The sequence below is a fragment of a genome, unplaced genomic scaffold, assembly GCF_019419815.1.
Source record: "Pyrus x bretschneideri cultivar Hongxiangsu unplaced genomic scaffold, Pyrus_bretschneideri_v1 Contig13, whole genome shotgun sequence".
In the NCBI taxonomy this organism is placed as follows: Eukaryota; Viridiplantae; Streptophyta; class Magnoliopsida; order Rosales; family Rosaceae; genus Pyrus; species Pyrus x bretschneideri.
Window position 1 is genome coordinate 4391946 of NW_025999424.1, and position 133320 is coordinate 4525265.

General features: G+C 37.7%; 15 protein-coding genes and 1 pseudogene across 20 annotated transcripts; 6 read left to right on the forward strand and 10 right to left on the reverse strand.

Annotated features, from left to right (window-relative positions):
* Positions 1-13290: 13290 nt before the first annotated feature.
* LOC103962767 (amino acid transporter AVT6B-like) lies at positions 13291-16298 on the reverse strand. The gene is made up of 5 exons (XM_009375539.3): positions 15814-16298; positions 15532-15684; positions 15246-15449; positions 14541-15006; positions 13291-14134 (listed from the first exon to the last, which is right to left on the reverse strand). The coding sequence occupies exons 1-5, from the start codon at positions 16214-16216 to the stop codon at positions 14026-14028; spliced, it is 1335 nt and encodes a 444-aa protein (XP_009373814.2). The 5' UTR covers positions 16217-16298; the 3' UTR covers positions 13291-14025.
* A 315-nt stretch (positions 16299-16613) lies between these two features.
* Positions 16614-21012, reverse strand: LOC103962717 (WPP domain-interacting tail-anchored protein 1). Of its 2 annotated transcripts, none has more exons than XM_009375470.3 (5): positions 20842-21012; positions 18977-19575; positions 17617-18755; positions 17225-17401; positions 16614-17111 (listed from the first exon to the last, which is right to left on the reverse strand). In XM_009375470.3, exons 1-5 carry the CDS (start codon positions 20985-20987, stop codon positions 16911-16913), a joined length of 2262 nt encoding a protein of 753 aa, XP_009373745.2. In that variant the 5' UTR covers positions 20988-21012; the 3' UTR covers positions 16614-16910. The 2 variants fall into 2 exon arrangements, with proteins under 2 accessions (XP_009373745.2, XP_048435006.1); XM_048579049.1 differs by having other exon boundaries at positions 20742-20852.
* A 6952-nt stretch (positions 21013-27964) lies between these two features.
* On the forward strand, positions 27965-31673 carry LOC103962716 (annotated as a pseudogene).
* An 8973-nt stretch (positions 31674-40646) lies between these two features.
* On the reverse strand, positions 40647-52815 carry LOC103962715 (protein furry). 2 transcript variants are annotated; one of them, XM_009375469.3, is made up of 17 exons: positions 52647-52815; positions 51967-52085; positions 51752-51797; positions 51539-51611; positions 51391-51448; positions 50607-50702; positions 50017-50134; positions 49680-49946; positions 48941-49042; positions 48402-48759; positions 48208-48321; positions 47123-47751; positions 46798-46994; positions 46442-46664; positions 45959-46078; positions 44636-45409; positions 40647-44037 (listed from the first exon to the last, which is right to left on the reverse strand). In XM_009375469.3, the coding sequence occupies exons 1-17, from the start codon at positions 52740-52742 to the stop codon at positions 40969-40971; spliced, it is 6459 nt and encodes a 2152-aa protein (XP_009373744.2). In that variant the 5' UTR covers positions 52743-52815; the 3' UTR covers positions 40647-40968. The 2 variants fall into 2 exon arrangements, with proteins under 2 accessions (XP_009373744.2, XP_048435007.1); XM_048579050.1 differs by lacking the exons at positions 51967-52085; positions 52647-52815 and having other exon boundaries at positions 51539-51616.
* Positions 52816-54303: 1488 nt separating this feature from the next.
* Positions 54304-57158, reverse strand: LOC103962766 (pentatricopeptide repeat-containing protein At3g02330, mitochondrial). Its single transcript, XM_009375538.3, has one exon. It carries the CDS (start codon positions 57100-57102, stop codon positions 54424-54426), a length of 2679 nt encoding a protein of 892 aa, XP_009373813.1. The 5' UTR covers positions 57103-57158; the 3' UTR covers positions 54304-54423.
* A 4887-nt stretch (positions 57159-62045) lies between these two features.
* Positions 62046-63439, forward strand: LOC103962714 (E3 ubiquitin-protein ligase Praja-2). The gene has a single exon (XM_009375468.3). The coding sequence runs from the start codon at positions 62101-62103 to the stop codon at positions 63259-63261; it is 1161 nt and encodes a 386-aa protein (XP_009373743.2). The 5' UTR covers positions 62046-62100; the 3' UTR covers positions 63262-63439.
* Positions 63440-63662: 223 nt separating this feature from the next.
* Positions 63663-65867, reverse strand: LOC103962765 (protein MICRORCHIDIA 4-like). Its single transcript, XM_009375537.2, has one exon. The coding sequence runs from the start codon at positions 65865-65867 to the stop codon at positions 63663-63665; it is 2205 nt and encodes a 734-aa protein (XP_009373812.2).
* A 9575-nt stretch (positions 65868-75442) lies between these two features.
* On the forward strand, positions 75443-76585 carry LOC103962713 (basic leucine zipper 43-like). The gene has a single exon (XM_009375467.2). The coding sequence runs from the start codon at positions 75815-75817 to the stop codon at positions 76421-76423; it is 609 nt and encodes a 202-aa protein (XP_009373742.1). The 5' UTR covers positions 75443-75814; the 3' UTR covers positions 76424-76585.
* Positions 76586-77899: 1314 nt separating this feature from the next.
* LOC103962711 (pentatricopeptide repeat-containing protein At3g49170, chloroplastic-like) lies at positions 77900-80598 on the reverse strand. The gene has a single exon (XM_009375464.3). The coding sequence runs from the start codon at positions 80537-80539 to the stop codon at positions 78002-78004; it is 2538 nt and encodes an 845-aa protein (XP_009373739.1). The 5' UTR covers positions 80540-80598; the 3' UTR covers positions 77900-78001.
* A 727-nt stretch (positions 80599-81325) lies between these two features.
* LOC103962712 (probable galacturonosyltransferase 9) lies at positions 81326-84039 on the forward strand. Its single transcript, XM_009375466.3, has 3 exons — positions 81326-81664; positions 81971-83209; positions 83440-84039. The coding sequence occupies exons 1-3, from the start codon at positions 81491-81493 to the stop codon at positions 83713-83715; spliced, it is 1689 nt and encodes a 562-aa protein (XP_009373741.2). The 5' UTR covers positions 81326-81490; the 3' UTR covers positions 83716-84039.
* Positions 84040-85693: 1654 nt separating this feature from the next.
* Positions 85694-88611, forward strand: LOC103962710 (6-phosphogluconate dehydrogenase, decarboxylating 2). Its single transcript, XM_009375463.3, has 2 exons — positions 85694-85892; positions 86860-88611. The coding sequence occupies exon 2, from the start codon at positions 86868-86870 to the stop codon at positions 88332-88334; it is 1467 nt and encodes a 488-aa protein (XP_009373738.1). The 5' UTR covers positions 85694-85892; positions 86860-86867; the 3' UTR covers positions 88335-88611.
* A 1652-nt stretch (positions 88612-90263) lies between these two features.
* LOC103962763 (protein SOB FIVE-LIKE 3-like) lies at positions 90264-90970 on the reverse strand. Its single transcript, XM_009375536.2, has one exon. It carries the CDS (start codon positions 90814-90816, stop codon positions 90442-90444), a length of 375 nt encoding a protein of 124 aa, XP_009373811.2. The 5' UTR covers positions 90817-90970; the 3' UTR covers positions 90264-90441.
* Positions 90971-106496: 15526 nt separating this feature from the next.
* On the reverse strand, positions 106497-107453 carry LOC103962709 (protein GLUTAMINE DUMPER 1-like). The gene has a single exon (XM_009375462.3). It carries the CDS (start codon positions 106883-106885, stop codon positions 106547-106549), a length of 339 nt encoding a protein of 112 aa, XP_009373737.1. The 5' UTR covers positions 106886-107453; the 3' UTR covers positions 106497-106546.
* Positions 107454-113110: 5657 nt separating this feature from the next.
* Positions 113111-115462, reverse strand: LOC103962706 (zinc finger protein CONSTANS-LIKE 2). The gene is given in 3 exon segments (XM_009375460.3): positions 113111-113295; positions 113297-113605; positions 114554-115462. Coding segments are annotated over 3 exon segments (1194 nt in total). The 5' UTR covers positions 115388-115462; the 3' UTR covers positions 113111-113244.
* Positions 115463-120597: 5135 nt separating this feature from the next.
* LOC103962705 (F-box/FBD/LRR-repeat protein At1g13570) lies at positions 120598-123393 on the forward strand. 4 transcript variants are annotated; one of them, XM_048579052.1, is made up of 5 exons: positions 120598-120771; positions 121509-122250; positions 122389-122530; positions 122645-122803; positions 122922-123393. In XM_048579052.1, the coding sequence occupies exons 2-5, from the start codon at positions 121610-121612 to the stop codon at positions 123192-123194; spliced, it is 1215 nt and encodes a 404-aa protein (XP_048435009.1). In that variant the 5' UTR covers positions 120598-120771; positions 121509-121609; the 3' UTR covers positions 123195-123393. The 4 variants fall into 4 exon arrangements, with proteins under 4 accessions (XP_048435009.1, XP_048435008.1, XP_009373734.2 ...); XM_048579051.1 differs by having other exon boundaries at positions 121509-121522; positions 121595-122530; XM_009375459.3 differs by having other exon boundaries at positions 121595-122530.
* A 113-nt stretch (positions 123394-123506) lies between these two features.
* On the reverse strand, positions 123507-127028 carry LOC103962704 (protein NSP-INTERACTING KINASE 1). Its single transcript, XM_009375457.3, has 11 exons — positions 126605-127028; positions 126358-126490; positions 126160-126231; positions 125910-126053; positions 125750-125821; positions 125572-125631; positions 125385-125482; positions 125106-125252; positions 124677-125018; positions 124213-124592; positions 123507-124004 (listed from the first exon to the last, which is right to left on the reverse strand). The coding sequence occupies exons 1-11, from the start codon at positions 126744-126746 to the stop codon at positions 123684-123686; spliced, it is 1911 nt and encodes a 636-aa protein (XP_009373732.2). The 5' UTR covers positions 126747-127028; the 3' UTR covers positions 123507-123683.
* Between the last annotated feature and the right edge of the window lie 6292 nt (positions 127029-133320).

Consider the following 133320-nt stretch of genomic DNA (forward strand, 5'->3'; position numbering starts at 1 on the left):
GGGTTTAGACCAGACTAGTTTCCACCCCTGATTTTGTTGATACCGTTTAAATTCTTTGATTAATGCAAAACTATCCATCACTATCATGCTTGAGATGATCGAAGGGTTGACAACGTCCCACATCAATGTGATCTCATTCTTGTCATTTGTAGTGTAGATTTTAAGACCACCTTGCACTATGGTTGTGCCATTCCACCACCCCCTATTCACATTCCAGTTTCCCCTATTCACAATTCGCAAATGTTAACTAGAATTTTTATTAGTTTTCCAAAAAAAAAAAAAAAAAAAAAAAAAAAAACTAGAATTTTCATTATCCTGCTTCTTAGTCCGACAATGCACCAAACGCTTCACTAAGCTAGTCCAACTTAGTCCTTGCAGCTAGTTCAGTCCGAGACAGTCTGATACAACAAACGCACCCTTAATCCTCTTAATTAAGCTCCATCATACTTTCAAGTCACTTTTTTTTTCTTTTGTAATTTGTTTGGAAACAAGTGACTTAATTTCTCTAAATCGGTATAAGCCCAATGAGCCCACTTGAATTCAAAACCATTCCAACGCCCATTTAAAACGTATAAGCACCCAAATTTTAATTAATAAATATTAATTAATTTCAATCTCAACATAATTATCATATTACTTATTCCATCATCGTATAAACTTTATAATCCTTGATTCTAAATTAGGCTACGTGATTCGTAAGGTTCTAATTAACAAGGTAGTGAAACAAAGGCCTCACATATTATAAGTGACAGCTTGACACATGTCATAGCTCCTAAGTCAATAGAGAACTAAAGGAGAGAATATGTTGCAACTACTACAATGCAATGCAATCAGTCTCAATTTTTAGTCATTTGTTTAGGCTATTCCACGTCACTTTGCCTAAACCACATTCCATTGATTCATTCAGTTATATGCTTTGGCCAAAGACCTATGAATCATCCTAAAATAGCATTCTCCTTGCAATGTAAAGGTTAGACATTCCTTATTGTACGGTCACCTGCCTCTATGAATAGATCAATCACCCAGACCATGCACTCGATAACCCCAAGGGGTGTAACACATATCTCATTTCATTGAGCTATATATCCACAAAACAACCGTTATTTAGAGACTCTCCATCTTACTCTTCAATAATGTGTTTTGTCAACCTTTTCTCAAAAATGAAAAATTGAAAAAAGTTCATACTATTGTAGGCCTATTTAACTAAGCTATCTAAGGGATTAAAGAGAGAGGGGGCCAGCGGTAGCAAGAAGGAGAAGAGAGAGATTTAATTGTGAGGTGTGTGTTGTATCACCCTCATTGTGCCTTTATTTATAGTAGTAAGATAGGTAAAAACTAATAGGAATATAAAAGATATTCCTAGATCTACTAGGCTTTACACAATCACATTCCTATCCTAAATATGATTGCAACACTCCCCCTTGAGTGTGTAAATACTCAAATAACCATCACATTAGATCTTCAGCTGATAAGGTAGAATAGTTGATGAAGTCATCGGCACAATGGGTGAACGCGAGTCTCAAATATAAAGAAAGTATGCATTGGTAGAAAAACTAACAAAAGCTCGCTATGGTAAAACCCAAGGCATGGGAAAAACCCATAGACTAAGCAGAAAAGTGAGAAGTATGCATAATGTCTAAAACAAACATCAAACATGATGAAAGTAGTGAACTCAACAGAGTATGATCATCCCAGGATGGGTGTCTCATCAAAACCTAGGTAGGTAGCAAAAACCCAATGAGAAAAATGCTCATAATCGTAGGAAAAAAGTACATTAAGATCAAGTGAATATGCTTCAAGATACTGCCCTTGAGTTAGACATAACTTCCAAATAAGAGAACTACAAGCAATTCAACTCAGATAATTTATGCATACCGATTCCTTGGATGAGCTTCTGAAAAGTAAACTTGGGCAATGACTTAGTGAAGAGATCGGCCAGGTTGTCCTGGGAACGGATTTGCTTGACTTCAATGTTCTAACGCTGTTATTGTTGGTGAGAGTAAAGAACTTCGGCACTATGTGCTTGGTGTTGTCTCCCTTGATGTATCCCTTCTTTAACTGCTCGATACATATTGCATTGTCTTCAAAGATCGTCGTAGGAAGGTCAATAACAGAAGTAAGACCACTAGTGCTTCTAATATGTTCCATAACTGCTCTCAGCCAAAAGCACTCACGCGATGCTTCATGCAGGGCGAGAATTTCAGCATGGTTCGAAGAAGTCACAACTAGCGTTAGCTTGGTAGACCTTGAAGATATAGCGGTGTCTTCAACGGTAAAGATATAGCATGTTTAAGAACGTGCCTTATGTGGGTCAAACAGATATCCAACATTTGCATAACCAATAAGGTGAGAATCAATTTGAGAACTATAGAGGGTGGCAACACTCGAAGATTTGCGAGTATAGAGCAAGCCCAAATCCATCGTACCCTTGAGGTAGCATAAAATGTCTTTAACACCATTCAGTGCCTACGTGTGGGTGCATTGTTATATCTAGCCAAAAGATTAACAGCGAAGGAGATGTCGAGTCTAGTGCATTGAGCCAAGTAAAATAAAGCCCCAATTGCACTTAGATATGGTACTTCGGGTTCCAAAATCTCTTCCTCATCGTCATTTGGACGAAAGGGATCTCGTTTAGCATCTAGAGTCAGAACGACAATAGGTGTACTCGAAGGCTTCGCTTCATCCTCATTAAAACGTCGCAACACCTTTTAGGTGAGTTCGATTGATGTACTAGGATTCCATTTGAACAATGCTCGATCTCCAGGCCAAGACAGTATCAAGTTTTTCAAAGATGTTTCATCTCAAATTCTGATTTCAAGTGTGCAGCAATTTCCTCAAACTCTGTGGGAGTTCTAATAAGGTTCATGTCGTCGACATAAACTGCAATGATTGCAAATCTGGAATGTGACTTTTTTTATGAACACGCATGGGCATAATTCGTTATTCACATAACTCTGACTTGTCAAATATTCACTCAGACGGTTATACCACATCCACCCGGATTGTTTCAATCTGTAGAGTGATCTCCTTAACCTAATTGAGAGAGTGTTCCACGCTCTAGAACTATTTGAACCAGTCAATGAAACTCTTTCTGGAACTTTCATGTATATTTCCGTATCTAAATCCCTAGGAGAGGGGCTAACCACTCCTAGTGGGTTCGGCCACTAGGGGTAAACGCCCTAAAAACATGTCTAATTTATTGGTCCGTAGGAGTTGACGCTTCCTGAAAATCTGATATCTTCATGGATATAGTAGCATCTTCCGGATGATCCACATGTGCAAAGTTAGACTCACGATAGGAATGATACTTGGCAATAACCTCAGGATTAGCTTGGCATACGCGTGACTAATGATCATCTGATCCATAGTGGTAGCACATGCCCATTTTAGTGGAAATTGGTTGAGTAACAGCTTTTCCCTTGTTTTTGAGGTTCGGGGCCTTAAGGGTAAGGGGTGGATGTTGCTGGGTCACATTTCCTCCCTTGGGTAGGCCTTGATTCTATGGACCATGGGCTTGTGGTGGAGCTTGCCGCCCATTGCCACAGCCACGACGATTCTTTCGTCATTTGTGGCTGCTAGAATTGGTTGCATTGTCTTTAGGCACAGCGTTCGAGCCAGTCGGTCGAGCTTAATGATTCTTCATTAAAAGCTGGTTTTGTTTTTCAACAAAAAGTAGTATGGAGATTAAATCCGAAAATTTGGTGAATTTATGTGTCCTATATTGTTGCTGTAGGATAATATTGGTGGCATGGAAGGTCGAATAGGTACTCTCCAGGAGATCTAATTCGATTAGTTCCATTTTATCGAACTTTAGCAGTGATCGGATTCTACAAACTTCAGAGTTGTATTCATTCACGGACTTAAAGTCTTATGAGCAAGATACTGCCAGTCATGTCTTGCTTCAGGCAAGTATATGTCTTTCTAGTGATCGAAACGGTCGGCCAGAGCAAGCCAGAGGGTGCGTGGGTCCTCCTTAACAAAGTACTAAGTCTGCAGAGCATCATGGATGTGTCTTCAAATGAAGATCATTTCAGTAGCTTTCTGAGCTTCATCGACGGGTTTGCTGTCGGTAGGTGCCTCGATGGTGGCTCTAATACCCTTTGCAGTAAGATGAAGCTTCATTTCTTGAACCTACTTCAGGTAGTTTCTTCTAGAGACTTCCAGAGAAGTGAAATCGAGCTTGTTCAAGTTCGACATGTCCCTAAAACGGAGGGTACAACAAAAACGTGATTAGTCATATAGTAATCCATAGACATATATCGTAGAACATTCGGGTTTTATAGACATGTATTGGTTTACTTTATGCATGAAAACTACAGGTTTCATGTGGTAAGTTTTGAATGAAAACTTCAGATTTCAAAGGTACTAAATATGAAACTACAGGTTCAATTAAGTTTTATGAACTATTAGTTCATAAAAGAGAGGTTCCTGCAAGAAACACAGAATGCAATATGCTGATTTAAGTGTAGTGGATTTGAGTTTTTTCGGGAACTCAAATGTAAGAGCTTCATTACTACGAAAGTATGTCAACGGTTCAAAGTATAAAAATAAATTATTGAATCGTTAATGTCCAAAAAGTGATCTTCAGGTCAATAATTTTGGATTCATTATCAGATTAAGGGATTGTAGGTCACTTTTAATTAATTCAATAGATCGAGACCAAACATGGTCGATCGTGGAAGCAAAATAATCATTGGGTCAAAAAAGCATAGCCTAAAATGGGTTTGGCTGCAAAAGCAACCCATATGTGGCTATAGGCCACGAGTCGAAACAGGTGAGCCTAGCAGCAACAGCTGCTGGCTTTTGGGCCGAATAAGGGGCACGGGTTAGGCCTAGCGGAACGCTGGCCTTGGGTTGGCTTGGGAAGCCCAGCCGCGGTTGGGTCTGGGTTAGGGCAAACCAAACCCATTAGCAAAGGTTGTGGGCGAATGGGTTGGGGCTTCATGGCACAACCTAGAGGGCTAGGGACTCGCAGGACATCGGGCCAAAAAACTGCAAGCTTTTGGTTAGGCTAAGGGACTTCAGGCCCCTTAGTTTAATCAGGCCAAAAGCCTTATGTTGTTTGGGTCAGTGCAGCAAGCCAAAAAACTATTGTCGTGTGGTCCATACAACTAGGCTTCAGGCCAGTAATGGTCCGATGGTGCCACTGTGGGGGGTGCGGCAGTGGTGCCACATAGTGCCCAACGCAAAAATTTTCCCTTTTTTTTTTTTTTTTCCTGACAAAATTAGGGTTTAAAAAAAAACCCTAGAATTGCTTTTAATTTATTTATATGCTTTGACTCATAATTCCACATATCAATTTAATTGCGTAATACATGAAACATATATATATATATATATATATATATCGTAAGGAAAATATAAACATAGAGGAGTTCATGCATCATGGGGAATGTTTTCATGCTTCGTGGATGTTTCAAATATCTTCCTTTATTTTAAGTGTACCTGATTAGCAGAAAACAATTAAACGCCTTTGAATTTTGTGGAAGATAGCCTCCTACGATCTGTTAATTCCTCAGTTTCTGACAAGAGCGTGCTGATAACATCTTGTAGGCTTATTTAACTGAGCTATCTAAGGGATTAGAGAGAGAAGTGGCTGACGATAACAAGAGGGAGAAGAGAGAGATTTAATTGTGAGGTGTGTTGTATAACCCCCATTGTGCCTTTATTTATAGTAGTAGGATATGTAAAATCCTTATATTTTTAGAATTACAACTCTTAATAGGTAATCAACTCCTAATAGGAATATAAGAGATATTCCTAGATCTGCTAGGATTTACACAATCACATTCCTATTCTAAATATGATTGTAACACATACGATGAAAGTAACAAAGTTACTAAGGTTTGTAAAGTTTGTCGGAGCAAGATTATGAATCAATAAATATTAGTTTTCGAACTGCAATGTGGGTAACAAATTTGTATTACAAGAGTCACATTAAAGAAACTGTTGGAAGATAAATTTTTCAATGCAGCGGAAATATAATCCGATACACCAAGTGTTATAATAAAAATAATTATTATTTTTTTTTTTTCAAATACTCTACCACTTATTTTATGAAATTTGGTATACTGAAACCCAGAAGAATCTCTGTGGTCGGAGATGCTTATCTTTTAAGAATATCAAACGGGTCCACACCGACAACAGCAGCCTCTGATTGTATTGCTCCTGACAGACTCCTGATTCTTATAACCCACATGCTTTAGGTTATCCGGAAGGAATGGAATGAGTTGATGACTGACAACTGATGCTGCCTTCGCCAACAGAAAGAAAAAAGAGAGAAGAAAAAACCGGAATTTCCATTTGGCAATTGGCAAATGGGTCACCGTGTAGTAGCTCTGTTGCTGTTAGCAACCATGGCGACGACCGTGTTGACCACAAGCCAAAGCATGGACAACGCCACCCCCATCGATAGCAGCAGCCCATCCTCCACCTCGTGCGACGACGGCGGCCTCAACGACCCATCGTGCCTTACTGCCGGCGCCGACACGCTGGATGACGTGGACGTGGAGTTCATGATGGACTCAGAAATCAGCCGAAGCATGTTGGCCGGCGGTAACTCAGGTTTTACCGGAATTGCCTTAAAAAGACGCGAACCGGCGTCGTGTGCTAAGCAAGGCCCAATTTGCCACCCCCCGCCTAACGTACCTCGCAGGAACCGACCTCAGGTGACGGCGTGTACTAGTGCGTATAATCGCGTGTGCTACCGCAACAATTAGTGGATTGACTCCCAAGTACGACGTCGTCTCCTCGATCTCATCTGCTTGCTTGTGTTTTGTTTTTCTGCTGCAAATCCAGTAAGTTTCTCCGCACGTATGTAATGGAAAATCGACTTTGTTATTAGCAACTTAATTGTATGAAATTATATACCAAATCATGTATCATTTCCAGATTCAATTGCTTACTTATTAATTACTACTCCAGAAGAACATATTAATATATCAATTAATTAATTAATTAGTTGTCAATTTTAGGATCCTAATTTCTATGTTATTTTGGAAAAATTTAGAAAAATAATCCAAATTTGGACCCCATATAGAATAAGGGTGTGCTATCCACACACATTTTTTTACTTCATACACACTCTTAATTTGCGGCCGTCGAATCGATTGAATTAAAAAAATCAAAAAACATAAATTAATAAAATGTGTGAGAGAAATAAAAAATGGTGTGTGAATAACATAAGTTGTAACCAAAATTTGATATCAGAGTACTAATATACCCTTAAACACACTTTTACAATCTTGTATCAAATTAAAAACTTTTAAAATATGCCAAAATGGACGATTAAATCCGCTTTCTACTACAATTGCAGAGATAGAAAACATACCGTAATCATGCAATGCATAGGAGAAATGGCAGCCTAAATCATCTTCTTTTTCATGCAAGCTAGATGCCCCAAACTGGTAAAAAAAAAAAAATAATTGCTAAATATAAACGAGGTCTCAGCCATGAGTGTTCACAGCTTCCCGGACCAAGTTATTCGGGACTGGATTCGGCAACTTCCCTGACCATTTTGAACAACAATAAAAACCTAACAGCAATTTCACAATAAAATAATGAACGATAAATCAAACCAAGAAAATCCCTGTGTCCACGGGTCATGCTTTTCTTTGGGAAAAAACAGAACCCAGTAGGGATTGGGATAATTTTGATTTGGGTTCTTGTGTTAAAGAAGATATCCTAGATTGATTAGGTCAACCATTGTAAATTGCTCATTAGTGATTTCTTTCTTTATTTAGTTCTAGTTAGCCTTGATTATAGGCAACGAACTAGGATTGTGATACACACCTTGTATATAAGAATGTAATCCGGGGTTTGAGAATAATAAGAAAGTCAATTACAATACATTTAGTTTCTTTAGATGGTACCAGAGTGAACGAACTGGGAAACACATCAAAGAAAGAATACAAACCCTAGCAACTATAGCCATGGGCGACAAACCAGAAAAGTCAACCTCCTCAGGCATGACTTTGTATCAAAAGTGGGAAAACCCTAATCATCCACTCTATCTTCATCACTCAGATCAACCTGGTGCAGTGCTTGTGCCGCAACCACTTGTGGAAGACAACTATGGTACATGGGTCCAATCCATGACCATGGCTTTGATGGTCAAAAACAAGTTAGGGCTCGTCGATGGGACGATCGAGAAACCAAGCGATGACCAGATTGAAGAATTACAGCAATGGAACCGATGCAACAACCTGGTGAAAACATGGTTGCTTGGTTCCATGTCCAAAGAAATCTCGGGAAGTGTCATACACTGCAAAGATGCACGACATATGTGGCTTGATCTGCAAGAAAGATTTTCTCATGTGAATATTGTTCAACTTTTTCATATAGAGAATGAAATTCATGACTGTGTGCAAAACAGTATGACAGTAAGCTCTTATTTTACTAAACTTAAGAGCCTTTGGGATGAACGTGATGCCTTGGTTTCGATCCCTGCATGTCACTGTGAGACCAAGAGAGAGATAACATCGTATGTTGAAACTCAGAAAACGATGAAGTTTCTCATGGGTTTAAATGATTCGTATGCCACAGTTCGTAGCAACACCTTGTTGTTAGAACCACTGCCTACTGTCAACAAAGCCTATGCACTTGTCCTTCGACATGAGAAACAAACTGAAGTCTCGAATGGGAAGCATATTGTTCAACCAGAAGCGGCTGTGTTTGCTGTAAAAGGTGTGGGCCGCGACACTGAATTAAACGATGGAGGGCCGCGCTGTGAAAAATGCAACAAGACAAATCATCTTACAAAGAATTGTCGTGCTCACCTTAAATGCACTTTCTGTGGCTGGAAAGGTCACACATTTGACTACTGTCGCAAGAGAAAAGCAGCTGCAGAAATTGAATCAAACCGTCCCTTCTCTTCCAAAGGGAATCAGGTTACATCTCATGACAAAAAGGAGGTGATGTCTAGCTTCCCCTTCTCTCAGGAAGATTGCAAGCAGATTCTCAACATGTTGAACAAAAACAAGTCAGCAAATTCTCACCATTCCTTTGCCAACCAAGTCGGTAATTCCTCACATATAGAAGAACTTTCAGGTAAAGCCTTCTCCTTTACATATAATGGCAAACAAAATGTATGGATCCTAGACAGTGGTGCCACAGACCACATTGTTTGTAGTCATGATCTTCTCACCCATTCCAGGGAAGTTTCAAATCATACAGTTGAATTACCAAATGGTTCTCTTGCCCAGGTTACCCACATTGGACAAATAATCTTCTCACCTCACTTTATGCTTGATAATGTCTTATGCGTACCTCTTTTTAAGCTCAACCTAATATCCATCAGCAAGTTAGCATATGACTCACTTTATGTCACTATATTTCTCAACCATTCTTGTATCATACAGGACCTACGCTCGGGGAAGATGATTGGGATGGGCAGTGAACGGAAGGGGCTATACTACCTTGATCCACCTAAGAAAGGAACATGCAATCACGTTCAAGTTACCTCTCCAAACTGTTGGCATCAACGTCTCGGACATCCCTTTCCTACAGCTTCTTCGTTATTTCCTTTTCTCACTCATAGATCTTGTGCTTCAAATAAATGTTTGATTTGTCCATTAGCCAAACAAACCAGATTACCTTTTTCATTAAGTTCCATTTCTAGTCAATCTTGTTTTGAGTTAATACATATTGATATTTGGGGTGGTTACCAAGTTGCGTCTCTTTCAGGAGCTAAATACTTTCTTACTATCGTAGATGACCATAGTAGAAGCACATGGGTTTATTTGATGAAGCATAAGTCAGATACATGCACTTTCTTAGTCCAATTCATTCATATGGTCGAAACTCAATTCAATGCTAAAATCAAGATTGTGCGCAGTGATAATGGTCCTGAATTTAAACTTGCAAGTTTTTACGCCTCCAAAGGCATTCTCCATCAATCTAGCTGTGTTAACACACCTCAGCAAAACGGTGTTGCTGAACGCAAACACCGGCACTTACTCAACATGGCTAGAGCATTGCTTTTCCAAGCTTCACTTCCTAAACACTTTTGGGGCGATGCCATTCTTGCTGCGACATACCTTATCAATCGAACACCAACCCCTCTTCTCCAAGGGAAAACACCATATGAAACATTGTTCCATAAACCACCAAACTACTCTCACTTGCGTGTCTTTGGTTGTCTATGCTTCGCCTCCACTCATGCCCAACGACCTTCCAAATTTGATCCTCGTGCGAGCCGTTGTATCTTTCTTGGTTACCCTTATGGTCAAAAGGGTTATCGACTCTTTGATCTCACTCTTAAGAAGGTCCTTGTTTCACGGGATGTTGTGTTCTTTGAGGATCAATTCCCTTATCAGGCTCATGAACTTTCCGCTGTGTCACCACCATCCTCTTCACATCCCATATCTACTTTTCCATTGACCATTGATTCCTCTCCTCAACTTCCCTCTTCAGCGTCTTTCTCAGAAGCATTACCTACCAGCCCTAACCTACAGGACCCTACTCCACCATCCCCTACTACACCCACCAGCCCTCCTTCTCCGTCTTCACCCTCTCCCACACCTCCTGCTCCTTCTGCCTCTCCTCCTCTCCGACGCGGCACGCGACCAATTAAACCATCCACGTTTTTGCAGGACTTTCACGTTGAGGTAGCCCTTCCTTCACGTACAGCCCCCACATCCTCCACGAGCATGGTCACATCCCCAGGTACTTCTCATTCTCTTTCTCATTCTTTGTCCTATGATCGTTTGTCATCTCACCATAAAGCCTTCACCACTACTCTTACCCTCCTTAAAGAACCTACTAGTTTTCAGCAGGCTGTTCAGGATCCCATGTGGCGTGCAGCCATGCAGCATGAAATTGCTGCCCTTCAAGCCAACCACACTTGGACTCTCATGCCCTTGCCACTACATAAACGTCCCATTGGCTGCAAATGGGTCTATAAAGTCAAGCTTCAACCTGATGGCAGTCTCGAACGATACAAGGCACGTCTTGTGGCGAAAGGATACAGTCAAATCGAGGGTGTTGATTATAGGGAAACTTTTGCACCGGTTGCCAAACTGACCACGGTTCGTGTTCTTCTCAGCATTGCTTCGATACAAGGGTGGCATTTGCACCAACTTGACGTGAATAATGCGTTCCTGCATGGTGATTTGTATGAAGATGTTTATATGTCCTTGCCGCCTGGATTTGGACGAAAGGGGGAGACTCGTGTTTGCAAACTAAATAAATCCATTTACGGCTTAAAGCAAGCCTCGAGGCAATGGTTCATCAAGCTCTCCACTGCTCTCAAGGCTGCTGGATTTCATCAATCACGGTCTGATTACTCGTTGTTCGTCCGAAGCCGTCAAGGCAGTTTCATAGCCTTATTGGTTTACGTTGATGACGTAATCCTTGCAGGGAACAATTTGCACGAGATAGAAGACACCAAGCAATTCCTTTCCTCACGGTTCAAACTAAAGGATTTGGGACAGCTTAAATACTTCTTGGGGATAGAAGTTGCAAGATCAAAGAAGGGAATCACTCTATGTCAACGCAAATATGCGTTGGAAATATTGGAAGACACGGGGTTCCTTGGTGCAAAACCCTCACGGGTTCCTTTGGAACAACATTTATCTCTCACACAAGCAGATGGGAAATTATTGAGTGATCCGTCTTCATATAGGCGACTCGTGGGCAGATTAATCTATTTGACCATCACAAGACCTGATCTAACTTATGCAGTTCATGTATTAAGTCAGTTCATGGATAAGCCACGGCAGCCACATCTTGAAGCAGCACATAAAGTTCTAAGGTACATCAAGCAAGCTCCTGGACAAGGAATATTTCTTCCTTCCACAGGGTCATTACAACTACAAGCATTTTGTGACGCTGATTGGGCTCGATGTAAGGACACCAGAAGATCGATAACTGGTTATTGCATCTTACTTGGTCAAGCGCCAATTTCTTGGAAGACGAAGAAGCAAAGCACTGTGTCTCGTTCCAGTGCAGAAGCAGAATATCGCTCTATGGCAACTACGTGTTGTGAAGTCACATGGTTAAAGAACATCTTGACAGATTTGAGAATAGAACATGCACAACCTGTTACGTTATTCTGTGACAACCAAGCAGCTTTGCATATCTCCTCAAACCCGGTGTTTCATGAACGAACAAAGCACATTGAGATAGACTGTCATGTAGTGCGTGAAAGGATTCAAGAAGGGATGATAAAAACAGCTTATGTACGAACTACGAACCAACCAGCTGATATGTTTACCAAGGCACTGGGTTCAGTCCAGTTTGAAGTCTTACTTACCAAGTTGGGTGTCATCAATATACACTCCAACTTGAGGGGGAGTGTTAAAGAAGATATCCTAGATTGATTAGGTCAACCATTGTAAATTGCTCATTAGTGATTTCTTTCTTTATTTAGTTCTAGTTAGCCTTGATTATAGGCAACGAACTAGGATTGTGATACACACCTTGTATATAAGAATGTAATCCGGGGTTTGAGAATAATAAGAAAGTCAATTACAATACATTTAGTTTCTTTAGAGATATATTTTCAAACTCTCTTCTTTTCTCTCAGTTTTTATTTTACGGGTATATTAGTATTTTCATATCAACTTTTAGCTATAATTGTTATAAACTTAAAGGAGTGGCTATAATTCTATATAAAATCTAAATTTTATTTTTCCAAATTTCTCATTATTTTGATACTTTTCCTTTTTCACATGCTTAATTTTGTAGCCATGCAATTTCAGTGGTAAGCTTATCGGGGAAATTTAGAAAATAAATTTTATATATATGGTATTTGAATACCAATGATTAATTAATTTATAAGGTATTTCAAGAAGTGTCAATCTGCATTACGACCTTGTCGATGCTTAGGTCGTTCGAGGTGCTCGACAAGGATTGACCCTTGAAATGGCGGTCCAGGGTAGATCAAAGGTTGACAAGGACGTGAACATGAGAGTTAGGGGAATTTGGTTAGTGTAGACTGGAAGTGCTTCGAGGAGCTCTTGAACTTTTTTCAAGTATCGTATCATCCTCAAGTGCTTTGGATGTACTCGATGGATGTCTGATTGGTGATCAGCGAGGAATCGGAATTTATGGCCATCTTTTTGTACTAATATTTCTTTTGCTAGCCTTGAGCTTGCAAGCAGTGCTTCATACTCTACCTCGTTGTTTGAGGCATTGAAATCCAAGCGAAAGTGACTGTTGAAGCATAGATCCGTCGGGGTGACCAATACAAGTCTTTTGCATGTCCCTTAGAAGATCTATCTACATGCAAGCGCCACACATCACGCGGGCAGTCTGCTCGGTTGAGATTGTCATTTTGGGGTCCTTCGATTGGGTGTGCATTGGCCACATGTTGGTCGGCCAGTGTTAGATGATCATTTATTCCAGAAAGAGTGAACTCCGTTATGAAATCTTCCAGGGCTAAGCCTTAATGGCGGTTCGTGGCTGGTATGTTGGTTTTGGGTTAAAAAAATTGAAATTTCACAATGATTTTGATCCAAAACAATTGATCTTTAAACTAATACATACGTGCAAACCGAACTTCCAAACCAATGGATCTTTAAACTCGCTCTTTGGACTAAAAGGAAATGGAAGAATGATAAAAAAAACTACCTCTTATAGCACTAATTTGATTTTGAAAAATCAAAGTTGATCAACCTTTGTGCAGGACCTTTCCTCCGTGATCCTGTCGCGATCTCCCTCGCACCAAAGTGATGGTGCCTCTAGTTTCTATAGTTCGACAAATTCGACTTTAGCGAGAGTCGAATTTAAGACCTCTCACTTACAAGTGAAAAGAAATATCACTAGACCGTAGTACTAAAGAGCAAGAATGATGGATGTTGAACATGTATATATGCATAAGGTTGTTTCTAAAGCAACCCTCACTCACCTCTCTCTCTCTCTCCTATATCCGGCCATAAGGCCTTTCAATCCCTTAATTGGGCTCCATCTAACTAGAAGTCACTTAAATGCCTTAATCCGTGATAAACATTGAATCTTCCACAAAGCAGAAATTAAACTTAATGTCTGTTGCATTATGCAAAGAAACCAAGTTCCTAAACCGTGTTATGACACCAAAGAGCTGAGATTGCTGTAAGTGGCCATCAGGTTTGCAAATACTGCAAGAAGGATCATGGAGACTGACACAATCTTGTCCCTTGTACAATGAGGATCCCTGAAACACACCAAAATCATCAGAGAAAATAATATTGAAAATATCAACGTCTTACAATGTTTGTATCATATACACAAAAGAAACTGGTTACAAACTTTTAATTGAAAATAGAACCAGAGAGACACTAAGTTAATAATAAAGGAGCGCTAAATTGCGGTTTATCTATGAAGGAAGTGAATTCTACACTCCCATTTCACCTTTTCCGTTATTGGATGCATAAATTAACATTTAAGGAACATAACTGGCGGGAGAAATGCATAAGGTGAAACATGAGTGCAGAATTCACCTCCCTATCTACGGCTTATGGTGGGTTTAGTGTTTCCTCTAGTTCCGTTTTCAATTAAAAGTTTGTAACGCGTTCTAACTGAAGTGAGTTAACTCTAGTTCAAGAAAGAAAAAGACTCACTTGAGAGTGATGGAAGCAGGGAAAACAAATGCAAGTAATCCTCCCATGGTTGCACCGGTGAACTCAAAAGCTATCCAAATATTTGGTACGAATATTGCACCCACAAGGGCAACGAAGACAAGCCCTAAACTTTCCAACACAAATCTCTTCTTGTCTAAAGCCAGAGGCCTTGCCGAGGGGAAAAGAAGGCCATCCAAGTTGAGCCGGAGCGGTAAGAAAATGGTTGGGAATACTAGTATGACGTGCCCTGCGTAGCTGATTCGAATAATGTCGTTGAACAGCCAACTGTAGGGGATGCCAATGTCGGTGTCAAAGTTGGAGAGCAGATCAGAATATGTTGATTCGCCAAAGAGAAGGAACCCGAAAATGCCTGTCATTACATATACAACTGCACATAGGGCAAGTGAACCTCGAACAACTGCTCGCATTAGGGAAGGATCTTCAAGCTCGTTCTGAATTGTGTGTACTGCAAGTAATCAAATTTCGTATTTCAGAAAGGCAAACCATTTCGCCATGCAGAGATTCTCTTTGTGTTTTGAGAAAATCTCATCACTTATCAATTTTACCCAACTACAATGGATGCAAAAGACCTAAACATTCACTTCTTTTTCCCTTGAAAGCGCGCAATTGCACACGAAAACAAGTTGTTGAATGTAAAGAAGCAGAGAATGCAATTGAATATAAAGAGATGATCATCTTGAATACCATTGTAGTGACAGATGTATGCGAAAACAACAACAGGGACTGCGGTGAAGAGATTAAAGAATGATGCAGAATCAGTCACATTTGGAAACCATTTTGGCGTCTCGATGCTTCCATCCATTAGTTTGTAAGCTGTGACTCCAATGACAACAAGAAGAAACACAAGTGCCAATCCAACCGATATGATAGAGATGTATCTTGCTGAATCTGCAGACAAAAGTACAAAGAGTTATATCCCTACCCTACTAAGTTTAAGCTGAATCTGCAGCCAATAGGAACTATTACCAACCGATACGCTCGAAGAACATCAATGGTAAAAAGATGACAACAGTTACTGTGACAAGAACAAAGGCGCGGCTAGTCCACCAGTGAGCTCCAAACCACCCTTCCAAAATGCCGGTGTGGTGAGCCTCCTTTGAGTTTGATCCGGAAAGCACATCCTCTAGTTTTTAAAAGGAAACAAACACTATCAGAGCCGTCAAAGAAGAGAGAAGAGTTATTAGCACTCCAAAATAGTCAGCATGCACTGCCGGCTTTTTAATTTTATAGAAGCACAGGATAATACTCATACCAATTATGATCATGTACACAATAAGAGAGCCAGTGTTGTAGATAACAATGCAGATCTGGAGCACAACCTTCCCTATTCTTCCAAAGGCATCACCCATGACATTTCCATAGGAACATGCAGACCCTGCCTTGCTGAATCTCAACAGCATCTCAATCGACGCCTGGATAACAAACGCAACTGTAACGATCAACACAATCCCGGGAACGAGCCCCAAGAGTTTCAGGGTTGCGGGCAGGCTCATGATTCCCGAGCCGACGATTGTGCATGACAGGTTGAACACCGAGCCATGAAAGGATGCTCCAGAAACCTTCTCGTGATCTTGTGTGCTTGATAACAAAGGAACTCGCTCATCGGCGTTTTCTATGTTGTGCCTTGACATGTTTTCTTGATCTCCATCAGTCATTTTCTAACGCTTCTGAGGCTAAGAGCTTCAGGAAATCAGAATAAAAATAGAAAGACTGCAAGTTATTTGCATGTTTGTTATGTATCACCGCTATTTCAGTTAAATGTATTTATATCATATAATTTTTCTTCTTCTTTGTTACAGTCTGAAGAATCGGCCTTCGACATATTATAACCCTAACGCATTACGCCACTTTGATATATTATAATCCTAACGCATTACGCCGCCCTTCCCTTGCCACTTGAACTAACCCTAACGGCTCGACGATAAAAACTCATACGTGAATATCATAAACAAAGACGTAATCTTAGTTAGATTTGCATCTATTGATCCTTTATTTATTTGTTTGTTTTAACAGCTAAGTAAAAAATTATAAGCATTCAAAATTCATAAAGAATGGTAAAAAGTAAAAACTATCATCGAAGTTGCTTACTGTATTTACATTCATTTATACAAGTAATTACCACCTAATTACCCAACAAGTTACAGAAAATGCTCAGGTCAATAGGGGTAACCTCCATCAATCTCTGGAAATCTCAATGATTTTGAGAATATATCTAACGGAGATTTTACAACTCAACAGTGGATATCAAAAAGTATCTTGCTATGTCTGGATAGACGAAGGGCAGTCAGCATATAACTTCGGTTCAGAACATAAGCCTTCTTTTCCCTTTTTCTTTCTTCTGCAGCAACATCAAAATGGGCAGTCTTGTTGGAGAAAAAAATAAGCTCCGGCAGAAACCAGTAGAATGAACGTTGCCATGAGTAAATGCTTAAAGCTTAGAACTCCGGCATCTATTCTCCTCACGGTCTCGAACTCTGCTGTGGAATCAGTATGTTCCACTTCAGTCTCACAACTCCCACCAAGAGATGAATTATTCCGAGTCCTATCCAGCTGAAAAGTACAAATACGAAACCCATTTTACAAATGTAAATCTCAGTAGAAAACGCTGATTATTAACAAAGCAAGGTAAACATAAGTCAAACAGGGTTCATCATAGTACCGACCTTAGAATTGCTAGCGGACAACTCATCTTCTTCTTTAGTTTCTCTCCTAACTGTAGCCATTTCATGCTTAGAGTCTTCACGATTTTCCCTATCATCATTTCCCACGGCCACAGAACGAGAATTGTTTGTTTGCAACTTCAGTTTTAAAGTTTTATTCTCCATAGCTAATGAAGAAATCTGCACATTCAATCACCAGCATCTAAGGAGAATATTTAGAGTTGGAAAAACACATTATTCACATTTTCACCTAAATACTGAATGTTATATAACCAAAAGGAAAAAGAAATCAGGTGCCATGTCATTTGAAAGATACAAGAAAAAGGAGACATTTCCCACTTCACAGTCAAAAGCCAACCTTGCACTTGAAAAAGTAATCAAATATAGGTGAATACCTGCTTATGAAGGCGCTCTCTCTCAAAAGCAAGTTGCATCAATAAGTTTGTAAGAACTTTGGACTGAATACCAATATCAGTCGCAGTAGCTATTTTTACTTCCTCGGCTTGATGTAAAGATGCCTCCAAGAATTCCAATCGACCCCTCAGAAAGCTTATTTCCTCATTTAAATCTGCATTGGATTCTGATAAAATTATACACTTGTCCTCCGTACTGTCGGCCCGATTTTCAGCTTTTAAAACCTTCTGCTTTAGATCTTCAATCACATTTTCCATGTCAGTGACTGTAGAATTCAACATGTTCTGTTTCTCCTGGCTAGCTTCAGCAGACGCCACTGCATGCTGTAACCGGGTATCTGCTTCCCTTAACTTTCTCTCAAGTGAATCCGCCGTCTCCAAGGCACTGCCAGCGCTTTTAAGAAGTCCGAGCTCTTCATTAAGTTCCATATTAGTCTCTGTTAACAATTTGCTTTTGGCTTCTGCATTCTCGGCTCTGGCTTCAGCTTTATATATGTTCTCTTTAAGATCAGCAATAACATTTTCCAATTCACTGATTTCAACACTATGCTGCTCTTCAAGTGCGCCCACTTTTTCCCTCAAGGTAAAGGCCTCGGAATCAGCGATAATTAACTTATCTTCAGCTTCCTTCAAGCTGTCTTTTAAGCCGGCTGTCTGTTCTAGAAGGAAGCTATTTAGTTTTGCGTTGCTGCTTTCAAGCTTCCGCAAAGTATTTTCTTTGGCTTCAGCCTGACCATCGAGTTTCGATCTTAGCTCAGCTTCTCGCTGAGCCGAACCATTTAAATTAAACTGGAGAACCTGGAGTCTACCCAATAGCTCTTTTGAAATACCCATCAGGACCTCAGATGCATTATCTGCCTGTAACCACCTATCCAAAGCATCTGCCGCTTCCTCCTCCATGCAATATGCTTCTTGCTCCGAAGCGTGCACCCTCAATTTCAGATCTCCTTCAATCTGTTTTGATTCGGTCAATTTCTTTTCAAGATCCATCTCTCTTGCCAAAGACTTCTCTAGCATCCTCAGTATATGTCTTTGCTGTTCTACGGATTGCATTTTTATCTTTACATTTGTACTAGAAACTTTGTCATCCTTTAAATCAACCACTCCTTCGTTATTGTTCCCTGTCAATATGCAAAGCAAAAGAATGCGAAAGAAAATAAACAGTTATACTCTAGAATATTTCACAACTTAAAAGGACTTGTGCACTTACAAAAGTGGTTACAGACCTGCCTGGTGTATGCAATAAATTTCAGGCAACTCCATCACTCATAAACAAAATAAGAATGAGAAAAACATGGTCATGACAAGAAAATCAAGAACAGAATTAAGGCGTGTGGCTTACAGTTTTGTTCTCCGTCAAAACATGGAAATGCCCTCTGGAGATTCAAGGATTCCATCCTAATTTCATAAACCTGATCTTGCAACTGCTTCAACGATTGTTCAGAGTCGTGCAGCTTTTCTTCTATTACCGCGACGGTTTCTCCCAAGTATGTGTATGAAGATAGTATCCCTTGGGCACTGGTGATCTCTGTTTGAAGTACAGCCATGAGTTTATCCAATTCACTCAACTCTGAATCTAAAATCCCAGATGACAGAGTGAGTTCCAGAGCCTTCTCAAGATAATAAGCTGATGTCTGCTCTTTGGCGGAAGCAAAGGCTTCAAATTCGCTCTCCTTGGTTGCCACGTGCATCATAAGAACATTTAGATTAACCAACTTCTCAGATGCACATGCTAGATCTAGTTCCACTCGGGTCAAAACCTCGCCAAGATGTCTTAATTCTCCAATAACCACACCATCAGATGAGACACTTCCGAGATTGCTAACTTTATTCGACTCCACTTCCAGGTCATCAATATTAACATCATTGACAGATACGCTTGCTTCATGACCGGCACCATAATCCATTTTAAGACCGCACTTGTTAAAGTGCTTCTGAAACCTGGATATCAAACAAAGAAAGAAAAAGACAGCTCCAGACGTAAATATGTAGAAATATCACCCAGAGGGAAGTTCAAATAAAAGATTCTTAACTTTGCAAATAAATCTATAATGGCAAACACAAGTTCATTCCTAGAATAGAATTAAATTAAACTATTGTCCTCTAGGAGCCACTTTTCTCCAGTAACAAGACAACCAACACAATGGAACGTAGAGTATCCAGTCCACGAACATGATCCTCTCGGTAGCAAAAATAGTTAATAACATATGAACCTAATAGGAAAGAAAGTCTTGCGAGGAAAAAAATATTTTGAGGAGCTGCGGTTTAAAAAGTCTGAAACTTCAATTAACTTTACATGGTGGATTGAATAAGGTAAACCTTCATACTTGGCATTGTTACTACCACATTGTATAAGGAAGCTGTATCTTTATAGCGTCCATATTCAACTCCGATGTTTGATATTGATTCTCATTTACTATGTGCCCACCAACATGGAAGTCTGAATTTCAACTACAAAAGCATATAGTGTACAACATAGGGTCGGCTTTCGTAAATTAAACTCTTTTCACCTTTTTATTCATTTCATTTGATTAGTTGAGCATATTTAGCTCATCATACGACAGAGTAGACAGAAGATCATGCATTTATTCTCACTGAATTTTTTTACCAATAAATAAACACGTGAAAGTGAACAACTGATCCGAAATCTTCCCCCGATCAGAAAAGGAATTGTTCTTGAGTTATAATGGCATCTTCAAAACCCCAAATCAAGAATTTAAATACCCATTTGGAAACAATCTACAACAATGTTACACGGACAAATTTCAGTGATCATGTTCAATCCTAACCACACATCAAATTTCAATCACTGTATTAGTAGGAAAAAATAAAATAAAAACTCATAAACTTCTTTGATTTATACTCTATAAAAAAATAAAAAAATAAACCTCTTTACAGTTGCAGCTCTTGAGATTCTTGAAGGCAAACATCAAAACATACAAATATATGAGCAAACAGATCCTCTAGTTTCCAACACACATTCAGAATCACATATTCTAAAAACCCATCTCATATATTCCACAATATATATCAAATCTAGGCAATGGCAGGAAAAAGAAAAGCACATTATTATCAAATCAGTTCCTCAGCAAAGTTAGAAAAATAACCTTAAAACCCACAATAAGAACAATAGAAAAGCAGAAGAAGAAAAAGAAGAAGAAGAAGAAGGTGATGATTTTTGGTATAGGATCAAAAGCAAGTTCGCACCTTTGGAAAAACTTTTCTGAGATTCTGTTGGAGGTAGCTCGCGGAGGCACAAGACAAACAGAAAACAATGAGAGAAAGAGAGAAAACAAAAACTGTTTCTTTGGGAAAACAGGTGGTGTGATGATGGACCAGGGATCTTCGTCCATGTCTCCCACGTGACCAATAGCTTAACACCAAATACACTGATAAATGACGGATTATGAAATTTCCTTAAAACTAAAATACTGAAGGTCTTGGGTTCGAAATCTGATGTTGGTGTGAAAGTCAAACCTATGGCCAAATGGAGGCTGAAATGCCTCTGTGAGTCTTTCTGACCCTCGAAAGGGGTGAATAACCATGATTAATCACCAGTTGTCCTTTCTTTTTTTTTTTTTTTTTTCAAAAAAGGCTTAAATGTCAAAATGGTGTGTTTTACTCTATCCTCTAGTTTAGTCCCTGTGTTTTCGATTTGACCAAATTGGTCCCTGTGTTTACATATGTTAGCTAATTCAAGACATTTCGTTAAAGGTCCAGTAAAATTGACATGTGTCAAGCACGTGTGAGGACAAAAACTGTAATTTTATGTACACCCACTAAACAGACACGATACCTATCTTTAGAAATTGATGTTTCGTTCGATTTACTTGAGTACTATGTTGATTTAGGACATGTCAATTTTAACTGATTGTCTTAAATTGGCTAACGGATGTAAACACAGAAGCCAAATTGAAAACACAAGAACTAAACTGGTTCATAGGGTAAAACACAGAGATCATTTTGACATTTAAGCTAAAAAAAAAAAAAAAGTGTTTAACTTTTTTTTAACTTTAATTTAAAAATAAAAACGTATCTAAATTATTATTTAACACATTTTCTTTATCAAGAATGTTAAAAGACAATTTAATTTATATAACAAAATAAAATCATTAGAAATAAAGTAATTTTACACAAACTAAATTTTACTATTTTATTGTTCCCTCACCAACATGTCTTTATATCATATATATATATATATATATATATATATATATATATATTTTGAATAAATTGTATTATCTACACTAAAAAAGTGGAGAAATCATCTAAGCCTCGCACTAAACTTGAATATAATAATATAGTTTAAATTCATTGTAGACTTCTCACTTAAGATTTATGATCTTCTCTCTTTTATATTTCGTTGCAACTTCTCTTTCACATATATTTTAAAACAAAATGAAAAAGAAAAACCTTCACAAACAAAATATATGAGCTTAGGCTAGTTAATTATAATTTCATGTCAGACTCCAAGTCATGTAATATTCATTAAGAAAACCACAACAAGAGATAATAACATGTTGTGGTTTTTTTTTTTTTTTTTTTTTTTTTTACTTTTAGTTTATTTATTTATTTGATGCTATTAAACGTTGACAGCGTTAGTCTTGGAGTCAAGCTAAAGGGTACGTGTAAAAAAAAACATAAAAAAAATGAGAAATTTTTTATTGTGATCTAAAGACGAATGGTACATGTTTTTATACATGTGATGAGAAATTGTCTTTTTCAAGTAATTAACCTTTTAATACATTTATCCTACCATTTATATAATGACACATAATGTATCATTCCGTGTTCTGATTACACATAAAACATCTCTCAAAAGGGAGGGGGCAAGCAGCTGTGGCGTGATGATGGGTTTTGCCAGATACGTGTTGCGTGCTTGTAATTTTGGGCTCAATTGTGGGGGGAGGTGCGTACATGTTATAAAATGGGCTTCAATTGGGAGGAGGTACGTTTGGACATGTTATAAAATAGGCTTCAACTTATGATCTGAGCCCACAAAAGCCCAAAAATTCTCAACAAATGTAATCAGCATCTGCCCAAAACCTTTTTCACTTTTATTTTTCTGTCAATTTCGGCAACCAAAGCTTATATATTATTAAAATAATCAAAGTGTGCAGAAAAGCATATGACTGTTGTGTGCTGTCTAAATTACTATCAAGCAAACTACAAATATAGCCTATTATATAATATTAAAATAAGTAAAGTTTGCAGAAAGATGTCTAAAGACTCAGACTCTTTAGACAAAGTGTCTTTCATATCTCACTATCTCTCATCTCTTCCTTCACCAAAGTTTCAGAGTCTTTTTGTCTCTCCTCTTGAATTTGAAGACCCACCTATCCTCTCACAATCAGACTCCAACCAACTCTCTCTACTTCGCCCACCACCACAGCTCACTGCTTCATCCCTACCTCTGATTCTCTCCAGCGATTCTCTATGTGTGTGGGGTTTCAAGTTAAGGTTAGGGTTTTGAATTGGGGGCTTGGGTCAGGAAGAAGACAAAGGTCTGACTATCTCTGCACTCTGTCTCTCTCTCTCTCGACCTTCAATTTTCATCGATTCACCATTGTCTCTGATTTTAAATTGGGGTTTTAAAAATTTAATGCAAGTTCAGATGATTTCAGGCTCGATTTCGGGAAGTCTCGAAATACCGAAATTTTGGTTTGGGATCGATCGTCAAATTTCCATCCCGAAAATAGTCGGTTTGGGACTTGATATGCCGTTTTCGATTCGATATCCTATACAGAACCAGCCCTATAACTAAGATCAAATATAATCAAATCTAACAGTAAATAAAAATCTAACGGCCCAAATTTGAATCTAACGGTTAAAATAATTAAAAAATTATTTAACTCAAAATTCACCCAAAAACTCTATAAATACCTATGTATTTGTTCAAACATCCACACAAAACTCATTTTTCTTCTACAATTCTTCCAATTTTTCTTTCTATCATCTTCCAAAACCATTTCTATTAATCATGGTTTATTAATGATCCGATTTAGTGCTTTTTTTCATAGTGCTTCGTGAGTTTCATGTGTCGATTTAGTAAATTTTTAATATTTAATGGAATTTAAATATTTTTAGGTTAAAATGTTAATAAAACTAATTTAGGATAGTATGCATAATCTTTTTAAGTTAATTTAAAAAAAAATTAGCTTAAATTCATTCTTTAATGATGTGGAGCTAAAATTTTAGATCACAAAGATTGGAGCAGAAAAATTATTTATGAGTTAAAACTTAAATTTTCTGAGTTAAAAATGTAAAGTTTTATTCAAAAGATTAGAGATAGAATAAGTCTTAATAAATTAAGAATATAAAAGTAAGGAGCAAAAATTAAATAAATTAAAAGTAAGTGAGTGAAAATTTGTGCACCGCTCATTCACAAAGTGGAGGGTGATATTAACCTCAATCGTTGAGTCGCCGCGTCCCACTGAACGGACCTCTTTGATAATGACAGAGTCCATAGCTGATTACGTATTCGTCTGGCACTGAGGTGTTTTTATAAAAAATGGATATAAAAAAAAGTTAAGTTCAAAAAGATATTTGGTAAACACTTAAAAACAACTTATTTTCACATTTTTGAGTGAAAAAAATGAAAACGTGAAATAGCAAAAATGAGTTTATTTTCAAACCACAACAGAAACAGTTTTTTTTTTTTTAAAGTACATCAATATCAAGCCAGCTTGTACATTTGGTGAATTATTAGCCTCAAGGGGTCCACTCTCTTAAATAATGGAATTTCTCGCACGGAGCGGTCACATAAAACACTTCCACCCCTAATGGACGATAATTGCCCAAGCAAATAGTGAATAGACAATTATTGTCTTAGCGAATGATAATTGTCCGAGTACATTTTCATTTAATAAATAAAAAATTGTTCAAAAAACAATTAACATAAAGATATTATTATGTTCAATTTGGGATAAGATTTTTAACTCATCTGGTCATGTCAAATGTCATTAGTCAAAATTACAATTTTTGTGAAACAGTATGGTTAAGTATTTATAGGAAATTTTAAAATTTTTTTTTGTATTTTTAAAATTTTAATATTATTTTCTAACCAAATCAATTTTTAACATTTTTTTTTATTTTTTTTAACTAATCTCGTCACACCACTTGTTATTAATCGAAATTAATTCTAAAATTTTAAAAGCTTTTTTCTATATTTTTAAAACTCAAAAAAAAATTTAACCGAATTATAGACCGTTAAATTACTTCAATTCAGTGTAACAGATTGTGCTATGTGGGCACGCTGGTCAGTTATCTTTTAAAAAACAATTTAACCCAAAAAAGGCCAAACTAATAAGAAACGTTGAAAATTCAATGGCTCAGATTTTGTCATGTGTTTGACAACCTACAGCGCGGGCCCCATGACGCAAAAAAAAAAAACAAAATTGCACATGGTTGACGTTAGATCAAACTCGAGCACTGGGTCAGACACAAATTATCTGACTACTTCGTTCGGCAGGCGTGGGCTGAAGTTTTGCCCGACTTTTTTGAATAGTCGTAGCTCTTTTTTTTTATCTAAAAATTGCCCAATTGTTCGGCAAAAATGTGTGGAGTGGAAATGCTCTAGAGAGTCATCTGGAAATAAATTAGACCAGTGTAAAATCGAATAAGACTAAACCACAAAGAGTACAATTGTTTTATGATATTAATCGAACATGATACGTAATCAGGCACATTGGTATAAATTATCTCTAAAATACAACTCATAAGGCAATTTTTAGTATACAGAAAAACATGTGATCAAGATTGGTGTTAAGAGGCCACTCAACATTATTAAATTGGCAATTAGTTTGTAATCTTGTCCCAAACGAATAGATCTATGATCTAGCTTTGTCCACGATCGGATTTAGCTTTTAAATTTCTCACTAATCACATATTAGCTGATGTAAGAACTAAGAAGAAGAGTTTGGAGGATTTGCTCAAGATTCATTGTACTTGATGCACCAGCAATTTTTACACTTGCTGCAACCACAGCCTCGTGTTTATATTATAGAGAGAGGATCCCGAGGATACTTCAATCACATCCGTTCATCGTGCATATAACAGTTAGTTTTTGTCAGATACTGTTTATATTCAATTTTAAATAAAAAAAAATTACAATGATTTCTGACCGCACAATGTACGATAAACAGATGTGATTTGAGGATCCTCGAAATTCTCAAAAAAATGATCCGGCAAGGATCTTCACAAAGAGGATCCGGCAAGGATCCTCTCTCTATATTATACATCTTAATCACCTTATTGGTCTCTTTGTTAATTAATCTTGGTTTGTTACCACCGTCGTTATTGCTTACTATGAAGATCATGTTAGGTCAAAATTGACTCAAGGTGGGTAATTTGTAACTTCTAGTAAGACTGTTTAATTGAAACAACTTTCACACTATATACGACTATTGTAATATTAGACAAAACTAAAATATAAGATTCATCATAATTTTATGAAAATCTTACGGATACCATGGTTCGACCATCCATATACAAATTTTTTCTAGGGAACTTTAACGAAAAGTTTTTTTACTGTTTACTTTAACGAAAAATCATATTTTTACACTAAAAAATTAATTTTGGTATTATTCACTTTACCCTTTATTTTGTTCTTATCGTAAAACTCAAAATTTTCAAATAATTTTATTTAGTTTTCATTTTTTTCTATGCTATGAGAATTCCCAAAAATGATGTGACGTTCTTGTGGGGGAACACAACATGGATAGATGCCAAATTTTCCAGCCATGGATGATGGAAGGAAACACATTTGAGAATTCTCTCTTCTACGTTACCAGTTTTGTTCTAAAATGAAATGATATTTCAATAGGATTGCTAGGATTATTTGTGCGTGCATGCCCCAGCTCTAATTATAGTTAACTATGAATGGTCAGAATAAGTTAAGCGGGCGCTTCTGCTATTAATTTTGGCATTTACTCTAAAATAAATTTTTTAATAACATTAATGAATAACGAGATATTGCTCAGTGTAAAATGATGTTACAAATTTACTTAAATTATGGGCACATATATAGAATTTATAAGTTAAAGAGTTAAACATCTATGCATCATGGACTATAACACATGAATGGTACATCATGTGTCACTATACAATTGGTGTGATATATATGTTAAAAAGTTAATAATTTAAAAAATAAAACTTTTCACCACTTATATAAAAACACTTGATGTATTGCTTATATTCCAGTCACAATGAAAAATTTCTCCCTTTGAGCAAACATTCCTCTCTCACAGAAGTGTAGAACGCCGTGGATTAAACTAATGCCGCGTTTTAATCAATTCGACACTTACAACTTTGATGACATCACCTCTAATCTTTTTATAATTTGTGGCACACATTTGCTGCAATATTTACCAACAAACATCAACAGTTAGATAATGTTATTTACACATCATTTTTTATTTCAAAAATTCTTACTAACTTTATTTATTGATATTTTTCAATTCATTTCATCTTATGACCTAAAAATAAGGTGTGTGTAAAATAATAAAAATAGGTATATGGATAAACATTATTAGAATAATAACTTATTAGTAGTATACTATCTCATAATAAAGTTAACAAATTTGATTTGTATAATAATATCCTAAATTCGTTAGATTTGTTACCGTGATTTTTTTTTTGTATGTCATTCAATATCCTAGTAGATAAAGTGTTGAGTTTTTAACTATTGTAATAGTTTTGAATTCCTCCTTTCTCCTCTAATAATAGTAAAGAAAAATTAAAACAATATAAGCTTATTTTGTCTTAAAAGGGAAAAAAAGGTTTACTTTTTTTTTTATAGAAAGATTCAAAGTCATGCAACAACCAAAAATCCCTAAAATCTTATCTAAACATTCCAACAATATTTTATTTGGAATTGGATCCCATCCGGATCTACTTTGCGGGGTTTCTAACCATTCATCGTTTATTGTGTTGTCAGAAATTATTTGATTGTTTTTATTTAAAATTAAACACAAATAGTATTTATCTGACGAAAACTAACCACACGATATACGATTAGGATGTGAGAATCTCTATAATTTCCAAATGGATCCGGAAAGAATCATTTTCCATTTCATTTGTGCAATCTTAAATTTTAGCGAAATGGACTAAAACGACATATTTCTCTTTTGCGTGAAAGTTTAGCGGACACCTTTGTGTTTACTCTATAAAAGTTCGTAAATTTCACTCCAAAATTCCCCAAATTTACAATTTTGTGGATTAGGGTTTTCATCATCATCTCACCAATCCACAATAATTCCGCAAAAAAATTAAAAAAAAAAAAAAAATCCCCAAAAACACTATTAAATTGCAGTCTTTGTCTCCACCTCCATTATTGGCATTCAATATCAGAAACTTTATAATTTGCGTGTGCCCTTCTTTTTCCTTCATTCTCTTTTCAACTGGGCTATAAAAAATCAAAGCTTGACCTGAAGAATTCAGTCACGTGTCTTCTTGATTACTGGTTCTGCTCCATTATTGACTTTGAATTCTGGGTTCTCGTTGGTTTTTGAGTTAGCTTATCTTTGAAGGGGGAGCTGGGTTTTCTCAAATTTGCCATTTGGGAAATTGGATTTGGTTTTTCTCCCCTTGTCCATAAAAAAAATCCTGCTAAAGATTGTCAAAATCCACCTATGATATATTGAAGATTAATTGGATTTTCAATTAAATTCCGATACTTTAAGGTAAATTTGGATACTTTTACTCCTGAGATTTGATTTTCCTTTGAAATTGGTAGCATTTGAAAAAGATTAGCCTTTTTGCTCTCAGAAAGATTTGCATATTGGTCAAGTGCTGTTTTGGTCATTTCCGTCTGAAATTCTGATTCTTTAGCTTGTGTTTTCTGAAAAAAAAAAAAAAAAGGTAGTAATTTGAGCATTTGAAGCTGCAAATTTGGCAACTGAGCAAAAGTTTTATTGAAGAAGATACTGGCTGGGTGTTTGAGCTGCTTTCTAGATTTGCCATAAGCTTCAAACCGTTTGTTTTGGAAGATTGTTTTTGAGATATTCAAAAATATGACAATTGGAAGTCTTGCTCCAAAGAAGGAGAAGAAGTCAAGAAAGCACAAAGGAGTGATTGATGAGAATGCTCCTTTGTTGCCCAAAGGGCAAGTGGAAGATGCAGGGTTTGATGAGTTCAATGGAGCTTCCTTTCCTGGGGCAGTGTTTAATTTGTCCACCACCATTGTTGGTGCTGGGATCATGGCTTTGCCTGCCACCATGAAGGTGTTGGGCCTTGTCCTTGGGATCTCCATGATCATTTTCATGGCGTTCTTGACCGAGGCCTCGATCGAATTGATACTTAGGTTCAGCAGGGCAGGGAAGTCTACTTCTTATGGAGGTCTCATGGGAGATGCCTTTGGAAAATATGGAAAGATTTTGTTGCAGGTGTCGGTTTTAGTCAACAACCTCGGTGTGCTCATTGTCTACATGATTATCGTTGGTATGACTACTCTCTATACAGTATCGAATTGTTTTTACGAATTGTTGCAAATTTGTCACTTTGGTATCTCTAGTAAGGATTTTTTGGGTCTAGTTTGTCATACGGAATGCTATGTAAAAGGTCTTGATTTGTCTGACAATCTTTGTGCTGCCTGGTGAAGGTGATGTGCTTTCTGGGACATCTTCGAGTGGAAGTGGGGTTCACCATGCCGGTGTACTTGAAGGATGGTTTGGAGTCCACTGGTGGACTGCGTGATTCATTGTTCTTCTTGTCACGACACTTGGCATATTTGCTCCATTGGCATGCTTTAAGCGAATCGGTTAGTCTGAATTTTTAATATTTGAAGAAGTTGTTTGGTGCACTGCTATTAGTTTCATTTCCATGTGATTAGTAGAGTTTGTGATTTGTATTGCTGCAGTTTACTATTATACAAAGTTGGGAGGATCAGCATACAATTTTGATATGTTAATTAATATTACATTATAGTTAATGAGTTTTTCCACTGATTTGGTAACGTAAAAGATGCTTAGCATATTTTTAACATGCCTTCCCATACACATTTATGATATTCCTTATCTTAAACCTGTTTAAGAATAATTGTGTACCTTTTATATCAAATTGTTGGTCTAGTGGTGATTTTATTAATAAGGTTTCCAGCTTTTTGTTGAATTTGAGCCTGTTATTTGTTGAAAAGTTAATTCATTTTTCTAACCGGAAAGGAATGTCGCAGTAATGTTAATTACCCTGTTATGGTTGCAGATTCATTGAGCTTCACGTCTGCCCTATCAGTTGCACTAGCAGTTGTATTTCTTGTTATTACCGTTGGAATTACAGTTGTCAAGTTGATCAATGGAAGCATTGCAATGCCCAGATTGCTACCTGATGTTATTGATGTCTCATCATTCTTCAGTCTCTTCACCGTAGTCCCCGTTCTTGTCACTGCATACATCTGTCACTACAATGGTATGAAAACGGTTTGCTTATATAGAGTTTATTTTACCGGAACCTGGACCCTGTTCCTTCTATAAGAATAAGGAATTTTAGGTGGATTAGTATACTTGTGTTCTGCAGGTTCCTTTCCTTTCCTTTATTCCGGTAAACTGAATTATCATTTACAAAAATAAAAGTGATTCAAAATTGACATTTTGCACATTTTACACACTAACAAGTCTACTGAAGAGAACTGTTATTAGCAATCCAAAAATCTCAATTTACACTCCTCATAAGTGTATTTTTCTTTCTAAGTATAGGAAGTTTGGAATGCGGAATGAATTTTGGAGTGCCAATAACAATTCCCTTACTGAAAATATGCAAGACTTTGGGAAACTGTAGAAAACGGGGACCAATATTTCATATGGGAGATCTGATATTTGATATGCTTTTCACCTTTTCTGCAGTCCACAGCATCCACAACGAGCTTGAAGACTCTACACAGATAAGAGGGGTTGTGCAAACCTCGCTTGCTTTATGTTCATCTGTTTACATAATGACAAGCCTTTTTGGGTTCCTCCTATTTGGGGACGGAACTCTTGACGATGTGCTTGCCAACTTCGACACGAACCTTGGCATTCCTTACAGTTCCGTGCTCAACGATGCGGTGCGTGTCAGCTATGCTGCTCACCTTATGCTTGTATTTCCCATTGTCTTCTTTCCATTGCGGCTCAACTTGGACGGCCTCCTCTTTCCCTCTGCAAGGCCAATGGTTCTGGATAACATGAGATTTGCACTAGTCACCATTGGGCTCATAAGTATTATCTTCTTGGGTGCAAACTTCATACCCAGCATCTGGGATGCTTTCCAGTTCACTGGAGCAACTGCTGCCGTTTGCCTCGGGTTCATTTTCCCTGCTGCAATTACTCTCAAGTGAGTTTTCAACTTCATCACAAGAACTATCTATTAGTTCAGGTTTCTATTTTATATTTTCCAATTGCTATAGTATGTGGAGAATAGTAGTTTGCAGAGAAAGATACAGTCATCCTACCACTTAAGGTTGCCACATCTCGCGGATTTGATGCGTGTTCTGCCATTTTATCTAAAAAACATGAAAGAATAGGAATATTAATTACTGAGTTCTGTCCGTGTTATTAGCTTTACAGTGGCTATTTCATTTTTGAGAATAAACTTGGAATCAATACTCGTCTTTTTCTCCTTTGAATAACATTCAGTTTTTTTTTTTTTTTGATATTTCAGGGATCGACACAACATAGCAACCAAGAAGGACAAGATCTTGAGCGTTTTCATGATTGTCCTTGCTGTGTTCTCAAACGCTGTGGCAATATACAGTGATGCGTATGCCTTGTTCAAGAACACATCAAAACGCGAATGATACTCAGAGCTCCACATGATTTTAGTGAAGACATCAACAGGCTGAATCCGAAGTGTGGGAAGACCAGGGTTTTCTGAGAGGGTTCAGTTGAAAATAAAGGAAGATTCTGCACATGTAAAATATGTTAGTTTGCTTAGTGCAGGAAGTGGGCAATGCACTTCATTGCCTTCCACACTTGTGTATTACATTGTTATTGATATTGAACTCTTTTTTTTTGTATTAGAACGAAGTGAGCTGTGAGAAATGCAAATTTGTATTTTCAGTTTGAGTACAACTTAATAAGTGATCCTTGAACTTTCACCCCCATTCGGATTTGCTCTCTGAAACTAAAAATCCGTTAGTTGAGGTCCCTAAAATTAACAAAATGTGTACCATCTGTCCCTCCATGAAATTTTACTGTCAATTTAATTTTGTGGTAGGACACAGGACTCACAATGAAATTTACGATTTATCCCTAAACTTTCATCATCGGTTAGATTCTCCCCTGAACTTTCACCCTCATTCAGATTTGGTCCCTAAACAAGTTTTTGGAATCAATACACTAATAATGTAATTTTGACAGAAATTAAAAGAGAACAATGATGCAGGGTGGTAATTCAGGACATCTATTAACACATTGTTAATTTAGGGACCAATTATGAAGTAGGCCTAAACCCAGCCCTTCATATCAGGGAATATTAATTTATAAAAAATCAGCAAAAAAAAAAAGGAAGAGAAGGAAAAAGGGAAACTAAAAGTGGTTTGATTCTCTAGTTCCTTTTGCAGCAAGTTAGTGACCAATTTTGGCTCATGTCCGAGAGGCATATCCAATACTTACCCATCCGCCAGCCTACACGCGCGTGCGCGCGCGCCCACATATATATATGAAATTGTATACGTCAACTAACGGATTTCGATATCAAGAACAATGTACTTCTGCCCTCCACACTCTCATACTTATCATAGCCTATGCAAGGAGCCGACCAATGTAAGATTTCGTATAACTGTTGCTGTTTTATATTTTTGTCTGCATATTAGGTCTTGTAATCGCATGTAGCAGTACAAGAAAACATGTAGCAGTATCAGAAAATATGTCTGCATATTAGGTCCTGTAATCACATGTCTGCATATTAAGTGATATTTTAAACATAACCTCAGGAATGGAACAACCTTTTGCTGTACATGAACAATTGCACTGAACAACAATACTGGGAAACTCAGACTCGAAAATTGAGTCCCTTCCTCTGTCAACTGAAGGTGGTGGAGATTTATACCGATGATAGGATCCCCGAGTGCTCAATCAACATTGTAAGGTTTTTGCTTGAACATGGAAGAAACTTGCAAGTTATTGTTCTTATTCTTAGTTCTTGGAGTGACGACGATGATCTATCTCAACCTCTTTTGGACTACAGGAGTATAATAGAGGGTTTCCCTCGAGCTTCTTCAGATGTCAAAATTTGCTTCAGAACCGACGACTAGGGTTTTGGGATCTTCCATTAACGATCTAGTACGAAGGTGTATGTACTAGATTTTGCTTTATAGGTTACCTATTAGGTGCTATATTTGTTCTATTAGTTATTGCTTCTATCTTGTTCTTTTTTTCCTTAGGTTAACGGCGACGATGCTTTCATTACCAAGCCCGAAAAACTGAAGCGAAAAGTTCAAAATCGGAAAATATTACTTGCAAAACAAGAACTAAGAGGATTTTGAGACAGAGGGGATAACAAAGGAAAATAAACTTGATTTGCATTCTTGCCTAATACAGTCTAACATGTAATTAAGGAGCTGAGCTCTAAGGAAAGGAGTAGGCATTACAATACACCATAACAAACAGCAGAACGCAAGTAAGACTTTACCCAACAACCAACTAATTCAGATGATTTCACAGCCACATTTCTGGACCTTTGCCTGACAACGAGCCGGAGAACGCAGTGCCTGAGCTGCATTTGGGGCATCGGCTTCAACCTCCTCAAAAGGCTCTGACTGGGGTACATCCGGGGCTGCAGCGTCCCCTTCAACATCATCCTCATCCGTTTGGGGTTCCGAGTCACTTTCAGCTTCAAACTGTATGCTTAAATATTGCGCAAAATTTTTCAAGAGTTAATTATGATAGGAAAGATAACACTACTAATACTAGCCTAGCCACTACCTCCCCAAGTAGTGGAAGTAAATTACTCTGCAAAATGTCAAATTCCCTCCGGAGTTGGAGGAAGCCACCAAGGCATGCTTCTTTCTTGTTTTGCAAGCACAGGCCTAAGAGCTTCATGCATGCCGTGGACATCCGACGACTACCGACATCTAGGGAAATGTTTTTGCAAGTTTGAAAGCTGTAGATGGAACTTTTATGGAACGATTCTCTTCTACATGACGACCCACCCCTTTTCTATTCGATCGAGAAAATCCAAGCACTCGCCATGCCATGTAGCGGGAACTCGTACGTAAATAAGCCACGAGTTGTTCCCTTTGAAAGGCTTCCCTAAACCCAACAGATTGATGGTGGTGGTTAGAAAATTTGTTGCGAGTCTGCAAGTTTTCTGCTTTCTTTGTGAATTTGAGAATAAAATTATGTATGTTTACGTTGTGGCTGGCAGGAGATTTTAACCACCACCATCAATCTCCTGGTCGAAAGAGGTGAAACCTTTCTAGAGGAACGGCTCATGGCTTATTTTCATACGAGTTCCCGCTACACGGCACGAATGGGTAGTCGTATAGAAAAGAAGTGATTCATGAAAGTTTCATCTACTTCTTTGGAAATGTCTGCAATTTTGGAAGCTGTAGATGAAGCTTTCATGGATTGATTCTTTTCTATACGACAACCCATTCATGTCATGTAGCAGGAACTCGTACAAAAATAAGCCACGAATCGTTCCCTTGGAAAGGCTTCACCTCTTTCGACCACCAAATTGATGGTGTTGGTTAAAATCCCATGCCAGCCACAATGTAAACATACATAATTTTTGTTTGCACCAAAATGTGCACAATTTTACTTATTCCTAAAGTCAAAATATGGCATTTGGAGGATTATTGTACAAGAAGGTTAACTTTGAAGATATTTGGCTTTATCAAGTGGGATAGTTTGACATTAAAATAATGTTTTTCCCTTTTGTTTGGGTGGTGAACGGGTGCCAAGAGCTTTGTTTAATCAAAACAAATGCATGCTTTTTCATTGCAAGTAGATTGGAAGGCAACATGCGAGCGTTTGGGCAGAGGACATGTGGTGGAAGAAGCCAGCTTGCTTCTTTTAATTATTAATTTATTGCAAGTGGGAGATAAACATATGGTGGAAATGTGAGTTGGCATCTTTTAATATTATTTCATATGTAAGCTGGCAATGGAGTTCTATAAGGCAAGTTCCATGTTCTTAGCAAAGCGGCTTTCTCAAATCTCTATATAAAGAAGTGAGGCACAAGGATTACGGACACTCAAACAATCAATCAAGCAACTCTACTCAAATTAGCTCCTCAATTTCCTTGTGGACATTTACTTTTAGCCAAGCACCCTTTACTTTCCTTGTTTTTACTTCTGCTACTCACTCGATAGTATCGATTTCCTTTGTATTTTTATTTACAACCTTCAAAGTCATTCCCCAAACCACTAGAAATTACCACAAGACTAGAGCAACTTGCCCAATCCATTGGGAACAAGCTGGAACCTTGTATTTGGCATCCCTTTGCACTTATAACGCTTTGTACTTTAAGTAATAACATTTTTGTACAACTCATTTCCAATCATTTATTTCCTTAGTCATTTACACTTCCAGCAACATGTCATTTACATATTGCTACATCTCTCCACATAAGTGAAGTTCTTATCTTTAAGGCAAAGAAAGAACCTTAATTTGAGCCACTCCCACTCAATGACACAATCTCTTGGTTAGAAGTTGAACTTAGGCGCAATCTCAATCATTCAAATCCCTTCTACTAGCGGCATCTAGTAGTGGCATGCACTACAACAAAAATGGTCACTGCGCACAATAAATTATCTGTGCCCTTTGAGGCCAAAGAGCACCAACATATGTGTCCTATAGTACCAATAGCAACAGTGCAGCTACTATCTTAGAGTCTGTGCCCTCTATGGGCGTCACCATTGCTAAAAGGGCACAATAATGTATGTTGTGCTGAAACACGTAAGCACAAATAAAGGTCTTTTTGTGCCCAGTTCTGACAAAATTGTCAGATGGCTGCAGCCACCCCTGGTAGCACATTTATTATTATTGTGCCCAATATGTCACCTATTTAAAAAAAATATTAAAAACGGAAATCACCTACAAATTGAGATTGAGGCTAAACAAAAAATTATTTTTTCATATAATTAAAACATCCCACAACCACAAGCATCTATAATATTACAATTTACAGAGATATTCACAACCATTGTATATAAAAACAACTAGAATTTTACATGTTCTATCCCCAACTAAAATAAAACTAAAATTATAAAGGTTTTAAGTGAATATCGGTTCTCTCAGGAATAAGAACATCAAATATTAAGGTTTTAAGTGAACCCGCACAGTTCTTTTCTCATGTTCGAGTCGGCAACTTGGTCAGGGTGGCTTTGGTGGTTGATGGGTTTCGATGTGGCCATCGCGTATAGAGAGGGAAAAAAAATGATTGCCTGCTTCTGAACTGGGTTGTTTTGAATGGCCCCGCCAAGTACCCCAAGCATCCATTTTTCTTGTACCTGCATCACCATGATCAAGCTCTCCTATAATCGCAGCAACTCCCCCATTCAAATCTGACCCTAAATCATAAATAAAATAAAATAAAATTCAACATAAAAAGAAAAGGTCAGTACGTATGATTCGAGTTCACGTTGCTCAGGGTCACCGACGCTGTTAAGTTTATTCATCATTGCTCGATCACTCTTGTTAATTTTCTTTTTCGTTTGGTTTGGTTTCGGCTTTTCTTTAACAGCGTAGGCACACAAAACCAATCAAATTCATTCACCTACGTAAGCCACAAAAGCATGAATATTTTGTTTCAAATTTCAATCCCAAAAAACAGAACCAATCAAATTCATTCACCAATTGATGCACACCGCACACAACTTTGTAACTCAATCCCTATTATTGCACACAAATTCTTGACTTTTAACACAAAGCCCACCTCCAATTCCACATAGCAAAAGCTGGGCAATCAATAATTTCAATCCTAACTAAAACTTTTAACACAATTATAACCGAAACAACTCTAATCACTTTACCAAAAAAAAGAATGGATAGAAAGTGGATGTACCTGTAATACGAAACTGGCTGAAGTGAAGAACTCAAAGATTTGTGCTTTGCTGCTCAAATTTGTAGAGTGAGAGAAAGTACCCAGAACCAAAATCATATTAGGGTTGAGAAATTGGAATTTATTAGAATTAGGGATTCATTAATACAACTATGCCCCAGCCCAATTTTTTTTTTCTTTTCATTTGGCCTAAAATTGAAACAACCAAAAACTTCAAGTTAAAAACTTAGAGAAATAAATCTGAAATTTTAGAGAGACAAAGTGAGGAGAGAGTAATAGGCGGAGGACCTTGGGCGAGGAGTCCATTGACGGCTTCGTTGGGGAGGACCTGAGCGCAGTTTTTCACAATCTCCTTTAAGCTTTGCACCAAAAATTAAAAGCAACATATCATGATTGAAGAACACAGCAGCTGAAGAGCACTGCCGCAGTTCCATCAAGTAACACGACCAGTACAGCAAAGCAAGAGGGAAATATGGAGTCCTCACCTCAGGCTCGTGTGAAGAAACAGAGCTGGAGGACGCCGCCACAGTTCGAGGTGGAGCTGGACTGGTTCAACAGCTCTAAGACTCTCGTGTCTCGTTAGCTACAGCAAGTTAAGGTAGGTGGAAAAAGGATAAGAATGGCGACGGAGGCGAGAGAAGGGAATCGGCAGCTAGATGAGGATAGGACGGAGGCGAGATCGTTTGTGTCGTGCGTCACCGAGAGAAACGATCGGCTTCATCACCAGCTCGGGCCTCATCACCCATCGACGCCACTGCTACTTCTCTCTTCGCCGTCCCGTACGCCGCTCTCATACCTGCAAAACACAAAAAACCCGAACAAAATCATATGTTTCTTAGATCTGAAATTGAAGAAATTTGGCTATGAATTTGTAGAAGCTAACTTGAGGATCGGAAAGATGATGGGAAGAGGATTATGAAGGTATAATTTGACGGTCTGTGGTGACAAGTGGAAGGCGGCGCTGTTGCCTGAAATATATGGACAGGAAGGATACGGAAAGGAGAGTGAAGGGGAAGGAAGAGACAGTATGAAGGGATGAGAGAGAAGACTAATAACCTTTTTTCATCTTCAAGTTTTTCATATTTTTTTATTGTTATTTTGCACAAAAGGCACAATTATTTTTATACGCGCCGTTTGAAATCTAAAAAGTATATAGTGCAAATAATTCAAAATGTACATTTGAGGGTGGTATTCTTATTTTATTTAAAACAAAAGCACAAAAATATTAGTATGTCAGTTTGAAATTAATAAACAATCTTATTATTATGGAATAGGAAAAAGTAAATATGTAAAGGACACCAAAAAAACATACTTTTTATTTAAATATATTAAATTAGAGGGCACGAAAACTGCTATCGTGTCTTTGTAAATTAATATAAAATTTTCATTTCTGATATTGAAGGGACACGTGAAAGTTGGATGGACATTTGGGCACAAAAGTCTTGATTTTCGTGCCCAATAATGTGTTTGTGTCAACTTTTTTAACATTTGGGCACAATACTTGGTGCCCTTTATAAAATGTGCACTGTTCCACCTTTTTAGTGTTCAAAGGGACACAAACTCCTTATCTGTGTCCTCAATTTTGTATCCATAGCCCATTTTTCTTGTAGTGATGCCCGCACCCACCAATTTCTTGTTCGAGTAAATTCCCGGCATGCCCGCGAAGCCCATGACGAATTTAGGGGACGAACAATTTTATTCTTAAATTCACAAAGAAAGTAGAAAACTAACAGACTCGCAACGAACTTCCTAACCACCCCAAAACGAAACTTTTTAGTAAGTACTCGGTTAGATAAATGCAAATCACTTAAACTTGTGAGATATTCGAGATTGACATCTTCTCTCAAATTGGAGACAACATGAAGCAGATCACCCTCACCCATTTTCTTTCAAAAATATTTCCAAACAGAGAGAACGAGAGAGAGGAATAGGGGGGTTGCACACTGGAACTTTGGAAAGCCCCTGAAATTTTATAGGCAAAGATTGAAGGCAATGCACTTTGGATGCTCTGTGTTGTCTGATTACAGCCTTGAATTCCATTCCCATTTCGGCTTGTGAAGTTCAACAAGTTAGGGAAACTGCAGATCCTAATGTGGGTTTGCTTGGCCTTGCTTGCTGAAGCATGACTCATGAGTGGAGTTGCCGAGTTGGAAATGAAAGGGTGCAGGTTGTATTAATTTGTAATCTCTCAGATATCTGATATCTCTGAAACCAGTCTCCATCTTAAAATTAAGGCCATGGTTTTTTGAGGATCTATGCTCAGTGCTTGTAATGTATGTAATGGCTCAGGCAGTGGAGTGGTTCCTCAGTTTCTTCTTTTTTGAATGCCATTGTTTAAAATTTTAATATGTATTTTTTTTTAAATATATATAATATGTTGAGAATACGTGTAGGATACGTGAAATGTATATGTATTATTTAGAATTGTATAAAAATCATGTGTTAAACATGAAGAGTACATACATATGTGTATAATATGTGTATAGTACGTTAAAGTTTGAAAGAAAAAACATACAATTGAATGAATCAATGAGACGTTTATGCTAACTACAGTGTTTTAAACATATGTATGTGCAGGTATTATATGTGTATTGTACACGAATTTACTAACTAACTTGCTGAATTGGTTCACCCGGGGGATTAAAAAAAAAAAAAAAAAATTATGCATGTCAAATGTTAGTGAATTTCTCTAGTGCACATTTAAATTACACATATGAATGAAAGTCGTTAGGTTATGTTAAGTTAAATGATTTAACGGCTCTTATTTAAATGTGTAAAAATTTGAAATATGACTAAGAAGCAATTAGATTATGACAAGTGAATATACATGAGGAGTTTTTCTCTAATTGAGTGTTGAAAAAAAAAATCTATAAAAATTAGAACAGAACTTGGTTGCTGAAAAATTAACAGTTGCTGATCAATTACAGATGGACACCTGTCCAAGTAAATAATTTTTTAATTACATACTGGACACGTGTTCATCTATGATTTGCTAGCAATAGGAGTTGCTGCTGATTTTTTCAACAGCCAAGTTTTGTCCTAAAATTATAGTTCTCGAGATGCTTTCTCTAACTTACTATTCTAAAAATGCTAATCTTCATGTTCTCATATTGTCTTCCTACTTTGGATGTAGTAGGGCAGTAAAAGAGTTAAGCCAAACCGAATATTAGTTTGGTTTGTTTATTTTTTTGAGCTCAAGCTAAGCTTGGCTTGATTCTTATGTGAGCCGGCTCGAGCGAGCTTAAAAAATTCGAACCCGATACCGAACTCGAACTGTTTCAAACTGTTTCTTTTAATAATGAGTTAGGTTCCATTTTGTAAAAACTTGCGCACTGTGATGATAGACCTTACGCATAAGAGTTGACTAACATATCAAGCATTTTTAATAGTGCTATCTAGCAGATATTAGCACTTGGAATAGTGAACAATTTGACAATTAAATTTTGGTTTAGCTTTTGTATGGTTTTACGGTTTTTTTAGCGGCAGTTTGAAGTCCTATTCCTGTTGAATCCCACAGAGAAAAGAAAACCCTATTAAGCTTCTTTTGTACCCCCTTTTTTTTTTTTTTTTTTTTTTTTTTAATTAGATGGACTTGGGGCACTAAATATGGTGGAGATTCATCTCGTTTATAGGATCATCCCTGAGAGTGATCAACATTGTCCAACGTCAAAATCTCAGTTGCTTCTTGATCAATGTGCATGTAATTTGTAAGTTTTTTTTTTTTTTTAAGAGAGACAATTAGCGGCAAGCCACGGTTATCCACTCATTCCGAGAGCCGAAAAGATTCACAAAGACATTTTAGCTTCTTGATCAATGTGCATGTAATTTGTAAGTTTTTTTTTTTTTTTTTTAAGAGAGAATTAGCGGCAAGCCACGGTTATCCACTCATTTCGGGAGCCGAAAAGATTCACAAAGACATTTTAGCATCGCTTTGACCACAAGTCTGGCTTCTCGATCAATGTGCATGCAATTTGTAAGTTAGATTTGCTTGATTTACAGGTGGCCAAGATTAAATTCAAGGGACTTGAAATTTGAGATGGAGGGCAGCAACGCAAACAATTATAATAGGCAAAAGCGTGAATGTAAAACATCCTTGAAAGAAAAGGCCTCTAAAAGGCGTTTACCGTACAAAGTAATACGCTATTAGCTTCCCAAACCACTACCCTGTTTACAAAATCCCCATGCACCGGCGCATCATCATGTATGCAAAACTTTCTCAAATGCCCCGCGCGCATCATCCACTAATATACATCAAATATATAACTCCTAAGGGAGTCGAATAGAGGGGCTACCCTCTACTGTATAACGATGCCAATGAAAAACAGAAGAATATAGAAGAAAGCATACAGGCTGTAAGTTTTAGGGGTTCCCAATGCTGGTCACAAAAGGTACCAGCCTTTTGTAATCTCTTCTCTTCCCCAGCGCACAGCCGGCAAGAACCCGCCCCAGGATGAGCCTTGTGTTTTGCAAAGCCACTTCTCTATGTGAGATTCCAGATTCCGTTGCACTCCCGTGCGCTGGCGTTGAACCTGTTGCAAATGGAGATGTCATACCGTACTGTAGGGGCCCGCTTCGAGCCTTAAATGAGGTCTGAGGAGCTAGCATTTTGTCATCACCACCACCAATCCCGTTCTCAAACGTCCCAGGTTCGTGAGGATGAGAACCTGGCACTGAGCTGCAGCTTTGCAGAAGTGCTTCTAGGACGCTCAGTGCCTCCCAGCACAGTGTGCTCTCCACCAATTGGGACACAATTGCATACATGTGTGGACTTTGGGCAGCATCCATGGGAGTATGCTGGAGCAATGCCTTAAGCATGAGCAGTATCACACGCTGATACTCAACTGGCCCCTTCTCCAGTAAACGTAACAAGTGCCCAAAAGCCAAAGCTGAGTGCTTTGGGAACCACTCATTGCATAAGAGTGGCGAGACACAAGCAAGGAGGTTGTTGATGCTTTTGATCTCACCACGTGAGTAAATCATAAATACAGTAGCCAATTCATCTAATGATTTTGCTCTACACCAAATAGAGATGTTGGCCGCAACACAGCAAGCTTTCTGGAACTGCTGTTGCAGTGGCGACGCAGGCCCCAACACCGGATCCTTGCTAAGCTGCAAGCAGAGCCAGGGAAGTAGGCCTGTGATGTGCATCAAGAGTCTTGTCTCAGCACCTCCAAATATAGAGTCACATGAGTGCACCGTGATCCGTGAGAGAACTTCAATAGAAACGCCATGACTAACTGTTGACATGAGTCCTTTAAGAACAAGAGGTTGCACACCTTCAAATGTCGGCAGATTTCCACCAGATGGAGGCTGCTCATAGCCACTCCTGGTTTCCATTCGCTGGAAGTCCCCAATGTCTTTATTGGTATCCAACTCATCCCGAGGCATGCTCGAAAGGAGCACATTTTCTGTTGTTCTGTCTCGGAATGATAGACGGTCAATCACACGTGAGAATAGTTCAAGCACTTGACAGTAGACGTGAACAAAATCTGTGTGCATCATAGCTACACACCCCCAAAAGAGTTGGGGGTAAAGTATCACCTTTTCTGGTTCCATGTTCTCCACCATCACTTGCAATGTCAACAGGATTTCCATAATGAATCCTAAAACTGGAGGTACTGGATTTCCTAGGCACCTTTGAAGGCACCGAAGGAGCAACACACACATATCGCTTGTGACACTAGGCCGCAAAGCACGGTAAATCTGATGTGAGCGGCAGGCTAGGTGTCTCGATGTGCACTCCATGGCCCATTTCAGTGCCTCAGCTCCCCAGGTCTCACGAAGATCTCCTTGGAAGAAGATAGCATCCACCATGCTCTGAACTAGAGCAGACAACAACGCTGCACTTGGAAGCTCAGATCTCACGACCGTGGGGTCCTCATTTTCCCACATCATGCTTCCTCGCTTTGACTGGACATACTTGATCAGGCTCACAACCTGCTGCTTGTTCTCTCCATCACTATTTTCAACCTCATACAGTTCCAAGTGTCGTCCTGCAAGAGAGTATAGAAGATTAACGAGCAGATGTTGGCAGTGTTCCAGCACAATGTCTTCCGAACTATCCATCGAAACAAATGTAACATGAAAGAGAAGAGGCAAGTGCTCGCGAAAATCTTCATCATTTTCATATGCGATTTCTGCGAGTAGGATCAATGCTATATCTGCATGTGTCAGTGAATGTTGCTGATGGCCCTGCAAGGCCGACTGAAGTTCTTTTGCACTAATCCCATGCATGGAAACCCCAGAGTGCAACCCGTCTTCACCCGAGTTTGGAGTATCAATAAGATAGTCTCCACTGTCCCGAGAAACATGGCGACTCCGCAAGCTTCCAGTTGAACTTCTGACCCCCATTAAAGGCCCCGACATATTAACCAGTGCTGGAAGGAGCTGACCTGATCGGCCTGCATTTGCAGGAACAATGTTCAACTCAGGAGGCATTGGACCTATTGGGCCAGAGACACTTCGGCCTGTCACACCTGCTGTTCGCCAGCTGAGGCTCCCACTTGCATTCCTTAATGGACCATCAAAGGAGCCCCGGACAAGTAATGGTGACATGTGTGGCTGCATGTCCACCAGTGACGCAATTTGGGGAACTGCAGGCCCTTGAGAGAATTCTAGCACAAAATTTCCATTAGCATCAATCTTATTTGCAATAGGCCCAATTGGATCTATGCTATCCTCCAGCATGCGCTGAGCTAACTGGTAAACCAGGTGGTCAATTGTTCGCTGAGGACATACCCGTGCTAAGTATAAACTTACTCGCTTTGCAACAGAGAAATATGTAGCAAAAGCACCACTTATTTCTGCAGATGCATTTGAATCACAGTCCTCTATCCCTTTTGTGATCAAGAAATCTAAAACAGGACTAATGTTCCTGGGTTTGCTAGCAATTGTACTCCAAAGTTTCTCAATTTCATCAGGAAAGTGGTCACCATGCCGCCATGTCACGTAGTAAAGACTTTTTAGTAATCTTTCACTCCAACCTGAGTCCTTAAGTTTCCAGAAATTTAAGTTCTCAATCCAAGGAGCCATGCATGTTAAGACCTGATGCTGTGCAATTATATCAACAGCATCAAGTTGCCTCTGCATAATCTCCTCACATAGAAGCTGACTCAACTCAGGATGATCTTTGGCAAGTTTACACGAGAGCTTGTATTGAAACTGTTGGTAGGAATCAGGAAGGTTACCCACAACAGCAGCCCGATAATTCACTGAGATCTCAATGCCATCCTCAGCCCACTCACGAACAGAAAGTGTCTCAAGCATCTGAAGGGCATCATCACGGATTTGTCTTGATGGATCTACAACCTTATAGAGAATTAGACTCAAAAGTCTCTGGATTTCACATTTTGGTATCTCTTGGCGCATGTAGACCTCAGCCAGCACACTGAAGTATCCATCAGCTATAGCAGCATCAGAGTAATAGCACTGCAACAAGGTATCAAATATGTTCTTAACTTTTAAATAAAAATGAAATCTCTTAATTTTGAGATGTAAGTTCCCAACAAAACAGTGAATATACAACATACCAACCTAGCAATGTAGTAAAGATGCAACTGAAGACCAGAGAGAAAGCATGTGAATTTTTCTAGGAAAAAAAGGAAGAGAATTGACTTTGACATTTTATTCCAACCGACTTGCAAAGCACTCGGTAGATTCTCAGTACTTGAAATACCAAGTTACTTCTATGGAAGTCAGAATTACCTTGTTGATTGTCAAGATATCATCTGTAAATATGATGAATTTACTAGTGAATTAACAGTCCATCAATTATCATATGCAGTACGCAGCAAAGTGAATCAAATTACAGGATCCTCAAGTGGCAAGGAGGGCGAAGATTCTAATAGAAGGAGCTATAGCCCCAACAGACTCAATCTAGCATAGGCTAATCAGCCTTCAGGGCTGGAATAAATTCTACATAATATATAGTAGGGGCACTGTCCCTCTGGCTCTTTTTATTAAAAAAAAAAAAAAAAAAAAAAATCTAATGATAAAGGAACATAATAGGCAAAGGAGACGTGAGTACCTGATCAATACAAGCAGGAAACAGGTCCAAATTTGTTTGTAATAGATTCTTCAAAGCCAGTTTTGCTAAAGAAACACGATGATGACCACCCCTATGCCTATCACGACCACCAGTCCCACGACCTCCTTCTCCAGTGTACTTCGAATATGATGGAGTTCTTGGGTCAGCTGGTGAATACCCAAATGGAGCCCTAGGTGCTGGCTCAATGAACAAACTGTTGATCCAAGATATAACACGGCCACTCATTTTCCTTGCATTATCATCAAAGCAAGGTCCGTATAAGAGTGAAGCCATAGCATTCATGGAGGCCCACTGGATGGCTTCAACCTGTTCACTAAGTTCTTTATCAAATGATATTTTGTCCACAGAATCTTTTGACCGGGCATTCTGAGAAGACTTATAACGTTCCACCTCACGTCGATAATCACTAACACCTTCTTGGCCCCATGTACTGCCTGTGTCATCACACCAGGAGAGAAGAAGATCAAACAGTCGCTTTCTAGTTCTGACATCAAATTTCTCTGATTTTGACTCAACAAATTCGGGGGCTAGTGATCTTAGAACAGAAGCAAGTGCAAAGCGGAGAGGCTGCATATCTTGGAAGTTTTCAGCAGGTGCTGTCAATATCTGTCTGGTTGTTTCATCGATGAACTTCAAATAGTGGAGACGGAAAACTGGCTTACGGGCCAGCATGCCAGGCCATACATTCTCAGCAACAGTACGAAATATATTTGCAATATGGATACGAAGCTCCTCCCGGCGAGATTTTTGACTCTGTATATCATGTTTAGTCAGATACACTGATAACCAATATCTAGCTAATGAAGCACTTTAACTGTTGAAGCAAAAAATAAAGGATATTCAAATAGTTCTTGAGCCTTTACATATAATCAGTTTAACAAAACATTTTGCTAATATAAAACAACTCAAAACTGAAAGCTATACAGACTAGAAATCAACTTAAAAGTAGGTACAAAGATCAACTGCTGTCAATGTAATTAATACAAATCTCCTTTATCATAAAGTGCTGCACAAAATTAATAAATCATCAATTTGAGCATGAGATAGTAAATATTTTCATTTGATGAAATAAAGGGAGTTGGATTAATATTTATAAAAGGGAAATAATCATTTGTTGCCAAAACACCCGAATAGAATACCAAAACGTATAAACCACACAAATGATTGGCATGCTAGCCACTACTGATGTTGGCAGCATGAATTTTTCCCCTTATGTTAAAGTATAGCAAATCGATACTTCAAAATGCTGTCTCTTCAAATGACAGCCTTGAATAAAAGAAATTTGAGGAGTTTATACAGCACCTTCCACTTTGGCTTTGCCTCTGTCTCTGAGGAAACCTCATCAATGAAAGATGCAAGCTCAGTAAACATGATTTCACATGCTTCCAAATGCGAGCGGCCAAGAGTCATCGTTGCTGCATGCTAAATTAGAAAGGATGAAATTTAGTCTACCCAGTTGAAGAGAATCAACAAGCATGTAATAATTAATCAACGAGCATGGAATAATTAATCAATGAAAAGGAATATGTTTTCTAATTAAAGAAACCCTTACAGATGCAAAAGACCTGAAACTAGTAGTAACATAACAATAGGATCCAATTCTACGGGCATTAGAACTGGACCCCCACCACAAATTTGTTGTAATCACAAGAAAAAGAAAATAAGGACAAGGTACACTAGACATGACAATTTGTAACCACGAAAAATCTTCTTGTATCCATGATTCCATATATCCATTTATATAATAAAATACTGAAATTAAACAAACATCTAGCAAGTACTTACTATATGTGCCTCAGATCCAGATTTTAGAGATGGAAAAATTAGATGGTAAAGATCTTTGGTTGCAACTATACTACCAGCTTCTCTATTATTTGGTGGACATGAACATACGAACATTGCATACATGAGCCACTGCTCCAGTTTGTTGTCTGCATCTTGTGACTGATGAGCCTTCCCACCCAACTCAACAGGTGTGACATGAGCCAGACGTTGCATTACCTCTGCCCTGCAAATTTAGATTGTGTTACGACAAGATCATGGAATTTCAATCGTGAAATTCGGGTTGACCAGAAAATCCTGATCATTATAAAGTGTTTCAAAGATACAAGATAACTAAACGTAAACAGGAATATACTTACTTTGCTTCATGGACAGATCTTGGGCAAAGTTCAGCAGCGTATTTGACAAGCTCACTAAGACAACGAGCCCACCTGTTCTTATCAGGGCTCTCAAATATTATAGACTGAAGTGTCACGTCAGGAGGGATTGCATCAGATTCTCGTCTCAAATCAAATGGACGCCCAGAATCCCAATAGCAGCTCTGGACGATGTCATCCTGAAACATTAGAAAAAGATTCATGAATGAAATTCAATAAGACGTACATTTGCAACATTGCAACTCAAATCGAAAACGGGACAGGGGGAACAAAAGAAGATAAGGTTAAAGATAGGAAGATAACTCACCCCATGCTCTTCCAAGACATCAATTATAAATATTGGTTCAGGTTCATATTTCAGACTATGATCAGGCTGCGCAGATATTGTAAGGTACCGTATATCATTCCTTAAAGCACGTACACACCGCAATAACTCCAGTGCAGTATGTCTAATCTGGCTGTCAACAGAACTAAGGAAGATAAGACCAACTGCATCTATCTCTGATGCACGAAACTCAATCAACTCTCCAGCTGTATGGAAAGAAGGTTTCTTAAATCCGTCATTTCGCCCTACGCGCTTTGCATCTTGAGAATCACATTCCAGTCTATCATCAATTAAACATGCTCTCCAAAAACGCATGAGTTCCAACAAACGGCCTAATGATGTTTGAATTAGAAGTGGGAATTCATCAGGAAGTCGTAGGATGAAGTTCGCCATCCCTCTCATCACTGCAAAGCGACGATGGGGAAGGTATCTCACAATCCGGTTCAGTACCTGCACAGCTTCCTCACGAACACCAGGATCAATGCTTATCCCATGTTGAGGTATTATTTCAGTGATTTTATCACTCCGTCCAACCTCTTCTATTAGATACGGTATGCATTTCAGCACAGAACGGAAGAGATATCCTTGAGACTTTTCCTTGGTTACAGAATCTGGAAAGCATAAAGTTTATTTAGTGTTGTCATTACAGCAATGTGAGCATAAAGTTAAGCAGCATGCGCAGATAATAATTGGGTTATACTTTAGCTAATTATTCCGTCACTGCAACAAAAACATTTAGTATCTTAGCAAAATGAGATTGGCAGGCAGGAATGTTCATAAAAAGCCTGCACAACAATAAAACTACTGGTTGGCCTAGTAAGGTAGAGAACTCGATGGTTTACAGTGTGCAGTGATGTGTAGGGAGAGCAAAGGAGTCAACTGCATATGACAAACTCACTAAGACAGTGATCCCATCACAACATGGATTATAAACAACATACAGAAACTGACAACATGAAAATTAATTAGCATATCAATGCAAAAATGAAAAGAGAAACCTACTATATATATATACAAATTTTGACTCCTTCCATAATGTCTGTGCTTAGTATTAGTAAATAAAATACCTATGGTGGTCCTTGAAGACGTCAGAAGAGCCTGACTATAGGTTCTATGGCAAGACCTCAAAATTGACTCAATTGCAGCCTTCACTTTTGGAATATAATGGCCTATATCATGACCTGTTGATGTAAGAAGACTTCAATGAGGATCAGTTGAAAATTTCAGCTACTAGAATATGGTTACAAGCATATGACTGAACCTTTGAATATGTCCAAGCCGACATGCGGACTTGAAGGTGACATTACAATGGCGAGCAAAGCACGGAGACCAATAACCTTTGCTTCACTAGGACTATCTTGTTTCAGTAGTTCCAGTATCATATGGTTCATGGCAAAATCAAGGTTATGTTCTGCTATAGTCACACAGAACTCCACAAGTTTATCATGTTGGACATCCTGAGTAAGCATTCCTTTCTTCAGAACCGTTAACAGTTGTGAGGTAACACTGTCCAAGTAATCCCATGTACGATTATGCGACTGGCCTAATGCATGGACGCTCAAGTAAAACCTCAAAACTCGATGAAGACAGTCCAAAGCCATGAAACGATGGGTCTTGTCCTGAATGAATAAACTACATAATGTCATACAACTTACGCATGAAATGGAAAACTACAAGGATATGGCTCCCACCCTTCAACATATGAACATGCTAAGAAAACATGATTGGACCAGGAAAATACAACCAATTAACCAAATATAAGCTTTATTTTCCCCTACACCATTTGTTTCTTGAACTTACTCTAAGAAGCTTGTAGAGTTGATCCATGTGAGGGCTTAAGTTGTGGATGAAAAATGTATCATCGCCAAGACAGAGAAGAAGAGTTACCAAAGGGTAACCAACCTGACAAAATGCAAGGGGAGGATGTAATAGACAGCACTAGCTTGACAGAAAATGCATTTTTAACAATAATGGCAAAGGGGAAAAAGAGTAACAATTGACCTGACCCCATAACTGGAAATAAAAACATCGAACACCAGCCACACTATCTAACAGCAATCATTTAAGCCAAACATCATCAGAAAAACTACAGCTACAAAAAATGGAGGACCCTTTCAGAGGAATGCTTGTAATTCTAGAATATAATCAAGTGAAACTCCTAATACATGCCTCTGTAACCTAATTCCAAAACATGCCTCTGTAAAAGTGGCACATGAACTTGTCATGCACAAACTGCCCCAGTAGCGGCGACAAGTACTTCAGCTTAAAAGATGAGATATTCATAATACAATTCCAGGACTACCATGACAGTCTGTATAAAGAAATAAACTTTTAATCGCTGTATAAGGCATCAAATTCTTTTTCTGTTTCATTTTTGGACTGTATACCGAAATCAAATGGAGGCAATGGTAAAGTGCAAAGGGGTTACCTTCTCCATGATAAGTGAAAGTACTATGAATATTATTTTGCACATTTTCCATATTGGAAAACCCAAATCAGAATCAGATAAGAAATATGTAAAACAGCAAGGTCAACTTACAGCAATATGTTTGCTTTGTTTTTCCATCCAATGGATAAGTTGTCCTCTTATCCGCCCAACAGCTTCATGCCAGAGTGTAAGTGCAGGATCTACACCTAAAGGTGGCCACTGGCTTTTTCCACCATCTGCCAAAGGTGCTAGGATATTTGAAAGCATATTGCATAGAGCATGATGGAGCTCACTTTTGCGTTTATGTGGTGCACGATTGAGAGGGTTTGCTTTTGCCACAAAGGAAGCAGACGCATTCAGTCCACCCTCAGTTTTTACCTGACAGTTACTTTAGTTATAGAGTCGTCCTAATATCATTTTTCCTATATGAATGTTACTATCCACATACCCCAAGTTTCAAGTAGCGCATTCCATTAATGATACTAAGTGTTTCACTTCGGGCAACACTAGTGTCGATTCGACGAATACTGAGTTCCATGAAAAAGCGCTCAGTGACCGAGCTAAACCTGAACATGATAATCAGTATATAACATTAACTAAACTTGTAGTTAATCATACTGGATAGGTAAATATAATTAAGATGCCAGATTACATAAAATTGGTCAGAACAACAAATATTATCAAAATAATATATGTAAAATTGGTCAGAACAACATATATTATCAAATAATACTGAACGAGTTAATATACACCCAACCTCACAAATGACAGATGATAAAATTAAAAAGAACTATATTAAATTTGACAGAAAATGCTAGTGCATGACCTATCAACCTAATACCTATGCAGCCTAAATCACAAATACCGCAAAGCAAGAGTATTAAAAGATACAAAATCATCAAAATAACAGATTTCAAATCCAATTTAATAATGAACAATATTTTTAAATCGTTTTTCAATTCTCTTCTTTGTGTTCTTTCCTTTCTTTTACGAGTGAGAGGGGGAAGGGGGTGAGGGAGTTTGGTGATATTCTGTCACCTGATTCGAGACAAGGCACCCAAGAGCTGAGCAACTAAGTCGAGAAGAAGTCCTCGCAGGTCAACCAATGAAGGATATTCAACCTGACTAACAACCCTGCAATAACAGTAAAATGGATTGCAACCCAGATAAGTATATGACCAATGAAAATAAAGCTTCTGATGAGGTTTACTTTTATCAATTTTTCAGATATGTGTTTGAGTCCCTTCATCTCTGGCTCTCTGCAGTACATATAACAGCAGGGAATAGGGTTGTAGGGAAGTTCAGCTCTCTGAGTTAGATCTCTAGTAAACAGCTATAGCAGTGTCCTCTCCTAAAATCGTATCATCCCAAAGGCATTATTCTTGATTAAATTTTATGCTAAAACTCCCTTAACTAAAATAAAGAACAACCAGTATTATCCAGTTAATCAGTCATCTTACATTGCTTTCACATTCACACCCAGGACATAAGGTTAAATGCTTAGATCCAAACAACATCCTGGTACTCCAATTTTATTATAAATTTGTGTATCATAAAGTCAGAACCAACATAGAAATGAATATCAAGAACTGAGGCAAAAAACGTCAAATAGATCCTCACCTTTTCTCTTTCCTGATTAAAAGAAAAAAAAGAGTCCACAACAAATACTCCATGCATATATCAAATTTATGGGAAAGGTACGAGTCGTACGACAAATACAAGAGAACTGGGAAAAGCATCCGCATGATGAAGCATATAACAGACACCAAAATTAAGCCACTACATATAATAAAGAAGTTCCCACAACCAACTATAGCTTTACCTGTCAGCATTGATCAGCCAGTCAAACACAAAATTTTCAAGCCCAGACCAAAGTTTCTCTGCATAAAAACAAAGCCTGTGTTAGTTCACTGAATAATACAACTTCGCAAGCCTCAAGGTAAAATAAAATACCAATGAAATGAACTAACCTGTAAGTCCCTCTTGTGGACAACACTCAACAAAGCGAATACATGCTGAGCAAAAAATGCACTCCACCGCAAGCTGAGCTTCAGTAAACATAGCATGAAAGTTATAACTAATGAAGCAGACTGCCCAATCACAAATACATGTTGAAAATAATGGAAAAAGTCATAAAATTTGATATTCTAGTTTCTATACTATGCAAACTGCTCCATACAAACCTTTCTTTGGAATGTAGATGCGTCATTTGCGCCTTTTGGGGATTCACTGCAACAAAAGATTTCTATGTTAAATGAAATGGCTGGGCCAAAAACAATGAATAACTCGGATCAACAACAATGCTTTGACATATTGTAGCTCTACCCATGCCATTATAAACAAGAGGTTAGGATAAAGGCATCAAGTCCAGAACAACTAAGGAGAGGAAGAAACCCACCCTTCTCTCCATCTTAGAAGAGCTTCTAAAAGAGGTATTGGTGTATGCCGTGCTACCATAGCTAATGAATCCAGCACTTGCTCATAAGCAGGGTCAGATGGTCGGAGATATTGCCCATCCTATAAGTTCCACACATAACGAAAAGAGAAAAAAAATCACTTGTAAGATGAATGCCAACCCATCATAGCAAAACAAACATTCACTAAACAACAAAGCACTAACTCATCTTGTGAAAGATATAGACAATGTGCAGCAACAAATGACAATGTCGGTACCATTTCTACATAAATAGAGGACCTTGGACAGCATTTGGAACCTAAGATGAAACCCTGCAACTATTTTTAACTTCTTCATCCTGGTTAATTACTCTTTCCTCAACTAACGTTTCAAAATCATGATTACAAAGAATTCAAAGGAACAAATGACCACCCTAAGTAACTCTACCAAGTTCCTCGAGCCACTACGAAATTCACTATAGCTAAAGCATGCTGGAAACCATGGAATCAAAATATGAAGTGAAATGCAAAAACAAGCGGAACAAAGATCTTTATTGACGACGAAAGAATGCTAACTTCACAGAGAGAGCTACATAGATATGCAGACGGAGCTGAGAAACCTAAATTCAATCAAACATGTGAAAATTTGCAGAATTTCAAGTGGATTCAAATCAGAAAACGGACCTGAGCTTGAGCAGTCTCAATACGACGCCGTGCGAGAGGAAGAAACCGCTGGAGCAGGGCGTCGACGATAAGCTTCGCGGCGCTTCCCGCCTTCATTGTTTCACTCTACGATTCGCTTTGTCTACGCTGCCAGCTCAGCTCCGACCCCCCCCCTCCGCTGGCATCCGCTCCGCCGCCCAATTCGAAACCCTAAAAGCAGCGGAATTTGGGACTTTTGGTAGCGTGATTTTGGAGCGAAGGAAAGTGAGATCGTTAGAGCAGAAAAGCTCTACGAACAAGAACAAAGAGCATAAGAAAGAACGAAAACTTTTTCGAATAACAGACTTTTTTTTCTTCTTGTTTCAATAATAATTTATCCATCCTCGGAGGGGTGTTTGTGTAATTATGTACTTTCCAATTACCTGACACCTCCTCAATTTATTCCGACAATTACGGTTACGAATTATTAAACCTTTCATAAATTTGTTCTTAATGAGAACCATACCATCCCACTCGAAAATTCAAATTTGAATAAGACTTCTATTGGGTTTTTTTTTTTTTTTTTTTTTTTGTTTTTGTTTTTACAGGTGATAAAACAAGGGATGGATTTAAATCCAGAGTGTAAGTGTCGGCGTGAGTTAGTGTTTTAAAAAACTCGTCTTGGGATGCACCTAGGTGGCCTTGGGGTGGGGTGGCACTATTTTTGTCTCTGCATTAAGGGAGTCGACAAAATACACACCTAGGCTTTTTGGGGCACACCTAGGTGCCTAAGGCATGCTTGAGGCGTCGATTGGGTGTCCCTTTTTATTTTTTAAGTTTCAAAAATCTGGAAATTTTTGAGAGTTGCAGAACTGTTTTGAGTTGCAAGCCATGAACACCAGCGAAGGAGATGAAGAAGACGGCTAGGTTTTTTAGGCTGAGTTGGTGTTTTAAAATTTTTTTTCTTTTTTAATGTTTAAATTGACCCCACTTTGCCACATTTATTACCGCATTATCTTCACTTTTTAAAAACTAATCCCACTTTAATGACATTTGTTACCTCTCTATCTCTTTTCTCTTCACTTTTTATTTCTAATATTTATTTTCTCATATACTATATATATATATATATATATATATATTAGATAAGCATTGTTTTGTTTTTGTTTTTATTATTTTCCTAAATATTCTTGTAATTGGTCGTAGAAAAGAAAACATATTTTTATTTAGATTATTAATTTCTTATAGGCACTTACTTAAGTAGATGTTTGAAATTGATTAATTTGATTGCTTGATTAAACTTAGTTATGTGAGTTAAACTTGTTTGTGCGGCTTCGCCTCACACCTTAAGGCTTTCGCTTAAGCGGGGTTATCCATCAAACGCCTCGCCAACGCCTTCACCTTTTAAAACATTGGCATGAGTATCTTGATTTTTTGTTATTTCTAAGAAAAATGATAAACACACACTTCCTTGAGCCTTTCATGCGCTCATGTTTAATTATGTATGTCCATTATTTTCCTTTACTTTATTCAATTCGATTGCCAAAAATGCAAAAGTGTGTGTGAAAAGGACCTCCCATTTTAAACTTCTATATCCTTTCCATAGAGAAATACACTAATCAAAACTGTTCTAAAAAAAAAAATTATGTACTGATCAAATTTCCCCATTCAAAAATTAAAGAAAATTTCCCACATATTGTTACCTTCCAATTCATTTGATCCTTATATTTAAAAATAATAATTGTATTCATGAATTAATTTTAAAGCTTACAATTTTCTCACTTCACAAATGAAGGAGGTTTGAATTAAGCTACACATTTTACATGTTAATTTTGAGCTCATCTTCAAGAAACTCCTGCTCTCCCATCTCCTCCTCAAGCACAAAATCAATTTCTGGCCTATATCCAACTCTCGTCATCTCGGAAACAAGCAAATCAAGCTTCTCATACACCTCTTTATGTCTCGGATGAGCCTTGTCGCCAACCAAAAACGCATGTACCTCATCTTTTACCTCAATCCAGCTGCAACCCGGCTCCTTCTTCAATTTACTGCGCCGCATTGTCTTCCTCATCTTCGAGACCTCGCCCCACATTCCAGCTTCCGCATATATATTTGATAACAGAACATAGGTAGAAGAATCTTGAGGATCCAGTTGCAAAATGGAGCTGGCTGCTTTTTCAGCCACCTCTACATTTCCATGGAGCTTGCAAATGCTCAGCAGAGTTCTCCATATAACATCATCGGCTTCAAAAGGCATGTTGTCAATAAGCCTCAAGGCCTCATGGACTTGGCCTGACCTCCCTATAATATCCACCATACATGAGTAATGCTCCAACTGAGGATGTAAACCATAGTCGCTAAGCATTGCGCGGAAATAGTGTAAACCTTTTTCAGCGTGCCCAATATGTCCACAGGCTCGGAGGACTGAAACAAAAGTTGCATGGTTTGGCTCCACATTCTCAAGCTGCATGTACTCAAAAATTCTAAGAGCATCTTCTCCAAGCCCGAAGTTTGCGTAGCCAGAGATCATAGCGTTCCACGTGACAGCATCCCGCTTAGGTGCTTTCTTGAACATTAGATGTGAATCTTGCATGTTACCACATTTTGAGTACATATCGACAAGAGTGCTGACTATGTATACATCCGACTGCAATTCATGTTTGATAATCTGAGCATGGATCTGCTTCCCAAGTCCAACAGTAGCCAAATTGGCACAGGTATCAAGAACTGTAGCGTATGTAAAGTTATCAGGTTCTGCACCCATTTCCAACATCAAAGAGAAAAATCTCTGCGCTTCCTCATTTTGCTTATGCAATGAGAAGCCAGATATGATTGCATTCCATGAAACCATGGTTTGTTCTTCAGTTCTATCATGTATCTTTTCTGCCTCTTCCATCATTCCACACTTGCAATACATATCGACAAGGGCACCTCCAATAAATAAGTTCATGCCCATTCCAGATTTAATAATTCTGCTATGAATTTCCATCCCATAGTTTAAAGAGTGCTGACCTGCACAAGCTTTTAGAACACTACCAAAGGTGAACTCATCCGGTTCCATCCTTGAGCGGAGCATGGACACAAAAAATGAAAGTGTCTCCTTTTCATTTTCATTTTGTCCGTAAGCTGCAATAATCGCATTCCAAGACACAGCATCTCTAACTACCATCTCATCAAACACGCGAGAAGCTCCGAAGAGATCTCCGCATTTACCATACACGTCCAGCATGGCATTTGCTACACATACATTTGAACTCAAACTACTCTTAACCACTAATACTTGTAGTTGAATCCCCTCCTGGAGCCCCTTGATCACAGCACAAGCGCTAAGTGCACCAGATAATGTTATCTCATCAAAACCAAGACCAGATTTCCGCAAAAGCTTAAATAACCGCAGAGCTTCAAAACCTTTCCCATTTCGAGCATATCCTACAATCATTGCATTATATGACTGCAAACTCCGGTTCGCCATCAAATCAAATATCTTTCTAGCATCAGACATCCTGTCACATTTTGAATACATGTCCAATGTGGCAGTTCCAACGATGACATCAAATTGGAAGTCCGTCTTTATAGCATGTCCATGAAACTGAGTGCCTAACCTATATGCAGATAATCCTGCACAGGACCTGAAGACGCTAGCATATGTAGACTGGCTCACCCCGGCTCCCACTTTCTGCATCTCATTAAACAGTTCTAAACCCTTGACGTACCGATCATTCTGAACAGAACCTGCAATTATTGCGCTCCAAGAAACCCAATTCTTTTCGGGCAATTCATGGAAGGCTTGAAGCGAACAATCTAATCGCTTACACTTCCCATACATATCTACCAAAGCACTTCCTGTGACCACATCAATGTCAAAACCCATCTTCACCGAAACACAATGAATTTGAATCCCCAAACCAATCTCTTCCATAACAGAACACGCCTTCAGAACAACCGCAGTCGTTGTGCAGTCGAATTCCTTACCCCCACTCACCATTTCCACATAAACTTCAGTAGACTTCCAATACTCACCATTCTGCAAATACCCCGAAATCAAGGAATTCCACGAAACCACGTCTCTCTCAGGCATAGCATCAAAACAAGACTGCGCAAACCCCATCTTCCCACTCCCAGCATACCCAAAAACCATGGTGTTCCACGACACCATATCCCTCTGCGGCATTCCATCGAACACCTTACCTGCATACTGCAAAACCCCACACTTCACATACATCTGGATCAAACAATTCGTAACGAACACAGTGGGATCGAACCCAGAAACGATCATGCGAGCGTGGGCCTGTTTTCCCGGATTCAGAGCTCGGCCGTGGGAGCACTGCTGGAAAATGTGGGAGAAAGTTTTGAAATTTTTTGCGGGTATTGGTTGGTTGCGACTGTGAGTGAGAGTAGAGAGAGAGCAAATGGGTCGCGTTTGGGGGTGAAGAGATTTGGAAGAGAAGGAGACGATTCTGGTTAACCAAATCGGAGAGAGATGGTGAGCAGCAGCCATCCACTGCGCTATTCATTTTTGGCGGGTAAGTTCATATGCAGTGCCCTTTTCTTTTACCGAATTACTGTTTCCTTTTTACATTTGTAATTTTCACTGCAATTCAAAGAGGGTCAAAGTCAAACCAGTAAATTGGGCGAAACGCAGCGTTCCGACAAAGCGAATATAATTATACTTTTTGCATGTATTTTCATACATTACCGTAATTTACTCTCTATGCTCGGTTATGGATGGGTGAAAAAATTTAAGATTACTAAGGAATTTTAAAATGATAGAAATTGAATTAATGAGATTTTATTATCTAAAATTTATGAATTTTCTTGTTTGGTTAATCTAAAAGAACAATAGAATTGTATATGGAATTTGTTATTTTTAAACTCTCAATCATAAAAATTAGAAAATGACACCTATTACATGAAATTTAAACTTAGAAATTGAAGATCCCAAATTCTAAGTTTTTTTTTTCCACGCAGAATTCTAAATTCCTATGTTTACGAATCCAAACAGAGGAATTGGTGTATGTCAATTTATAAATTCTGATTTTTATCTAAATTCCAAGTTTATTTATCTGGTCCAAGCATTACTACAAACGCTCCTCCATATCAATCGATTTTCCGAATCAAGAAGAATGGAGAACTAGCCGAAAACCACTGAATTGAAATCTCTTAATTTGATTGGTAATATCGGAATGCTCTCTCTCTCATTATATGTGTGTACGTATAAGGTTGTATATGTATATGAAGGTTTAATTCCTTTAGTTTTATCTTTGTTTCTTCCTTTTGTTTCTTTTGCTACCTTTTCCCCCGCTATGCTTCCCAATTGACCCAGTCATTCACACCTCATAGACATTCATCTTCCCCTACCACTTTCAATTCGTTCTGCAATGCAGTCAGTTTTCAACGCAATTTGTTGCGATCGTTCGAGAGGGTGCGTAGAGTTCCCATAGTCACATTGACTCGAGTGTTTACAACATCCCTTCTTCTCTCTATTTGACGATATTGGCAGTGTCGCTTGTAGTAATCCCACGACCTTCCTTCAATCTCTGGATGCGATCGGCGTGGCTTCTGTGGCTGTCACATCCCGCCCCAGGGGGGACCACTTCCCGGGCCCGCTCCACCACCGTAGCATGATATTGTCCACTTTGGGCCCCAATCACGCCTCACAGTTTTGTTTTTGGGAACTCACACGAGAACTTCCCGATAGGTCACCCATCCTGGGAATGCTCTCGCACGTTACTCGCTTAACTTCGGAGTTCCTACGGAACCCGAAGCCAGTGAACTCCCAAAAGGCCTCGTGCTAGGTAGGCATGGGAATATACATATAAGGATCATTCCCATGGGCGATGTGAGATGTTACAATCCACCCCCCTTAGGGGCCGAGAAGGTCTTGTGCTAAGTAAAGATGTGAATATACATATAAGGATCACTCCTCTGGGTGATGTGGGATGCTACAGTGGCACTTGAATGAGATTGATCTTGAAGCACTGTTGCGATGCTGGTAGAAGGTTCCATTTTGTTTTGTCTATATTTGTGTCTATGTGGGCCTTTGTTATGTAAACTAGTGGTTATGAATTAAAAATTTCCTTTTTTCGGAAATGATTGACCAAAAAAAAAAACTACTTGCACAGGTGGACTCTCCCTACCGCAGGAGAGGTTTTACTGCCCGAAAACCCGGACAAAGCCTCTATTAGAGCAACTCCACCTCTAAAATCTCCATGGTTAAGAGTCAATTCAATTCACGTAAATGAATAGTTGATTATTAACAGCAATGAATAGTAGCTAACCAAATGCATCTCCACTCATAAACTGAATAATCTAGTCAATTCGTATTAAAATATTATTAAATTCTTTTTATAAAATAATAATTTCATTTTTAATTTTGGATATGATGATTTTTAACTAATCTTGTCATGCTATATGTCATATTCGAAAGCATAATTTTGGTGGATAGAATTTTAACCAATTTCGTAGCACCACATGTCATGATGATTCTGTAAGAATTTTATGGATAGATTTTCGCTAACTAATCTCGTCGCGCCAAGTGTGACATCCCACATCGCCCAGGGGAGTGATCCTTATATGTATATTCCCATCCCTACCTAGCACGAGGCCTTTTGGGAGCTCACTGGCTTCGAGTTCCATGGGAACTCCGAAGTTAAGTGAGAAAAGGGCTAGAGCAATCCCATGATGGGTGACCCACTGGGAAGTTGCTCGTGAGTTCCCAAAAACAAAACCGTGAGGGGAATGGTAAGCCCAAAGCGGACAATATCGTGCTACGGTGGTGGAGCGGGCCCGGGAAGTGATCCGCCCCGGGCCGGGATGTGACACCAAGTGTCACCATATGTTTAGAATCATTTGGAATAGATTTTGATAAGATTTTTAACCAATCATGTAGTGCAATGTGGCATTATCTACAACCTCATCCTTTCTTTTTAGTCTATATAAAACCTACCTCCATCCTAATTCATACAACAAACCCAAACTAGCTCATAATCCTTCTTCATAGGTGTGTACGAGGTGTGTATGAATTTCTAGGTTTTCGGACTTTAAAAACATAATTTCGTCTTTGATTTTATTAACTTCTTGCTGAAGATCTTTGATTGTGATTTCTTTCTTAGTCTTATTAAACCTTTCTAAGGTTGTGCTAAGAAAGATTTTTCGAGTTGGCTGTGGCTGGCTAGTGTCGGGTTCGTCTGAAGAAACTAAGTTCTTAAGTTTCTTAAGATAAAAAGATTTAAGTTCAGGTTCATCGACTTTACTTATTAGTTCGATAAGAAGATCTTCTTGTTCTTCTTGCTTATTAAGCATTGAAATACTATTACAGCAAGCATTGGTACATCCTAGCTTGATGTTGGGAGATGAAAGGTTGGATGAAGAGGTATTATCAGAAGAGGATAATTCCAAATCATCTTCTGATTGACTATTGTCTGTGTTCCTAAGTTCTAAGACTTGGATTAATTGAAATTTCTCTTCCTTAGAGATCTTCAACTGATTAATGGTTTTCTTAACACGACAATCATTGGCGTAATGGCCATATTTGCCACATTTGTAGCAATTTCCTTTTTGTTTTGGGTTTTTGGAGTGGATCTTTCCAAAGGGTTTCCTCTTCCACTTATTGGATTTGGGTTTTTCATAAAACTTATTAGTTTCAAAATGTTTATTTTTGGATTTGTATTTGTTATATTTGGGATAAGATTTACCTGAGTACTTGTTGGAGTACTTGTGAGTACTTGTTGGATTTGTATTTGTTAACATTACATGAGTGGTTTTGGTAAATTTTTGTAATCACTTACGTATTATGCACTCTGGTATTCGTATTGTAAGATATGGGTCACTTTGGTGTTGGTACTGTAAGATATGGGTCTATATAATTAACCAAAACCACTCTTAACGTGTAATGTTCAAAAGTTAAATCCACTAATTGTCAACATATACATTGCATGCTCCAGTGCTACTCTATATGCACAATACATTTGACTAATCCATAACACCTTAGGGAAAAAAAAATAAGATCAAATAAATAAAGGTAGTAGAAACAATAAAAAAGATAAATAAAAAAACGGTTGCAAAACACACTGGAAACTTCTTTGCAAACTCTTTCTTGAGCTTTTCTTCGGTGAGCTTGCCAGAAATATCATAAAGAAGCTTTTTGTCACTACCCTCAGGCCATCCACGGTTTCTACTTGTATTGGTGGACTCTCTTTTCGTGGTAGGAGAGGTTTTTCTGTCCAAAACCCGGACAAAGCGAATCCAGATCCTTGACGGATTCTTTTTGTGAGGATTTCGGAGATTCGTGAATTGTGGTCGTTCATCGTATATCGTGCGGTCAGAAATCATTTTAAATATTTTCATTTAAAATAAAATACAAACAGTACTTGACAAAAAATGATCACACGATATACGATGAACGAACACAATTTATAAATCTTCAGAATTCTCATCAAAATGATCTGGAGAGGATCATGTTGGGAACAAAGCCTCTATTAGAAAGGGGTGGGACCGAAACCTGGACAATGCCTCTCTTAAAGTTTAATGAACTGTGTATGCTGGAGCTTATATTTAATTAGTAGCTTAATTATTTTATTCTTCTTTGATTCTGGCCAAGATTGATATGAACAAGTATTTGAGTTGGTCAAGGACGTATTCTATGCTTATAAGTACAATCGAATGCTAACAATGGTGTGCAAGATCTAGAAGGTAAAATTAGGTATCTGAATAGTCCAATTCAGAAAGAAATATTTCGTTTTCAACCATAGATACTAGAAATCAAGAACTTTTTTTTTTTATATAAAGTTATAAACCCATCGAAAATGTGTTATATACATCATATATGTACTTTTTAAGTAATTTACTATTTTTTTGGCTTATTCTTCAGTAATACACCATCATCCATATTTTACTAATTAATCCAACTTATCTCAATTCTTAGCGTATGTACAAATAAAATCGAAACTAAATTCATTGCCACGACAACACTTCTTACTTGAAATAATGAAGACAAAGAAAATGATACAAAACCCCTTATATTCATCTCAATTCTTAGTAAGAATCAACGTATGTAAAAGATAAGCTTTATAGTCAAAATTCCCAAATTTCTTTCTCCAATATGTATTTGTATTATATAAAATAAAACAAATATAATTCCCAAAAGTCAACTTAATTTTTCTTTTTTGAGTACAACGATATATTTTGCATTAAGAATAACGACAATTTGGTAAAACTACACAATGAATAACTTAATTAGGTATCGAATTTGCCGTCCACGATATTCAAACCTAAGATCATCTACTTACAAGTAAAGAAGAATACTACCAGATCGTAGTAATTAGTAATAACTCAATTTTTTTTTTAATTAAATGTTTGTGCATACTTTTCTTTTTGGATAAGATCCCTAAAATAAAAATAAAATAAAAACGAGGGAAGAAAATCCCAGAGTATATAAACTGAAAGGGCCACCAACTAAAAATTTTCCTCTAATTTCCATTATTAATTTTCGAAAATAATGTCTGAGCCCTCCGCCACCACTCAGCTACCCGGCGACCCACAACCAACAAATGAACCCGTTGACCCGCGAACCCACCCAATCCTCCTCATCGATCCCCTCAACCACTGCTGCGCCAACCACAACTGCAATCCCTTCGCCGCCGATCCTCTTGATTCCCGGAGCACCTCCGATCGCAATTGGTTCTCCGATGCCGCCTCCGATTCTGACCATGACGTCAGCTGCTTGGTCACCGATCTTTTCGACCGCAGCAGCTCGGAGCAGCAGCGCAATACCAACTGCGTTGTCGATTCGGGTTCGCGGTCGGATCCGTTTGCGACCGAATTGGAAATTGGGGGTGTTGAGGACGGCGACGAAACGGAGTCGAATTTAGGGTTTGGGTCAAACTCTATGGGATCGGTTTCTGAATTGGGGGAGTTTATAGGTCTACAAGGAGCTGATTCGCGAGCTGGTGGGCTTCGGATTGTTGGGTTGGAGTTGGAATCGGATTCGGATTCGGGTACAATCGATGACATAGAAAGTGATCGGATCACCGATTCCGGTATCCAGTCAATTTGGGATAACCTTTTCTTGATGGAGCAGAGGAATATGCTTGACAGTTCTGAATCGACCGAGAGTAATCCGGTCGACGGCGGAGTGGAGGAGCTATCAGTGGTCTCTGGGTTTTTCACCGCGGAAGAAGAGGCTCCCGAAGGAGCAGCACGAAGCCTGGAGTGGGAAATAGTCAACAATTTTCGGAGGTTCGCCGATGATGACGATCTTGACTTAGAGACTGCAGAGTACATCAACACGATTTTCGGGCAATTCGTGGAGAATGCCAATGCCATGAATGGCCGTCCTCCGGCAGCTTTAAGCGTGGTCAAGGATCTTCCATTGGTAGAGTTTACAGTCGAAGAATTGAAGAAAAAAGAAGTGGTTTGTCCTGTTTGTAAAGACAGCATTTTGGTGGAGGATAAAGTCAGAAGCTTGCCCTGTTGCCATTACTACCATCATGATTGCATTGTGCCGTGGTTGGGCATTCGGAATACATGCCCTGTTTGTAGGTACGAGCTGCCCACCGATGATCCCGATTACGAAAGGAGCAAGCGTGAAAGTGCTGCTCGTGGTGAGCCAGGGGATTTACAAGTCAGGTTTGAGATTGGATTTGAACAGTTTCTCTAAGATGCTATACAGATATATATATAATCTTGCTTTGCTAGATGTAAAAATTGTAAATATGCGTTTTTCGGGCAGTCCTATATCCCACGATGAAATGAAGCTTGTAATGCTTTTGAACATCTTATAGCTTTTGTTAATTTGGGGGAGTTTCTCAGTATTATAAATTTTGCTTTGCTTTTCATGTTACCTGAGTTTTTAGTAGTGTTTATGCACCAACCTTGCAAGAGGGTTAATGAAAATTGGTTTGAAGAAGTATGTTTGTACTGTTGAGATTGAAATTTGTTCAAATTGCGAAAAATGAATACATGAGATCTACGTTAAAGTATTACACTGCATTTCGGATCAAACTACATACATTTCGCTTCCAAGTCCTAACTAAAGACGTAGTGAACACGAGGCTAGACTTAGGCGGACTTGATTGCTTCGAGTTGCTTTTCCAATTGTTGAATGGTATATGTTGCATCCTTCAGCTTCCCTCTCAAACTCTTCTCCTCCTTGTCTCGACGCTCCCTCTCCTCGGAAAATATGCCAATTAGGTTATCTTGTTCATTGTTCATTTCTGTAATTTTTTGTTGTGACGCTAGGAGCTGAGTTTCAAGTGACTTGCACCTTTGATCCTTTATCTCCAAAATTTTCTTGAGTTTGATATATGCTATTTTCAATTGCTGCACCCCTACAACTCGATCACGCTCCAAGCGGGAACGCCCACCATTGACATCATGACCGTCCAGTGAACTAGCTCCTGGGCTACTTGGTGAACAAGATTGTTCAGTAGCTTCCGTATGTGAAGATAACCGAGTTGCCCAAGATAACCGAGTTGCAACACGTGGGCGATCTTTTGCAGAGTCTTCTTTAGCAGCAAATCCCTCATGATGTCTGCCACCCACTTGCTTATCAGACACGGTAACATGCATGCCTGCACCGCTAACGTTGGCTGCCGAAGGTGGTGCCGATGGTTCATAAGACCTTGATGATCCTAATGTCCCAGATTGCTTGGGGGTTTGGACTCTGTCGTTGGTGATCCTTTCGGAAGCTTTTGAACCAACACTCTGAAATGCGATTGAATCACGACCCGAAAATGGTCTCTTCTTGCTGCCTGACATGGTAGCCTCCGTGTTAGATGGAGGATCAGGACTGGTTTCTTTACGATTTGCAGAGTCGTTAATGATCTTCTTATTACGTCGCGGAGCATACCCAATTTCGTGGCAGTTAGTACTCCAGTAATCCTTTTGCATCGTTATCAATCGTTTCTCGAGTCTCGAAAGAACTGTTGTACGCTCAAACCCCTGCTTATCATGAGCTGGTTCAACAAAATTAGCTTCTAAAACACCCATAACACCCCTGCCGTCGCTTCCTGCAGCATTCCAAAGCCTCCAAAACGGCTTAATCAGTCGATTCTTGTGATAAACATTGAACCCCTGGACGTCGATATGAGATTTTGCATCCTTTACAAACCCAATGGTGACAACAGCAATCGCATTTGCATTTGTTTGGATCCCGTTAGCACCGGTTGGCCGATACGTGACTTGCTGGGACATCATCATATCATTCACTATGTTGTGGTGCTCAACTTCTTTCCCACGAAGGGTGATCCGAAAGTTAGGGGGAAGCCGCAAATAGAGAATCGATGCATAGCTCCTCAACGAGTGCTGGTAGGTCAAGAAAACCCGCGAGTTGGGATAATCTTGAGCCATTTGTATATTCTTCTCGTCTCGATTGACACCTTTGAGTTGAATATCATGAGGGTCGGTGTCAAAATCAAGCTCCAACTGATCTTCGTCATCCTCCCAAAGGTTGTATATGATTATTTGGGTGCCATGGTTTTTAATCATTAAGAACTGATGATGCAGCTCTTCTTCGCTTGAAAATGGCGACCACTGAACTATTGTCTCCACATTTTTCTTCCAATCACTTTCAGAACTTTCGGAGGATCGAAACATTTTGCGCCAAGCTCCTCCTCCTCTCTTCTCATAATCAAGCATGGGAACTACTATGTCTTCCTTTCCCGTGCTCTTCAAGAACGTGTAAGACAGCAACCCGATGCTCTGCGTATTGCTTTTTCCATCTTTTCCTTCGCAGCGCGAAAACACGATCACATCTGCTCCTAGCCTCATAGTACTCGTCTTAAAACCGTTTCCATACTGTCCGATAGTATTTGCAACTTTGCTTTTCACCGAATACCCCAACGACATGCAGTGTCGCATCTTTTTCGGATCCATACCACCGCCATCATCTTGGATCACCAACATTCTGCTTCCATCTTTCTTGCTTTCAAGCACATCGACATTAACGTACGTAGCACCACTACAAACCTCATCCAATGCATTGTCTAACAGCTCGGCAAAAGCACCGAGAGCCCACTTGTGACTTGTTGCATTGGAATGCAGAAATCTGGGATGAACCCTAACACGGTCCATCTCACCAGCAGCAGAAGTATGATTATCGCTGCAAGGAGCTCCTTCATAATCCCCAGCCTTCCAAAACTGCTTACAGCTCTGCTGGGCTCTCACTTGCCGCAGCGGCTGAGGACTCAGAACCTCGGCAGATCCCACCCCGTCCAGCTTCCGCTTCTTCACCGAACCTCCCAAAACTTCACCTTCTTGTGACATGATGGATGATACAGGCTAATCAGCTGGTAGGGATGTAGAAAATTGTAGAGGAAAGTGAACCAAGAAAAGGGCTCCAAACAAAATTCTTAAGGCGTGTAAGTATGCTAGAAAATTTGTTCACTCACCAATGTGATCCACCAAGTCCAAGATCTGTGTATTTATACACAAGGACTTAACCCAAAACAAACAGGAAAATTAGGCCTAATCCTAATAGAAATAGAAAGAAATCCTAATCCTAGTTGAAATAGGATATTTAGCCAATTGTCAACTGACCATGGAGACATCTGTATATAAGGGCTTAATCCTAAAACAAGCAGGAAATTAAATTGATCTTTTTATATTTATGAAACATTTAGAGTTTAATTGTTCAAAATGAAAAATTTAACAATAAATTAACGGAATTGACCGTATTGTCTACCATAGTAAACACAAGGATCAAAGTGGCGAAATTGACAAATTGGGGACTAAATTGACTGAACAGGCAAAAAATGAGGACTATTTTGACATTTAAGCCTATTTACAATGCATGACGTTATGTTTGGGTGGGTAATAACCCTAGACATCGGTTAATTCTTTTCAAAATTCTGCCACCATGAGAGCTGATACTACTACCAAAAGAAGCATCAGATCCCAGTCATCCCTTGAAGCAATACCGGCCTCTAAGCATATTCATCACTCGAAAAGACAAAAAAGATGACCGTCATTGTCATCATCGAGAACTGATGATCTCCCTGACAATGTATTGATTGAAATATTTTCTCTACTCCCTCACAAATCCCTGTTCAATGCAAGTATGTGTCCAAGCATTGTTCAAGGTATCCGAAAAATATGTATCTAATCGCATTAGCCGAACTTTAGACTGCATTCATGGAAACTTGGACCGCTGCCTCACCTTGGCGGAGCAAGATCACCAAGTGCTTCTGAGTTGTTACAAAGCTCCGCGGAGACGAGCCACATACTGGATGTGATATGTGGTGGGATAATTGGCATATTCATCTGTTGCAAATTTTTCTTTTTTTATTTTTCGTAAGCATTTGTTGATGTAATTTTCATCTTATGAATTCAAATCAAAATCTACTTTCGATATGCTTTCTCTTTTTATCCCTCTGCCATGGATGGATTTTTTGTTTTGTTTTGTTTTTGTGCGGGTATTAAGTTCATATGTTTGTTGTGGGCTTAGGTTTTTATAAGTTGGGCTCAGTCAGAATTAAGTAGCACTTAACGACGAACATAAATCTCTAATTAGAAGAAAACACAATTTGGTACGTAATTATATGTCGATTTGGATATGATGAACATGTTGGTCGAATGTATTGTTGGATATATATTTACTGTTTTCTGCCGTCTTCCATGCTTCTGGCACCATGAGAGGTGTTACCTCTACCAAATGGAGCAGATCCGAGTCGTATGTCCCCCACAGAAATGCCGACCTCCGATGACCATATTCATCACCCGAAGATATCAAAAACGTCACCGTCACTGTCAACACCATCATCAACATCAACAAAGCAGTATCGATAATCTCCCTAATGACGTTTTGGCTGAAGTTTTTCGTTAACTCCCATGCATACCCGCTTTTCAATGCAAGTATGCGTCCAAGCATTGGCTCATCATTTTATTCGAGTCCTTAAAATTGGCTCTGTTGACTATGAAAGAAAGAGAATCTCACATTGCAATCAGAACATTTGTTCGCTTGAGCAAATTACTATTGACAGCATAAGCAAAGCAAACAAAACTATATATGGCGTGCATAAGGAAAGACTTGGACAGTACTATTAGTATTTGTGTCATCGTGCAATCGGAATATTGTACCGAAATGTCTGCAACATCACGCAAATTACACATAGGGCTACGGCGGCAGCTGTGACGAAGCTTGGTAGAAATCGCCGAGGAGGCACCGGACTGGAGTGTGATAGGTTAACCTTGAATAATGTTAGTTAGTTCATCTTATGAAACCCAAATCAAAATTTTATTTGGCACGATATCTGATTGGTTCATGCAACATCGAGACCTTTATAGAATCTCAATCTCCTTTTGTAATATAGTTTGCAGGTTTTGATTAATCTTACAGCAAAAAATTAATCCAATTTGGATCCGGTAAAATGCTTGTCCAAATCAGTTAATGGATCCTTTTAAGAATCAATGTGAAGCATGTGGTAAATAATTAATTCACCCCACTTCCAAATCTACCTGTTTGAATATTACTAAGTATGAAATTGGGGTTACAGTCACCATCAAAACACATAACAAAAAGAGAAATGCAAGAAAAAAATAAACCAGTCATTTTCACTAATGGAGATAAAAACCGTATGGCTCTTGTAGTGTCCACAGAGACAAAAACAGCACTGAGTCCCTAAAAAACTCATACAATTTTATGTGGCCTTTGGGAGTGGCCCTGGTTCAAAAATTCTACACAACTTAATTAAAGGCCACCTTCTGATTCAGATCGAGCCAATATTTTTTTTTAACGATAGAGTGGGGACTTTGGAATTATTACTTCAATCATTTTTGCTTTGAAAAATGATGTAACAAGAAGAAAATATTGCAGGTCGCAATATTTGTGCCTGCCTCTTGCTTTTGTTTTTTTGGGGTTTTTCACTTTTTCGTTATTGATTTGCCTACTTGATCATTTTTAGCTACCATTTTCTGTCGTAGTTATCCAGCCGACTGAATTATAGGCCACCAAACGATGTCTCTTGTTGCCATTTCCAGAACCTAGCAGCAATATATACAAGTTATTTCCCTTTTTTGTTTCAAGAACTTACAGGAAAGAGAAGGCTGGCATATATATATTTAACCATCTTAATTCTTGAAAACTATAAAAGAAAGAAGACCGATTGATTAGTACAATCCTATCCAAATGGCTTAATTATAAAAGCCTATGCAAGCAGTTTTGGATTTTTCAAACAATACAACCAAAACCAATCTTGCCCTCTCTTTTCTGCTAGATACGCTTGGCCATCATTTTATGTTCCCATAATATTGTATTTGAAATTTAACGAGAAATTCTGGTCAAGGATCAATGGATTATGAAAATCTTGGTGAGACAACGGCATTGAGGTTATTGGTAGTGGTCGAGGATCGATGTGAAGTAACAGAGGCTAGCTGGCCAGCAGGACATTGATTCTTAACTAATATTGGAAACCCTAAGGTCTTGTAAGTTGGAGCATTTACCCTGACATTTGAGATCCTCCTTTCCGACAATATTGTTTGTGAAACCCGTTTTCATACGGTATAAGCCGAGCCTGGCTATAAGGACATGCATCGAGAGACACATCCAAACTCGGAAGCCAACCTGATAAGCTTTGAAACACCAGCTACTTTAGTTCACCTTGTATTCACCCTCCACGAATGAGTTAGGCAGGGCATAATTAAAGTAATTAAACCAAAAAAGGGAATGTTTAAGCACCACTCGTGGTATTAAATAAATTTATAATCAGATCGCCACTAAATACCACACAAAAAAATAGAGCGGCAGTTGTGCAAGCAATGCTTGGATAATCTAAGACATTTCAACTACAAAACCACCATATAATTATAAAAGAGGACCCTCGCTGGATTCTTTTTGTGAGGATCACAGGGATCCTCCAATTACATCCATTCATCGTATATCGTGAGACCAATTTTTGTTAGATACTGTTTATATTCAATTTTAAATAAAAAAAATTTACAATGATTTATGATCGCATAATGTACGATGAACAAATATGATTGGAGGATCCGGTGAGGATCCTGCTAGTATAATTATAACATTATCAACCAACATATATCAATCAAGGAAACAAACAATATTGACGACGAGGAGGTAATTAAGCACCCAAGTTTAAACTAATCATTTTGCTTAAAACAAACCTGCGACTTTAATTAATACTTTAATATTACAAGTACGTGAGCACGTGTACCTGTTAAGTGTGAGTCCGTGTTACTCAAAATGCACCACCCAGAATTAAAAAATGCATTATGCATACATACGTTGCACCAGAGATGGCAAATCTTGTTAAAGCATTAGACAAATATTATTCGATGGACTAATTAACTTGTCTGACAAGGAGATTGATCCCATTAGGATCGATCATATGGATCCTCATATCCTAGTCGTTCATCTTGCGGTTAGAAATTATTTTAAATTTATTTATTTAAAATTAAACACAAATAGTACTTAATGAAAACTGATGACACAATGTACGATGAACGACCATAATATGAGGATCCTTAGGATCCCCACAAAGAGGAGAGGATCCTCATCCGTCTGAAAAATGAGATTAGTTTAATTGCATAATCTAAAGTGGAACTGAAATAGAAGAAAATAATTAAGAGGGTGTGATCAGCTCATGATGGGCTTGTCCTGTATTAATTAACCAATTAATCACTTGAGATCTAATGACTTCATGATAAAGAAACAATAAGATTTAGCTGTGTGAGAGGAGGCATATAATGTGTATGCTCTTGGGATAAGAATGTGACATGTGGTACATTTTGTTTCGCACGTAAGATTATTAATATAAGCGATATTCTATATTCAAACTTAGGTGCAAAGGAAAGAGAATAGTGTTCTAACCAATTTGATTACGTCCCTGTTTGCGTTTTCATAGCTTCATCCAATGACGGAGCCAGGATTCTTTTTTTGATTGGGCTAGTTGAAATTAGTACCATAAAATCATATGTTTATTTTTTTAATCAATATAAAAGAACAACAACAAAATATAAACAATAATTGAAATCATAACCTTAACTGAAAACTTCAAGGACCATATAAATAATTAACATGCTAAATAAATCAAGAATAAGTAAATAAAGCGATTAAGAACGTATCAAAGGTTGCATTCATTGGGAAATCGCAACGTAAAGTACGGAATTGCGGAGATAGAGATTTAATTGTGAACTAAAAGAAAATTCTTTTTCTTTTGTTGAGTAAGAAGTACAGAGGCTAAATCGCATAGCATAAATGATATTTTTCTTTAACGAATAGGATAGAAGGGAAAAGGGAAAATAGAACTAATTTATTACTTGTTGCATAAAAAGTATTATTTATTACCTATCATCTACTAAATATACATTAAATAATAACCTGGATTAGAATTGAGTGGGCTATATAGGCTACATGCATTAACATAAGCCATTAAAGCATGAGTTTAAAAAATGATTGTGCTATTTACACATCCTTATTAATTTTTATCAATTCATTCAACCAGCAGGTACCGAGAAAGATGTGTGAAAAATAAAAATGAGTGTGTAGATATCACTACATTTACAAAAAAATCTCCCTGAGCTACAGCCCACCTTAGCGTTGTGGGTGGCTCCACCCGTGGTTTCATCCAAAACAACAAAACTTGAATTTAAAAACACATATATCACTAGAAAAACATGATTTTGGATTGGAGTAACTGCTGGTGCCTAAACCCTACCAGACTCGCAACTGTATTCCTAGAAAGAAAGTGCGAGAGAATCATATGAGTTCAAGTAGCCTTCAAAAACACAACTTCCTAATATATTCTTGCAACCCAACAAACCAAGTCTCAAATGCATAATTTCTTGCAGACCAAGACTCTTGATACTACGTACACGCTAGAAAATTAAACTGTGAGGAAATAAAACCAACAAATATATATATATATATATATATATATATATCAAGTTATGACTTGATTAAGGATTATAATGCATACGTACGAATGATATGAGAAGGGCTGAAAAACAAAGCAACTCCCCCAGCCAACCACCGTATGAAGGGGCCTTGTGGGATGAAAACCTCCACGCCCTACCCTAGCTAGCCACTTCATCACCCTGCAATCACCATTTCTAACAAAAACAAAAAATGCAATGACAGAGGTTGCCTTAGTGGGGTGCACGTAGGGTCATCTGGGCATCTAAGGACAATGCCCAAAAACTTGCAAACACCCCTTGATTGGTGGAGGAGGGTGAAAAAGCCACCAAATTTAGAGACTCATAGACACTACAGAAACCCTAGATAGAGAGAGAGAGAGAGAGAGAGAGATAACTTGATTAAGGATTATAATGCATACGTACGAATGATATGAGAAGGGCTGAAAAACAAAGTAACTCCCCCAGCCAACCACCGTATGAAGGGGCCTTGTTGGATGAAAACCTCCACGCCCTACCCTAGCTAGCCACTTCATCACCCTGCAATCACCATTTCTAACAAAAACAAAAAATGCAATGACAGAGGTTGCCTTAGTGGGGTGCACGTAGGGTCATCTGGACATCTAAGGACAATGCCCAAAAACTTGCAAACTTGCAAACACCCCTTGATTGGTGGAGGAGCGTGAAAAAGCTACCAAATTTAGAGACTCCTAGACACTACAGAAACCCTAGATAGAGAGAGAGAGAGAGAGAGAGAGCTTTTTGGTTTTGAGTTTGACAAGCCAAGCAATAGGGCTGGGGGGTGGTGCACTAAGCACCCATGCGTGCTTGTTAGCCAGGGCCCACGTGTGACATCTATCGTGCGCTCGCGTTTTTCTCGTCTGCCTACTTTGTTCATGTCGTGCGACTCGTGTCGTTCTCTCATTGTTTGTTGTTAATATTTTAGGTGTTTTCTTTCTATTATTTAAGAATAAAAAAACAGAATTGGATTTCTTTTGGTACGATAAGGGATGGAGTTAAATCAAGTACCCTTCCGTGCACAACCCAGACCGTCATTGTAGGGCAAATGTCCCAGTTTGAGACATTATTTTCCTAAAATACCCTTGAAGCCTTGGATTGTAGTGATTGTCCAACAAAGTTCAAAGGTAAAATGGAAACAAATGAAGAGATATGGGGGAATGATTTTAGGAAGTAGATAAGATATGTTAGTTGAGTGAGGGGCAAAAAGGAGTTATATCAACAGATCCAATATTACTTTCACTCACGTTTGGTTTGAAGGCAAAGTGCCATGCCAAATTGAGGTTGAAAGTTTCTTTTGGGGTGTATTCCTGTAATTTGAGTGTATACATATAGTACACGTTGCCAAATATGCATCAATAGCTTACTTAACATGGACACATAAAGAGAGATATAGAGATGAGAGGACTAAAATCGTGATCGAGAACAGTCTCTCATATTATACTCCTAAAACTTAAGAATTTTGTTAAGAACAATCATTCATGCATGTTTTAGTACTTGAAAGCATAATTCAAACTTGCATGTACCATGCACTACCCAAATTAGTGAAACGCATAAGTGTAAGCTAGCTATTGAATTACACATTGCCTGGTATGCTTATAGTTAAGGTTTGCTGCTTTTTTCTGGCCTCCTTGACTGAACAATTGGCCAGCTGAGTAGATAAACAACCAATCATAGAGGCATGATCGAAAAAAATTGGCTCGCATGCTTATAGCTAAAGTTAGCTGCGTACATTAAATTGATAATACTCTTTCTTTTCACCAGCAAATTACAAACCAACCTTATACCACTAGAGACACTTGCATACCAGAGTGTATTTTCGGTCCTATTTTCGCGTGACGTTGCATATGTTCTGTGATCAGCGTTACAAGGAGAAGGGAGAAATACAACCCAGGGTCAGCGAATTACTTCTCCTTTATCACACACACACTGACATACTTAAGGAGTTGAAACCAAGTGATGCAGCATTGATCAACCAAATACAGTTATCTACACAACGTACAAGTACAACTGAGCATAAGGACATACTCCAAATCCTGGGTTTTTTCAACTACTCACTCATCCACCTCTATATATACTCCAAATCCTCAAAGAAAATAAAATAGAGAGAAGTAGGGAACATGAGGAGGACAATTGCAAGACAAGAAAAGATAGAGCAGTCTAAACCTGTCTCATGGCATTGTTGACCATTCAGTCCACTCAACTTGACCCAACCCAAACCCTCGGGTGTAGAGAGAGAGAGAGAGAGAGAGAGAGAGAGAGAGAGAGAGAGAGAGAGAGTGTGTGTGTGTGTGCATTTGCCTGATCGTCGGTAAGATTTTGGTTTCTGTATCCATTCAAAACTCTTTTAGTTAGTGGAAGACTGCATTTTAAAGTACATCCACGAATCCCATATATCTGTTTCCCAACACTACACTACAAGAGTTTTCCCCTCAGTAACATCTGCTAATTTGAATGGCTTGAACAAAAAGTAATATTTTTTCCATGTTCCTGCTACAACTGACTTAATTTGACCTAAGTGCACCATTAATTATGATTAAATATTTAACCAAGCCAGGGAAAAGAGAGATCTACTCTTGCAATTTGTTGGAATTTTTGGATCGCCAGGCCCGTACCCACTCTAACGACACCAAACTGTCTCCAACTTTACCACATACCCAATCCATCAAGTGTGAGGTTTTACCACAAAAGACATCGGTATTAGTTAGAGTCGGATAATACTATTTAAACCCCTTGGTTTCTTTTCACTCCACCGATACGAGACTTTAACACAATTAAGATATAGTTTTAGTAGCGTTACTTTTTTAATAAATATTTGTCACGTATTTAAAAATTGAATCACTTGTTTAATAAATACTTGTTATGTGGTGAATTAATGATAAAAAAATATACTTCCAAAGAAGGCCAGACTAATCTGGGCTAGGACAATTTGTCCTCAACTGGCAATATGGTAATACAAACTGTTTTTTATAGTAACTCAGACTGTTAATAATTGAGTTGCATTTCTTTCTTGGAGAATATATGCTTGCACCTTTGTACCTCAGCTTCCAAAAGACGACAAGAAAGTTGTTGTTCAATCTCTCACTTTAAATGTCCTCTATGTATGTTTCTAACTTGAGCTTTTGTAGACTTCAATTTGCTAAGTGGTGTATGGGATTAGCATATTGCTATACGTATTTCGTATTTTATTGGAGTAGAAGATCCGAAATTACACTATTAGTCCAGCAAACTATTTGGATTATCTACATTCTACTCCTTTTGAAAGGATTTCTAGAATTAAAGCCAATATATAAAATTCTAAATCAAGTTCTTGGTGAGCAAAAAAAAAAAAAAAGCTACTTTTCTGTTATTTTTCTCCCCAGAATATATGAAACAAACTATATGAAACCTGACATTTTCTGCCATGATTCATGCAACAGGCTAACAGGATTAGAACCTAAAAACGGCAGAGGGCGGAATTGAGTTCAAGTGTTTGATGAGTCACTGATCAGCTCCTTAATTATTATAACCAGTACGTATAAAAGTTCTTGCCTTTCTAAACCTCTTTAATTTCCTTCCATTCCTTACGTCACCAGGTTCTATTGGATAGCAAGTATCCATCCCTGCATCCCTGTAGACTTGACAATGGCACAAGATTGACTTCTTGATCCCATTTTCTTTTGCACTGCATTATTTTGCCTAAACATTATTCCATTAAAATAAGGGAGTTTTAACGAAAAATCCGCGGTACTGTTTACTTTAATGAAAAATCACATTTTTACACTAAAAAGTCAAACCTGATATTATTCACTTTACTCTTTATTTTATCTTTATCGTTAAAGCTCAAAATTTTCAAGCATTTTTCATTAGTTTTCCTTTAAAATAATTGTACTCCCAATAATTAACACAAAAACTCTCTCTCTCTCTCTCTCTCTCTCTCTCTCATGTTAGCGGAGATTTGATCTGAAAAATGATTATCCACAAACACTAATTGTAATCCCCCATTTTACATGTATGTATGTAAAAATATCATTCCATGCATACATGCATGTAGCCATCGATCCATGGATGCATGCCCATAACGAACGCGTAAACGAGAGACAAACATCTCGCGTACATTCATGTACACATAGATGAATGTGATGATGCTGCATAAAATAGAGACATGATACGCATGGTTTTCCAATCAGCTGAGCTTTGAAGGCACCTTCTCACACTTTTCACCCTATAAAGGCCTCCTCTCCTCGAGCCTCTCTCCCCCCTTCCAACACAACCAAAAATTAAGTACTCTCCACTCACCTTCTTCACCACAAAGTCCTTGCATTTATCCGTCGAAAGTTTGAGAAGTCATGCAGCCCGGTGAGGTCACTGGAATCCATTACCTCGTTCCTTCGAGCTCATCATCTCCCTACCCTCCTTTTAGCATGAGCACTCAAAGCAATGCAACCACTTTTGAATTCAACCGGTTTTCTAGCCCATTTTACAATTTCCAATATCCTACTTCCCAGCTTCAAGAAGTTAATAACAATCCACAGCAACCATCTTCCTTCAGTAGTAACTCAACCTCTGATGAGGCTGATGAGCAGCAACTCAGTCTCATCAATGAGAGGAAACACAGACGAATGATATCTAACAGAGAATCTGCACGCAGATCACGTATGCGCAAGCAGAAGCACCTCGATGAACTCTGGTCACAAGTGGTTTGGCTCAGAAAGGAGAATCATCAAATTTTGGACAAGCTGAACCATGTCTCAGAGTCACATGAGAAGGTTCTGCAAGAGAATGCTCAGCTCAAAGAGGAAGCTTCCGAGCTTCGCCAACAGCTCAATGACCTGCAACTGCACAGTCCTTATCATCCTTCCCTTCGAGACCTCGAGGATGTCCCTTGCAACACAGCTTATCTGAGAGCAGAGTCCTCAAACCAGTCCATCACAAGTTCCATGGATTTGCTAGGCTAAGACCGATGGACGCCGAGTTCTTATCATTTCCACATTTTTCCCATTATCCATCTACGTTGATCTTCTGTTTGTGTGGAAGTCAACTAATCCTCAACTCACTTTAAAATCTGTATCAGATCCAAGCAAATAAGCAGTAAAATGTTTTGGTCAAATTTTCAGCACTGTCCAGAATCTTATCTATCACAAATAAATTTCCTAAATCATGTAAAATTCTTACTAAATTAGCTGCATGAATTTAAAGACTGCTTGTTCCAAAAAAAACCCTGATCATCAAAATATTATCGGATCACCAGCTCACTACCGAAAGAGCTAGTAATTTATCATCAATACTTCCAGAAATATTCGAAAAAATTAATATTATTGCCGAAGAAAGTACAGCAATAATTTCAGGTGTACAAGAACAAAGGGAGGAGAAAAAAAAAATGCAATGGATGGTGCAGGGAATGGAAACAGTGGGGGGTGAGTTGGTCATGACGCAGAAATAAAGGTGGTGAAAATGGGAGTTGGTTCGTGATATTAAAATTACTATAAAACGAAAGACATTCACAAAAGCTATCCACTAACGTATAAAGTCCAAGTGAGCACTGTTTTCAGCTTTTTAGAGGGCTGGCTTGACTAAATATAACATGGTTTATTTTGTTTTGTTTTGCAATTTGTTCTCTCTCATTTGGATATTTTCTCAGAGACTTCATCACTCTCTTTCTTTCTTTCCTTCCTGCAATACCTTATTTTCCTACGAAGATCTGCAAACATAAGAACCTTGATATTTTAATTATATATATTTCCAGTGATGATCGTTTACAGGCATTATACGCAATCAAATCAGAGTCGAAATCAAGCTCAAGGCCGCTAAATCTCATCAGAATGAAACCTATCAAGATTTACTGGTTTGAAAATCTCTTGAAATTTAAGTAAGTTCCAAAGTTTTGTTTAGTAGCATAACAGAAATACTGATTTTTAGTAGCTAATTTAATCCTAAATTGTGCTAATATTATATTGCAAAACATAATATATTCCCTCCAATTTTTCTTGCATTTAATTAAATAGAAACTAAAGAAGTGCACTAATAGGAGTTCATAATACAGGACAAAGGAAGAAAAGAGAAAATCAAGGCTCAGTTCCAACAAAAAGTTTTCAGAAAGGGGAATATGGGGAAAGCTCTAGCCAAAGGTTCCGTCGATACTCTTTCCAAAATTATATTATACATCAAATACATCAAATGTAAAAGAATAAGACGCGAAATCATGCAATTTTATTTAAAGCAATCAGAAAGCAGTATACATCAATAGTAACACAAATGTGCAGATATGAACTGTACGGTGTTCAACTAGAAAAACAAGGAACTGGGGCCTCAAAATTTTGAATAAGAAACTTACGAATCCGCCTGCTAGTGTAGGCACTATGATGAAACGAAGCTCCTTTTGATCCACCTCTACAGACAAATCTTAAACATTCTCAAAGACAAAGCAGAGGATGTGAAATGAAAGATTGGAAACCGTAAATTAGATTCATTGGAAAATACATAAATCCCGCTAGGAGATTACTCTATCATTTACAGTTTGAATTTATGTAACAATATCACCAGTATTCGTTGCAAGAGCATCTCCCGTCCTTGAAATGATGAAACCGATTTGAATCTCTTACTACTATTTCTCTCCCAGTGGCTTCCGAAATATACTTAATCGCAGTGTGACAGTCTCCGCAAACACGGAGATTCTTAAATACTCTAATAGGTTTTGATTTCGATGTGCTAATAAGACCAAACGCCACTGCTATTTTCTCACTGTGTTGAAACAAGTAAAATCCTTTTTGTTCCTCTTCCACATCATGAAGTACAAAATCTGTATTCGGGACATAGCCCAGTTTCTTTATCTTTGAGCCCAATTGATCCAGTTCATCATAAATCTCCTTTGCCTTCGGGTGTGAAGTATCCCCAACATGAAACTTGTGGATCTTATTTTTCACCTCTATCCAGCTAGAACCTACTTCTTTGATCAAATACTTCTCTTTCATATATTTTCTTACTTTTGCCACTTCTTCCCACCGACCAGTGGAAGCATACAAATTCGATAGTAAACTATATGCTGCCGAATCACGTGGGTTCTGCTTGATAATCATCTTTGCTGCGTGTTTACCAAGCTCTATGTTACCATGCACTCGGCAGGCTCCAAGAAATGTCCGCCAGATGAGTTCATCAGCTGTCAAAGGCATTGAGTTAATAAACTCGAGGGCTTCTACAAGGGATCCTGAGCGGCCTAATAAATCAACCATGCATGCGTAATGTTCCATTCTTGGGACAACACCATGTTTTTTCTGCATTTCCTTGAAGCGTTTCCAACCCTCATCAACCAAACCCGCATGGCTGCAAGCTGACAAAACAGCAATATATGTGATCTCATTAGGTTTTATTCCGGCTTCAAGCATTTTGTTGAACATGTCCACCGCTGCAGCTGCATATCCATGTTTTGCAAAACCCGTGATTATTGAAGTCCATGATATAACATTCCAATCTTCCATCTCATTGAAAACTAGAAAAGCAGCATCTATGTTTCCACACCTAGAATACATGGAAACCAAAGCGTTACAAATGATTTGGTTTGACTCAAGTCCTGACTTTATTATCCGGGCATGGATTTGTTCGCCCTTACCAGCTGCACAAATGCTTGCAGCTCCACTCAAGAGACTAGAAAATGTGAAAGCACTGGCCCCATATCCTGTATCCTGAATTTCATGAAAAAGTCCAAAGGCTTCTTCTGCATCTAAATGCTTGGCATACGCATCAACGATTGTGTTATAAGATATCAAATTTTTCTCATACAGAACATCAAAAGATTTGCGGGCATCTTCCACCTGGCCAGACTTTGAGTACATGGTGATCAGCGAATTTCCCACACAGTTAACGGAAGCAAGACCTGATTTCACTGCCAGGGAGTGAATTTGTTCACCCTTACGCAGATCCGAAAGATTTGCACAAGCCTTCAGAATGCTAGAAAATGTGAAATGATTTGGTGGAACATGACCCGACATCATTTCAACAAAAAGTTTGATGGCTTCCTCATCACCCTTTCCGCTCTGCACATATCCATTGATAATTGCAGTCCATGACATAACATTATGGTTTGGCATCCGATCAAATACCTTCCTCGCATCATTCATCGATCCATCAGCTGCACACTTGGCATACATGTCCACCAAACAACACCCGACACAATGACCTAAAGCCAATCCAGACCGTATAACCCACGAATGCAATTGCTGCCCCAGTGAAAGTGATTCCAACTTTGTACACGCCGATATAACGCCACTTAGTGCAAACTGGTCAGGCATGAACCCACTCAACAACATATCCACATACAAACCAATAGCCTCTCTGGGGAAACCCATCTGTGCAAACCTAGTAATCATCAAAGTCCACGTCACCGCATCCGTCTCTGGCATTTCCTCAAACACCTTATACGCTTCACCCAAATCTCCACCACCCTTCGCAAACATATCGATCAATGAACACCCAACACACACATCAGACCCAAGATACCCACCTTTGATCACCGACCCAAAAATTATCTTCCCAATCCCAATATTCCGGGCATTCGAACACGCCCGAATCACAGATGCAAAGCAATACTCATTCGGGTAAAACCCATGTTCGAGCATATCAAGAAACGTCGTGATCGCTTCGAATCCCATATCATTGTTCGCAAAACAAGACACCATGGCGCTCCAAGAAACCAAATTTCTCTCACTGCCCATGTTTTCGAAGATCGAATTTGCCTTCTTCCAGTCCCCAGATTTCGAATACAAGCTAATCAAGGAGTTCAGAAGTACCGGGTCGGGTTCGAGCTGGGAGTGAGCTAACCGGTCGTGGACGAGCTTGCCCAGGTCGAAGTTCCGGGACCGGATGCAGGACTTGATGAGGAGTGAGTAGGTGGGGAGGTCGGGGTGGATCCCGCGCTGCGCCAGGAGATCAAGGGTGGTGATTGCTTTGCGGAGATGGCCGACATTAATTTGGTTGATCAGACGGTTGTTGAGAAGCTCAAAGTTGGTGGCTTTCGGACCGAGAGGAGGAGGTGGAGGGAGTTTGGCGGGAGCGGGAAGAGAGAGGCTGAGGCCCGGCATATTATCTCTAACGGCTAAGTCTGAATTCCATTTCAAATTTCAGTTATTCACTGCGAGGTTTAGTGGGAGGTTGATGAAAAATAATCCATTTGTTTGGGTTGGGCCTGGACAACATAAACACAAAGCAATATTGGGCTTTATCTTGAACAGGGTTATAGCTCAAACGAATTAGAAGTTGATTTCTACCTACCCCAATTTTCTCTATCTAGATTTCAAAATTGAGTCTAATTTTTTTGGTATAAAATATGTGAACTATAGTCAACCATGAGATCTTTTCTAAACCTCAATTGAGATTTAAATTGTTGGGTTAGGCTAATCCCTTAAATCTTTTTAACTTAGTGCAAATTTGCTAAAGTATTAGACTTTCGTGGCTTGACAAAAAGTCAAACATTTACTGTCCTCATCTTGTACTCCTTATAAACAAGTAATTATCCTTTTCACCAAATTCACCAAGATCATAAATCTGAACTTTTGAAATTTGATTCAACGGCTAAAGATTTCTATTTATCATCGTCGGATCAAATTTTAAAGGGCTCAAATTTGTAATCGTGGTGGATTTAGTGGAAGATCCCCTTCCAATATAAACTCTCTTATTACATGGTCTATGGCGCACCCCGCATCCAACACCTATTATTATATTAATATTTTTTATTAAATAAAAATGAAAACACCGACACGAAAATTAGATCTCTCCTCACTCGGAAGTTTGATCTCTACCACGCTCTCACACATGGTCTTCTTCTTCACACCCAGCTGAGATCTCACACACTCACACACTTCCAATCACCTTCTCTCTCTCTCTCTCTCTCTCTCCCTCTCTCTCCTCATTCCACTTTCCAATCAGCTGAGAGACAGAACTCAAATTCTTTTGCTGCTGCTAGAGTCAAAACACCATTCGATCATTCTCCGTTTTGAGGTCGAGGGCGCTCTGATCGGAGCTTGGTTGCTGCAATGGCGGTGGCCGTGCGAGGCAGCCGTGGCGGTGGCGGGTCGGGTTTTGGCGGGTTCAGCGTCCGGAGCTTCTTCTCGTATCGGATCTTTGTCTCGGCTATGTTCTCTCTGCTCTTCATTGCCACGCTCTCTGTTATCCTCACCACAAATCCTTCGACTCCACACCACGACTCTGTATGTATTACCCTCTCGTCCTCAATCCGTTTTCCATCGTTTAATTTTGTAATTAATTGTGACTTAGATTGAAATTTCGATGCTTTAGCAAAACCCAGATGTCAATTTCACTGATTAATTAGACCCCACATTCTAATTTCTAATTTTCATATTTGAACAAATCCCAGATTGGAAAAAAAAAAACCCAAATTAAGTAAAAAGTGAAAAACCCATGTAAAAATCTTTGACTAAAGCAAAACCCAGATGTTAATTTTTTTTCAATCGGATAGGATTGAAGATTTAATCTTGATGTTTGATTGACTGCAGGCACTTCCAACAACTGGAAACGCGTACATGCGTAGGACGTTTTTAGCTTTAAATTCTGATCCATTGAAAACAAGATTAGATTTGATATATAAGCAAGCCAATGATCATGTTACTCTGGTGAATGCTTACGCGGCTTACGCCAGGAAGCTTAAGCTTGAGATATCTAGGCAAATGAGAATGTTTGATGATTTGGCGTCGAATTTCTCTGATGTTCAAATGAAGCCGGGTTACAGGACCGCTTTGTTTGAATCAGACGGTCCTTTGGATGAGGATGTTTTGAGGCATTTCGAGAAGGAGGTGAAGGATAAGGTCAAAATTGCTCGGTTAATGATTGGGGAGTCAAAGGAGAATTATGATAATCAGCTCAAGATTCAGAAGTTGAAGGACACCATTTTTGCTGTTAATGAGTTGCTTATAAAGGCAAAGAAGAATGGGGCATTTGCAAGCTCGATTGCTGCAAAATCGATACCAAAAAGTTTACATTGTTTGGCCATGAGGCTTGTTGAGGAAAGAATTTCACATCCGGAGAAGTACAAGGAAGAGGAACCAAGCCCCGAATTTGAGGACCCAAGTTTGTACCATTATGCAATTTTTTCAGATAATGTCATCGCTGTCTCAGTTGTGGTACGATCTGTGGTGAATAATTCCAATGAACCGTGGAAACATGTCTTCCATGTTGTTACAGATAGGATGAATCTTGCACCGATGAAGGTATGGTTTAAGATGAGGCCTGTGGAACGGGGTGCATATGTTGAGGTGAAGGCAGTAGAAGATTTTACTTTCTTGAACTCTTCATATGTGCCAGTCTTGAGGCAACTTGAGTCAGCAAAGTTGCAGAAGTTCTACTTTGAGAATCGGGCAGAGAATGCTACCAAGGATACACAAAACATGAAATATAGAAACCCCAAGTACTTGTCAATGTTGAATCACCTTCGGTTTTATTTGCCGGAGATGTATCCCAAACTGCACAAAATTCTCTTTTTGGATGATGATGTTGTGGTTCAAAAGGACTTGACAGGATTATGGAAGATCGATTTGGACGGGAAGGTGAATGGAGCCGTTGAGACCTGCTTTGGGTCCTTCCATCGGTACGCACAGTATGTGAATTTTTCACACCCTCTGATCAGGGAAAGGTTCAATCCGAGGGCATGTGCTTGGGCCTACGGGATGAATATATTTGATCTTGATGCTTGGAGGCAGGAGAAAAGCACCGAGCAGTACCATTACTGGCAGAACTTGGTAAGTGTTTTCTTATGCTTAAATTCCTTGCGTAGGGGAAGATTAAGTGCCATTTGGGTTAGCATTTTTGAAGTACTGTAACTTTTATTTGCACAACACAATTTGTAATTCACTTGGAAATTACTACCCAAATGGCGCCATATAAAATTGAAGCACAATTGTGTTGTTACCAGTTGAGTGTTGAATACAATCATACAATTGTGAATAATTCTTGTCCATGAATTTTGCAGAATGAGGACCGGACTCTCTGGAAATTGGGGACTCTTCCTCCGGGGCTGATTACCTTCTACTCGACAACAAAGTCGTTGGACAAATCGTGGCATGTGCTTGGGCTGGGGTACAATCCCAGTATTAGCATGGACGAGATTAGAAAAGCTGCGGTCATTCATTACAACGGAAACATGAAACCTTGGTTGGACGTTGCTATGAACCAATACAAGAAACTCTGGACTTATTATTTGGACAATGATATGGAATTTGTTCAGATGTGCAATTTTGGCTTATAGATAAGAAAAACCATCTTCGCAGCTCCACTCCAAGTTCATCAGCGAGTCACCGCTATCGTCTGTCACTACAACCTCAGAGCAAAGCTCGGTGAGAAATTATGTCTTGGTCTTTTTTGTTTCTGGGAAAAGCTGTCTGTTATGCTTGCCTTAATGTTGTATCTGTTATTCATGTGAAGCATGGGTCGTAAACAGCCAGATTGAGAATGTATACGTAGCAATTCTTATGCACTTTGCATAATATGTAATTCATCGATTCAGACTACTTAAAACCTTAAGCATTCATCAAGTGAAGGTACATAATCTATGCCGTTTGTTGTTTATGAATGTTCTTAGTATTCCTGCTAATGTTATTACATAATCATTATTCATTTATCAAATTTGGTTGGAAGGTCTTATTTGTAGGACATAGCTACGATTCATATACATTCACCATTTAAAAAGTCGACTGTTTATCTAAAATGGTTTATGAGATAGCCATAACTTCTCATTTTGGTTCTTGAAATTTAAAATTGATATAAGTAGTCCTTGAGATTGTTCACTGTCAATCGTTTTAGTCATTTCGTGAAAAATCTCTGTTAAATCAAGGTTAATTTTGTCAAATCAACATTCCCCCTGAACATGTGGTTTCTTCAATTTGACATAAATTTTTCACAGAAGGGACAAAATTATTGACAGGGATAATTTCAGGGACTACTTCAATTAATTTTAAATTTGAGAGACTAAAATTAAAAGATAATTTTGACTAAAAAGCGTCCAGTATGACTTTTTTTCTTTGGTTGCATGTCCAAATGTTAAATGGTGAATGTAGAATTCTTGTGATTGTAATTGACGGATAAGAATTGACATTGTAGTGATGCAAACGTGTACGCAATCTCCTTACATGGTGAACGTACTAAGTAAAGGAACCGGATCGCATCCGGATTTAAGGAAATTGAGCTCACTAATTAATGAATCTGAACTGTTAAAATTTAATTTAACGACTACAATTATTATAATTTTTAGAGAGATTCTCTATTTATAATCGCTGTATCAAATTTCAACGATCTGAATTTTTTTTATTAATGAGCTCAGTTTATTAGGATCCGGAGGAGATCCGGTTACTTAAGTAAATACAACTGGTGGGTTATGCAAAACGGGTACTTGTGGTGATGTGGGTGCTTTGCAATTGGTCACATCATGTTGAGATGGGTAATGCGTATGAAGAATGCATATATTTGCAATTGGGTTAGTAATTTAATTAGCAAAAGTGCCCACCCAAACCATGTCCAGGTCAGATGCATATGCTTTCCTAGATCCGTTTCAGATTCTTATCATATTTAAAAATTAAAAAGTTAATTAGTTAAAAATGGAGTTGCCTTTCCTTTCTCTGGCCTAATGAGAACACATGTTTGCTCACCTTGCCATTGGAATAGCAAAAATAAAATGATATACGCGCATCATTTTTCTTCTCATACAAATTTTCTGTTATTTTTGTCGTCGAATTATATAAATTAAATAAAAATAAAATACAAGATTAAACAAAATAGTGTAAATGTAAAAAAAATATTGTATGATTATCATTTTTTCAAGAATATGCATGCAATGCTCGCCTCTCGAGACAAGAGCATGAGGAGCATCAAGGTAGGAGTTCACATACAAAAATCTTGTTACAACTTCTCATTAAGAGAATGAGATGCATTGTTCGTCTTTTTTTAAGAAAAAAGAACACAAACCACAAAAAATTCTTTTAAACCAATGAAAACTTTTATAAAAGCTTGTAACTAAATGAGTTAACGTTATTTGACCATGCATTCGAAATTTTAAGTTCGACTCTCGTATCTCGTGTACCGCTTAACAATAGTTGAATATGATGTATGGTATAGGTGACAAATGGTGAACGAAGTTATGATAATGCAGGTAAGAGTAAATTGAATTGGCGCCAGTCAAATGGTGTTACGTTGGATGGACTTGCCATATCTCCACGCCTAACCGACCTTCAACGACGGGGTGTCCACCTCACCAACCGAGCCAGTGGCCAATCTTGACCCGCTACAGTATTCCCTAAATGCCATTGAAAATCTTTTCTTAATATAAAAGCTCATCACTTTCCGCCTACCCCAGATCTTTGATTTCTTGGGTTCGCTCGATTTCCTCAGATTTTCAATCCCCCTTCTCTCCTTACAGAAGAACACTTTCAGGTTCGGATCCTTTTGCTTTCTGGGTTTTGATCAAAACGTTCCCTTTCACTGCTCTACTTTACTGAATGCAATTACAGCCATTAAATTATTTGACTGACTGCGGTTAAAAATCATAGCTTTTTCTGAAACTTGATTGGTTGCCATGATTTGGGATTGTTGATCTGTGTTTCCTTTGTTAGTGTTATTCGGTTGCTCATAATCTTGACGATGAATTTCGTTTTGCACTGATTTGTGGATTCTTGGAAATTTTCAGATTGATTAGATCATGCTTTTTAGTTCATCCAGTCATTTGGTTGATGGGATGTGGAATTTATGATTTTTATATTAATATGATTGAATTTTGTTTTAGATAAGTAAAAGAGTAAAGTGGGTCTGGTTTAATTTGGTTAGCTTCAGAGAACAATTGGACTGTAAAAGTGAGGGCTTAGTGAGGCAATGAAAGTTTAGTTTTTTTTTTTGTTTGTCCACTGAGTCGATCGGAACAATTGGACTGTAAAAGTGAGGGCTTAGTGATTCAAACTGGGGTAATACCTTTGTTCGTTAGATTGTTAGTTTAGTGTTATTCATCTGAGGATCAGATACTTAATGTTTAATCTCGTCTATGTTCTACAATACGAAATTAGTATGCAGGGCTTACCGGCTTAGTAAGTTGTTATGGGAGTATCATTGTTCATTACATTTGTTAATTTTGTTTAATACATTTGAGAGTCATATACATAATTTTCAATCTCATCAATGATATACAATGCTGCGATTAGTGTGTAGGCATTGGAATATGTGATTACCTGTGAAATTAATTTATGATCTATTGTTTTGTAATTTGAGCAATTGAAGTTTGTTGGATTTCATCAAAGCATCCTGACATTTTGTTTTTGGGGACTAAGGTCCCTCAGATCTGTACTTCGTATTTTGTCATTACATGGATATAAAATTGACGCTCTCACTAACAAATCCAAATGTCAAACAGGCAAAAAGATGGCTGCAACACCAAAACCTACAAGAATAGGCCTTGCTGGTTTAGCTGTCATGGGCCAAAATTTGGCTCTCAACATTGCAGAGAAAGGCTTCCCCATTTCGGTATACAATAGAACTACCTCCAAAGTTGATGAGACCGTTGAGCGAGCTAAAAAGGAAGGAAACCTTCCCCTTTATGGATTCCATGATCCCGAATCTTTTGTTAAGTCAATCCAGAAACCCCGTGTCGTGATTATGCTTGTCAAGGCTGGGGCGCCTGTTGACCAGACCATAAAGACCCTCTCCGTCTACCTGGAGAAAGGTGACTGCATCATTGATGGTGGTAATGAGTGGTATGAGAACACTGAGAGGAGGGAGAAAGCCATGGCTGAATTAGGTCTTCTTTACCTTGGAATGGGAGTTTCAGGTGGTGAGGAGGGTGCTCGATACGGGCCTTCTATGATGCCTGGAGGTTCCTTTGAGGCCTATAAGTACATTGAAGACATTCTTCTTAAGGTGTCAGCTCAAGTTCCGGACAGTGGTCCTTGTGTGACTTACATTGGCAAAGGTGGGTCTGGTAACTTTGTCAAGATGATTCATAATGGGATTGAATATGGCGATATGCAGCTGATAGCGGAGGCTTATGATGTACTGAAATCAGTTGGAAAGTTGTCAAATGAGGAACTCCAAAAAGTTTTCTCAGAGTGGAACAAGGGTGAACTTCTCAGTTTCCTGATTGAAATCACTGCTGATATATTTGGAATCAAGGATGACAAGGGAGATGGATATTTGGTCGACAAAGTTTTGGACAAGACTGGCATGAAGGGTACTGGTAAATGGACCGTACAGCAAGCTGCTGAACTATCAGTTGCAGCTCCAACAATTGAATCTTCTTTGGATGCAAGGTTCCTCAGTGGGTTAAAGGACGAGAGGGTTAAAGCAGCTAAAGTGTTCAAATCAGCTGGCTTTGAGGATAGCTTGAACACCCCAGAGGTGGATAAGGCAAAGTTGATCGATGATGTGAGGCAAGCACTTTATGCATCAAAGATATGCAGTTATGCACAAGGGATGAATTTGATCCGTGCAAAGAGTATTGAGAAGGGATGGGACTTGAAGTTGGGCGAATTGGCCAGGATCTGGAAGGGTGGTTGCATCATTCGTGCAGTGTTCCTAGACAGAATTAAGAAGGCATATGACAGGAATGCTGATCTTGCAAACCTTCTAGTGGACCCAGAGTTCTCGAAAGAGATCGTTGAGAGGCAGTCTGCCTGGAGAAGGGTGGTATGTCTTGCGATCAACTCAGGCATCAGCACCCCTGGTATGTCAGCTAGTCTTGCTTATTTTGACTCCTACAGAAGGGAAAGCCTGCCCGCTAACTTGGTCCAAGCTCAACGTGACTACTTCGGTGCTCACACATACGAAAGAACTGACATGGAAGGTGTTTTCCATACTGAATGGTTCAAGATCGCCAAACTGTCAAAGATTTAAGTCCAAGTTCTGTGACACATTCAACTCAAGCAGAGAACACTCCATCTGAATAATTTCTGCTGACGATTTTACGCTGGGCGGAGCTTCTGCCAACTCTTTTTCAGTGAAAATATTTATCCCAAATAAGTTTTATCAGTTTATTTTTCAAGACTCTGAAGTGTGCTTTGTTATGCTTGTGCTTTTGGCTTTGAAAGATGTAATTCTATTCAATTCAGGGGAACTCAAAATTTTTATATTTTTCTCAACTTCTGCAGCTCTAATTATATATTTTTGTGCATTTTTCTTGCAATTATTGACTTTTTTGTCTTTGCATGTGCCAAATATTCCTCAAATATTTACTTTGCTTTTGGGGTGTCAAATGTGTCCCATAAATCTGAATAATGTGCTTTCCATGTGCTAAATTCACTTTAAATGAACCAAATCTGGTGAGGCATCACAGCTGTGAAAATTGGGTCCAGAAAAGCCTAAATTGGTTGTACCCGTGCTCTACCTCTGTTGACTCTCAGCTAAAAAAATTGTATTCCACCTATCAAAACTTGTATTCATATTCACTTCAGTTGTACCAAACCATATTCTTAAGTACCAAAAATTTTAAAGTGCAACGATGTATGAATGACATTGTATAACTTAACAGCCGACTGAATGTGAGTTGAAGAATTTCAATATTGAAAATTCTAAAGTATATCAATGTATAGTTTATATTGTATAATTTAACGATCGACTGAATGTGAGTTGAATGAGCTGAAGAATTCAAATACTGAAAATAGTAAGGAAAATCGATGTATAATCAACATTTTGTAACTTTAGGATCGACTGAATGGAATTTAAACAAATTTTACCCACTGGGTAATCCACTTACAAGACATTTATATTTTATATTGTTTGTATAGGACTCCCCAAATACTAAAGTAACACAAGAATCTCTTGGTGAAAGGTGATTTTCTTATCTGATCTTCATGTTGACTTAATCAATAATAAGACAAAAGGCAAGGCAAAAAGACATGTTCTATGGTTTCTCTATTAAATTCAATCCTCACTTCCCTAAACAAATGTTTGCATGTGTTCTAACTACTGCTGATAACATGCAGATTTCTCCAATGCGGGACAAATCTTGATGGATAGTTGCAGAATGTGAGTAGCCGATCAATCTATACAATATATAGTCAGTCAACGGTTACTCATATCTCGCGATATTTAAGAATTAATGCGTATATTATTGATAAAACGTGCAAATTTGATGACAAATCACAGATTTTGTTTTTATAAGTGGTGGAATATTCTTTGGAGTTGGAAGTACAGCCCATATTTGGTACTTGCTTTGCTGTTGCATTTGCACACCTGTTGCAGAAACTACTCTACCAATTTTTGTTTTTTAATTTTTTTTGTAAAACTCTACCAATTCTTTTTCTGTCACAACAAAAAAACCTCAACATTCATAGTTGGCATTTGTCTTTCTATGTTGATCTTTTTCTTTCCAGCACAACTTGTTAACATACACACATTCTGCATAATAATTTCTAAGCTTTTAAAACCAGTACATCATTATTTTTATTTTATTTTTTTGCAGATGGCCACATGTATATATGCTTTCTGATCTTTCTTCTTTCCAGCAAATTGCTCACACTGTTTGCTTCATAGCCACATGAGACAGCGGCACTAACACTCCATACACAAAATGCATTATTGTTGAGAAAACTTGAGAGACAAACACACCATAATTTCATGCTTGCATCACAAAATACCGCCTTTTTTTCCGCCAGAAACTTAATTATTCCGAGATTAAAAGAATATGCTGTGACAAAATTTAACCTTTACAATTTCAACGGATGTTTGTCCGCGCTGATGAATGTTCTAAAAGAAATGCAGGAAAAAAAAATGTCTAATGAGATACAAATTAAAAATCGAAATAAGAACGGTGGAACCAAGAATTATCGTGGAAGAAAAGAGAAATATATATCCTTCCATTTGTGTATTCTACATGTAAGAACAAATATACATCTTCTTCTTCATTTGCAAGCTTATAGTTTTAATTAACAACTATAATCTGCAGTACCCTTTGAGCCAGGACTCGACGACACGATCAAAGTTTATTAGCGCTGATTTCACATCACTTCCTTTTGGTACTCTTTTCACCAGTTTTCTTCTCTGGTTTACTTGTGCTCTTGTGCCTAGATTGCTTGTTGTTATCGCGTTTGGAACGAGCGGTGCCTTTACCGTCTTTACTGCGCGAAGGCACGAGATCATGATGATGACTTGGGCCAGAAGAAGCATCAGAAGCCATTGAATCATCACTCTCGTTGTCATCTTTGCCAACTTTTTTTCTGGTGAGATATGCGATGTGATGATGGTTTTCGTAACCGACGTCTTCAATATTGCTGCATTCGGGCTCATCTTCTTGCATGGGAGAGCCAATGTATGTTGTCCACCCTGATTCACTGCTGCTGCATCCTTCTATGCCATAAAAAGTTCTGAAGGGCTCCATTGCAAAACGAGAGAGAGAGAGAGAGAGAGAGAGAATAAAGAGCTGCCTATGAATGCTAGAACAAAATGTATCGTACTGAAGAAAGCTATAACTATTAGTACTCTAAATAAACAAGAAAGAAGACAACTTTCATGGATTTTAAATTGGATTAAAGTTGAACAAATGGTAGATTTTGAGGACTCAAAAATCTGTGGCATGAAGCTTCCATTTAAGGAGGAAAAATATTATAAAATGAGGTTGGTCGATGGGTCTGTGATAAATATTATCTTTATTTTTCACTTTATATTTGTTTCTAATTAAATAAAACTGCCGACTTTTAGTGCAAAATACAGATGATCTCATTTTTTTACAAGCAACGAGAATTAGTGTCAAATCTAAAACACTTTAGAGTATCTACATAAATTCTATCTTGTCTAGGGAAAACATTACATTCCAGCACATATTCCTCAAACCAGAAGAATATATGAGACCCAGGCATGTCCATGACTCTCTGTTAGAACTGAACCTTTAAATCTGTGACTCAGCTCTTTATGAATATGGGATAAAATGCAGAGAACCCAACTGGGGATTGGGTTCTGTTCTTGCTTTATTTGATGTTGTCTTTCTTAGAAGAGCTGGACAAGATTTATGCTTGTAAATCCCAGTTAAAAGTCTCAATCATGCATGACTCATGAACAAAAAAAGAAAGTCTAACTACTGCAAAAGGCTTGCAGCTTAGTTAGTTAAGGAGCATTTAACTTTGCGCAGAGGCTCTAAATTTGATTTCTTTCTCTCACAGTGGATTGTATACAAAGGAAAGGAAAGTTAAAAATAGTAACTATAAGTTTAAAGCAAAGTAACAAAAGTGAAGATAGATGCATGGATCTGTGTAATCAGTGATAAGATAAATTTTCTCTGAACGCGAATCATTGGCCACAATTTGGATTTTGGGTTGTTTCCCACTAACATTGTTGTGTTTCAAACACATTAACACTTTTAACTCACATTTTTTGTCATTGAAAGTGAAATATTATTAAATTCGAAGAAAAACATTTACATCAAAAGTAAGAGTATTGAACAACCATTCTGGTTCAAAGCTATCCCAGGTATGAAGGCCCCCCCATTCGAGAAACAAAAAACACCATTAGATGTGCTGCCCTATTACTGGAGAGCAAAAATGAACTCCACCAACAACGGTTGTTATTTTATACATTAAATATCCAAGAGATTACCTTCAATGACAACGTTGGCTTGCATAATCCCATTTATCATATCCACCAAGTGTTTTGAATCCGTTTCCAGCTGCGCACTACCTGAAAACCTTTCTCTACACAAACCCTCAAAAGTATTGACAAATAGGATCTATGTAATTATCAAACTTTACACGTTTTCTCAGTGATTGTAGAGCAAATGTCAAACACAAGCAACAAATTCAAGATTTTGCATTAGTAACAAAATCTGAGATCTCATAAGTGCCAAAATCTTATGATGTAAACGTCGGGAATGATTTAGTTGAGCAGCAAATTTGGGCTCATGTTACGTGAAAGAATAATGCTAGGGAGACTAATTAAAATTTTAAATTAAATTTACAAATTAAATAATATGTCATCAATAGGTAATAAGCACGTTAATGCATACTTAAGTAATAATTCAATTATCAACAACCACATCATTTAGTTTAAAATGTTTAGGCTAAATATTCAGTTCTTTTTGTGGGTTTATTTGGTTTTCTTTAAATCGTCGTTTGTTATTTCTCGAAGGTAGTTGTTATTTGTACAGGTACCCCTGTTTTGCGATGGCAAAGGGGCAAGAAAAGACAAAGGTAGTAATCATTCACGTTGAGTAGTAATTGTTCTGGTAATTTTTTATCCATACAAGAACTGTCATGGTAGCATAATGCCAGCCTCGCGTCACATACCTCCAGGCAGCTCTTTGAACTTGCCTGACCTGCTCGAGCTTGAGTAGGCCTTTTGCCTTGGTAGTTCACCAACCGGTGGAAGATTTCTTAGCACTCTGAAATGTAAGCATGAGTTTTTGCTTTAAGAAAACATAAGAGAAAAATTATACATAGAAGAGTGCATGATGATATCTTAAGTGTCAATAACAACTTTCTTTATTTATTAATTGCTTTCTTTTTTTTATTTAAAAAACATTTTAGCTTATTAAGGGAATTGAAGCTGTATATTTTGTTTGATCAAACTGTAAATATATCATCTTCTTCTTAAGAAAAAAAGATGTGAACATATGTGCGTGCATGTGCGCATATACAAGCCCATTAAGAGAAGGAATCTTCATTTAAAAAAAAAAAAAAAAAGACAAAAAAAAGAGGATCAGTTGTGGGACCCACTTTAAATCAAACTTCAACAATTCAAATTGTCTATTTTATAAGTCTTTATTCATGGATTATCCAAAATTCAATTTAATCCGAACTATTTATCTACTTAATTATCACAACGAAGTTTCATTGTTTCTTATAGAACAAAAGTATTCGTCAATTTCTTTGAACTCAATTAGATGTCTTAAATATTTACGATTTTGGCTAATATTTTGCAATGATGATTTAAGAGGTGCAACTTAAAAAATAGATGATTCGGATCGTTGAAGTTCGACGTGGGTATGTATGTATGTATGTATATATATGTAGGTATGTATGTACGTACGTACGTATGTATGTATGTATATATATTAATGTAATGACATATTTGTACTAAGTGGTGAATGATTAAGACTAAGCTACACAATGAACTAATTATAGTAAATTGGTATCAAACTTGTCTTCCACATGCGTTGAACCTAAGATCTCTCACTTATTGTTGAATATTAGAGTGCGACGAACAAGGTTACAAAATAATAAGAATTTTATTAAGCAAACGAGAATGCTGAAATGGCTACAAAACTCCAAAAGGCTACGTCATGACTAACTTGTTCTCAACTGAATAACAAGTATGGTATTTATAATAAATAACCCTAACCCTAAAAGGTAAGAAACCGAAACCCTAATGCTAATGAGCTAAGCCTAGAAAACTAAACATTAAAGTAAACTTAAATACTAATATTTCCCAACACTCCCTGTCAAACTCATGGCGGTATACGATACGAGTTTGCAAACAAGCAGATGCTGATTGGCTCCGTTAGGTGAACTGCGAACTGGACTTGACTAGATTGGCAAATTAATTCATACTGGCGTTGAGAGTATGGAGAGAAAACATACGAGTGTTCCTTGTAACTAAACGAACAAGATTTCCATATTCCAATTACAGCAAGAAAATGAGAGTAACAAAAACTATCACTCAAGTGGTCGAATGCTTGGCAAGCAAACTCCAACAAAACTTATCCGTGTGGGCCTCAAAAGGCCTAAAAAGCACCACTCATTTTCTCCTTTTTTCCCAACAATTCAAACACATTCTCATCAAGGTAAATGGTTTTTAGCATAGTGATGGAGACGAGTGTTGTTCTTGCACCACGGTGTAGATTCGAACCCTACTAACTCCCTAATCTAATATCTAATCTAATAAATCTATCATTTGTCAAAAAAAAAAAAGGAAAAATGACCCCATCATTCTGAATACGCTTAAAACACATCACTTTTCAATGTACCAATCTTCTTTAATCGCAGATCACCAACTTCAGAACTTCCTCACTTAAATCATTCACAACTCTCTCATCAGATACAACGGCATGCACCACTGGGTGGCAGTCTCCAGCTTGAAGACAATAACGGTTCAAGTAGATGAGTCACGCGAGTTCGATCAGGCAGCAGGTAACAAATGAAATTTGTGTTCGTCAAATATGAGTTCTTCAGGCTGCGGGTCAGGCTAGTGGGGCCAAATCAGGCGGACGACGACATCAAGGCTCTAGCATGATGCGCGGTGTAAGACAGAGGTGTAGCAGTGGTGTAGTGGCTCCAATGGCGGGGCACGGCTCTGGCTTCAGACTAGCAGATTTATTTTTAAATTTTTTATGAACATCAAACATAGGGTAACCCAAACCAGAAAATGAAATAAGTTTTACGGAACGAAATTGGACAAAACAAACAACGAAGATAGACAAACTGATACAAACAAAACAGAAGCAGATTAAACCACCAAGGATTAAACCTGCTATGATGCCAGGTTGAATATCAGAGTGCGCGACGAACAAGATTACAAAATAATAAGAATTTTATTAAACAAACAAGAATGCTGAAACAACTACAAAATTCCAAGAGATTACATCGTGACTAACTTGTTCTCGACTAAATAATAAGCATGCTATTTATAATATACTAACTCTAACCAGTAGACTAATACTAAGTGAATATATACTCACATATATAATTAAAAAAATCTCAAAGAACTAAAAATGGAAATGATATTAATATATTCATGTACATTTTTTTTTTTTGACAAAAAAAGGTATTATTATCAAGGGGAGGGTGGAAGTTCAAAACTACTACAACAATTTAAGGGAGGAGAAGTTTTGAACCTGGACGCATGAGTAAAAACCTAATACTCTATCTACTAGAAAATTGGACCACATGCAATATATTCATGTACATGTTTGTAGTTTATTTGTTAATGCATCATACATTAGCAAATTTCATAATAATAAAAAATTACATGCATTAACAAATAAATTGAAAACATGTACGTGAAATTTTAACGTCAAAATCAATAAGAGAAAGGATGCAAGACAGAGAATAAAACTCAAAAGCATGGAAGGCTTTGAAGAATGATTATGTTCCAACAATAAACCAAAAGAAAGTAATGTGAAGTGATATCATGTTTGTATATACCATTTGTGTAAGGGCCCTCTCTGCTATGTCTTGAGATCATTCCAAATGGTGCATTTGCCTACCATTGATTTGTTTCCGAGAACTAAATAATTTGATGATATAAATGGAATGTGATGCAAAGATGATCAATGTACATGCCTAGCCGCAAAAGAAGTGGCAAGGTTGTGTTTCCAAAGGTACAAAGTACACCCACGTTTGATATTGATATGACCAAGGAGTTGTCCATGCCACAGTGTTTTGAATACAAACTATAGTTTTAACCTGGAATATCCTTAGTATATATCCATATGAATGATGATGAATTTTTGTCCAAGAGGATATTAGGCTATTTTGCCCTCCATTTAGCCACTAACAAAGTTCATAAACAATTCACAATCACCCGTAGATGCAGAAAATTAGCTTTTTTTTTTTTTTTAATACAAAAAAAGAGTGTTAAAATTAAATCTAACACGTCTTTCAAAACCTCATACGACATGCATTAATGGTTCGTAATTATTCATACAATATGCACTTACGATTCAGTCTCCTATGTCCAGTGCAGCTTTGTTTACCAAAAGGGATGTTGAAAAATAAGCCTCACATGTCCCCCATTAGACGCAGTGCCAAGAGACCCTCTTGTCAAAGCCATTAGCTATGCCATCATTATAGGTGCTATTTGCTGTTACATGCCGCGCGCCGCGTCTAAACGCACTAAACATAAATTTAGCAACAAAAAACAACTTTTAGGGCACAGGAAAGTCATGGTCTGAGACTCTGATGGTCTCATAGTTGAGAAATTCTGTGGTCCGAAACCCGGAGCACATGTTTCCAACAGCCATAGACACAAAAATCACCCTATACCCCATCTCCTGCTATTGGAGAAATTTCTCGGTGTACCCGGTACCCCAGCTGAAATTTTTTGGGATATCTGGTACCCCAGCTACATCAGCTGAGCTGGTGTTCCCAGCAAATAAAGGCGTGACACATAACAAAAAAAAAATGCTAGCTAACTTATTTTGTCAATACAATTCTTAACATACCCTAAAAGTCAAAGAGAATTTCGAACAAACCACCCTCCCTTCGCCAAGAACTGTCTGTCTGACAGCACCAATCACCCTGTCGCCACGAACTCAAGGTGAGACAAAGACCCCTCCATTGATGGCGATAACTACACCAGCGACACCCCATTATTTCTCTCACTTCCTACTCTTAATTTTCTCCTCTTCCCTTCTTACCTCATAATGGAGCGCGAGGATGATCAGCTTCAACTCCAACCTTCATATCTGCTGTCCTGCAACCTCCGATCAAAGTGCAGAGGTGGCCGACGACAATTTATAGTGCCCCTCCCCGACGTAAGGGAGGATTAGAACGAAAAATAGGAAGGTAGAAGGAGATAGAAAAAGGAGAGGGGAAGGAAGAGATGGGTGGGGTGGGGCGAAGGTGGGAGACTCTGACGGGAATTCAAATCAGTTTTTTAATTAACTTTTTTTTTAAATTTATTTTCTGAAATTTAGAATTAAATGGGAAGATTGTTTGCAACGTGTCAAAAAAGATTGTTAGGTGTTTAATATAGGCTACGTGTTAGGTGTTTATATGGTGAGAACACCAACTCAGTTGGGATACCGGTACCCTGAAAAATTTCTCCTACTATTGAGCCTCACCACTTCTCCCATCTGGTTCCACACTCACTCTCACTCATTCCACTCCGGCTCCCGTATACAAGAAGCTCTCCTCATAGGCTCATAGCCGGCGGTGCCTGGCTAATGAAATACTTTTTGAAAACAACAGGAAGGGAGGTGATTTTGCGGGACAAGGATAGAACGTTTGTGGCTGCCGCGAGGTACGCTATCAGAGCTCCTTCTGCTGCAGCTGCGGAGGCCACAGCGTTGTTGCATGGGTGCCAGTTAGGAGCTGCTTTGGGTGTCAGGTATGTCATTATGGAATCGGACTCCCTTGAAGCTATAAAATGTCTTTCTAGCTCTCTGTCTATGGGTAGTTGGGAGGCTTTCCCCGTGTTGGCTCGGGTTAAGCAGTTGGGGGGGGGGGGGGGGGGAGTTTCTTGATTGCCGCTGGTCTTGGGTGCCCAGATCAGCTAATGGCGTGGCGCATGAGATTGCGTCGGTTGGTTTTCCGGAGATGAGTGATGTCGTTTGGGTCGATAGGCCCCCATCTTTGTTGGTCTTTGTTTTGAATAATGATAGGCTACCTTGTCCTCATTAAGTTGGCTTTGGTGGTGTTGAGGGTGACGCCTCTACTTGGTGGAGGGGTCTTTGTGGTCTATCCCTTGTCACTACTTGGTTGTTGTATTGGTGTTTGCCTCTATGTAGGCTTCTATATATTTTGGTTTCGTTTGGCGTTCAAAAAAAAAAAAAAAAATGCCAAGATGCCATGTGTCCTCCAATGGCGTTGTTGGATTTTCAATAGGATCCTCCCAATTAGATATCTGATTGGCTCTCTCTTTTTTAGTCTTTTGTTCCTTTGGTTTCTCTAATAAAAGAAGAGTAATACTAAGAAGACTAAATTTGAAGATTAAAATTGCAAACTAAATGATGTGTCAACAATAGAAATGAACACGCCTATCAACACTTAAATAATAAACCAATCATCGACACCCATATCTTTAATTTCTAAAATTTAGTCTTCAAGTTTAATCTACATAGCATTATTCATAAAAGAATGCTCAAGTTGATCAATAACTTCTGCACTTCTTAATTTTACTCCACTTTCCGTCCAAGTACAATGAATTGGGTGTGCCCCTGAAATTTTATAGGGTACGCCTACTTACATGAAACAGAACTTGAAATTGTTCTGATTTTTGGGTTTCTTTGAGTTTATTAAAACATGATATTAGAGTATTTTAGTTTATGATTTTTTTCTATGTAATCATTCTTTTGGTTTGTGATTTATAAGTTTATTTGAGTTTACTGAAACATGAGTATAAAAGTATTTTACCACAAAAAAGTAATTCAGTACCTGAGAAGTTAGACCGATAGATGATCAAATATTGATAGGAATTGTGAGTCTAATACACTTATCCCATATCAAATAAGTGACTATATATATCCATTTTATACTATGTTTTTTTTTTTTAAATTTCACCCATCCTTTAAAAGATAAAATCTACCAATATTTGAATTTCTGAATGATAATTAAGTTGGGAAATAATATTGGTCAACATAAATGACACAAAAAGTGGTATCATAGATTCATAGCCAATGTTTCAGTTGGAACGCACAAGATGTAATTAGGTTTCCACCTGACTACCAGGGTTAATTTCAGATAATATTGGACGGGGACGATTGAACCCTCAATACGATCCATACTAAGACATAATTAGATTTCATTTTTCTCTAATTTTTCCACATTAAAGTTTTGATTTACTTTTAGTTCTTCCAATTGTAAATAAAATACACATTAACTAACTAGAATAGAACATAAATTTTAATAAAAGTACACTTCAAACTATTAAATAAATATGTGATCTAACATCAGATTTTATTTTTATGTTTTTTCCAAGACTAATGTCAAAAAACCCTAATATATATATATATATATATATATATATATATATAAAGGATGATCCCCTCAAACTTTCTGATCAGTCTCAGAAGAGCAAGTACAGTAGTGAGTTGTTGGTGTGATCACCTCTGTAGCTAAGTGCGTTGGTTTGTCGTCCCCGGCCATTATGACGATTGCAATCCTTCTCTCATCGTCAAGAACTGTGCTCGCGGTCTTTGCTTGCTTCTCTTCATCTTCACTCGAAGAGGGTTTGCGGTACGAACACGCGAGGATGATCAATGCAACAGAAATGAGCAGCAGCATTAAGCCTAAGCCGCCGAAGAGGTACGGCAACGGAGACCTCCATAGGTGGTGGACTTTGGTGGTTGCTGATGTGGCGCTTGCAGTTGTAGGACTCATTTTCCCTCTTCTTATTCTGTAATTGGTTTTGTTGTTTAGGGTGGAGAAATGAGGGGGGGTGTAGCTCAACAATTTATAGGATTAAATTCATGTGGCGTTTGGTAATGGGTTGTCAATTACTATAATACCCTTATGTGGCCTTTGGTAAGAGGAAGGAAGATATTCCTTGTGTTTTCTCAGATGCCAAAAGTAGTGACTTGGTGTGATTAATTTGGGTGTTAAAAAGTGCATGACATTTGCTAATAGAAATCATCACATCTGCTATAGTTAATTGGTTTATGCCTAAATTGCTAAAAAGGCCAACGAGTATATGCTTTGAAGTGTTTCTTTCTTTTTCTTTGTGGCTCATCAATCATTTGGAAGAAGAAAATCTGTGTGATTGGCATTAGGTTTATTAGGGGTCGGTTTAGCCCTAATTTTCAAACACAGAACATAGATACATGTTTTTTAAGTGTTAATTAATTAAGACCAAAACTCTAAAAGTCATTCGTAAGTATCAGTACACTCCTGTATTACTAGAAATGACTGTCAACAAACATAAGAAGTAGAGTTAATCTGTTGATAGTTTTGTCTCCCTCACCCTTTGCAAGATCCACCAAGGGGTGCCCATATGCAGCATTATTATTTTACAGGTAAATTCAGAAAGTAGTTTTTATTTTTTCTTCAGAAATTTAACCACTCGACTGATGAATCTTGAAGGGAGTTTAACTATTGCTCGAGGAGCTCAGAATACTTACCTTCTTCTGCAAATTTATAAATGATAATCATGTTTTTTTCCTTCTCATTTACTTGCTAAACATCAGAAGTAGCTGAAAACTTTGTCACTGTTTTTCTTGAGCTGGTGTTTGGGAAACCTAGAAAAGTTTCTCCTAGTGTGGATGTGCGGTAGCTTGCTTGTGTAGCTAGCTAGCAACATAAATTTGGGATATGGTTTATGAAGTAATTCCAATGTCATCGTGAGAAGTCTTGAGGATAAGAGATGGCCCCAATTGTAGTTACTCTGTTCTTGTTTACACGTAAGGATATAGATAAGGTAGTGCTACCTACACACTCATTTTTATCGTTCACAAAATATCCTCTCAATTTCCAGTCATCGGATCAAATGACAGAAACTATTAGATAGTATGTGAAAGGTAAATAACAGTGTGGATATATAGCACCATCATATAAATAAAGATAATACTTGTTTCTCTCTCATGGGAAGACTTAGTTGTACCCCCACATCCTTGTCATGTTGGGGAATTTTTAACAAGACTTGTATGATCTCTTTCAGATATATGCATAGGATTAAGCACGTACGTATTTCACTCCCAATAGTTGGTCAAAAACATTCATCTTTAAATCTAAGGTCTAGTGTAGTTTAATATAAATTATCATATCGTTTGTAAAATAAAATAAAATAAAAAACCCTACCTACTAGTACGTTGATGCATGCTAGCTAGATTCTTCTCTCTTCAACTGTAATTAGCTATATTGGACACATCCAAAGGATTTCCGAGGATTTAACTCAAAATAACTGGGGGTTAAGGTGGTCCAAACTGCCTGCAGCTAATTTGTTTTATGTGGTCCTTGCTTGGTGATCCACGTACAAGCTCTTAACTAGCCATCCCGATCTATCTGGAAAAATGCTAAACTTGACCTTGTATGAAAGCTATTATTTAGTACGTAGTTCAATTTCTAAAGAAGAGTTTAGTAATAACTTAAGGCGCACGTTAAAGAATGAAATGCCACACATTTCCAGTACTGAGTTATTTTTGGATTGAGAGGTAATTTAGTTCGAAAAACTTCTTGATGTAGTTGGTGACTTGAGAAACTTATGATGTAGTTATTAATCTCTTTTTAGAGGAAAATATTGATGGTTAAGTTTTTAACGTGTGATACTCTTTTTTCCCCAACCGGTTGAAATCTCAGCATATCATACTGTTTTTTTTTTTCAACTCCTAAAAAAAAAATTTGACGTAACAGTTGTTTAGTGATCCCTCCAAATATTTGGAATAGAAATAGTTAGCTCACCAAAACATTTCACCATCTGTTCCTCCCAACACTGGCTAGTGCCACATCCATGTGCTATCGTCCGTCGAACAAAACGAGCAAGAAAAAGAAAACTAGATCCTTAACTCCACGTTCAACCCCAGCATATATGCAAAGACTTCAGTCTCACTTTAATAATTCCTTTGTTTGTCAAATGAGATCCTCATGCCACCTTACACCCATAAATTCGATAGTATATTAAAGGTCGTGGTTTATGTGAGAATATGAGGACAAAATCTCATCTCAATGAGAATCAAACCGTACAAGGATTTATAAGAGGTTTGTCTTTACATTCTCATAGTCTAGTTATATTTAATCTCTACTTTGTTGAAGAATGTCATGAATTCAAATTTTCTTTTTTAATTTTTACTATTATTAGGAGAGGAAAACGAGCTCGAAATTCTTACAATAATTTCAGAAATAAATAGTTTTTAAACCAGAACATATAACTCATATGCCCTATTCGCTGGAATATTGAACCACATACATGATCAAGAATTCAAATCCCATACACAATAATGATTAAAAAAAAGTTAAGAGATTGATTGCGAAACTTCCTTAAATTTCTTGCGGTATGCCATTGCGTATAACTATAAGATAATAATTATATGTAGGAACAAAATTGTGTGGACTAGCTTATTACATGTGGTAAGCAGCTTAATCAGGTTGGTGGGGCCATATAAAAATATGAGGTATGGATAGACATGCCAGCTATAGATGTTTACGTCTTCCCCTTAATTTCTGAGTGCGGTCTTTTTGAAAACTTTTTCAACCTCCAACAAATTTGTTTCCACATGATTATTAACTTCATACAGATGAGGGTGTGAAGAGAAAATCGCCCATTTTGTTTCAACTTAAGCTATCTAGAGTACAATTTTTTATTTGATTCATCTCATTCACATGTATAATATGGTAAAAGAATGACACACAGTATTTGCTTAATCAAATACGGGATGTTAAGAATTTGTTTCAACATATTTTCTTTGCCAAGAGTAAAAAAATGAATAGAGAGATCAGTAGTGATGAGGGTAGACATAAGATGATAGATAAGAGTATGCTAGTTTTAGAGTTCCAAACTTTTTCAATATAATAAAAGAATATTTAGTAAGTAATAGTTTTAGGATATGATTAAAGTAAAATCATTCATACATGTATGATTGTAATAAGTAGATGCCTTTTTAACCAAAATGGTACATGAGATTTGCATAACTTCTCACTTTGGTCCTTGAGATTTGAAATCAATAGAAGTGGTCCTTGAGATTGTCCACCATCAATCATTTTAGTCCTTGGGTGAAAAATTATGTTAAAAAAGGATCAAAATAACAAAATTACCCTCAATTTAATAAACAATAGGTCAAACTCATTTGACCAAATTGAGGTTATTGTTGTTATTTTATTCTTATTTTATAGAGATTTTTTGTGAAATGATCAAAATGATTGATTGTGGACAAACTCAAGGACTAATTCTATCTTTTTTAAATCTTAGGGACCAAAATAATGAGTTATGCAAATCTCAATAACCATTTTAGCTAAAAAGCCTAAGTAGATAGGGTAGTGTATTTCATGATCATCCAATATTGATTTACCCCGCTTCCAATGCAAAAACTATATATGAATGTGGTCATCTTATTTACCACGCTTCCAATGCAAAAAACCATATATGAATGTGGTCATCTTATAGCAAGTTATTAACTTGAAGCTCCTTGAGAACTTGAAAAAAAGAAAAAAGAAAAATATAACAAATACAAAACCTAACTAGTGGGAATTAGCATTTCGCATGGCCGTTGCTTTCCAGTTTCCACTATAGAAGAAGATGTGGAAATGCACTTCCCTTTTGACTAATTAGCCATATCCAAGATTATTAATAAGAAAACCACCACCTTTTTTCTCCATTTACTGATAATATTACATATATCTAAACTTCTGAGTCGTCCATTACTTAGTAACAGTAACTAAAACACATCTCCGATACGCCACAACTGTAGGATAAAAACAATGTGATCCATGTGTTCTGCCAAACCTCCACAAGCTCCACTATATTAGTTGATTAAATTATAAACTAATGCTGTAAATAATAGACTAACATAGTGTAAAATTAGTAATTTATTAGGGCAACCACGGTGGTGGAAGGACTCTAGGGTTTAACCATACGCCAAGGGATTGAGCTATAGAGAAATTATGGTAGCTTATTCTATATTTAGGTGTTTCTCCAATATCAAAACGTTAGTAGTTTTCATGCTTTCATATTTATCCCTCACAATCATGTGTAACCTTGAACTGCTCAAACCTTGAGTGCAATTGTTAACTAAAAATCATAAACACCTTTGGTTCAGCTAACTTAATTTCATTTTTTTGTATCGAAGTCGGTTGTCTGAATGAATGTAAATGAACTTCACCTAATCTTTTAAGACAACCAATTTGGATTAAAAAAAAATAATAATAACAGGTACTTGACATGTCAACCCATTGCTGCACCTCAGTGCACATGTATATAATATTGCTGATGTTGGTAAATTTTCGGGCTATCAAAAGATTGATATTATATACCCATTGAGCATAGGTTTTTTCTTTAATGCTATCCCTGGTTGAGAGAAAGCGAGATCTGCTAGATTTGGTCAAATTTCTATCAACTTTCACAAGAAACTTCATAAAATTTACAAATATAAAAAACCCAGTGGAACTCATCATTTCTTATGGGAGGTAGATTGTCTGCCGTCCTGTTTGGATGTCCTTCCCATCCTCTCCTATTTGTGCGGTTACGGTTAAGCTACATCAACATTTTATATTCCTATTGTTTTTTGTCTTATTATCTCTATAAAAAAAATCAATATATAATGTTGACGTGACTTAATCGTGACCCGTACAAAATAGGAGGGAATGAGAAGGGCAGATAATCTGCCTCCTTTCCTATGTTCCCCTCTGGAGTTGATGACGTAGAAAAAGGAAATTCTATTCCTCTTTGACTAATTTGCCATATATCTGAGGGACAAGGATTGTCTGCCCTCCCACTTCTGGTACCCTCCCGTGCCCTCCTGTTTGTGTGATCATGGTTAAGCTACATCAACATTTTATATTACTATTTATTTTTATCTTATTATCTCCATAATATATATATATATATATAATGTTGACGTGGCTTAACCGTGACTACACAAAACAGGAGGGCACCGGAAGTGGGAGGGCAGACAATCCTTGTCCATATTCGAGAAGCCACGTCTCTGTTAATCTAATCAATCAGTCACTCTTTGGCTTTTGCGTTTGTATCAAGCTTATTCTTTAACCACGACCCTACGAGAGAGTTTATTGATATGGAAAAAAAAGTTACACTAGGATTAGTTTGGGATTGTTGCGCTTTAAAAAAAAAAATTGTTTTAGCTGTGTATTAAGAATAATCAGTTGTAAAATAAAGTAACTAAGCATTTGATAAACCGTTTTTGTAAAAATGTTGTGAGTATGAAAAGCAGTGTGAAAGCGTTCAATAAATTTTAATGTAAGAGTGATTAATTGTATATAATAACAAAAATGGACATGGTAGTGAGGGTGGTGGCGATGACAACTTGGCGAGGATAGTGGTGGTGATGGTGGTGATGGTGGCAGCGACGACCGTAGTGATGGAATCGACAAAGGTAGGGGTATGCCAGTGGTGCCACTAAAGGATGTGGTGATTGAGATGCAGAGGTAACAATGGTGGTGAGATGGCGGCATCGATGACACCAACAGTAGTGGCGATTGTGGTGGCAGTGGTGGCGACTGTGGTTATGGTGGTGATAGTGGTGGTGGTGATGGTGGTGCCAATGACAGCGGTGGTTGTGGCAACGATAGTAGTGGCAATGGCAGTGGTGAAGGTTGTGATGGCATCAACGATGGTGGTGGTAGTGGTGGTGATTGTAACAATGGTGGTGGTTGTAACAATGTGGTGTAACGTTAGTGTTTGTAGTGGTAGGTAGTGACAGTTGCTTTGTTCTCCAAGAGATAAAATGAATATAGAAGGGTAAACAATGTCATTTTCAAAAACTAATAAGGGTATTACAAGAATTGAAAATTTAATTAAAGGCTCAACTCTGCTTGTTAGTTTTTAACAAAGCAGCTTTTAAAAGCAAACTACATGCTGCTTTTAAAGTTGTTGTCTAGAGACCATTTTCTTTTAAAATAAGTAGAATATTTTATTTTTACCAAACATTTTTTTTATTGCTTAACTTAACGGGACATTAATCAAGAAAAAATATTCCAAACTCCTCTAAATTAAAATCTAAATGGTAAGAACATTTTATTTCATTGATTATATCATGTTATTGTGTTTTAGCATCACATGATAATCTGCAAATTTTGATATTCTTCTTTAGTAATCTACACATATCAAAATTATAGTATTACAGTGTTATCCGTTCTTACAAGAGGAGCACATATAATTGGCCAACGTATATGCTTAAGAAGAGTAAACATTAATTAATGTGCAATTTCTTCTCATATTGACCAAACCTGAATTTTGGAATAGTTGCTAAAACGGTATAATTTGGAGGTAATTTGAGTTGGTTAGCCACCACCTGTAATGGAAGGCTGAACTTTCAAGTTTAATTGCTTCCCAAGATATGCCAAAGTTTTAGTTTGCCTGCCTTTAAGATATCACAATATCATCAGATCATCACTATACCACACTCAACAAATTTGCCAAACCAAGAAAAAGAAAATGAAGAAAACCAGCAGATCAAATTAAAAGTTTAATTTCAAATCTTGGTGCCATGCAAATTGTCCTAAAATTTAAGTCTAATAAATTGAATCGCATTTTCAGATTTATTCTAAACATAGAAGGAGAAAACATAACAATATATAGCACTCGCAATAAAACAGAAAAAAGGGTAGAAAATGGATTGTATAACAAATATAATGCTCTCTTTTTAATTTACAAACGATAGCGTTAGTGAGTTAAATTGTTAGTTGTTAGGGGGAAGGGAGATAGTGGGGACTGAACCCACATAAATCCGCACAAAGTAGACTGAAAATAGAATTAAACTACAAAAACCAAACCAAAACTCGACTTTGTTTTGATGATCATATCGGTGCATGAGAGAGACTAGTAGGGCATGAGATGGGGTTTGCCAAGTATGTTGGTGTTTTCTCTCCAGCCATTATGACAAGAATTTTGGGTTCATAATCTCCAGCCTCTGTGTCCACTGGTCTAGTTGGTTTCTGATCTTGATCACTACTTCTGCTTCTTGAACTGGTGGAGGCTCTGTGAAAGGAGCAAGCAAGAATCAGCAACGCTACAGCGACGAACCCCAACATGGGTGCTAGGCCTCCGAAGAGGTATGGAGTCGGAGAATTCCTGTTTCTGAATATGGCGTCGTGGCCAGTAGCTGCAGTGGTGGGGTTTCCAGCTGAAGGCCTCATTGCTGGTTCTATGGTTTTTTCAATGCAAATGTCCACATGAATGAACTTGTTTTGTTTTTATAAGCTTACATAAGCTTTATATACAGTTCCACATATTGAGCTGATGAGAAGAGAGGAAACTTTATGATCTAAGCTATAAATTTACAAATATGCCCTTTTTTAACAAGAACAAATTTACAAATGTGACCATTGTTGTACATGAATAGTAGTGATTTTTTTTTCTTTTCTTTTTATTGACTTTGCTTGGCCACCTGGTCATGGATTGGTCTAGAAGTTATTTGTTTTTCGCATTGCAACTCTTTCTCTCTATATATATTTCGGGAATGAGTAATGTTTGATAGCCTAATTTTTTTAGTAATTTGCGAATCATAATGTTAGATAGCTTAATTTTTCTAGTAATTTACAAATCATTATATGTGTCACTAATAAAAATAAACATGTTAATTAACATTTAAATAATAAATCAATCATCAACAACTACGTATGATTTATAAAATATGATTTAAATTGATGGTTTCTCTAGTATTACTCGTTGAAAATTATTTGAATCCAATATTTGTTTCCTACACTTGACACAAAAGCTAAGGAAAATGATCTTGACGGAGCTAGTTGTTGTGGACGGCAGAACTGGAAAATGAATGTTAGCTGCCTTTTCCACTTGCATTTCTCTACTTATCTTCTCCATTCAGATTTTAACATGTGAACTCCACTAGCACATCAAATTTAATAATTAATGTTTTGAAAAAACCAAACTTATCATTCCACCTATACCCTTGGGCATATTTTATTGTGTCACCGTGTGTTAGGTTATAGAATTACGACATTATATATAGTTTTATTTGGAAGGTTTACATGAAGCACGTAATTTCCAATCTAGGTTATAATTAAAAGGAAAACTAATGAAAATGGTTTAAAAAACTTTAAGTTTTAACAATAAGGATAAAATAAATAATAAAGTGAATAATATCCAAATTGACTTTTTAGTGTAAAAATGTGATTTTTCGTTAAAGTGAATAGTACATGAAGTTTTTTGTCAAAATTTCCATAATTAAATTGGTTATTAATTAAGTTAGAAGAATTAATATCCAAGTAGACTTAATTTCATTAATTAGTTCGGATGGAAAGCTAAATCTGGAAAGGAAGAAAGAAGGATGAGAAGAAGGAGAGAAATCGGCATTTTGATCCGGGTCCAAAAAGCTTAAGTTGTTTTCGGAATGACTCTAATTCAATTTGATTTTTATTATGTCCGTTTTGCCCCTATAATAAAAGTAAAAGTATGTTTAAATTATTTGAATTTTAGAATTTGAATATTACATGCCTTAAGCTACTTACTTTCTAATAAAATAACATTTTAAAAATTTGTATTCAATAAATATGATAAGCTTAACCAAAATTAAACAAAAACATTGTGTGAACTTGTGATGTAGGTAGACAATATAATTAATTAGTTATAAAGGAAAATCGTGTACAATTAATATGTGTTATACGTAGTTTGCAATGAACTGGACTCTTTAATTTCCGGGTTTTGGTGGGGGCAAGGTGGTGGAGAGAGGAAACTCCATTGGGTATCCAAATACATTTTGGGTCTATCGAAGAATGATGGAGGTATGGGCTTTCGGAATTTTAGTGATGTTAATGATGCTTTACTAGCCAAATTCCTTATGGGCTTCAGTCCTGAAAGCCCGATACTTTCCGCATTGCTCTTTCTTTGAGACTCATCGAGGGAGTAGGGCCTCTTGGGCTTAAACCAGTTTGTTGGTGGGTAGAGATTTGTTGATGAAGAGGTCCCATTAGCAAATTATGGATAGGCGTAATGTTCGATTTTGGGTGGATAAATGGCTTCCCTCCCTGCCGTTGGGTCATTCTTCGCCTAGTGGGGTGGTGTTCGTTACTAAAGACAGTCTGGTGGCTTCCTTTCTAAATCCTTCTTCACGTGAGTGGGATATAAATGCTTTTCGATCATTCTTATTAGTGGAGGATATGGATGCTATTTTGGAGATGCATATTGGAGATCCTAGGCGGAATGATCAACTTGTCTGGCCATCTACCAAGACTAGTATGTATTCGGTTAAGTCCGGCTACCATTGGGCACAGTCACGACATTGCTCCCCGAGGGGCCAACATCCATCCTCATCCAATTCTTCTATGGACCATGTTTGTAAGGTTGTTTGGAAATTAAAAACCCCACCAAAGCTTCATAACTTTATGTGGCGTACATTACATGGCGCTCTGGCAACGATGGAGAATTTATTCAAAAGGAAATGTTCCGCTTCCCCGATGTGTCCAATATGCAACTGCCATGAGGAGTTTATTGAGGACCTCCTATTATAATGCCTATGGGTGGAGACTATCTGGTATGGTGGGGTGCTCAATTATAAGGTGGACAAACATGAGATTACTTCTTGAGCGGCTTGGCTTCATTCCATTGCGTCGCGGCAGTTTGGGTCTAAGGAGGATCAAGGGTTTGTGCTTTCTCATGTGGCATTTACTTGTTGGTATATTTGGAAAGAGAGGTGCAACTTTCTGTTCAACCAACAAGCACCCAATCCTACCCAGGTTCTCCTTTCTATCTCAAATTATTCTGCTATTTTCATTGAAGCTACTCGGTTCCTCCTCCATTGATGAATGTATCACGCACGGTTGTTCATGTGGCACATTCGTCTCCCCGTTTTTCTCCCTATCTGAAAGTGAATGTAGATGCTAGTTGGCAGAAGTCGACAAGGAATGGTTATGTTGGGGTTATGATACATGATGTGGAGGGTCAGTTTGTGGCTATGGCTTGGTATGCAATCCAGGCTCTTAATGTTGTATCGGCGGAGGCCATGGCTATTTTGCGGGGATGTGAGCTGGCTATTGCTTTGGGCCATCAGTGGGTGTTCGTGGAATCCGATTCTAGGGAGTCGATTTCTACCTCATCAAGTTCGTTGGACAATGGCAGATGGGAAGTCTTTCCTACATTGGCGATTGTTCTAAGGTTATGAGAGTCTTTCCAGGTTATCGCTGGTCTTGGGTGCCAAGATCAGCCAATTTAGCAGCGGACAGGTTGGCGTCATGCAGTAATAGTAATACGGAGATGTGCAATGTCATATTGGTCAATAAAACTCCATCTTCATTGGTTTTTTTTTTTTTTTTTTTTTTAAATAATGATGGATTACCTTGTCCACCTTAGACTTTTATAGTAGAGGAGGGAGCGATGCTCGAACTCGGTTCTAGCATCTTCACTCCTTACCCCCTTCGTTGCATGGTTTGTTGTTGGTTAGTTGTTGCTTGCCTCGATGTAGACTTCATGTACTATTGTGGCATCTTTGCCCTAATAATGTTATTCCCAATTTTCAAAATAAATAAATAAATAAATGAACCACAACCTATGATATAGATAGATAAACAATTAACTTGAAATAAATTGTTTAAAAACATGTAATATAGGGGGATAATGTACAATTAATCTGTAATAAAGATAAAATAAAATAAAAAATTATAGAGGTAGATTAATACAAAATATTATGAGAAACTTGTCATAATGAAATATTTTGAGAAAACTTGAGATAACGCAAAATCAAGTTTTCTCAAAACATTTTTGTCAGATGTATACTTATCATATTTTCTTCGGTAATTTTATCTCATTACTTAACTAGTGTGTTTTACTAAAACATTGGATTACAAGTGAATGCCACGAAATCTAAAATTGGGCCTTCCCCAAATCGGGGATTTCCTTCCCCATTAAACCCATGATTCCATCTTCCTGGTTTTTTCACTTCTTCTCTTGCTGACAAAAATGGGACACTGATTGCCTCTCTGGTTTTTTCACTTCTTTTTCGGGAGGAAGAACAAACAACATTTCGACCTAAATTAATTAGCGAGTAATATTAGGTAGATCAATTTTTTAATTCATATATGCAAATTATGTGATGTGTGATCGATATAAAATAAACAAATTAATCAATACTTAAATAATAATTCAATTATCAACAACTATGGTTTACAAAATATTATTTAGACAAATGGTATCCCTAGCGAATGGTATCCAAAAGCAAGCATACCACTCCAAGAAAGAGAGTGAGAGTTCTAATGGTGTGTTTACGAACTCAGAATCAAAGTCAAAATGCATAATTCAATTTCGATTACGAGGTAACCGTCGTTTACTAAATTTAGGGAATAAAGTGAAAGGTTGGACCCACAAAATAAGGAATTCTTCCTCATGGAATCCGGAATCTATTTTCTTACCCAGTATGCCCTCAAATATTTATTATAATCTCACCGGCCACCATTGTCCACTGCCTGGCAAAGGACCTTTGTTGCTGGATTATTTTTCTTGAATTTCTTGTTTCTTTAATAAACATATGAATTAAAAAAAGAGAATTGCTATTGGTATTATAAAAATTTCATTTTGCACTCCAAATTTTTTATAATTAGAAAAATAACTACACTTGTGAGAAGTATAAAATAAGATTTTTAGAGTGCTAATAACAATTTTTTCCCTTAAAAAATAATTAATTTTCTTAGGATAAATTACTAATTAATGTTTCATTATGTTCCAAAAAAATGATCAGTAATGATACAATTAATTTGAATGTTTGTTATCCAATTAATTGATATATAAATATGTTATTTAGAATAAGGGCATTTTAGTAATCATATTCATTTGTATTCTGATTCAGGTGAATTAGGAAACAAGTTTCATTTTTACTCTAATTCCATAACATTTAAGTAAACTGTTTCAATAGGAATCCAATTCTGATTTCTCCTCAATTCCTCCTATTTTAATTATGCTTACATAAACGAGCCATAAAGGATGTCGACTTTAAGGTTGAGAGAAGAGTGTTCAACCACAAATTGTGTGAGTGAGATTTAGAGTGACAGAGAGTGTGTTATACTTCATGTATTTATCAAGCTTTGTCTTTAGCTTCGTAATATTGTTCTTGTTATACCCATTACTTTGATATAATGAAGATTGATCAATGTCCCGTGATGTAGGCACAAATTGCAAACTACGTAAATTCTTAGTGTATGTCTCTTTACTTTGTGTTTTTCTATATTTAGTACCGTGAATCCTAACATTTTATTGATGAGAAAAGAGAGCAAAACCTTCAGGGCTATCCAAATCAATCATCCAACACTATCTAGCTTTCATAATAAAAGTAGGCAACGTGGTATTTTGCATATTCATTCGTTCCCTAAATTTCTTTCCTTTAGTGCATGTCTTTTTCTGCTGCAAAGTGCAAAATGAAAAGTGCACTGAACTTTTCTCGCCCAACATGCAATTTGCTGTGCACTTTATGCCTTTTTTTCAACCTTATGACTTTTCTCGTCGCGATCAAATATCCAACTTAAATAAAAAACTCACGAGTAAATATAAACTTGGAGTGTTTTAGGCTTTTAGCATAGTCAAACTATGTAAAGGACTTTACGTATTGTCCATGTGCAATCGCTAATACGTCAGTTTTATTATTTCTAACACAATGTAACATGTTACTGATGCATTTTCTAAAAAGGTGCACAATGCATGCATCTCGAAATTCGTTTTAGTTGCTATGAGTGTGTGGAGGTGATGATGAAGTTAGAATCTGCCTAAAGGAGTGAAGAGAAATCAGAGACTGTAGATGCTCAACCCATTACATCAAAGATTGTGGTATTTTGTGAGTTTGATTGGACAAAATTCGGAGCAACCAACACGCATCCAGCTTTATCTTCAATAGCTCCATATGTATCAATCCACTTTCAGCTGCTGAACTTTAATTAATTGGTTTCACTTTCACTTATCATTGAGCCAATGTGTCTCTTTGTCTTCAATTTCACTTCCACATATCCTTGAGCCTCTAATAGCTGTTAATATAACTTCAAAAATATCAATAGAGTAGTCTAATTGAGGTACGGGGTGGTGGGCATTTTTGCAGTATAAGTTGGGTGCAGTACAAATATTCCTCTAGCAAAGTTCTTGAGTGTAAAGAAGTGAGTCAAGTAGGTTGGCACTACTGAAATGGATATCCCGTGTGGAATGAGCAAGACTTTAAAAGAATCAAGCTCCAAAACAAAAGCAAAGAAAGCTAGTTGTGCTTGAAGAAAACAAGAAACTACCGCAGAGTTTTAAATTCATGTATAGTTACTTCCGAACTGAAGTTGTAATTTCTAAGAACGTTAAATTTCAAGTTAAAAATATGTAAATGCAGTTGCAACACAGAATTTGCAAGGAGATTGAGGACAATATACAGAATTACCAATCACACATCTCAATAATTTAGATCAATTAAACTGGAAAAAGATACACTATATATCAGTAGCAGATTTTTAATAATTAATAAGACTAAAAACCAGAACAAGTGTTAAGAGAGAGGGTCATCTTTCATCTTCTGATGTCGTAATTAGAATGATGGAACAATGCCATATCCATTTTCCGCCATCAGCGATGTGGACAAACATCTGGTCGACTTCAACTTCCATTTCAGTTCGCTTTGCAAACCGGCCCTTGATTCGGGGTCTGGTCTCGGCGTAGGCCTTCCTTGAGGCATACCGGATTGTTTTCTCAAACTTCCTCGACTTTTTCTTCTCTCTGTACCGTAGGACCCTGGCCTCCCTGTCCATTGGACTTAGTTGGGTTGGCATTTGAATGGTAGGACCACTGAAAAGGTCAATAGTTCCTTTGGGAGTTCTCGGGTGCGAAATTGAGATATCGCTCATTGTTGAATCCGGTACAACTCCAACATCCATGGATGAAACAGAAACCTATTACATGACCAAAGGAAAACAGCAGCATACTTAACTGCTAGTTCAAGTGACTTTCAGAATGAAGATATGGAAAATAATTATAGTGAAACGTACCTCTTTATAGCCAAACTTTTTTTATGGGGGGATCATTCGTTATATTTAGATCCACAATGACATCATGTGCAATGAGCTAATTGAGTTTATCACAACAAAATGAGAGCATAAATCCTCTTAAGTAACATTTATATCTATGGATAAACTTGAAAAGGCAAATTTCTAAGCAAAACATGACAACATAGTGCAGCATTTTTGGACCCTGATACCATTTTCTGACTTGGAGTGAAAAGGGGGAAAGCAAAAAAAGGGACTGAAAACATTCTTGCTGTTCGATTCCGCCCTTTGAAGAACAAAAGCAAAGAAAAAATGGACAAAAGAGGGACAAAAGAGCTTGCAAAAGTGCTCACAAAATGTACAGTTCTTCTGGTAAGTAGCACTGACTGTTTATTTTACATTTGCCTGATATGAAAAATGAATGGTTGATATTGAAAATAGAAGATATAATACTTGTGGAAATCAAATCTAACCGTTAAAACTCATGACACTCAATGTTACATGGCAAGTTACACATTGTGAATTGTATTTATCTGAAATTTAATAATTGTAGAAAGAAAAGTTTATGTCGATAGAATTACATATGGCAATCTATCAAGCACGTGTTACATTAAACAGAAAAAAGTGTGATAGTGGAGTCGAGCACATAAATTAGACTTGATTAGATGATTAGGAGGAGCCCAATTAGGGTTTGCAAGATAAACCACCAGATATGTTAATTAAAACCTGTATTTCAAATTACCAGGATTTTGACTTCTGATAACCAAAATTTACCAAATTATTAACATTAAATGGAGTAGTTAGTTAATTAACAGTAACCATGATTAGACAGAAGAGTAAAGGTAAGAAGCTTACACTGTGACTTAGCGAACCATTGTAACTGTATGCAGCTTTTGAGGACTCATACTCCAAACCCAACTGATGAAAACTTTGCTTCTGCAGCTGCTGCATCTGGTGAGCTTTCCCTACTTCTCCATGCTGATGAACTGGCACAACACTATCTCCTCCATAGTTCTTGTATTGGACCCCATATTGTTGTTGCTCCTGCTGGTCATGCTGCTGATGATGGTCAGTGAACTGATTATTCTGATCAGCACATGAGTTGTACTCCACAAGATCCAAATACTCATCAACTTCCACTCCAAAGAAAAACCCATTATTCTGAGCGTTTGTGTTGTTGTTGTTGTTGCTGCTGTTTTTCACCGGGTTGAGCAACAACCAAGATGCTGCCTCATCCTCATCTTCCTCATCAATGGTATCATCTCCTTCCTGGCTCAGGAACCCATCTTCTGTCTCCGCCCCAGCAGACACAACCACTCCCATCCCACCTTGTTCGGTTGCCTGAGAGCTGTACAAGCAACCGGAGATGGGCAGGATGGGGACGCGCTGGTGACGCCTCGCTAGAGGATTGGCGGAATGGATGTCCGCGTCGCAGGCAGTGCAGAGCGACGCTGCATCCGCTTTGCACAGGAGAGCGGCCGGAGCACGCTCGCAGGCCTCACATACCCACACGCGCTCATGGCGCGACGCCAAGCGATTGGCAGCATGAATGGTGGCGTCGCAGCCCGAGCAGAGGTACGCGGAGTCTGCACGACAGTACACCGTGCATGCTGCTGCCCGGCACGTATCACAAACACGAGCCCAGTTATTGGCGGTAGCAGTGCCATTGCTTTGATCTTCCTTCAACATTTCTCTCGTGATTTCTCAGACTAAAATTTTGAGTAATAATTGAGCTGTGACTTGTGAGTGTGGAGGAAGAAGTTAGTTTGGGGGGGTCTAACTGTAGGCAGAGCGCCAAAGAGCAAGTGGGGCGGGAAGGAATCCAGGAAGCGACACGTGGAAAATATTTGTGGCCTAGAAAGACCCAGATCCTCTCTGGATTATTTGGATGAGGATCTTAATAATCCGTGAATCGTGTTCACTAATCGTACATGTTTTTATTAAGTACTGTTTATATTTATTTTTAAATAAAATTATTTAAAATAATTTTTAAACCTACCATATACGATGACAAATAAGATTTACAGATCTCTGAAATCCTCGTAAAGTTACGGATTCGCCTAGAAAAGTTGTTACGTTATCTTGTGGTTGGCTATGCTTTGTGGGGTGTGGGTCCCCCTGTCGAGTCAGAGGTTCTTGTAGGGCCCATGGCTTGCCACTAGAGTCTAGAGCTTTGGCGCTGGCCCACCCTGAGCATCTAAGATTCGGGGAGTACATGTGGCCATGCAATAGAAGATGTGGTGGAGATGGCTCGGTTGGTTTATCCGCTGTCGGATCGAACAGTAGTTCAATCTGACTACCAAGACGAAGGAAAAACCCGTGTTTTTCTGCTTGCTTGGATAATGTAACAAAGAAATGACACCACATACGGTTGGGATTCATTAGACCACAACGAGGCAAAATGGATAAAAGGAAAAACTTGTATTCTTGTAGCAAACAGTTCAACTACATTGTGATCATTTGGATATGCTGTGAACACGAAAACATTTTTGTTGATACAGAGAACCACTTACGTAAAATATGGATGTTAAGATGGTAGTGTCTGAAATATGTTCGACGCAAAATAAGTTTGAAATACTATCTGTACTGACGTCTCTAATTTATTTAAGTCTCTCTGATCGATATGGTCCATATCGATAACAAATACTCTCGTATAGTATTAATGTGTCATAAATAAATAACATATCATCCATATCGATAACAAATACTCTCGTATAGTATTAATGTGTCATAAATAAATAACATATCAATGTAGTTTTTATAATTTAAATATTGATGTGTTACATGAGTAAAGTCATATGAGAAGCATAATGTTACTTAAGGAAAAAAAAAAAAAAAAAACCTCAACGGTTTGAGGAATTAATAGTAGTTTGATATATGGTTGGTAAAGTAAGAATGATGTAGACATGCATCTATATAATGCGAATTTGCTTGGTTGGTCTGTAGTTGTCAAGCCTGCCATATACAACCATATCACAGATCACATACCAAGATCAATCACGGGGTAGAGATGAATCCCCGAAAAAGCTATACCAAAGCCCTAAAACAAACTTTAAAGCAAATTTTGTGTAGTTGTCACATTGCGAAAGAAAAAGTTCACTACAATTTGCCGGCCACAAGGAATGAATATGGTAAGTTTTCCATTACGATTTGGCATTTGACAAGCTTCAAATTGCATGATTTCTCCTTTTAACATTGACTACTTTATAGGATTAATTAATTCCTAAGTTATGTTAAAAAGAAGGATTTTCTTTGATATAAAACCCACTAATGTTTTAAGTTCATGAACTTGAATATTATCATTTGGATATATGTTTTTTTATCAACTGAATGGGATAATTTGAACTTAGGTCAAACATAAATGTTGATTGATTAAACCCTAATTTCAACTTTTTTTTTATAACCTCAACGGTATGTGGGCAATTTAATAATATAGAAAAAAGTTACACCTACATAGTGGGAACATAAACATTATCCCCTCCTGAAACAAGAAAAATAAAATATATGAAAAGAGGAGGGACTTACACCTTACCCCTAACTTCACCTTAATACTAAGTGACTACATGATATTATAACAGAAAATTATATTCTAATTCATGAAAAAGATTACTTTTTGAATAAAACATTGTCTAAGATGAAAAACTAACTATAGTCTTTGGCTTCAAAAAAAAAAAAAAAAAAAAAACTATAGTCTTTGGCATATTTAATTGTAAATTAGGTTGTAATATTTTTGTGTTTTTTTGCGTGTAGGTTATATATTACCATTTACTTTTCATTTACGCGAATGTTCCGAAACTTATGTACCGATACATTCATACTAATACTTATGTATATATTTGTACCAAAACTTATGTTTACATTCGTTCCTAAACTTACATACCAATACTTTTGTACCTATGACTTTTTTTAAATATAAATTCTTTTTATTTTGTTGTTGCCTTTTTTTTAAATATAAGAATTTGAATTTTGAATAAATTTCAGATGGTAAGTAATTTATAAAAAAGAAATGTGTTATAATTACTTAAATATAAGGTAAGTTCTTAAAATAAGAAATTAAATTAAATTTATTAAAGCCCTAAAATCTAAAAGGCCCTAGTTCATAACTAATGAAAAGGTAGTGCTTGATCACTTTGTATTGGTGAAATATATTAAACACTTGAAACCACATATGATTAAAGTACTCCACTTTGCCAAAAAAGGAAACACAGTCCAGCATATCAAATATGTTGCTAAATTGAGAGCATGCATGGGACTTGCTACAGGCACAAATATACAGAGTGTGGGTTTACAGTCTGTGTATTACTTGACAAGTAATCAAGAAGTGTCTGAAGAGATGAGAGTCTTTGGAACGATTTATCTACAACTTACTATAAGTGCGTTATTGATTTGTGATACTACAATTAATCATTGAGTCGTGGAGATATTAAGTATCGAGAGGGAGAGAGAGAGTCGGCAGTTCTGGATCGAAAACGTGTAATACTGAGTTGGATGCTGAGTTGTATAACTTCATCAGCAGCACTCTCGCTCCTCCGCTAGAATTCAGTGGTGACGTGGAACCAATTGAGAACTTCAGTACCATACATCTATAACAGCGCAGATGCTGATTCAGACCAGGGAATTTTCCTGCAGTCAATAGGATACTGCCACTTGAGAGACTAGGTTAGGATGCACCGCTACCACAAGTTGTATGTATATATATGTTTCTATCACTTTCAGCTGGACATGTATATTGATTTGCCCGGCCGGTTCTTTTTTCTAACCATTCCATGAGTATTGTTTCAGTAGCGTCTGCATTCAAATTGCTCATCTACACCTTCTTGTCTTGATCATCGACATGTTATCAAAGCTCAAAATCAATACTTTTGTTTCCAAACTTTTCTTAATATATAACAGGGTAATGCTTGGTAGATCAAAATTTTAAATCAAATTTGTAAACTAAATGATGTGTCACCAATAGGAAATAAACACGTTAAGTAATATTTAAATAATAATCTAATCATTAACAACTACATCATTTTGTTTACAAAATTTGATTTAAAATTTGATCGACTTAGCATTACACTTGGGAAAATGCAGAACCCAACACAAGATCAAGATAAATTTCTAAACCAGCTAAAACTGCAAACTTGTTATTTTTGTATCTATTCTTGTTTTTACAAGGCGACAATCTAAACTATTATACTTTGTGTGAGCAGAACTCCGAACTCACACGCAACAAGTTGGACACACTCTTAACTCACATGTGCTTGTTTCCAATCGACTTAATTAATGGTCCTTAAATTAGAATGGATATCGTGAAGCCCAGCGGCCCTTTTTGTAAGGTTAGGGCCAAGGGCCTTTGAAAAATCAGAAAAATGTCTAGATAATCATCATTTGACCTTCAGTACTGACCATGGGCCTTGATAAATAACATATAGTTTCTTATTTCAGTAAGAAAAACTTCATTTCTGGCATATTAGGTAAGTTTTGTTTCCATGAGTTAAAAAGGGATTTTAATGAAAAGCTTCCAGTATTATTTCTTTTAATGAAAAATCATATTTTTACACTAAAAAGTTAATTTTACTATTATTCACTTTACCACTTATTTTGTCCTTATCGTTAAAACTCAAAGTTTTCAAGCCATTTTTATTAGTTTTCCTGGGTTATAAAAAGAAGCAGTAAACAAAAAATGAAGCATGTTTCAGTACATAATGAGGTGTATTCAATTGAAATTTTGAGGGATTTTAATTCTTTTTATAAATTCAGGAGTATTTAATAAGGATTTTAAGTGATTCTCTAAAAGTCTAGGTGTATTCAATAAGAATTTTAAAGGAGTTTATAACATTCCAAATGTATTCAATTAGAAATTGATTTTTAAATTTTTTGAAATGTCAAGGAATTTGAGGGGATTAGAGAAATTTCATAGTGTATTTTAAGTATTCTCAAAATTCATATCTCCTCGTGAGAATTTGAGAGAATTCACTCAAAATTTTGCATAGGATCTCTAGAGATCAATTGAACTCCATCAAAACCTATTAAAATCCCTCAAAATCTCAATCGAATATTGAGTGTCCCTTAAGAGAAAAGAGCCTAGCGTTCATTGAAGATTTGTCAAAGGTTCCAGTGGTGTATATTTTCCTAACTAATTGCATATATGATGTGAAATTGACACTGATAGTTGTATAATCTCAATTGTTATGCGTTATGTTACGTGTCAACTATAATTTGTTGAAACATAGAATGCAAGACACTTTAAGGGTTGAGTCTAATGAACTCCTATCCCGCTAAAAAAACAAGACAAGAAAAACAATATTGAGTCTTGATGAACATCTTTGTGTGTTATACTTGAGTCCCTTTTTTTAGAAGAAAATGAGGTTGCCAACAAGTAGCCAATTTAGAACTGCTCTCGTCTTTCTTTGTTTGACATGCAACTCCATCTTTGGACACTCTTCCTTCTCTGCATATAAATTTTTGACATCTCAGCCTACATATTTGTCTCCCCTCCTTGATAACTTTCATTTTTTGCAAAATTTTCTTGTTTTTGTTTGTAAACTGATCAAATTTATGTCTCTTTGCCTGTATATTTCCATCTATTTTTCGCTCTCACATCAAATAAATCAAAAGAAAAATTAAGAGACAAGAATAAACAAAGTAAAAAAGCTAAAAAATAAAATAAATAAAAAAAACTTAACAAAAAACTTATGATCATGTTTACTTTAACGAAAAATCATATTTTTACACTAAAAAATCAATCATAGTACTATTATTTACTTTTATTATCTTATTGTTAAAACTCAAATTTTCTAACTCATTTTCAGTTACTTTCCTAAAAAAAAATTTAGGGCGTAAAGGATTTCTTAGTGACCTACGATTCAGTTGTTACAGTAAAAATGGACTGCAAAGTCAACTATTGGACAGCGTGGGGTAAAACGGCTTCTTTAGGAGAAAAGAATCGATGCCAGTGCAGTGCAGCGATCAGAATCGTCAGTTTCGTAGGAGTTCGAATTTACATAAGAGTCGATCATTTCGTAACCCAAACTGCTCTCAAAGTCTCTAACTTTTTGGCCGCCACAGCCGATCACTCTGTTTCTCCGGTAATCTTCTTCCTCCTTTCTCTATGTATATTTGTTTGTATGTTTGTTTGAACAAACAAGAAATACCTGTGTGTTGGGTTTTTTGTATTGAATACCAAGATTGATATGGAAGTTTGAGAATTTTTTTACTGTTGGGTTTTTCCTTGGTATGCTTTTGGATATGATCATCTTCGTTTGCTTAGTTGGTAAGTTAAAGTTTGGTAATTTGGCTAAAATTATCAGAAATCAAGTTTCAATTGCTGAAGTGATCAACGACATAACAATGAATTGCTCAAATATCGATGACATACTGAAAATCGTCCCTTAAAGTTTCTATCTTTTTTATCTGGTCAGAATTGATGACAAAGAAATGGATTTTGTTTTTCTTCCCATTTTTAGGACGATATGTTTGAGAAATGAGACCCTTAAAGTTTCTATCTTTTTGTCGCTCAAATATTTTTAGGACGATATGTTTAATTTTCAAAATTTCCTTAATTTTCTTTTAAATTTTCAAAATTTCGGTATCTGGGTTTTGCCTATAATTGCATTAACTCTGGAAATTTTACAAATTTATTGTTTCTATATGAGCTAGGTTTATGTACATTTTACAAAATGTATTTGATTGTTTTTCAGTAAAAAGCTGTCTGCTTTGTGGTGTCATTGGACACACTTCCTTTTTTGCTTGGGATGTTTTCAAGCACTATATTGTGTGCAGTTGTGTTTATACACTTTACATTGCTTATTCATCATGGCTGCAGATCACAATACCTTGGTGAGAATCTTCAGTTTTAATTGCATAACGGATAGTTTCAATTTTCGGGATTTTCATGAAATGATGTCACAGATTGGATTCGGATAAATGCCAACTTCCAACTGCACTTATGGTCTGAGAGAGCTGCTTGTGAAAGTATTGAAGAGGAATACGAAAAGAATTGATCAGTCTTCTGGTGATGAGATTAGTGAGATGGCAAGTGTTACGAAAGAAGATAGAATTAGCAGTCTGCCTTGGGATGTATTGGACGGGATCCTTGTTCGCTTGCCTTTGAAAGAAGTTGTGAGGACTAGTATCTTATCCAGCAGGTGGAGGCGTAAATGGACTGGCATTTCACAGTTTGTTATTGATGACAAATGCATACCAAGCCGGATATCAGACAAAGTCGCAAGATGGGAATCGATCATGGAAATTCTTCGTCAAGTTCAATTGCATCACACCGGTCCTATAGAAAAGTTTAAGCTTGCTGCTTATTGCCGGCCTGACCATTCTGATTTAGACCAGTGGATTCATTTTTTAGCTGACAAAGGTCTCAAGGAGTTCATCCTACAGGAGTTTGACACTATAAAACGTTTTAACTTGCCCTTTTGTCTATTCTCGTGTCCACTTTTAAATCGCTTGGAGCTTTTCGGTTGTAGAATCAAGCCATCTTCTGAAGCCATCGGATTCAAGAGCCTCGCGAACCTCCATCTCAATGAAGTTTGTGTAACTGGTGGCACGCTAGAATGGTTGGTTATAAATTCTCCGGTTCTTGAAAGATTGACACTGTTGAACATTGATCATCAAATTGTTCTTAGAATTGGTAACACAAATCTCAAGTATCTTAAAGTAGATTCCAACTTTGACGATATTTATCTTGAAAACAGTCCATCTCTTGCTTGTGTTGACATTGGCTTGAGGGCGAGGGTCGTACCGCGACTTTTTGGGTCCGAAGGAGGGAAGCTAATCAGGGTTATAGGCTGTCTACATGCTATCAAGAAACTGAGCCTATCCAGTGCCATCCTGGTGGTAATTTTTCTCTTTTTTTTTTAGCAGTTTCGTATTGGCCTCTATTGGTATTTGGTTGGCTTAACAAAAAAATTTCTGATATGATTGCTGCTTGCATTTGTTTTTACTTTCTAGTTTCTGGGCAATAATGGTGTACCGGACAAACTTCCTGCTCTGCTTCCACATCTGTCAGTTCTCGAACTCAAGGATGTACAGTTGGATTCTTTGACAGAAGTGTTGGTTTGCGTCTGCATTTTTCGAAGTGCTCCTAATTTAGAGGAACTGCACCTTTCAGTAAGTTTAGTTCCTCTGAACAACTAGCATTTTAGTTCAAGCATTTTTCATCTGCTCTAGGACTTTGAATTACAAGATGACTTTGGTTTTCGCTTTGTTTCCGTTTTTGGACTTACAGGTTGCTAGTACAACTGTGTATTACAGACCTGCTGCTGACTTCCTCATCACTAAGTTGTCAAACCACTACTTCGAACAACTTAAAGTAGCGAATATAAGAGCGGTACAAAATGTTCAAACTGAGACAATACTCATCCAGCTTTTACTCGCTCATTCGCCCGTGCTGAAAAGAATGACCATTGTACATTATGGAGGCAGAATTTTTCCAACAGAAGTGCTGGAGCAATCTGTGCCAGCTTCAAAAGATGTCGAATTTTTCAACTTATGCGTATAAATCTCATCTCCTCGAGGCATTTCTGTGTTTTTTTTTTTTTTGTAGCTTTTTGTACAGATGTAGATCAGGGTTAGAATTTGAAGCTTGAACTTTTTTTTTTTTTTTTTTTTAGAAAACCTCAACGGTACGAGGGGCATATAACAACCTCTTTAAGCTTTTGTTTATTGAATAATAAATTTCTTGCACAAGATTTTCTTCATACCGAAAAAGAATGAGAACAATCAAAGAGCGGGTACCGGCTGAAACGGTCTCCCGAACCTGGTCAGATTACATTGTTTTTGCAACTTCAGGCATCAAGATTTCGAAGACCTATGAAGCTAAGAATGTCAATTTATTGAAGAAGAATCTGTACAATCAAAATTTTCGGAACTCTGGCAAACTGCTAATATACAACATAAACGTTTAATCTTAACGTAACCTAATAGCTTCAGCTGTAACTTCTTGCTATGAAATGCTTTCTTTTGAAGCAGAAAAATTTCTAGTCGGAAATCACCGTGGACCAGAGAGTTCCATTGCTTGTACCAGTAGCGAAGAGTCGTCAGTGAGATCGGAGTATCGGTCTGAGGATGAGAACTCGGGGGCTTTGGACTTTGTTGATTCTACTTTCTGAGAGGCTTCCCATCTTTCCACAAGTCCATCACCTTCAAGCATCCTTACCACTTCTGACATTTTCGGTCTGTGGCCGGGAAGATACTGTGTGCACAAGAGTGCCACTTGAACCATTTCCTCAAGCTCAATCCTGTCGTAGTTGGTTGTCAGATCCTTGTCCACAAGCATCTCAAGCGTCTTTTCCTGATGAATCTTTTTAACCTGTGATCAAATAAACATCAGATAAATCAAACAAAATCCCGGGACTGGACTTATTAAATTGGACAACAGTCCAACATATTGCGTCTTCCAAGTCCGATGTAGAGCAGTACAACTCTATAGTACTCGCATGGAATCAAATAATTTCCAGTCCCAGCCACCAAATGGGCGTTATGGAATAGTAAGAACTAGATGGGAGTTGTGTACTCACCCAATCAAGTATAGCTCCTTTCTGGTTAGCTGCCTTGCCAAATTCCAGTGCTCTCTGGCCTGTAATTAGTTCAAGTAGAAGGATTCCAAATCCGAAAACATCAGTTTTCTCAGAGGACTGGCCGGTGGAGAGGTACTCAGGGGCTATATGACCCACAGTACCCCTAACAGCTGTGGTGACATGTGAGTCTTGGTGATCCAGAAGCTTTGCCAACCCGAAATCTCCCACAACAGCTTCACAGTAGTCATCAAGAAGTATATTTGCAGCCTTCACATCCCTATGGATTATTTTCGGATCACATTGCTCGTGAAGGTATAACAATCCTCTTCCGGCTCCTAAGGCAATCCGCTTCCTAGTGCCCCAATCCAAGACCGGTTTCCCTGTTAAAAGATTGATTCAAATTCAGACACACTAGATAGGAATTCTAAATGGACAATTACAGTTTGAGATTTTGATATTTTTACCTTTGAGACGGGAAGCAACGCTGCCATTGGACATGTATGGATAAACTAGAAGTCTTTCAGTTTGTGTGATGCAAAAGCCGTATAGCCTGAGAAGGTTGCGGTGAACTGCTAGGCTGATCATTTCAACTTCAGTCTGGAATTGAATCTCTCCACCAAGTGCACTGCCATCTTTAAGCCGCTTAACTGCTACGAAAGTGCCATCTTGGAGAGTTCCTTTGTACACATGTCCAAAGCCGCCTTTTCCTAGTATGTTCTTGCTGCTGAAATTGTGCGTTGCAATCTGAAGTTCTCTGAAGTGGAATCTTTTCAGGTTACCAAGGGAAATTTCCTCATGATGCCCGTCTGAGATTTCAAAATATACGGCATTAAGTAGACGGTTGGTTATCTAATTACGTTTTCAGAACCCAAATTTTTTCATTCAGAAAGTACCTTTAACATCGAAGAATGCCTGTTGGTTGCGCCTTTGCCGCCACCATATAACTGCTCCAAATCCAAGAACAATCAGGCAGAGGCATCCGAGGCTTAGACCAAATGCGAGCGCTACTTTGTGACTTTTAGATCTCCCGGGAAGAGCAGCTTGAGAAGACAAAATGAAATTGAAGTTAGGATCAAAGCATCACACGATCAGTTGAATTTGTGAACTTTGTGGAAGTTGGAACTAGTTTATGCAAGAAATCTCAGCAGAATGAATTGATGCAAACTCCATACCTTGTGTAGTAGTGAAGTTCATCAACATTGGCATCAGTGTCGTCCCATTGCACTCAGCTTCAGATCCCGTTGCGCAGATCAGGGGATTTCCAACTATGCTGAAACAACAAAAAAGAGCGGGGGCGGAGAGGATTTAGTAATCAATTCTATGTTGTATGAGAGAGAGAGAGAGAGGGATGGAGATTACTTGAATGTTTTAGCAGCAAATCTAGGTACAGGGCCACTCAGGTTATTGTAGGACAAGTCTCTGGCTTGCACAAGATCATAGAATAACCAAAATTTTACTTCAGAAACACAATTTAGAAAGATTCACACACGCACACGCACACACATAAGAGTAAGATAAAAAGGAGGGAGAGATTTACAGAAAGGAAAGCTGGCTCATGTTAGCTAACGAAACCGGAAATGCTCCACTGAGACTGTTATTGTTGAGCCTCCTAAACCCGGTTGAAATAATCTACATTAGCCTCAAAAACAAGCAGAAAATATACTTCAATTCATGTAAATGGATGACAAAATGCTTACAAGTATTGGAGGCTTCTAAGGTGGCCTAAAGAGGAGGGAATTGCCCCAGTGAAGAAGTTATTGGAAATATCAAGTGTACGAAGCTTTGAGAGCCTCTCAATCTCCCGAGGAATCGGTCCGGTTATATTGTTGTTCTGTAATAACCTGTAAAAGAAGTAGAAAACTAGAAATTCAAAAAACAAAACACCATAACTCATTCGATTCAATGAGAACAAAAAAGCATTGAAATCTGCCTTTTTTGGGTACTCACACAATCTGAAGATTTGTTAAGTTGCCTATGCTTGGAGAAAGAGTGCCTGATAAACTTTGGCTTGGAGTCCCCCTGCAAAAACACCATTTCAAATTTCAATTACTTATCACATTCATTAAACTTATAATTTTCTACTAATTAATCTTGTAGCTCTCAGAAAGTTAAAATTTTCGTAAAAAAAAAATAAAAAGAACTCACAGGCCAATAACTAGGCTTTCAGGAGAGCAAGTGACCATGGTCCAACTACATGGATCAACAGAATCATCATCCCAATTATCCAAAACTCCATGAGGATCCACCAGAGAATTCCTCATGCCCATTAAAGCTTGCACTGAGATGAAACAAAAAAAAAAAAAAAACAGATGACGATTCCGCAAGTTACTTTCAAAGTTTAGAGCTTCTGAGGAAAGCAATCCATTTTTTTGCAGAAAATTTTTGAACTTACCTTCAAAGTTTACTCCTTTAGGAGAAAGCAACCCATTCCCACATATCCAAGACCACAGAAATGCCATAAAACAGAGAGCAGCTTTTGCTCCTCTCACTCCCATTCCAATCCCAATTCCCATTGATTCAAATGTCACAAGCATAAACCAGAAGCTGAAACTGAACCCGGAGGCTGAAAGCTGCTTATGGTGACCGAGAGTGCTTTTGGGATGACGAAATCTCAAGTGGGTTTGGTTTGTTTAAGTAGTTTGATCTTCAAATTGCAACCACTTTTATTGTTGCTCTCTTCTCCCCCTCTCTCTCTCCCTCCATGCGGTTGTACCGGTCACCGAAAATCTGTGTCAGGACTCAGGAGGACCCAAGAAAAAGCCACTCCTTTTGGGGGTATAAAAAGGAAACTAGCATGCCTGTCATTGAGTCCTGAGGCTGTGGGGGAAATTATATATAAATGGCTCTATTCCTAAAGGAAAAGAACAATTTGAAAGGCAAGGAGATAATTGGAAATCCAATTTGTTAATACTTGTTAAGCTAGTGAACTATGCTTTGTACCCGCCAAACAAAAGACGTGCAATAAGTTTGTAGCTTAAGTAGTCATTTAAAGGACCTAATCTTTTGTAAGTTCGCAAGATCTTGAATGTTACGGTTAATTTCACTTACTTTTTATCTATTTTTATAATTATGTGACTATGTTTGTTTCCTCGTAAAAAGAAAAAAAAAACGAGTTAGGAGCTTGTAACTCAAGTGATGAGTAAGAGTATTCAGTTCACTGTAAAAGATAAAATATTTGGTGTAACTATTTAATTATCCTCCTCTCTTTCTATGATGAAAACGATAGATAAAAAATTGGTAGTAGAATAGTAACATGGCATAATATATGCATAGTAAAGATATATCCATTAAGCGAAAATTGTTATCTAACAAAATAGAAATAAAGCAATGAAATTTTGTTTTCAATAATTAAGAACGTTTAATCATGTAGTCTAGAAAATAAAAGATCAAATGCTGAATAATCTTGTACATTTTCCGACTAATGGAACCAAAGTTCTTTCTGATTAGCCAGTAATGAGTCATACATACATATATATATATATATATATATATCATTTACCTAGACAGGGTGTTATTTTCAATTTTTTTTTTTTATATTTTATCCCTGATTATATTTATTGATTTTTTTCTCAAATTTAGGACACAAAATGGTTCAGTGTGTATGTGGAGCTGGGAAATGCCTTGCTTGAGATAAATGAGGAATCCAACATTCCCTGTGCTTGGCCATTCAATAAAGTTACAAAAACATGGTCTTCTTTTTTCAAGAAATTTGAGAATGTGAGAATCTCGAGCAGGACATGAAACTAACGGCGGATTTGGTCACCTACCACGGTGAGCACCATGAGATGATCTTTGCTAGAATTTTTGTTAAATTTTTTTTTATACATCATGCAGAATAATTATATTATATGTTGTTAATATTATATATTTTTACCAAGGAATTTTTTTAATCATAATTCTGGTTGCTTTTGTGCTGGAAATGTTGGAAGTGCTTTTTTAGATTCCACACAGCACTATCTGCTAACAATCTCACACATGCTCGCACTCTTCTCACCTTCAGGCTTCAGCAGACAGTCATTCCCCAAAACTTGTTCAAAAAGAGAAACTTTGAAAAGCAAAAGCTGCCATCCAAAATCGCTTTTCTCCATAATACTTCCCTCTAAATTATTTTAAGACCAAATCATACTATTTCATTCTCATGCTTCAAGCTGCAGGCAATTGTTGCTCTTGTATACAATTAGACATTTTGTGGTTCTGAATGATGTCATTCTTGCATCATGCATGCAACTCTCATAGTCATGTAGTAATTTTGTTACGAGAGAGAAATGGTATAACAAAACCTAAACTGAATAAGCTAAGCCAAACAACTCCTTCGTATTAAAACAAAAATTTCCTCAAACTGTATACGACCGATTGCACCTGATATTTTTTCTAACCTTTTATTTAGAGTTTTTATTTGTAGTGTCATTTTTCAAATATGGGTTTTGATGTGTTAAGGACCCCATGCATCAAATAGCCAAATATTGTGACCAACAAGAAAATGAAAATTGACCAAACAGAAGAAGAGAACAGATAAAATAAATAATATGGGGTGGGGGGCTCAGGCATTATTGTCCCTTTCTTCACATCACCTCTATCCTCCAAAAAAGGGCATTCCCTCAAGTAGATTCTCACTACTCAGAACCATAAACTAGGTTTTGAATCCGATAAGCCCCAAAGATAAAGTTTTAGCACACCCTTTGTCTCCACTACATGCCCCTTTCTCCTTTATTTTTCAAGAAGATTGACAACGAGGCAAAGATACAATGTGGGTGCTGCATCATACTGAAGAAAGCACAGCCTATGGGAACATGACAGCGCACAGAGAAGGTGATTGGGATGTTAGTTTTACAGTGCCATTTTCTGGTTGGTTTGCAATGAAACGGAGCTGCATACACTTCCATAAAGAGGAAAGCACATATTCATGAGGATCACAGACGTAGTTCGAATAAATTTGGGCATGCTGTAAGCAAGCATTTAGGTCTGTGATGCTGATTGAACAAGATATATGTATACAGATAATTAGCTGGTACATCTTTATGTTTGTGATTTAATTAGGTTTTTTATTTTACAATCGAATCGGGTTTGTTGTATTTATATAATATCAAATTATCCTCCATGCAATTGGAAATCATGAACTTCTCCAATAAAAGCGGGACTGAATGGTACCAGACCTAAATCTTTGTAATTTATGATTTACGAATTTGTGTTAGGTAATGATCGATTTAGCAAGATTCTTTTAATTAAAAAAAATATCAGATGATCAGTAGAATCCCTTTAAATAGTGGGCAAGTTGTCTTATTGTGACAAACTGTGGAGTTGTTTGCTTAGGCTCTCCGCAATGGGTTTGTTTATAAATTATACTTGGATTAAGCAAAGAACAATCATCAGCGGCACCATTTTCCTCAAAAGCGGCACCATTTTTCTCAAAACCATCAATTTAAAGCAGTAAAGCACAAAGAATTATAACATATGTATTCATTATTCTCTAACCAAGAACAAAACACTTCTTTCATCGTTTACTCTTTCTAAACTTTCATTTTCTATGGGAAAAGAAAGTAAGGGTTTTCAATTTTTTTGATCTGTCTCTGGATAATTCCTTTTCATAAACTCACTTGGGAAAGTTTTTACAGAAGATTTTTAACCGAGCAAGGTAGTTTACTTTCTTAGTGCTTGCTTACGATAAGGTGAACACTTATATCAAGAGTAGGTTGAAAGAACTTGAACAAGTTAGTGGACTTGCTAATCTACTTAATTGGCACCTTATATTTAAAGAGTCATTTATACTTACCTTTAAATCACGGTTTGAAGTTAAAGAGTCATTTATACTTACCTTTAAATCACGGTTTGAAGTGCATACAAAAATAACTCATTAAAGTTACGATATAAAAAAATGTTGCACTTACCATATTTGTAGTATATCACACATTTGACCACCTCTCTTACGATATTAATGTTTTTTTTTTTTCTAAACACATTAAACTGTGGTTTTTCGGCAAAAAGATATTACTCATAATTTTTATTTCTAACCACTTGGATGGTAATGTTTAAATAATTTACTTCTTGTTTTTATGTGCTTTTGGTGGACTGAAACAAGAGAAAGTGAAACAAGGGCATCATCCAAATGAGTAGGAAATAATTGTCCCTAAACCCTAACCCTAAACCCTAAACACTTAGTTGGTGAAGTTTGAATATATTCAAAATCAATGGAAGAAAAGAACCCTTTAGGCCTCTCCACTCCTGCAACTTTCCACCCCTTTGAAAAAACCAAGTACAAAGCCACATGCTTCTTGCTTCGGTGCTTTGCCTAAGCCATTGAGTATTTGACATTACAGAACAACAAAGTAAAAATGTTGAGAAATTTTAGACCCCATATGTCACAAAATTTGTACTTATCACAGTAAAAATCTGATGCCCACTACCACTGGTCACAAAGTATGTAGATCCATAATTCCATTTTTATTCTCCAAGGCATGGAATCCAAAGGGAAACTTAATCATGGCAATTGTTCTTTGACTGTATTCTATTTATGAGCCCTAAATGTATAATTAATGGTTAATATATATCAGAGGTGTGTTACAAACATCTTAATTAATTGTGTTGGATATCGATATTCTGTAAAAGATTAGTAGTAATTATGTTGTTAAGGTATCAAAAGTGTTGTTTTAAGGGACAATGGGCATCTTTTGTGTGGCCCTAAAGTGAGCTTCTGGCACTCCTCATTGCCATAATGATTCCCGTTAGAATGAACATCATTGGTTTCATACGGTAATAAACTCTTCTTTTTTATTTTTCACCTAGATTTAACGCCGGATGTCACATCCCGGCCCGGGTGGGGCCACTTCCCGGGCCCGCTTCCACCACCGTAGCACGATATTGTCCGCTTTGGGCTCCCAGCACACCCTCACGGTTTTGTTTCTGGGAACTCACACGAGAACTTCCCGATGGGTCACCCATCCTGGAAATGCTCTCGCGCGCTACTCGCTTAACTTCGAAGTTCCCATAGAACCCGAAGCCAATGAGTTCCCAAAAGGCCTCGTGCTAGGTAGGATGAGAATATACATTTAAGGATCAGTCCCCTGGGCGATGTGGGATGTCACAATCCACCCCCCTTAGGGGCCCGACGTCCTCGTCGGCACATACGCGACCAGGGTTAGGCTCTGATACCAAATTGTCACATCCCGGCCCGGAGGGGATCACTTCCCGGGCCCGCTCCACCACCGTAGCACGATATTGTCCGCTTCGGGCTTACCATTCCCTCACGGTTTTGTTTTTGGGAACTCACGAGCAACTTCCCAGTGGGTCACCCATCATGGGATTGCTCTAGCCCCCTTCTCGCTTAACTTCGAAGTTCCTACGGAACCCGAAGCCAGTGAGCTCCCAAAAGGCCTCGTGCTAGGTAGGATGGGAATATACATTTAAGGATCACCCCTGGGCGATGTGGGATGTCACACCGGACAACATAAGATATTACACTACGACAAAGAAAATATTATTCTTATCATGTATGAACACTTTTTTGCATAATTTATAGTATAAAATTACACTACGACAAAGAAAATATTATTCTTATCATCTATATTTCTCAACGATATTCTGTAAAAAAATATAGTTTTTGCACACTTAAGTTTTTTTTCCTTTTGATTTCTCTTCAATTTATTCAATTCAAATACCATAAACATAGAGGGACGTACAGAAGGACGACGATGTTCTTCTTTTCCGACTTACAAAAGGACGACGACGTTCTTGTATTCCGACACTAGGGCTCTAGAAGGTGACCATTTCCTGAAGCTATGTGGGGTGGGGTCTCATTCACAAGAAATCTAAAGTGATTAACATGTTCACAAGACGAAAGACATTGATAGTACCAGAGATGGACAGCTTAGATGAAGCTAAGTTTGAGGGAACACGATGCCCCATCTTTTCCACTTGGTGTTTTTCTGATGGATCATGTTTTTTAACATCTTTAAACCAATAGATTCATCACTCATCAAATATCTCACTTTATTTCTTCTTTTTACCAAAATTATTCTGCCGATTTGCTCATGCGTCACTCTTTAACTTTTTCTCTCTAACAAAACTGTTGCACAATAATGTTTCATCCCCACCTTGGCTTCTTTTTTCTTTTTGGGTAGGAAAATTTGCCTCCCAAAGAGATACTCGTCACTTTAGTTTAAGCCGTGGGATACGATTTTCGCGCATTGACACTAGGGCTAAAGTAAAACTTTGTTGCGAGCGTGCGGGGTTAGCTCAAATGATGAGAAGAGGTTATGGTAAGTACAAGGTTTGATTCCTTCACATGTAACTGAGAAAGTAAAAGGTCGTTATGGGATTAGAAGATTTTTAAGATGTTTGGACATCACATTATGTTGCCTCCAGAGTTTCCGCTCTCTCACATGAAGTAAAACTCAAATTTGAGTGTAAGTTGACGAACATACTGTCCTAACTCATCACATGTACGTAATCTGCAGAGTTAATGGGCCGAAAACTTGAGATGTAAGTGTAAAACTCCTACCCATTGCGTTTGCTTTTAAGCGTCCAAATTTTGGTCCCCCACTGCACACAACTAGTAAAAACAGAGATAGGAGCTGTGTGGGGAAGCAATTGCTACTAATCATCAAAAGATGATGGCATTTTGTCACATTGTCTGTATGAATATCGCTTGTCTTGTTTCTTTCCTGCATTTTCCACAAAACCAGAAAGTTGAAAAATTGGAGAAAAATAAAATTCCAACAAAAAATTTCATGCCTAATGGCATGTTCAGATTGTACCTAATGGCATGTTCAGTCACACTCATCACGTTTTGCTCATTGAAAAGTCTCATTCCATCCATTTTGGCTTCCAGATTGGCATGCCTGCCTTCACCTCATCAAAAATCTCTTTTGGAGTACAGAATCAGGGGGAAAAAGGAGGATTCAACGTATGAGAAAGCGAAATTCCAAACAGGAAAGAAAATAAGATGTGGAGATTTAGCATGGTTTTGAAATCAATAAAGAGATTAATAAGAACACGATAGATATCAAGATGCGTAGATGCATTGCCCGTTTAACTGATCATAAATTATGCAGCTCCCACCTTCGTACACAAGATTTGCCGGAGACCTTAGGAAATCTGTTCAAATTTTATTGA

Excerpts from the sequence above, each read along its gene's own strand:
- LOC103962704 (XM_009375457.3), bottom strand. The coding sequence starts at position 126,746 with ATGCTTGTGACATTTGAATCAATGGGAATTGGGATTGGAATGGGAGTG. Across the intron at positions 126,491-126,604 it reads TAAAGGAGTAAACTTTGAAG|TGCAAGCTTTAATGGGCATG; the intron begins GTAAGTTCAAAA and ends GTTTCATCTCAG. Across the intron at positions 126,054-126,159 it reads TTAACAAATCTTCAGATTGT|GTTATTACAGAACAACAATA; the intron begins GTGAGTACCCAA and ends CTTCTTTTACAG.
- LOC103962713 (XM_009375467.2), top strand. The coding sequence starts at position 75,815 with ATGCAGCCCGGTGAGGTCACTGGAATCCATTACCTCGTTCCTTCGAGC.
- LOC103962714 (XM_009375468.3), top strand. The coding sequence starts at position 62,101 with ATGTCTGAGCCCTCCGCCACCACTCAGCTACCCGGCGACCCACAACCA.
- LOC103962705 (XM_048579051.1), top strand. The coding sequence starts at position 121,610 with ATGCCAACTTCCAACTGCACTTATGGTCTGAGAGAGCTGCTTGTGAAA. Across the intron at positions 122,531-122,644 it reads TATCCAGTGCCATCCTGGTG|TTTCTGGGCAATAATGGTGT; the intron begins GTAATTTTTCTC and ends TTTACTTTCTAG. Across the intron at positions 122,804-122,921 it reads TAGAGGAACTGCACCTTTCA|GTTGCTAGTACAACTGTGTA; the intron begins GTAAGTTTAGTT and ends TTGGACTTACAG.
- LOC103962763 (XM_009375536.2), bottom strand. The coding sequence starts at position 90,816 with ATGGAGCCCTTCAGAACTTTTTATGGCATAGAAGGATGCAGCAGCAGT.
- LOC103962766 (XM_009375538.3), bottom strand. The coding sequence starts at position 57,102 with ATGGCTGCTGCTCACCATCTCTCTCCGATTTGGTTAACCAGAATCGTC.
- LOC103962767 (XM_009375539.3), bottom strand. The coding sequence starts at position 16,216 with ATGACTGATGGAGATCAAGAAAACATGTCAAGGCACAACATAGAAAAC. Across the intron at positions 15,685-15,813 it reads TGTGTACATGATCATAATTG|AGGATGTGCTTTCCGGATCA; the intron begins GTATGAGTATTA and ends TTTAAAAACTAG. Across the intron at positions 15,007-15,245 it reads ATACATCTGTCACTACAATG|TACACACAATTCAGAACGAG; the intron begins GTATTCAAGATG and ends GATTACTTGCAG.
- LOC103962711 (XM_009375464.3), bottom strand. The coding sequence starts at position 80,539 with ATGCCGGGCCTCAGCCTCTCTCTTCCCGCTCCCGCCAAACTCCCTCCA.
- LOC103962710 (XM_009375463.3), top strand. The coding sequence starts at position 86,868 with ATGGCTGCAACACCAAAACCTACAAGAATAGGCCTTGCTGGTTTAGCT.
- LOC103962765 (XM_009375537.2), bottom strand. The coding sequence starts at position 65,867 with ATGTCACAAGAAGGTGAAGTTTTGGGAGGTTCGGTGAAGAAGCGGAAG.
- LOC103962715 (XM_009375469.3), bottom strand. The coding sequence starts at position 52,742 with ATGAAGGCGGGAAGCGCCGCGAAGCTTATCGTCGACGCCCTGCTCCAG. Across the intron at positions 51,612-51,751 it reads CATCTACATTCCAAAGAAAG|CTTGCGGTGGAGTGCATTTT; the intron begins GTTTGTATGGAG and ends ACTGAAGCTCAG. Across the intron at positions 49,947-50,016 it reads TGCGCTACTTGAAACTTGGG|GTAAAAACTGAGGGTGGACT; the intron begins GTATGTGGATAG and ends AGTAACTGTCAG.
- LOC103962717 (XM_009375470.3), bottom strand. The coding sequence starts at position 20,987 with ATGGACGAAGATCCCTGGTCCATCATCACACCACCTGTTTTCCCAAAG. Across the intron at positions 18,756-18,976 it reads TTTTGACGGAGAACAAAACT|GGAACAATAACGAAGGAGTG; the intron begins GTAAGCCACACG and ends GCATATTGACAG. Across the intron at positions 17,112-17,224 it reads TGTCCGCTAGCAATTCTAAG|CTGGATAGGACTCGGAATAA; the intron begins GTCGGTACTATG and ends TGTACTTTTCAG.
- LOC103962712 (XM_009375466.3), top strand. The coding sequence starts at position 81,491 with ATGGCGGTGGCCGTGCGAGGCAGCCGTGGCGGTGGCGGGTCGGGTTTT. Across the intron at positions 81,665-81,970 it reads CGACTCCACACCACGACTCT|GCACTTCCAACAACTGGAAA; the intron begins GTATGTATTACC and ends GATTGACTGCAG. Across the intron at positions 83,210-83,439 it reads ACCATTACTGGCAGAACTTG|AATGAGGACCGGACTCTCTG; the intron begins GTAAGTGTTTTC and ends TGAATTTTGCAG.
- LOC103962709 (XM_009375462.3), bottom strand. The coding sequence starts at position 106,885 with ATGAGGCCTTCAGCTGGAAACCCCACCACTGCAGCTACTGGCCACGAC.